Source organism: Dermacentor silvarum, chromosome 2 (assembly GCF_013339745.2).
Source record: "Dermacentor silvarum isolate Dsil-2018 chromosome 2, BIME_Dsil_1.4, whole genome shotgun sequence".
NCBI lineage: Eukaryota > Metazoa > Arthropoda > Arachnida > Ixodida > Ixodidae > Dermacentor > Dermacentor silvarum.
This window is the reverse complement of record NC_051155.1, coordinates 216,647,125-216,769,020: the sequence shown is the minus strand read 5'-3', so window position 1 is coordinate 216,769,020 and position 121,896 is coordinate 216,647,125. Positions and strand designations below refer to the sequence as shown.

The 121,896-nt window shown below is 45.1% G+C and overlaps 4 protein-coding genes across 4 annotated transcripts in view; 2 read left to right on the top strand and 2 right to left on the bottom strand.

Moving 5' to 3' along the window:
- Positions 1-9,243: 9,243 nt before the first annotated feature.
- LOC119442625 (serine/threonine-protein kinase haspin-like) lies at positions 9,244-35,547 on the bottom strand. Its single transcript, XM_037707565.2, has 12 exons — positions 35,289-35,547; positions 35,166-35,205; positions 32,575-32,727; positions 28,938-31,626; positions 27,459-27,583; positions 23,742-23,915; positions 21,991-22,056; positions 20,521-20,612; positions 19,071-19,144; positions 18,628-18,859; positions 12,232-12,334; positions 9,244-9,943 (listed from the first exon to the last, which is right to left on the bottom strand). The coding sequence occupies exons 4-12, from the start codon at positions 29,193-29,195 to the stop codon at positions 9,700-9,702; spliced, it is 1,368 nt and encodes a 455-aa protein (XP_037563493.1). The 5' UTR covers positions 29,196-31,626; positions 32,575-32,727; positions 35,166-35,205; positions 35,289-35,547; the 3' UTR covers positions 9,244-9,699.
- A 1,794-nt stretch (positions 35,548-37,341) lies between these two features.
- On the top strand, positions 37,342-45,541 carry LOC119441222 (peptidyl-prolyl cis-trans isomerase). The gene is made up of 5 exons (XM_049663018.1): positions 37,342-37,413; positions 40,430-40,518; positions 42,021-42,305; positions 45,165-45,334; positions 45,400-45,541. The coding sequence occupies exons 2-5, from the start codon at positions 40,510-40,512 to the stop codon at positions 45,539-45,541; spliced, it is 606 nt and encodes a 201-aa protein (XP_049518975.1). The 5' UTR covers positions 37,342-37,413; positions 40,430-40,509.
- Positions 45,542-91,701: 46,160 nt separating this feature from the next.
- The window catches only part of LOC119442623 (uncharacterized), a 105,607-nt gene continuing 75,412 nt past the window's right edge, over positions 91,702-121,896 (bottom strand). The window contains exons 2-7 of the mRNA XM_037707564.2: positions 116,909-116,961; positions 110,519-110,797; positions 108,972-109,199; positions 106,152-106,244; positions 105,170-105,203; positions 91,702-98,265 (exon numbers count right to left, since the gene is read on the bottom strand). Coding sequence (XP_037563492.1) covers positions 98,150-98,265; positions 105,170-105,203; positions 106,152-106,244; positions 108,972-109,199; positions 110,519-110,797; positions 116,909-116,961 — 803 coding nt within the window. The 3' untranslated portion in view covers positions 91,702-98,149. The remainder of the gene's footprint in view (positions 98,266-105,169; positions 105,204-106,151; positions 106,245-108,971; positions 109,200-110,518; positions 110,798-116,908; positions 116,962-121,896) is intronic.
- LOC119442622 (uncharacterized) lies at positions 117,469-119,151 on the top strand. The gene has a single exon (XM_037707562.2). It carries the CDS (start codon positions 117,596-117,598, stop codon positions 118,982-118,984), a length of 1,389 nt encoding a protein of 462 aa, XP_037563490.1. The 5' UTR covers positions 117,469-117,595; the 3' UTR covers positions 118,985-119,151.

The following is a 121,896-nucleotide window of genomic DNA, read 5'->3' as shown; positions in this document are numbered from 1 at the left end:
GGGAGACAGCAGAAAATTCTTTAAAGATACACTTTGATAGTATTCCTTTGAATTTCTAATGGTTGCCTTTAGTTGCAGGCATATGTTGGGAAAGTTTACTGGCATTGCCCTCTGTGGTACACTGATGGTGCTGTTTTCTTATTCGTTTAGCCGCAGTATCTCCTTTGTCATCCATGGGCGTGTGCACTTTTGAACGCTTAGTCTCATTGGAACAAAGTCCCTGGCGCAGTTTAACACTAGGTTCCTAAAGAAGCACCACAGCTCGTTCACACAGTACGTGCCCGATTCAGAAAGAAGTATGAAATCAGCCAGCGACCTATCCATGGCGTCCAACATGTCAACGTCCTCAGCGCGGCAAAAGTTTGGAACGAGGCATCTTTTTTTCTTGGTGTCAGTCGGATGGCCAAGTTGAAATGTTAACGATATCATTTTGTGATCAGATATTCCGTCAAAAATATGTGCTTCGGTATCACGACTGAGCACTGCATTGCTTACGAGGAATAGATCTAAAACTGAAGCTGTATCATTCTGACTGCGGGTGTGGGCTCTTTTACTAACTGAGCTAAATAGTGGAATATTACAAGGTCAACAAAAGGTTCAGCAGCACTAGAAAGGGGCTCAGTAAAATCGGTACTCCCATCGATTGAAGGCATAAGTCGCCACCCAAGAAGACATTACAAGAATAGCTTTTGCTAGAACAAAGGAATTCGTTAAGCTTGAGAAAAAAGTTATCTTGAGTAGGGGGGGACGTTAGAAGCCTTATAAGATTACACTGTGCCCATCCAAATATACTTTAATGAGGATGCACTCAATTGCGGGTATATCAGGTAACCTAGACACTAGTAGTGACTGTTGATAAATAATTGCACCACCACTGCCTCGCGAACTTCTATCTTTACGATGAATTCCGTAACCTGGTGGTGTTACTTCCTCATCGGAGATATTGGGGTGAAGCCAAGTTTCTGATAACAAGAATATGCGGCTTGTGTGTTAAAATGATACTTTCAATATCAGATTTATTAACGATGCTACGTGCATTAAGGTTGATGAAACGGAGGGGCTTTTGGGCATCGGTTTGGGTTCATTGCGACTGGCGTCTTTCTTCAGTTTGTCTGCCTGTGGGAATCCTTCTGTTACTTGTGCCATCCCATCGGAATGGCTTGCCATTAATCCTAATTTTGTCGTACACTAGTTGGACTTTCCCCTCAGCAACTCTAATTTCAGAGGCGCTATCCCAGAGTTTCTTTTAAGTCTTACGGGTGCTGAGAAGTCTTCCGAGACTGAAATATCTTTATTTTTCAGTTTGAAACAATTCTGTAGCACAGCCATTTTTTTCGCAGTAGTCGAAAAACTTGATTATGACTGGGCGTGGTCTAGTATCGTGTCTGCGCCCAATCCTATGAAGTCGTTCAGCCGAAGAAACTTGCACATCGAGAACACCCTTAAACACGCCCTCTAACACAGCTTGCTTTAGATCATCATGAGGTTAAGCAGCTGTTTCTTTGACCCCAAAAACCAGAAGGTTGTTCCTCCTGGAACGATCTTCTAGATCAACAAATTGGTCCTGCAACCTCTGCACACTTTTCTTGAGGCCAGAGACGTTTTTTTCTAACTTCCTTAATAGCCAATGCCGACTCCTCAACCACCTTTAGTTTCATTTCAATTTTTATCTAACCGTTTTTCTACTTTCTTCTGACCATTAAGTAGTTCGATTAACAGTTCATCAGTGGTAGGCCCAGGTCCAGGATTGGGCTCTACGTCCCCAGAAAGCATTAGCAAAGAGAAGACAAAATCCTGAACAACCAAACAGAGCGTACAAAGGCTGCGTGGGCATGTCATCTGGATGAAACATCTATCGCTGGATTTAACAGTAGAAGCTTTGTTACTGTCCTGCATGTAAAAAAGTAACGGGTTGGTCATGTTGACTGGCCGCCAGCCGACGAGCCCACTGGAAGGTGCTGGTGGCGGCTGGCTTCTTATATGCGTTGTTGATGATGACAGTATAAAGAAGCCTCCTCTCCACGGAGTGTCCAAGTCCCTCAAGGAGAGCGACATTGTTTTACTACAAGCAGATAAAGAAGGTGTCTGTGGTGTTGCTGAAGACCTTCTTCAAGGAAAAGGCCATGCAAACAATGGAGAAGCATTTCAGGTCAGTTTCGTTCTATCTAAAAAAACAAACGCTGTGCTCTTCAACTCCTTGATGAAATTAACCTAGAAAGCACCAAATCTCAAGCAAAAAAGGAAGACAAAGGCTTGCTTAAGGCACAGTAAAAATGCATAAACCTGGAGCCCCCCTTCAAGCCATTGCGTCGGAGAATGGAACCTGGCAACGCCTTATCAGCCAGTACTTGCAAAAGAATCTTGATGTCCTGGTGAGCAATGACCCGTTCCTTGTATGCAGTTCTTCGGAGGTTGTCACGCATTCAGGTAGTATGAGCCATGGCTTGTACACTGGCTTTTCCATAGATATAGAAGATCTTTATTATTCAGTCCCTCATCAAGAGTTGTTCCGAGCAATTAAAGCAAAGACTGAAGAGTTCGGGTAATCTTAACTTTGACGAATGATGTGGGAATCTCTAACTACAACTTCCTAGAACTATTAAAAGTTTTATTTAAGTTTTACTGCAGTGCAGTTGGTAGAAAAATTCCATGTACAGTAAGATAGTACAGTTTCCCAAAATTTCCGAAAAACTTCGTTATAAAGAGGATTTCGTTATATGCAGGTTCGGCGCGAAAATTCGAAAAAGAAACGATTATACTCGATTCTAACGCGCACCCGTTTTGTGCGCGTTAGATTCGTGTAAGTACGCTAAGTAAGCAAAAGGGTAACAGACTGTAACAAACTTGCGCAGTAACCAGAGTGGCGCTGCCAGCGCGTTGAAAAAAAAAAGTTTTTTTTTTCCCTTTGGCAACATCAACTGGAAAAGGAGAGTGCCGGCTTGGCGGGCCAGGCCAGCTGCAGCAAGCGGCGGGATAAGATTTGAATGAAGGGAGGGGGCAAGGTCACGCCCGTGGCGGCAAGATCGCTGGTTCGAGGGATGCATGCCTGCCTCGCTCACGCTCGCACGCATGCTCACATGCGCTCGCTCTAGCCTCGCAGTCGCCGTGAATTCGAGCGCGCCAAGCGCGACGCACCTTCTCCACCGCCGTCGCGGCGGAGAAGGTGCTTCCCGGTTGCTGCTCGTGCAAAAATGACAAAATTTGGGGCGAAATGTTTAGGTTGTCGGTGGGGAAAATTCGTTATTTCAAGGAGGTCTCCCGCTGCCACTTCATTACGTAGAGGTCTCAAATACATGTGCTTCTATGCAGTAACGGTGGGGAATAGAAAAACTTCGTTACATCCAGGAATTCGTTATATGGAGGTTCGTTACAAGCAGGTTTAACTGTATATGCACTGGTCTGGCTGTAGCAACTGTATTATGCGACATCATCTTGTCCATGGCTAGCACCCGCATTAGATCAGGATTGCCCGATCAAAATGTCATGAAGATATGTAGACATGTGGATGACTTTCTGATAATCTTAAAAGAAGCTATGGGCGAGAACCTTTCCCAGATGATTGGTAATATTGTATTTTTGAGGGTGAAAGTGAGGGACTAAAGTACACGTATGAATTGCCAGCCAACCAGACACTTCAATTTATAGACATTAGGCTCCGTTTCACTCATGACCACATTTTCTGGAAGTACTGTCCAAGGTCAAAGAAGGCCCTTTTACCTTTTGATAGCGCTCATTTTAAGTTAGTGAAGCAGAGTATTGCAACAAATTGCCTTAACTCAGCCCGAAGCAAGTCTTGTGTTCATGTCATGTCAGATAGCTTTCGAAACCAAATCTTCCGGCTGAAGGAAGTGGGTTACACATCACATGTAATTTCAGGTTTTTGCGAAGTGCTGCTGCAGAGAATTAAGAGGCCTGATGTCAAAGATACAGCATGAAATTGTAGGAAGAATGTGTCTGTGATTCCCTATATTCAATGGGTATCGTATAGTCATAGAAGAATAGCATCAAAGCACGTCCAAGTAGTTTTTTCGGCCCCTTGTAAATTGTCCAAGTTGTGTGCCATGATGAATAAAGAATCACTGTCTCCTTGTACGACGAGACATAGAACATGCTACACACAATGCACGTCCAATGTTATATAATATAGGGCAGACCGGAAGATGTTTTAAAAATGAAAGCGCAAAGGAACACAATTTGAATGTGTGCAACAAAACGGGAAGCCTTTTAGCAGAACACCGCAAGCAATGCTGGTGTGTGCCTATTTTGAAAAGACCCAGTTTTTAAAGAAAGCAAGAGGCCAAATGGAATGTGAGATTGTGGAAGTGCTCTTATCAGGGAGGCGGGTGGCAGTTGTGTCAGTAGGTTGTCCTTTTAACTCACTGACGCTGAGATCGCCTATCTCAAAGGACACATTTATAGTGCATCACCTTTTCCGCGTTTCCGTGCCGCACGGAATCTTTCTTGTGTTATAAACAGGTTCCATGATCTTGAGCGTAATAGCTGCGTGCGCACAACGTTGCCAAAGATTGTGTGCAAATATTTGCGTGTTAACATTGTTTTTTTTGGACGAAGCAGGTTATGTTTGTCGTTTGGAAATGTGATATGGCATTGTGCACTCTGTAAAAAAAGGCGCGGTTGCTGCAATAAAAATTCAGTTGTAAGTCAGCGCTCATCCAGTGTTTCATGTTTTCTTTGTCCCCGTCTTCTTTGCGCTGCATTCCCCCAGCTAACTGGAGTTTTTCCTTCTCTTTAATTCAGTTGTCCCCGATCAGGCAGATATTTGCCGAACGTTTACCTCTGATTATGCATGCTTCAAAGCTGCATTTGTCTGGACATGTGGCACGTGCATAGCGAAATCGTGCAATTCTACATGCTCAGTGACTTATTCATTGTTAACACTTTAGGAACATCCAGTTAGCAGAAAGAAAATTGCTGGACATAGCCCACGTCATTTCTTCGAGGTACATGCTGTCTCATGTTTCACTGTCAACTCTGCTGTTGGCTCCTTGGCATTTGATGTTTTCATTTGACATAAGTACAACTGGCCTGGCTTTCAGTCGCTGTTTGAAACAGAAATCACATTAAAAGGGCATTAAAGGCAGACATTAAATTAAGCTGAAGTGGTGGATTAATGGCTCTGAATTGTCTGGAAGAGTCACTTTTACTGAAGACAGAGCTTTTGTAAGCACGACGATGACACAAACATTGGATAGTACTTGCACCAGCTCAGTAGAAACATGAATCCAGCCTCCTTTCTTCTTATGCTGTTTCTAATTAATGCATAGCAATCAACCACTGACAATTAGAGTTAATGTACATGCTCCCCTTAGGGATATAGTTATTGTGTATGCTCCCCAAATGGAGCATATGCAGTACTTATATTAATTATATATTAAGCAGGAACTCTACTCATAATAACGAACAGTGCATTTAAATGAGAAAAATAAAAAGCGATTTACCTATAATGATTGGATTTTCCTGCAGAAAACCTCACTAGTGCACTTCTTAGCGCTACTTGCAGGAGTGTCATGCCCTCACTATGTGGTCCTTTAAGGTCACTAGGGTGGTAGCACCTAAAATAGCATGACCTCCAAGATTGCTGGTTCAGTGCAGCATTCCTGTGCTATACCATGCGAATGATACACTGCCACGTGTTTCCTTGAACAATTTGCTGTCTTGAACAATGTTTTTTTTATTGTGATAGCAATTATATGGACACTTCAACCGGATTTCTGCCGTCGTCGTCGCCGTGAGGTTCCCTATAGATATAATCTTCGCCGCGCGCCGTATGCCCGAGCGGAAGCGTGCGGGGACGCGCTATCACGGAGAGCGAACGCACTCATCTCCCACGCGCAAGCAAGGAAGCAGGAAGCCAGCGCCGGAGGGAGCGGGGGGGGGGGGGGGGGTGGCGCACTTCTACTCTGCCAACAACTGCGCTCGTCGCTCGTCCGCACCGTCTCTTATCTCCACACGGCTCTGACCTTTATGCGCCGTGTATTCGCCGCTCAGTTTCCGTTGAAGCGATAGACCGCACGTACCTTCGCCCGCTGCGGCGTATGCTTGCTGCCAGCGTTTTGACAGTCGTTGTCTGCAGTCATTCAGTGTGATCTATTCGTGTTTGTGCGCGCTCACACCACGCTTGTTCATTCAGTTAGTATAGTCGGGCGACATTTTCCAACATACGCTACACATGCAATGTTGCCCGGATCGGCAGTGCAGCGCTACAGGTGTGTCCCTTCGCACGCGCTGCCCACGGGAAGCGCTTCTCATCAACACCACCGTTTCACACGCGCCTTCTCGTGGTCATCGAGTCTCTCTTCATGTCGGTCTACTTACGCCGCAGCACACCTGCTTACTTAATCAGCTCATGTTTACTACAATTCATATTGCTACCAAAGCCGCTCACCTTACTTCGTATGACATTGCTGTGTTGCTATCGCATTCATTGCTTCGCCCTTAGGGCGAAACTGTGACATTTTTTTTTTTGTGTGTGTAGCTAATTTACCCAGTTAAGCCTTGATTTAACAAAGCCGGTGGGGCCTGTTAAAGACTTTGTTAAATGAAGAACTTTGTTGAACTGTAAAACTCAAAACAATACTGTGAATAACACATTTGTTAGAAGGAAAGGAGGAGGGGGATGGGAATATAATTTTTGCCTGTGTATGCACCTATTGAGGAGAGCGAGCACGTCGAGTGTCGTGCATTCTTTTGTGGGAGTGGCAAACAATTTTAACAGTTCAGTTGGCATCTGTCATTTGAAATGAAAACTGGCACACCCATTTTCTCTTCAAAACTTAATTAAATCGGGCAAGACATTGAGTCAACTTCGTTGTTACAAGGTGTTCATCCCATTGGCCTCTATGAATGCGCATTGTAGGATTGAAATTGTTTCATTTAATTGGAGATTTCATAAAATTGGGTACCATTAAAGGGACACTGAAGAGAAAATTACTTGAGCTGTGTTAGTACCCTACTACAGAAGCTACTACAGAAGCCAAAGAAGCTACTCTTACCATGAGTAAAGGCTTGGTAAGCCGGAAAAGACACAACAATAAAAGATTGATGGTGATGTCGTATTGAAGTTGCCATGCCAGCCTGCCATGACGTCACAAATTATAATGGGGTCTAATAGAGCCTATTGAATTTTTATTATCAGTTAAGATAGACTGCATTTAGCAAGTTTCAAGAACTTTTACTAAGCCACAATGGTTCTAAGAAAAAAAAAAAAAAGAAATTTGTGACGCCACATTTATATACGGGCACGGAGATTTCAGTGCACAAAAAAATTTCCCTTCATTTTCTGTTCCATTAATCAACTTGTTACTGCAAAATAAACAATATACATCTAAATGGATTTAGTATTCCTCTTTAGTGCCTCTTGAAATAGAGGGTTGAGTGTATGGTTTACAGAACAAGCTCTCCACTTTTTTTTCACAATTTTGACAAGGAGCGGACGGCCCCTAGGCGAGACTGACCCAAAAGGTTTGACCCCGTGTAAGGGCTACTACTAGTAGATGGCTCTAGGCACTAGATGCCACTACCAGATGGCTTTCGCCGTCTAGTAGCAGCATGTGGAAGTGTTCAGCATGCAAAAATTTGCCGATGTGCGCGTGCGGCATCGGGGCACCGAATGAGATTGCTTCTCTGTTGGAAATTTTTTCCCAAAAATTTTGGGCTGCCAAGTTGGGGTTGCGGCCCTTACATGAGTCTATACGGTTTATTTTCCAGAAGAATTAACTAAAACACGACATGCACATTGGAATAGAGTCCTAAACTAAAACTGCAATAGGTGGAGTACATTACCTTTGGATAAATGCCACTTTTATGGTTCATGAAATTTGATCTACATTGAAGGGATGGGCCTTCTTTCTCATCTACATGCGCTACAATTATCCTATGAAAATCATCGGTGCTTATTGATGTCAGACATTCGTGTGTTATTGTTAAACTGTATTGCATAGATAGCAGCATTCTGTGAACATCAATGCAACCTGCCCTTTACTTAACATACAACATTTATAAGCGAAGTTTTAATGTGCAAATAGTAGGCAGGAGCGAGAAGTATAAATGTTGCCACTTAATGCTACAATGGCAAGGGCACAACAGCACACCAAAATGATGGTGTGATAAATTAGCAGTTTCTTGTATTCACGCGAAACATAGTTTGACTTGCTGCTTTTGTTCCACGAAGCTAGGCCATAGCAGATTTGCAAAATATTGTGTTCAGCTGTGGCACCCCCAGTGCTGAAATTCGCTTCTTCACAGATTAGGATGCAATACTACTTTGCAGTTTTCCATAATTTGTTTTATCTGTGTTTTTGTCCCAAAGCAATACCGAAACTGACCACTAGAAGCAACATTTGTCTAAAGTCTGTAGCCTACATGCAATGAAGATGCCTGTAATTTGTACAGCTTTCTCGAAAGCTGACCTTCTGGTTCATGCTAATCTTCCTTTCTTCTATTGTCGTTGCGACTGCCTAGTGAGGATGAAGGATGATCTAACCTACAGCTGCAGATAGACACGAATTGTAGGGTGTTTTCTTGCTCAGTGTTTTTCTATGCTCATAAAGCCATTAGCTTTGAAAGAAAGCAGTGACAGTCATCTTGCTGAACTTACCTTTACTTTTATTTTGTGCAAGATGAGGGCGCCATCAAGATTGAGCTTGAATCTGTGATAAACTGCTGTGAAGAGCTGGACAAGGCCTTTCCAAAGAACTTATCAAAAGAGCGAGCTGCAAGTAGAAGTGGTTCCATTAGGTTATTCCTTCTTGTATCAATGGCTGGGAAAAACCAACAGTATTGTCACTTGACCTAAGCATAGTGAAATAACTGTTTGGTTTACGATAATACTGCCCAAAATAGAGCTGACCTCACAAAGCTTTTCATTTGTAGGAACTGTCTGCAATTGTCTGGTGCCTGTTCTTACAAACCACTTGTAACATATTGTAACGGATGGGATGGATTTATTTACAAGAATGATGGATGGTTAGCGTAGCACAAGGGACAGGACGGTCATCCAAGCCCATAAGGCAGTGGCCAGCTCCTTGTGCACACTTCTACTTCCTCTTCCTTAGACTGCGCCGTGCAGCATGACAATTTCTCCAGGGGCAGACGAAGCTCGCCGAGCGAGTTACACAGCAGCGTGACAATATTAAATAATTCATGAATAAGGGCCAAGAAGTTTACGACTATTTTGTGCAGTCTAGTTATACATCATATATGCATACGACTGCGGGGTATATATTGAGTGTGTAAAATTGCACTGTATAATGTAGATATTGTAAGCATTGTTATAAGTGTACTCAACTGTAAAAGCTTTGATAACCTTTTACTCTTCCCCACATCTGTCTGTCTGTCTGATCTTGTCTTTCTGTCTGTCTTTTTCGCAGAACAACGATGGAGTTTACAATACTACAGTGATATTTATTTCTAAAACTGATAAAATGCAGACACACTTGGTTGTGAACAAAAATGAGACTGGGAATGAGTACTTACAGGTGAAGCATGGAAATATAAAAAAAATGGTTTGACACTAGTGTTAGGCCATCGTAGAAACCTACGCTTACAAAGAGTAGTGCCACTGCACTGTGATGTTGAAGCGTAACCATGATGCCATACAGTGAATCTGTGAAATGCTAAATACACAGGAGATGGGATGAGAAGTGACAATGCAGTGACATTTTTGGGGGAATAGGCCACTCATCTGTGGCCGAGGCAAGAGCCTACTTTTTTCTGCGTAGACTGTGTGCTGATGCACTTGAGAAAAACGTCCTTGGATGATGAGCATTGAAGGATGAGCGTGTCACTCCACTTTCTGAGTTCGGCAGCTGCGGAGCTCTGTTGCCGACTCCTGGCAAAGTAACAACTCTTTTCGAGGAGCTTGCAGGACAGGTAGTGGAGCCAAAGCACATTCGTGTATGGCTTGAAGCTCTTCCAGTCATTTCTGCAAGTCGGGAAAATCGAGACATGGCTTTGAAACCCAGCAGTAACTACCAACAAACCATTCGCTAAGATAGACATTACGATAGTGTACACTGCTTATCGATTGTCTATACAACAGCGGACCTGTGCCAACAAAACCAAAGAAAGCTGAAAGTTGGTAACAGTGACAGTCAAATTTATGGTTGTCATCACACATCCCAAATAAATCAGAAGTTGTCGTAATATCAAAAGTGAAAATAAATGCGCATCCTTAATTGGCTAAATTCGTTATAAGTAAGTACAGTCAAACCCGGATATATCGAACCTACATATAACAAATTATTGTGTATAACAAACCCCCTTGAAAACATTTGCACAAAATTTATTTTATACATCGAATTACCTATATATTAAACTTTTTTGTGATTTCCTTCACATGAAACATATCCGGGTTCAACCGTAGTTATATATACCGCTGACACAATCTCTGCAGAGCTGGTAATTGTATAATTTTCTTATTGTTAGCAGCCTGCAAACAGCACCTAAGCGGACAACGGATGCACCTGGTGGTAAGCGGCTAAGATGTAAGTCTCGGAGCGCCGCGAGTGCTACCTAATCTCAGAGGTCGTGCACCACTTCTGGCAAATGGTAATGGTGGCTCTTTCTTTTTTCTTTCTTCAGTTTCACCATCAAAAATGGTTATTTCTCCTAGCTTTTTGTGATGCTTCCACTCATATTTCAGAAGTAAAATTTCCCACAGAGGCTCCTCTACATTTACACTATATGCTGAACTAGGCTTTTCATGCAGTCCAAATTTCATTGCATTTAGCCTTTAAACATCACCCTGTTTAGAGCGTAGTCATGGGCTGATGCTATTGTCTCACACACTTGACATTTGGTACATTAACATTTTGGCAAAATACACGAAATCAATACATGAGGCCTACATATGCATGGCAAATAGTATATTCAGTATACAGTCAACGACCGATTTTCCGGATGCCCAACTTTCGGACATGCCCGATAATTCAGACGGCTTCACGGCACCATCATGTACCCCATAGTCAACGTATAAGAACGTCTTAAATTTCGGACGCAAGAACCCTTCGCCGTCCGATTTACTGGACTTTTTGCCGTGACTGCAGGTCTGAAACGGCATTAATCAAAGCCACCACCTGCTGCCATTTTGATTATCTGGCTGCCTCAAACCGGCGATCTCGCACGCAGATCGCGCTGGCAGCCGTAGCCACCACCGCGGCAACGCTAAGCCCTGCCTGCTTCGATGTTTGCTATTAAGCTTCTTGCCGTTCGATGCCGTATTCTTAATTGAAATAATTCCCTGCTGTCAGCAATGGCACCGACTCCTCCTTTGTAAACCTCGCGATTGGCTTCAAAGCTCGGAAAGCACAGAGCGGTGCGTAATATCAGGTTCCCAAAAGTCAGCTTTGCCTCAATACCGCAATGTTACGCGGTGAAGCATACACAAAGTATTGCGGTGAAACGTAAGAGTGGGAAAGGGCGATTGTCACGGGACACAGTATGTATTCCTTAATTACACATGCTTGCACCCGCCGTCTCTTGTCCCAGCACGAGCACCCATATGCCCCATAAGTGTACTGGCAGGCCTGCAGAGACTTCTCAGACGTGCCTGTGGCGATTTGAGCCCTTAGGGACAGTAAAAGGCATGCATTCATTTTTCCAGACTGCACAATTTTTCGGATGTTTTCGCGGCCCCTAAGGAGTCCAAAAAATCGGACGTTGACTGTGTTTGATTTAGCAGAGATATGAGCCTCTAGGGATATATCCTGCAATCAAGGTGTGAAGCAAACATATTTGAAAAATAAAAAGTGCCTTACACTTTTCTCCCAATTTTCCACAACCAAAGTACATTAACTCGAATAGCTTTGGAAAGTAGGCAATACACATATTGGTATTGTGATACCATGAGTGCACCTCGAGTGGGGAGCAAGCATGTTAGTTCGTTAAATGGGGCAGGCACCTTTAACTGGCTGGAATGTTATACCAGAATACACAGTGGTTTACAAGTAGAACCTCACTCACCAAGTTGTCGCAAAAAAGAAAAAAGAGAAAGCATTGCCCAAGAAAACAAAGATATGATCCATAACTATCACTGAGGTTTTAATGCACAAACAGGAATTCAGCTTGCATTGTTCCGTTGTAATTTCTGAGCCATTGTAGTGCGTCCATCCCTTTTGTTTGATGTAAATAATTCATTTGTTGCTTCTACCATTTGTGCAGCCCCTGGTTGTGTCTTGCATCGTTAGTAGCTAGGCAGAGTGATGGACTCACTGATTGTGCTCCTTCATGCGCCTGTAGATGTCAAACTGGTAGTCACCAACACCACCAAAAAGCTCATCCTCGTGGGACACATCGGTATAGATGACTGCTCCATCTTGACATCGAGGAAAGAAAAGTCTGATGAGAACATGGGGAGCCTTGCCAAGAGAACGGCACAAAATATTTTGCAAAGCAAGCAGACAAATACAGTCGAACCCGGATATATTGAACCCACATATAACGCATTATTGTGTATAACAAACAGCAGTAAAATCCCCTTGGAAATTTTCGCATAAATTTTTTTTTCATATTATCGAATTACCTATATATCGAACTTTCTGTTGATTCCCTTCAGATTCGATATATCCGCGTTCGACTGTAACATAATCTGCATAAGCATAGAAGGATTACCATGATGTTGCTTTCTAAGAAACCTTGGTCTGGAAATCTTTTAACGACTAAACAACACACACGCACAAAAAAAGAAAAATACTTTGGTAACAATGTTTAAAGGTAATGATAGACTTTAAATGTGTTTTTCAAACTTGTTTTTTTCTTTTTGGAGCAATAGAAGTGGCTTTCTAACGTACTCTTAAGTACTCGTAGGATTTCGCACACAATGGTCAACAATGGTAAATCTGTTAACAATTTTCTTTTTCTGCACCAGACATGTGTCCGAGAATAGTTTCAAATCTTGTGCTGGTTGCTGTGTGCATTGTGATGATCAAGTGCCTATCTGAGCCATTGTGACGCTGTCAATATTCCCATATGTAACCTAGCCATATTTTGGGTGTTTGCACTGCTTGCACATTATTCTAAGAAAGGATTCACAGTTGTTGTTTTGGTGTTTCTAATTCTTCACGCCTTCCCGTTCCACGCTATTCCGAATTCTGACCAATGTAGCTATTTTCTTTTTATTGCATAATACTTAAAAAAATACCATATACAATATTTTAAATCAAGAGTACTATTGACATGCTGAACTCGTCCATGGCCACAGAATGGGTTAAACGAACAAAGAAACAAACAAGCAAGCAAACAAAGCTTTTACAGGGATGTAGCTGGAATTCTATTTGCAGAACTTGTGTTTAGCAATTTTCCAGCTACTGTTTAAAGGGACACTAAAGGCAAATATTACGTGGATGTGGACTGTTAAAATCACAGCGCTTGTTTCGTGCCAAGAAAACACTTAGTTTAAGAGATAATTGGGTCTGAAGGGTCTGCATACCTTGAGCGCAATTCAAATCGCCCACACCCGTGGGGGGAGTGATGACGTTGCATACGCCATCACGGCCCTTTACTGCCATTGGTGGGTAAAGCCACGCCCGACAGACGGCGCTGCAGTTTTTTGTGCAACATATCAATGCGCGGCCATGGAGAAACCGAGCCAAGACAGCTTTGGATTCGCCACTGTAGGTGCTCTTGGTCATGTGGCGTGGACAGTTCGGGCATCCCGCGACATCACACGGACATGGCATTCTCTGCTACTTGCAGTTTGTGCGAGTTTTGTTGCGAGCCAGCAAAACCATTGCAGCATGATGCGATAACAAAAGCACAGGCGGTGCAGAGTCGAGCGAAAATGGAACTTTTTGACCGCCAGCATTGTTGTCAAGGGTTACGTCAACGAGTTATTTTTTCTAAAAATCGAGTAGAACATGAGAAGTTGAATTTTCTTCCATCTTATAATGCTATTATCTTTTTATTACGAGTGGTTGAATACTAGTGACAGAATTAGAGGAGTGCCTATTCGTTGGGCTAGTACTTCGATGTCCCGGTTTAGTCTCAAATTCTGTACTGCATGTACCTAGATTTCTCGATTACTAAACCTACGTTCGCGATAATAATGACACCTTAGACATTCTCGAGCATTAATCTATCACTTTAGCTTCACTTAACATAGCGTCCCTTTAATTTCGGTAAGCCTAAAAAGAAAAATTTTGCCTAATGCAGGGTCCTGTGTTGATCTGAGTGTGTTATGAAGAACTAACTCATTATCGAGCACTTTCTTACCATTTTCCCACTGCAGGAACAGCCAGAAAAAAGACAGAAGCATCATCAGCAAACTAGTACAACCATATGTATTTTAAAAGGCCACAACTGTAGGTTGTCTGCTGTTCATGTACACCAGATTCGAGAAAGCCACCTACTATGTGTGACTAATGCCAATGGTTGGAGAAAATTTGCATTTTGCTTCATTGTCAGAAATTCCCATATTTATTAACTCAGTTGTTCTTTACATTAATGTACCACAAAGGTGCTTGTAACATGTTGCGCATCAAAATAATGAAATTACAGCGGCTACTGCATTTGAGCACTCTTCTCAAATAAACTATTACAAGCGTTCTGCATAGCAAATGTGTTATGGTTTCTCTTTGTAGAGTTGTATGTGTCAAGTATGCATGTGAAGCATACTCCTTTAATAATGTGTATTCCTTTATATGTGTATGGGCAAAGTAGAACCTCGTTGATACGATCCCGTTTCGTACAATTTACTGGTGCCAACATTCGTAATAGAGAACCCAAAAATGACCCAGTATCTTTTTTACTGGTTAACACATTCCTGGAAAACATTATACTTATGCGCCAACATGGCAGAATCAAACATGGAGGTAGCTGGAACCTACTCAAGCACTTGCTCAACGAGAATGAAACAAGGAAAAACAAGAGAACAGCTATAGCCAAGGTGGTTCATCAGGAGAGCCAGGATAAAACACCAGAAGAAATCATGGATAGACTCGCCACCAATTATCTCCCACTTAGGCAACCAAACGAAGGAGACGATAACGTGGAATATTCGGGTGGCATATGTGAAGAAATTGACCTGGATTTCACTGAGAGTGAAGTCAGGGCGGCTCTTCACAGTCTTAATGATAGATCAGCAGCTGGATCAGATGGAATAACTAACAGAATTTTAAGAAATCTGGATGATGAATCGATTTCTTACCTAACTGAACATTTTAATGAATGTTGGAGGAAGGGGATATACCCAGAGGAATGGAGGGTGGCCAATACTATCCTCATACCTAAGCCAGGCAAACAATTAACTCTGGACAACCTCCGTCCTATTTCTTTGACGTCATGTCTAGGCAAAGCCATGGAACATGTCATCCTAAATCGGGTCACGAAATATGTTGAGCAGAACGACATCCTCCCGTACAACCTCATTGGCTTTCGACCCGGGTGGTCAACCCAATGCTATGCTCTTAATCAAACACCAACTCGTACAGGCCAGCCCAACGCACACGAAAGCTCTTTTAGGTATGGATGTGGAAAAAGCTTTTGATCGTTTAAAACATAAGGCAATACTTGACGTTCTCTCGGAGATGGGGTTAGGTAAGAGGCTTTTTAACATGATTAAGGACTTTCTTAGAAACAGAACAGCGCACCTCATTATGGGAGAACTTAAGTCAGAAGCTAAGAATTTGGGAAACAGGGGCACTCCACAAGGAGCTGTGCTCTCGCCCATGCTATTCAATTTAGCAATGTCTAAGGTTGCAAGTAATTTAGAGAAAATCGAGGGTATACATTATGTCGTATATGCCGACGACATAACCATTTGGAGTGCCAAGGGTAATGTAGGACAGACAGAGGCCAGACCACTGGAAAGTGTATAAGTTGTGGAGAACACACTGAAAGACATGGGGCTGAAATGCTCGGCAGCCAAGTGGGAACTCTTGGTCATTAAACATCACACAGAAGGTCGTAAACAAAGAGGCTACATTCCGGAAGAGGAGCCAAGAGTGTGCCTATACACTCATGAAGGATCTGCAATCAGGCTAGTTGTAAAAATCTAGATTCTTGGTTATTGCATAGAAGAAAACAATGCCAATTATAGTACAATACAGCATATCTCGAACAAAACAGATGAAGTCATTAGGTTACTAAGGAGAATTACCAACAGACGCAGAGGCATGGGGGAAGACAGTGCTTTGAGGCTAATACATTCTTTTGCTTTCTGCCACTTCACTTACGTGGCCGGATTATTCAAATGGAAACAGGTAGAACTTAACAAACTCAATGTCATGATCAGGAAACTTGTTAAAATAGCCCTAGGGATACCGAGTACCGCTGCAACTGACAAGCTCATGAGTCTAGGAGTCCACAACACAATGGAAGAAATCGCTGAGGCCCAGCAGCTAACGCAACACGAAAGATTGAAAAAAACACGAGCTGGCAGAAAGATATTACACACAATAGGTGTAGAACCTAATAGATCAAGGGGCCCAATAGAGGCTGAAGTGGAATTAAATACTGAAGTTAGGGATAGGATCAGAACCAACCCTCTCCCCAGAAACATGCATCCAGAATATAATGTCAGAAGGAGAAAGGCAAGAGCTAAAGCACTCTTGCAAGAGATAGAGCAGAACCAACTGGCAGCTATAGTTGATGCTGCCTGGGTGAAAGGTAAAGAAGCCTATACAGCCATTGTATCAAATTCTCAAGAAAAGGTGAAGACAATTTTTTACCAAGGAACCCATGGTGGCAGAACAAGTGGCATTTGCTCTAGCAATCAGGAGTAATAAGTGGGCCTTCATTTACAGTGATTCAAAAGCCGCTATAAAAAGTTTTGATAAAGGCTACGTAGCTGGAGTTGCAACTAAATTCTTTGAAAACATTAGGATTAGGAAAACAGAAATCCGATGGTTTTCTGCACATATGGGGAAAGTGCACAACTCGAGTAAACCTCAACGAGGTTGCGCATGACTTGGCACGAGGACTTGCTAACCGTGACAGCCATAACCGAGCCGTTCACCATCAGTCCGGGGAATATAGAGATTATTTAATAACTTATAATGAGATTACCAAACATTACTATCTAGGACGCAGGCAATTCCCATTTCCACACTCAAAACTAAACAGGGCTCAAGCAGTCTCGCTGCGCTTATTGCAAACGGGTACATACCCCACGCCGTACCACATTAACAAAATATATCCAGAGAGGGAGATTATGAAGGAAAGTAATGATTGTAATGGCATCATTGAAATCAAACATATGCTCGCGGGGTGCCCCACAACTCTTCCCAGCCTCCTGGAAGAATCGACTCAATGGGAAAAAAGAATACAAAGCCCATTGCTTCAAGACCAACTAAGGGCTGTCCAGAGGGCCCGTGATGTCGCTGAAGGGCTTGGCCTGACAGTGCCAACGTGGGAGTGGCCCACCTCGCTTAAGTCGAGCCTCCGGACCTCTTTAAATAAAGTTTACACACACACACCAACATCCAGTATATTGCCAAACTTCGACTGTATGATACGTTTTCCGACTGCCAGATCCCATGAGAACAAGAAAAGATGCGAGGCAAGCGTGCTGAAGAGCAGTAGGCGCTTACCATGGCAGCTTCTTTGGAGTACTCACCCGCCCGTGACATGCGAAAATGCCAGCGCACACTCAGTTTCCCCTTCCAGCACTAGCAAATCTCGAAATCTCCTCGCGGGTTGTCACATGTCGCATTCACTATCGCCGCCGACTTAATTGCAATAAACATGTTCACCTATATGTTTCACAGCGAGTGTGGTGCAGTGTTGTTGGGAGTGTACCGCATGCTTTTAAGGCGATAACTAAAACATGCCTTTTTTCCAGGTGCAGGCAGCGCAACGCGAGTGTCATGTTTCGCTCTGGCAGGATCATGTTCCGGTGTCGCGCACCAGCTCGATTTTGTTTCGGTTTCCTGACGCTGTCTTAAAACATCACGCAATAAGAAAACAACAAAGCACATCTTCGGCTGTTCAAACCCCACCAACTCGATGCACGTGCCACAATGATTCTCGCCGAGTAAGCACGCCGAAATTTCCCACCCAAAAAACTTATGACCCAGGCCGAATGTGAGGAGTGCAAACGTAAGTTTGCCGAAGCTGCAAAAACAACAATGCGCGTCTCTTGGGCCACTCGAGCCCCACTAGCTCAGCGTGCAAGATTTTGCATTACGTAGAAGTCAACTACAGCTGAGTTTGCCAAATTTTTTAGTGAGTTGCGTTTTTCTGTTTAGTACATTTTCTCTTGCATTTCCCTCTGAGCCTACCCAGTCAAGTGGGTCAAACAAACAAAAACAAAAGGAGCCAAACACTGCACATAGCAAGTTTGGTGATGTTTGACTTTGCCACAACGGCACAAATGCAAGAAACGTCACACTGACGTATGGCGCTGTGCCGGGTTTTGCTGTGAAATTGATAAATATAAAGCTCTGACCTTCATTTTCTCATCTAACAACGAACCTGTTGCAGTGAAATAAACTAAAATAGAGTTTTGAAAGAATGCTTTATCAGTTTAAAACTGATTAAGTGTTTTGTTTAGTGTCCCCTTAACATTCCGATGGAACACTTGGCCATTGTAATGTGGCTGCCGCAGCTGGCAGTCGAACGTACAACTTTCCACCAAGCAGCAGGCAATATTCAAATGCATTACGTGGTTACCTTTGCGTAACCTGGACAACGTGTAGTCAATCACCGAGGCAAGAACACCGTTTGTGTCCAGACTGAAGCTACCCTCAGGCAGATGGCAGTGAATGTGATGTTGCTTTGTTGGCGCCACCAAAATGTTTCCCCAGTGAAGGTCGCGATGCTCAAACTCTAGAGCAGTTTCGGCAACGGCCAATGCGCAAGCGGTTTGGAGGAAAATGCTCCTGGCTTCTGTTGCAGAGTTTATCTGCAAAGAGAATGATGCAGATATGTGGAGGCACAACAGGGCATAGGGAAGGCTGCTACCAAAAAAACACTTTATGACCTGAATTATTTATCTGCATGAAGGAAAAATAATTTCATTCCATTTAGAAATACTTCTATGGCTGAAAATGCCTAAAACTATATTCATTTGCTGCTTCGGAGTACAGTTGCACCAAATTACTGAAATGACTGACCTCATAATCTTCTAAGGATGTCCCGCCATCTGCAAACTGAAACATGATAAACTTCTGGTCTGCCTTGAAGCAGTCTGCAATAAGAAAAAAAAAAAGAAAAAGAAAAATACATTTCTACGTGTTCTTATGCTAAATGTGTTGATGTTACATGATGTTACATTAATGTTGGTACCGTTTACATTATGGAGAGATGCATGTGATGCATGTGATGACATTGCATGACATTGCTTGCTTTTGAAGCAGTGCACAATGAATTATGAGGAAGCCTTAGCTCAGGCCTAACTCCGATGCCGTCTATTCAAATACATGTAGAACGCACAAACACTTTTTTGAGATAACCACTTGGCCGATATTAATGAAATTTGTTGCATTTGAAAGAGAAAATTTAAATTCTAGTGACTGTTCAGAGTGGCATTTCAATTTAGGGCCTGAATTGTTTAAATGACATTTTCAAAAATTGGTATGTTTGAAAAAAAATAGAAGCACGAAGCTTACAAATTTGTAGCTCTGCACCTAGAACAGATATCGCAGTTCTGTAAACTGCATCCGTTAGAGCATCCAAAGTGGACAAACTTGTCCTTCTATCTATCTATCAATTTTTATCTTACATGAATTTGTTACATTGTTTACAAGGGTTTTGCAAAAGATCTACTCACAAATTAGTGGTCCACTTGAGAGCCATGTGTAATATATCAATTTTACCCGCTTGAGATGTACTATTAGGTGCAACTTAGAGAATTGTGATGTCATGTTTCATTGCTGATTTACAGAGTTGTAAACTTGATAGTTTCTTTTTCTCAATATCTTCAATTTCTGTCAATATTTATTAAAAAATTAACGACCTAAGTCAGCAATTTGCAGCCAACAGTTGCTAGATTTTAATGTTATCTTTTAAATGCAACAAACCTCATCAAATTCGGTGCAGTGGTTGCCGAGAAATACGATTTATCCTTTCCTGTTTTTAGATAGGAGGCCACGAGCTAGAGTTTCCTGTTAAGTTGACTTCCGTACTTCTTGAACGAAGTGAATGATCACTGCTTCACATTCGAGCATATTTATATACAATATGGCTTCCACCACACACTCAATACCAAGACTCTGTTGGTCTCTCTATGCAATTAGAAGTGCCAGTTGGGGGCATTTGTACTGAGAATCAAAACACGTAACAGTCTAGTTTTAACACGTCTATACCACTTGCAAAGACATGATCAACTACTGTGTCCTGCTTGGCAAGACACCTACACCGAGCCCTGAAAGAAAAAAGAAAAAAAAAGCCAAAGATGTTTCACACAAAACCATTTTTAGTGTCCGTTTAAGAACACATGTTTCTGTAAGACAAGAACATAAACAGAGGAATTACTTAGAGAAACAGATTAATATTGTTTTGTCTAAATCACATATGAAAAGAAGTAAATTTTTAACAGTGTTCACCAGTGCTCAAGTGCTTTACCTGGCCTATCGTTTTCGCTTGTCCTTTCGGAGTCAAACGCATCCCACTGCTTCAAGAGGGCTGGGTGGTACCTGTCTTGAATGTAGTACAACCTGTAAGAGTAATATAATGAACTCTCCTTGCACAACCTGACTCGCAATAAGAAAGAACAGATGAGCAACACTTTCTAATGACTATTTCTACATGCTGTGTTACAGGCTGCATAACCTGTTGCTAAACGTGCTGTAGCCCCAGAGCTCTCTGCCAACGACCAAATTGCACTGATACCACATTCATCTGCACTTTTAGTACCATGGGACTTACCGTACCTAGACATTAAGTTAATATTTATTATATAAATTAAATTATGTGGTTTTAGGTGCCAAAACCACAATATGATTATGAGGCATGTCGTAGCTGGGGACTCCGGATTAATTTCGAGCACCTGGCGTTCCTTAACTTGCACCCAATGCATGGTACACGGGTGTTTTTGCATTCTGCCCCCATTGAAATGCGGCCGCCACGTCGGGGATTTGATTCTGCGCCCTCAGGCTTAACAGTGCAATGCCATTCCGACTACACCACCACGGCAGCTTATTTATCATCTGCAAGAGAGCACATTCCACAATATATGTGTGCTAATTTTTAAGATATTAGAAGTTGGAAAGAAAAAGAAAAAATAACATTACAAAAATGCTGCTGCAATAACTTTGTAGCCCTCTTTGTTCATGTTTTTTAGCTTTATTTAACCCTTCTTCTACTATTGGTAAGTATTTTCATCACTATAATTTATAAGACTACAGCTGTCATGAAAAAAAAAAATACCTGGCAATGTAAACTGATGACGAGTATATCTATCAGCTTGCTTCTTTCTAGTTTTCTTTTTTTTTTACACAAGATGGCGGCACTGGCATTGTGTCTAGTTTTATATTTTTTTATTATCAGCTGCTTGAATGCTTCCATTGGAAAAAATGGCCGCCTGCATGCAGATTTCTTGTAAATTTCCGGGAATTGGCACAATTTTGGTCATTCCCTGCTATACAGAAATGATTAAGATGAAGTAGGTCGGGCAACTTGCTTGATCTATGGCACATATGGCAGATTCAGTGTGTACTACTGCCAACTGAAGTACTTGCATGCATCCTGGAATTTACCGGTGCAGTGTGCACTTGCGCGGACCAGAGAAATGTGCCTCTCAACCTCAGGTTATGCATCCAGGCTACAAACTCGCAACCCCTGCAGGCAACAGACTTCTGCTGGCAGTAGTGTACCACACCTTCTTGAATTTATTAAGCGCCCACATTTGCTATACTGGGTATAAAGGAGCCCCAGAAACCTTTAGTACGGCAAGCATTTTATTTCCTTCAAATCTAAATACCTCAACCACTTTCGTCAACAGGGAATAAAAAGAAAGAGGTACTTGAATGCGAGTAGATATCAACTAGAAACACAGAAAACGCCACACTTGTGTATAAGTGTGACCTTAGTTACCTTTTCACTTCAATAAAATTTGGGCACATAGTGGTTCGTCCCTTCTGGGAAAGAGCGCTCAACTCCCTGCAAAAAAAAAAAAAAAAAAAGGAATGACAATGATGCTACTCCTCATAACATATTCAAGATAAATGCCAAATGTAACAGTACTTCTATTAAGATGTTTCAAAAGGTGCACAGTCAGCCACAAAAGTTTATGAGATGTAGGAAGCCTGGGCACAGCCTCAAATTCAGTTTCAATCTGTAGAAGCGCTATGCGTTAACATAGCTGAAATTCACATTTGTCATGGAACCTGTGTTCCATAAACTTTTGTAGCTGGCCGTACAGCAACACTGAAACCATGCAAGAGGAGTAATGGTGAATCTTCCATGCAAGACCTTCAAGGTTCCCCTGTTGATGCAAGACGAGCAGACAAGCAGCACGAGCTAGAGTGAGCATGTTTTAAAGATGGTGCAGCCAGACAGTATGGCCAGTACAAAGAATGACAAGTACAGCAACTTGATCTTTCTTGCGAGGCTAAACAAAGCGCACAGCGAGTTGTTAATTTTGACATATGCACAACCATAATTTGATGTCACATGCACAGGCGCTTTAATGGTATGACTTAAGGGGTGAAATCAGTGGCACCATTGTTGTTTAACCGTCAATTTAAGTGACGACAAATGCAAGAAATAGCATGTTAAAGGGATACTGACACAATTAAAAACGTATATATATTACAGATGGCTGAAGATCTCATAATGACAGTATGGTTCCAGGAATTCCACGAATGCGCAGCAAATTATTGTATCCTCTTTTAATGTGACCAGTTCAAAATGTGCACCAAAAGCAGCATGGCTACCATGCATAGGGGGTGTCGACGAGCACTCCTTTTACATTACATTATGTGTGAGGTATCGCAAGCCACCACACACTGGTGAGGCCAAGTGCAGTGGTTGCAAGCCACACCATAGCCGTGCCACCAAAAGCTTGGTGCGTCATATCGGCCATTTATTCTGTGCTTTTTCACATTTGAAAAGAGAGAGAGAAACTTTAACAGCAGAAAGGTGGAAAGGTCAGCATGAGAGCTTCCTCTGGCCTGCTACTCCATCACATTTGACAACGAGTCTCCACTGTCAGTGCTTGAAAACGCACAATGCCCTTCTCACCTTCTTTCCCCCATTATCCTATCATGTTAATGCTTTCAGCAAGACAATTACAGTGTGCCTTCAATTACTGCGCCGACATGAGTGTCAGTGACATAACACATGACCAGAAACCTGAATTTCCTGAATTTTCGGATGTTCTGCTCCACACGCACTCAGCATCACTCCATTTGGTGCACATTTTAAATTCCTCACTTTAAAAGAGTAAAATTCACTAATTATTGCCCTTACGAGGAAATTAGGCCTTGAACCATCATTATTGAGTTAACAGCTATCTATTCAAGAAAAAAAAAGGGGGTTACATTTTGTATCAGCACTACTATGATTGGGGAAAAACTTGCACAGCAATGTATACATGTCACCTGCGATGTACTAACTATAGTACTTTTGAGTGGTGATGCTTGGTGCCGAAAATTAAGCAACACACACTTGACAAGTAAAGCTGCATCCATCATATCTTCTGTTGGTGGTTCAACCAACGGGTATGCACTGATAATTCACGCTCCTGAAAGTAACTTATCAAGCGTTTGGCCTCAGTAGAAGCAACGAAAGCAAGCCATCCAGTAAGTCAACATGCCATCATGCCATGGTATGTGGGTACATACTGACAAATGATGGCTTCTGGAAGAATCTGTGCAGCTGTTTTCTGATTTTCTCCATTCACAGGGAAGGTACCCTCAATGGGCACAATCTTGATGGCAGACGCCTTTGATCCATGTCCAATTCGGAACACTTCTCCGTATGTGCCCTCGCCAATTTTCAGGCACTGCTTGAAAGCACTGAAGGAAGAAATCACGTTCAAATATTGTGCAGTTTCGCCACCGATGCGTGAATTACTGTATTTCTTCCTGTTATATAACTTCCACCTGGTACTTGAGCATCTTCATTTGGAAACTATGTCAGAACATTGTGCTGAAACTTGGCTTCAATCAGGCAGCTTTTGAGCATCGTAGTACAAGCCGACGGTATTTTTTTTAAATAGAGGAGTGAGGAGGCGGGTTATAAATGAATTTTGCCGTCAGATACAGGTTTACGACAGTGTTGAATGTTTAAGACAAAATTTTCACAGCTGTGAAACTGCACTGCAATTCAACAGAGAGCTGCAGTAAAAGCAGTAGTGACTGGACTGACAAAACAAGGCTGTGTGTGAACTTTTGCTTTATGCTCACAACTGTCCTGACTCCTTTCACAAAGATTTGAACACTGTTGTGTGTATGTTTCTTTTTTTCTACCTTTTACGAGGGATGTAATTGGTGGTACAACTTACATGCACAGGTGGGTTATGCACACAGAAATATGGTATACATTTGAAACAATACAGAGTCATGGTAAATACAGTCAACTTTTACTAATTTGGCCTTTCACTTGTTCTGATCATGGTGAAAGGTCTCAATAGGTGTTCATATGTTTCCATACATAAGACATTTTGCTAATTTAAACAAGTCTCACTTACTGTGCTAGCACTGAATTCCAATGATTCATCATTGGTCAACCGTGATTGTCGATCAAGCAATTAGGCTGTACTTCACTTCAGCCATTAGCTCGCAAAATTCCACACCTGTTTTCCCTTTACTTGGAGGTGTGCGAATATTTGAAATTTTGAATTTGGATTGAATAACCAGGAATGTTCAATAATTATATGTATTTGGTATGAGGAATCACTATTCAAAAATGTTGAATATTCATTTCTGTGCGAATATAGCAGATAACAACACCTGTTTGAGTCTACAGGGAGAAAGACTCAAACAACAAGACTTGAGACTCAAACAAGACTCAGACTTGAGTCTACAGGGAGAAAGAAAATGTTCCCAATTACTTGCTGTCAGGCAGCAGAGGTTGTTGCATAAGGGAACCTTTTTCTTTTACTAAACTCACGGAGCAGACGACTTCTGTTCAATAATTTTCGAGTCATTCAATAAAGATGCCTTGCCTATACATGTATATGAACTTGCAGTCGTGAAAGATGCAAGACAATTTATTGCTTAGCGAGTCTCACCATGTTTATATTCATTGGGAAGAATTTGCAGTACTGTAGCGTTACACTTGGCACCTTTAATGATCACAACAGTTTTTGCGCATCTGGCGACGTGCTGTTTGTCTGTTCCATTACTGTCATCAGTTCTGGTGTACCAGATAAAAACACCTTTTAGCCATCTTTCGTTTACAAGCTTCTTAGAAGCTTTGCAAAGCGTGATCGAAGTTGTCACGGAATACGTAACACCTAAAGGACTCTCCTGCTCCCTGCAAAAGTCAGAGTTACTTCTGTATAGACCCACGTGCAAAGGCAGGAAAACTGTCACCACACCCCCTCAAATCACGCTCAAAGCTAACAACCAGGATATCCCAATAGTACCGAGCATTAGGATCCTTGGACTCAGAATACAGGCCAATGGACACAACAACAAAGTGATAAAGGCACTAGACTCGCACATGCATCAAACAACAAGACTCATTTCGCGCATCGCCAACAGACACCACGACATGGAAGAAACTAATCTACTCAGATTGGTATAGGCTTTTGTCATTAGCAGAATAGTGTACGCTACCCCATTCCTGCAACTAAGGAGTGATGAACGCTCCAAAATTAACCTCATGATCAAGAGAGCATACAAGCAGGTTCTACACCTCCCAATTATGACAGCAAATGAAAAGTTTGAGGCTCTAGGAATACACAACACTCTTGACGAGCTCATGGAAGCTCAAAGAATTGCCCAACTGGAGAGACTCTCACAGTCTCCTGACGGGGCAACACATTCTCCAATCACTCAGGATTACATACAACACCCAATTCGGACTAAAGCGGGACATTCTCACAGAATTAAGAAAACACATACACGTCCCCGCCATTACCTAAGAACACTCACCCTCTGCACAACCAAGAGCACAGGCAGGAAAGAGCCAAATCCTTACAAAAACGCTTTGCAAACTCTAAGGATGTGGCCTATGTAGACGCTGCCGAGTATCGTGACCGAGACGCTATGACAGCAGCTGTACTAGATAAGCAAAATCAAATCATCGCTGCAAGCTCAGCTATTACAACCTCGCCGGAGGTCGGGGAGGAAGTTGCAATCGCCTTGGCGTACGCCTCCTCTGCCGCCAAATTCATAGTCAGTGACTCAAAGACAGCTATATGAAATCTCGCGAAAGGGCGCATTCCGCCTGAAGTCCTCAAAATTCCGGCCAGGGTACCCGAAACCCGGCGCAGTTGGACGCAACTCATTTGGGCAACAGCGCACTCTGGTCTTCCGGGAAACGACTGCTGCTCACAGTGCAGGCCCGAGAACTGGCCATCCGCGGCCGCACGACAACCTCTTGTGATAATCAGTTCAAATCCCTCCACCGTTCAGGCAGGGACCGGCATGGTATCCTACAAGGAAATTCTACAATTTCTACCGCCAGAGCAGGGGGCATTACCCTGCCACTCACAAAACTTTAGATAAAAAGCAATCAGTTACCTGGCGCCTTTTACACGACGCACACTTTCCCAAACCCAGTGACGTACAGTCACCTCTATCCCGGGCTATATGCAGCAGATTGTAAATTATGCGCAGGTAGAGCCGATCTTCACCGCATCATGTGGGCATGTCCCCTGATAAGGACCAGAAAAAGCACTAGCTTATTACCTCCCCTTCCCATAACTACCCTAGAGCAGTGGGAGACTGCACTGCTCAGCTCAGACCCGGATCTTCAACTCCGAGTCGTCCAGATGGCCGAAGACGCCGCCAAAGCGCAAGGCCTGGCTGCCGCCTGAGGAAGAAGAGGACGGGCACTCCCACTCCCCTCCTCCCTAAACTCCATCTCGGACAAAATAAAGTTTATACTACTACTGGACGTCCAGTTGTGAATGGCATTATACGTCTTGGATTATGTAAATAAAGCTCTTCATCAAATGGACTCTACGTAACCTTTATATTTTACTTGGTTTAGAAATGAAACTTTCAATATTCAATTTGATATTCAAAGGTCATTCTTCTGGAATATTCTTATTCGGCTTGGTTAGGAAATTTCGCTATTCAAACACCGCTACTTATTACGTGTTTCTGAGCAATCTCAAGAACACATACTGAATGCGCCCAGCAGAGGAACCAACGTCAAAATTGAAACTGGCAGAAAGAGTTACTTTGCGATTGAAATTTCGAAATTTCACTGAAAAAAATGAAAGTGAAAAAAATGAATATGTGGTGTTCTATGAAAGCTACCTAGCGGAATGAGAAAATGTTTTTTTTTTTTTTTGATAAATTGAGGTTAATTGTATGTAGTTGGAAGTTGTGCCTAGAACAGAGCCCCCAAGCAATGAATAGAAATCAAGGCACTCAACACACCTGGCACCAAGAGCTTGCTTGAAGGTCAAGGCTTCGCTCTGATGGCACATCTCCAGTAGCATTCGATTGGCATCTAGTGGCACTCTTGAAGGAACTGCACTCTTGCGAGCCATGGTGAGTCTTGCCTGAAATTTATACAATTTCAAAGTCTTGAATAAAGCAATGTCCACATAAAAGTGTCATCGTTGACCAGATTCTTAACAAGTTATATTTATGCAAGCAAACAAGGGCCACAGCTTAACTACCAAAGCCACACTAATTAAACAAACACTGCAGGCCCTCTTGAAACACTTTACAGCTTTTTCTGAGGTGTGGAATAAATTTTTGCCCAAATACTGCATTTCTAGATTTTTGTAGTTTCATGTGACCTTATGAGTCAAGATTATGTTAGCAGTTTAACTACATGCATTGCTGCTATGGCAAACAAGCAAATCGTGTTCACTGGCTGGCATCGATTGATTCTGTCCTAACAGGAGTGACTACAATCTTTCATCCCTGCTTGCAATGTGAAAAATGATGCTAGAGCCAGGCATCTACTGCCGTTAGAAAGCTTGCCTTACAGCCACTCAAATTCACCAAAGACCAACAGTGCAGCGAGAATTGTGCAGCGGCTAGCATAAGACAAGTGATATTTAGGTTCGACTGAGAAGCCACGCTGCTTCATGATGCCGAGAGATAAAGAAATCGAGAAATGATGGTGTACCCTGAAAAACTCCTGTATTCCTCTTTTTTTTTTTGCAAGACTGTCTAAGAGGTTGTCATGTCACTTCTTATCTGATGCTGCTAGCACAAGATTTACAAACAACGGTTCCTGCAGTGGCAACTATGAGATGAACCTGAGTGTACTCTACAGGAAGGCCAAGCTGCTTGAGTCTGATCTGATATAATTTGGCAGATGTGCTTGCATGCGTGCCAAAAACGTGTTTTTTTTAGTAGTGCACATTTTACACCAAATGCCATGTTTGAGAAAATTGTTCGTTCCATGTTCTTTCCATGCCAAACGAGATATATAGAACTTTTACGCTGTGTTACTGAGACACAATCTATTCTGGAAGGCTACTGAAGAAACAAGTTTTTAGGTAAGCAGGAAGAAGAAGTGTTGGTGTCATCTGAAGATGGATTTTCGTTGTGAAAACCAGTGTAACACACAAAAATGTATAGCAGCATACATTGGGCCCTCCTGAGACAATGCAAGACACAAGATATTGCAATCCAACATCTAATTTGGATCGATAGTACATATGCAAGCATAATCACAATGATCTGCATCACCTGTTAAGTTTTTCAAAGGTTAAAATGAAATAAAGTTTGGCCTAGAGGCACATAACTTTGATGTCAATGTGCCCTCCACATTTCCTTAAGCATTGATTAATGCTTCATAAGTTCAGTTTCCAGCACAAAGTCTTTCCTTAAGTAATTACTGCTCGCAAGTCCACTTATCGTGCTGTTAAGTTCTGTCATCTCTCATGCAATACTGACCTGTCGTCTCGTGCAGGCAGACCAGTTGTTTTTACAAGCACTCTTATTTTGCGAAGAGTTGCAGTTAGCAGCACTGGTGCGCTGTTCTGGTGCACAGTCTGGCCGTCGATTATTTGAGCGACTCATACGTTGCGCAGTTCTCTTCTTCAGTGCAGTTGGAGGAGGAGGTTGCATCAGTTGTCGTTGAGTGTCGTGTCTTTTAAGAACAACCTTGGTCTCCTTGAGCATTTTAAGCTTTTCGTTCAGTTCGTTGCACATGTGTAAGCACGGTGCTAAAGGTTGCTCAGAGTCGGTTTTGCGCTTGGAAGAGGCATACGAGCTAGGTATTATCTGTGTTGCCAAACCATCAGTAGCACTGCTCACAGTGTTTTCAGCTTCACGAGTGAGAGCAACAGTTGGAACTGACAACGGTTCACTCTCAATGGTTCTGCCGTGTTGTTTTGAACGTTTCCTTATACTATTGGCAGGTTTGATATTTTCCTTGTCATTATTTGTGGAAGCTCTTGGTCGAATTGACAAGCAAATGAATTGATAATTTGTCCAAACTTGGCAATCGGAATGTCAGGACTACATGTGGCGACTGCAACATCTGCCTTCTTAGCTTCTGAATACTCTCCACGACAATGCTGAAATGGTGTGTTCCTGCCACTCCCATCCAGAGGTGCACTGTTACAGTAGTACAGTTCAGAGGAGCTTGTTTGGCTTTGACGATGTCCGTTCAACCTTTCCACTGTGAGCAAAAGTTGCACAAAGTGGCTCATGTGCTAAGCAACTCTACACATAGGTTGGTGTTGTCTGCCTGGGCTCCATTTTTGTGCTGTGTTGCACATTGGTCTCTCAGATCTGTCAGAATAATGCGCACATCTTTAAGCTGGAACTTTTCCCACACAGCACGCTCCTTCGACTGCATGATTTCATCAGCGCGAGTGCACTGTGGCTCACCTGTTGAGGATACACCACATGTGTCACTATTGACCGGATGGGTTTTGCTTTTGTTTTGCATTTCACTTCCGACCTCTCACATCTTCGAGAACAATGTGCACATCTTCCATTTGGGACTTTTCACACGTGGCAAACTCCCTTGATGAGAGTGACTGCCCACCATCATTTTTATCATCCAATAAAGACGTGTGTGGTGAGCAATCCTGTGCATTCATGTTCAACCTTGCTTCTTGATGTTTCAGGTCTGTGAGAACAACACGCAGCTCCTTAAGCTGGCATGTTCCCTGTAGAAATCTTCCTCTGACAAGAATGTCTCTTCACTGTCACTTTGAGCAACCAACAAAGATGAACGCAGCAAGCACTTACCAGCATATGATGTTTCCATAACGTCAACAAGCTTGACACACAGTTCTTTCTGAAATATGGACAGCTGTGAATTGTTTCCTAGTATTTGATGTGAAGCCTCTGGCTCGATGAGTAGGTGACTTTTCCTTTTCTCAGTCTCAAACAGGTTTCCTCTCCCTTGCGAGTCTAAAGCATCAGGCTTTGCAGAATATACAGCGAAAGTTGCATTTGGTTTGCCTTAAGACTTCTCCTTGACAGTCTGTGACCTCAACATAAAAATCTTTCATCTGAGCTTTTGCCTGTTGAGTTACAGAAAGCTCGACAGAACTCTGATCACATGACAAAGGCATGATGCTGCTTTCCAAATCAGACCTGCAGCGGCTGCTCAGAGGACTCATGTGCCGTGCTACTGCCTCTCAACTGACTTGTGGCTTTCACGTCGTTGTCTGGAAAACTTTCCCAATACAAGCCACTGTGGTTTTCATACGAGGGAGCTTGAAACTGTGCTGCACTGGCTAACTTTCGCTTCAGGCTACCCTTTACGTTATGTGACCCAGCTCCCTGGACTTGTTTATCCAATAAGACCGAGTTTTGTACAAGGACAGAGTTGTTAAAGATGGTGGATGGTGCGACATGTGGTGTCTGCATAGCGCAGTTGAGAAACCATGCCTTTCTTGCTTCCGCTCTGTTGATGCGGGCGTCAGACACTGGAGTGCTGACCAGGACTGGTGACCATTCTTCTGCAATAGGTGTATCCCACGCTGAATTCGAAACGTCTTCACTTGCAAAGCTCAGTCTGACTTTTTTTCTATTTGTTCCATCATCGCGCTTGCACATTGCTCTGTTTCTTTTCTTCCGCAGGGTAATCCAGTTGCTGCGATCTCCTGAGACGAGAAATGAGGGCATCAAACCATCCACAGAGTGGGTTTGTTCATGTCCGGTCCTTTGGTTTCCTTCATATGCAATAGAGCTGTCACCTTCCAGAAAGCGAGGGCTGCTGATATCAATGCTGTTTATGTCACTCAAACTAGACAGCTCGATGCAATCTGTAGTTGGCCCTATCATCCCATTTTGTATCAGTTTTTGGTGTTGAGCTAGTGGGGTTTACTGGACTGCCAGGAAGTTTTAACCTCCCGAGGTATAATGAGAATGACTCGTCGTCCTTGAGACAACGCCTAGGTATCTCACATGATGATGTGGAACTAGTGGAGCTGTGGCTCATCGTAGTCGGCTTGCTCAGTTGAATATTCCCCTTCTTTATTGAAGTTGGTGGCAACTGTTGCGCCTGTGGCTTCTTGTTTTTAAGTGACAGCTTTGTTGGAGGCCTCTTGACATTCTGCCGCCTTGGTCTGGCTTTCCTGTCTGCCAGGCTCTGTGACACACCATTCTGCTGGGCTGCAGGCTGTGGAAGGATAGGATCAGAAATTAACACTGAGATTATAACAACTTGTGTTGATGGAGCTTAATGTCCCAAAACTACAATGCAGGCTACGAGGGAAGTCCTACTGGACACTATAGACTAGATTGATTGATTGACACTTATTTCTTTTTATTGTAACATTAAGTTTGCACACATTAAGTGGACCCTGAGTGGACACACCGAGATCTGAGCACTTAGAATTCTTTAGCATTCACATACACATGAATACACAAGTAGTTTTACATTTCCCTCATATCGGGATGGAACTGCCATGATCCAGACATGATCCCACTTCCTTGTGCTCAGCGGAACCGCTTAAGTCACCTCCAGCTTTTAACTGTTCTCATTGAGGCTAGGGCTTTCTTGCTTTTAGCATGCAGCTTTTCCTCATGACCTGCTTTAATATAGAGCTGGCTTTTCGGCATGCTCGCAGTTTTCCTTCCTCCCTGCCCCTAGGATTACCCTTCACGTAAATTTTCCCAGCAGATGAGAGATGATATTCATGCTCCTTGCCTCCAGTCTTCCAGAAATTTATTTCTCCATGCTTCAAGTCCAGCTACAAAAAGCATTGTCTCTGGAGATGTAACTTCTGTTCCGCAGCAAAGGAGCTCCTAATGTCACAATCAACAGATCAAACAATCACCTCGTCTCCCAACCAGACGGGGGACATGAGGTGCGAACACTGTTTCAGTGGTGCCAACATCTCACAACAACTGGCGCCAGCTTGCAGGACGATTAACAGCCAATGAATGCTATGAGAAATTGTCGCATTGCTGCTGTGAATGCATGGCACGTCTGTCGTCAGCTAGTCGCACAGTGCCATATGTCCTCGCCGCATCTCTCATCCCCAGGTGCATCCCGACAGCTACATCCAGAGAACATCGGCAATATAAGGCAGTGTGCTTATATAAACTTTTGCACACTACTCACCTGTTTCCTGCGTGCATTGTAGTTCTGTTGTGAGCGTTTCTGGCAGGCTCGGTTCTCAGTGCGTCTGCAGGGCGATCCGGACCTCTTTTTATGCTCCTTATCAGATCGCTCAGAGCTGACGTTGAACAGGTTAGTGACATTCCCATACTTTACCTGCAATGTAAAATCAGAAGCGATTTCACAAGTGAGTATAGACACCTTGCACTCGCCAGAGGAATCTGCGACTCTTTCAGTTATTCTAAAAACTGTCGCTGATGCTAGTCGTTCAGGCTGCAAAAAAAAAAAATTCAACGGCCCTTCAAATGCCGAGAGACGCTTGTCTGATTGTTAAGCACCGAGTTCTGCCCAATATAAAACCCAAGCTTGGAAATGTTTGTGCTGCCGCGTTCTAGCATGATGCTTGCTTCACAATAAGTGCTCTGAAATGTCATCATGAATCTGAATCGCATGTCTCCAATTTCGCTTCTTTGGCTTGCTACTATGTGTTATGTGTTTTGGCGCTGCTGTCAACTGCAAAAAGCTTCAGTACAAGGTACCTTTACAGAAATGGTTACTACGCACTACGAACACACTGTTTCGAGAATCACTGAAATGACAGGCGTGCCAAAGAAGACCACTTTTATGACCCCTAGGTCAGTTCCAAACTTTAAACAAATGAGTATTAAACAAATGAGCATTAAAAAAATAATATTAACTAAATAAAAAATCAAGTGCAGAAACCACCAACAATGATTGTGAATATAGTGAATAGCTGAACACTTCTAGAAAGCTATTCGCTTTATTAAAGGAATGATACTCTTGAAAGCATATATTTCGTACAGTGAAGATATTTAGGTTGTGTGTGTTGTTTCATCGCATAATTCCTTAGAGAACAGAGCCATTAACCAGCAAGCACGCGCACAGCACGTGCTTGATTCAGGATAAAGCACTCATATGGGAGCCAGAAAATCATTAACTTTTGGTACTACTTCAGTCGGTGCATCACATCGCACTTTTTCTATAAGAGCTATAACAGTTAGCCGTCAAATATTAAATTCGCTCTGCAACTCGGTCGCGTGAGAACACATGCCCTTTGCATGAAAGTCCAATCTCGGATCCCCAACCACCGGCCACAAAAATAAGCAAAAGAGCTTGTTTCACTTTAAAAGACCAGGTAGATCAATATGTTGCTGTACATGTCTTTGTCTCTTAAATCCAATAGTTGCCACTAAGGCGGTTAACAGTACATTATGACGAACTAATTTCACAAGCATCAATTTGTCAAAGTGTGTGTTCAGCATTTTGTCCAGCTGGAACGATAACTACTGGTACAGTTCCGTTCATACAAGTATTTGAAGTCAACAGCCGCTCTTGTTCTTTCTGCACACGCATATAGAGCTGTTACAAGCCACAGTCTCCTCTGCCTCGCCACAAGGTAAGTGTGACTTTGTACTAGTACTAAATGTACACAACGTGTAACTATTTAGTATATTTTGGAGGTGCCTCCAGCTCAGTAAAGAAGAAACGGCAACACCAAAGCTGGAACCCGAACTGGTTCATGGGTTGCGGCCGTTGAGACCAGAGCTTGCCAGGGAATGTTCATATACAAGGTCGGCTGCAGTCAGCTGATCTTGTGCAACCATGGCACACAGAGGCGTCAGCGACCGATGCCAACTTTGAACCCCCACTGCCCCTTGTATGCCCTGGAGTTACTGTGCCGCCGACATTATTATAATCTTGAGGCCTCTCTTTGCCGGTATTATTTTTATTTTCGCACGCTGAATGATTTTATGGGATCAAATCACACAGTAAATGTAAATTCCTTCCTGCTGAAAGAAACTTTAGCAGCGCGAAAGGAGGGGGGGAGAGAGAGAGAGAGAGAGAGAAAGGATGCATAGAAAGGCACGAATGTTAACCAGAGGTAGTTCTGGTTAACTACCCTGAGCGGGGAGAAGAGGTAAGGGGATGATGATAAGTGGTTCTTGAGGGAAAGGGAAAGGTTGGCGCTATCTTCTGCAGCCCTTGAGGGAGCACGGCTCAGCGCCAGTAAGGGGATAAAAAGAGGGAGAGAGCGGAAGGGGGAGAGAGAATTCTTCTTTCTGGGGTTTAACGTGCCAAAACCAATTCTGATTATGAGGCACGCCGTAGTGGAGGGCTCCGGATTAATTTTGATCCCCCGGGGTTCTTTAACGTGCACTGCAACGCAAGCACACTGGCGTTTTTGCACTTCGCCTCCATCGAAATGCGGCCGCCGCGGCCGGGATTCAATCCCGCGATCTCGTGCTCAGCAGCGCAACGCCTTAGCTGACTGAGAAACCACGGTGGGTAAGGGGGAGAGAGAAAGAGGGACGAGCACGAACCTACCGCGTACACTATACAGTTTGTAGCAGGCGGCTATCATGAAGGCCCGTAGACCTCAGGGACCTGAGTAAAAAAGCGCAAAAGAAGGAAAAGGCGCCGAAACGGAAGACTACCTTCAGTAATCGCCTGGACAGAACGATATGCTGGCGTTTTGATTATTCTGGACGGAACTTTAGGAATCGTTATCGTTTGGGCAGAATGATAGACACTTCGTTTGCGCGCTAAGAAAAGTGAAGAATCTACGAACTTACCTTCCCTCTCGGAGCACGCTTTATCTGAGCCGTAGGGTTGCTGGTGAAGAAAGCGAAGACACGAATCAAACAAGCTCCTCTGGGATGCAACTGATACCGTGCTTATGAGGTTCATGTACTTACCACAGGCTCTCGAAAAGAATTTCCGAACGATTTCTCGGCGGTGTTTGAAGCAAGACCACCTCGGGGCTCCAGACGCGTTTGGTATTTGAAGCTTCGAGGAAGCTGGATTTGTATCTTCTGCCATAGGTTTTCAGGAGCTTCATCGTTCATAAACGCTCACACTGTTTACGCATCACTCATGCTGTTTACGCTTTGACTGGACAGCTACACCGCAATGCAGTACAAACCAGAAGTTGTTGTGTTTGTCATTGCAATTCGAATCCGAGCGCTACGACCTCAGGTTGGATTGGATCTGGCTTGATAAGTGACATCTATAACATGGCGACCATGACACGTTTTTACAAGGCGTTGGTCTAGTTACAGTACACTGTAGTCTAGTGTGTCACCGGAAGAAAGCTTTGCCTTCGAGATATATTAATCAAGACGAGCCGTTAAAAGCTGCTGTTCGTTTCTGTGTGCACTATTACCTCTTCAAGATGTTTTGCCAACTAGCACCAAGCCACCCTCATTGAAAAAGGGGTGTTGAAGTTCACATCCCAAAGAATGGCGCTGTTTAGACTTTAAATGCAAATATACGTCATAGACGTCGTGTTTTATATCCAAGGAGGTTTAAAAAGAAGAAGCAGAAAAAAAAAAAGCTTCTGGAGTGGCAATGCTGCTTCGAAAGTGAAGCCAGGCCGCCGCCATCTTACTCAGGGCACGAAGCTCCTTGTTTCGCCTCTTTCATGGTTAACATGGCTAATTTCGCTGTAAGATAATTTTGAATGTACACCTTTGTTTCACAGGTTTTATGAGGAAACCTCACTGCCGTGGTACGTTTTTTGAGAGTTCTTGATATCACCACTCAGACAACTATAATATTTTAGCGAGAAACAACGACCTTTTATTTTACAATTACCCTAGCGTTTACATTCGCACAACAAAAGCACTTAAGGTGCGCGCGAACTGCAGCCTGCGCGACACGCTTTTAGAGGAGAAGTCAGGGCAAGAGCTGGCTTCACCCCTGCTGGTAAACAGCAGCGGCCGTCGCCACTCCAGAAGTTTTTTTTTTTTTTTTTTTTAGATGCGAAGCAGCTTATGGCGGGGGCTTTGTCCGTCCCTCGCTCCCGCGGCGTCCCACACCCCCACAGCGCATGCACGTCCCCACCCCCTCTCTTTCCTATCCTATACTCGCCCCCCCTTTTTTTTTCTCTCCTCTAGGAATCCGGAGCGGCGCGCACGACGTACAAGTGGTGCGACAGCTGCATACTCCGCTGGGGGCGCCACGGTAGTTCCGTGGTATGAAAATGACGGAGCGCACGCGCATCATTCTCTCTAATTCTCTTTCCTGTGCAGCGCCGCGATGAGCGCTCGGGCCGCTGCCGCGAAACCATCTCAAGCTAACCATCTTCCCGCTGCTTCGCATCCATACATGGTTCCCTTCAGCGGGAGATGGAGTAATTTTTTTAACCTCCTTGGGAGGGCGGACGCAAATAAATCTAGAGTGATCTCGAGGTATACAGTACCCCACAAGGATAAAAATGTTCCGTGCCGGTGCGCACTGCTGGTGCCGTCTGGCGTAACGCGCGTATATTGAACCGTGCGCATAACTGATCGCTTTCAGTTTGCTTCTGCAACGTCTGCGCCGCGATGAACTCGTCCGTAGAGTTAATAATTGATGGCAAGAAATACTCCGTTGTGATGACGAAGTTACAACTTGATGAACTGAAGGCCGGTAAGTCATTAACAGCTCAATGAAGACGTATTCACATTGTCATGTTTGTACATGGAAATTAAACAGAAGGTTCGAGCCGACGACAACAAATGGCTCGGAATTAAGCGTTTCTGTTGCGTTTGTTTTACGATAAACAGAACCAGCAAAGCTGAGAGCATTGGCCGCTTCTATTGTGGATGCTTCGAAACGGCCAGCTGTCGAGCCAGCGATATATAGCCAGCGCACCGGCGCCCCTGACAGTCGACAGCACTGCGAAGTCCATTGCTGGGGTCGGTGCCGACGGTTATCAGCGCGCCGGCGCCCATGAAGGGTACATGAAGGGCGACGGCGCTGCGGGGTTAGACACGGGAGCGAGTGCCGCAGGCCCGTCGGAACCAACAAACCCGAGAAGTGCTGCCTTAATCGCTGAGGGTAAGCTTGCCGCCCTTCAAGTGTACCAGAGACCTGGAAGAACGCCAATATTATACTAATTCATAAGAAGGGAGACGTTAAAGAATTGAAGAATTGTAGACTCATTAGCTTGCTTTCACTATTGTATAAAATATCCACCAAGATAATTTCCAATAGGATCAGGGCAACACTTGACTTCAGTCAACCAAGAGAACAGGCTGGCTTCAGGGAGAGATATTCTACGATGGATCATATCCATGTCATCAATCAGGTAATCGAGAAATCTGCGGAGTACGATCAACATCTCTATATGGATTCTATAGATTATGAAAAGGCATTTGATTCAGTAGAGATACCGGCCGTCATAGATGCATTGCGTAATCAAGGAGTACAGGAGGCATACGTGAATATCTTGGCAAATATCTAGAGATTCCACAGCTACATTGGTTCTCCACAAGAAAAGTAGAAAATTACCTATCAAGAAAGGGGTCAGGCAAGGAGACACAATCTCTCCCATGCTATTCACTGCATGCTTAGAAGAAGTATTCAAGCTCTTAGACTGGGAAAGCTTAGGAGGGAGGATCAACAACGAATATCTCAGCAACCCTCGGTTTGCAGATGACATTGTGTGGCTCAGCACCAATGGAGATAAATTACCACAAATGATTGAGGAGTTTAGCCGAAAAATTGTGAGAGTGGGGTTGAATATTAATATGCAGAAGACAAAGATAATGTTCAATAGCCTGGCAAGGGAACAATAATTCAGGATCGCCAGTCAGCCTCTAGAGTCTGTAAAGAAGTTTGTTTATCTAGATCAATTACTCACAGGCGACCCTGACCTTGAGAAGGAAATTTACACAAGAATAAAAAAAGGGTTGGAGTGCATACGGCAGGCGTTAACAAAACCTGACTGGGAGCTTACCACTGTCGTTGAAAAGAAAAGTGTACAATCATTGCATTCTACCGGTGCTAAGATATGGGGCACAAACTTGGAGGTTAACAAAAAAGCTCGAGAACAAGTTAAGGACCACGTAAAGGGCGATGGAACGAAAAATGTTAGCCGTAACGTTAAGAGAGAGGAAGAGGGGGGGGGGGGGGTGTATCAGAGAGCAAAAGGGGATGGCCGATATTCTGGTTGACATGAAGAAGAAAAAATGAAGCTGGGCAGTCCATGTAATGCGTAGGATGGATAACCGGTGGACCATTAGAGTTACAGGTTGGGTGACAGGGGAAGGGAAGCGCAGTCGAGGACGGCACAAAATTAGGTGGGATGATGAAATGAGGAAATTTGCAGATGCAAGTTGGAATCAGCTAGCGCAAGACAGGGGTAATTTGAGGGGTAATGCCGCCAATTTTGAGACATGCGCCAGCGAACTAGCCGTAAAAATGCACTGTTGGCTCACTTACTTTTTTAACGAAACGCTCTTTTATGTATTGAAGGACAAACGTAACTGGAGCGCCCATGTATTCCGTTCCACACGCCCCACACTTTGGGGATTGGTATTCAGGTGTCATCCTGGAAATCCATTTCAAGTGGATACGTCTTGCAAGCTCACCGGCTACAATTCGTAAAGTGCAGTATGCGCCGTACAGTAATTGGTTAAGAAGTTAATTAGGGAATTCTTGTTAATTATATGAATATGTGTTTCGATTTTTAGTGCTAGTAACGTCCGCCTCTTCAAATAATCCAGCTCAAGAACCATAATTATGCTATTCCACAGGCGACTTTTAAAAATTGCATAAAATCTAAAAATGATCACACTGTGTATAGTAAATTACATTTATTATTTGCGCGAAAATATCTTGCCGTTGCCATTACAAAAAAAAAAAAAAAAAAAAAAAAAAAAAACCCGGCAGAAACCGTCTTAGGATGACTGTCTACAGTAATGCGATCAGCATTCAAGCAATGTAGCCAACAACGTATTGCTTAAGACACGTATATTCAGTAGTGATCATTCTGAGACTGGCGTTGCTTCGGGTATATGGGCATACACGTGTTCTCAGTTACCGGCCCATGGCGTTCTATGACACTCGCTTGCCGAGGTTGGCAATGACGGCCTGCAGTGATGACGACTATGTGACGACGAAGAAGTAATGACGTCGATGGAACAACGAAGGGCGGTATGACGAAGACGTTACGACGACGGCTTTGTGACAATGACGACTCTGATGATGATAGCGTCATGGCATCACGATAGTCGGATGACGAAGTTGGAATGACGACAATGAAACGACCACGACGGCATCGTGGCAACGAGCGTATACCTGTGCTCCAAGCTGGTAGATAGCTTGAGTCACTGGGTCGGCGTGTAAGATAGATAGATCAGATAGATAAGATAGATAGATAGATCAGATAGATAAGATAGATAGATCAGATAGATAAGATAGATAGATAAGATAGATAGATAGATAGATATAGATAGATAGATAGATAGATAGATAGATAGATAGATAGATAGATAGATACGCCTTTTTCGGTTTCTCACTAACTGCAGATCATCTGTATAGCCGCTCTTGTAGAATACTAATCGCATTAATATTTTTTAATGATATTGCCATCAAAATGAACATGGTCGAGCTCGCCGCGGTGTGTATTTGCCCCAAGTATATTCACTTCTCCCCCGTGTACTGGTAAATTACAAAGATATTCTTAATAAATTTTGAGGAAGCCATAGCTAAAAAATCTACCTAGAAAGTGGTGCCCACGTGTTATCCACCAAATTTTGAGAAAGGAAAAAGCAAGCTATAAGATTATGTCGCCGACAGCTGCACAGACATTCACCGTGTGCTTGAGCAAGCTTTTCTACGAAAAAAAATTCGAAATTATCCCTCGCCTATATTTTGAAATTATTACTCCTCAAAATTTTATTTCTCTTAAAATTCTTGTGATGTCTGCAGCTCTACCTTTTAGTGGTTCACTGGCGAATATGTGTCACACGCATACTTTAAATTCAAAGGCTCATTTCATTTACAATTATTATTCATTTTAAAGTCGTTCTAAAACCTTTTTTTTTTCTCTTGGCGAATCCGGCAGCAGTAGTGGGTAAGGAACAAGAACGGCAGCCATGCACTGGACAAGAACCAAAATTGTCATATTAGTTTGCTAAGCTGCTGGACATGGATAAGGTAAGTTCAACCGTGCCCCTTTTGTTCGCACAAATTTTTCTTGCCGCGCGCTTTGAAAAGAAAGTACACAAGTTTCTTGGTCAAAATATCAATTATTTCGCATGTAACTCGGCGGGGACGCTCAGCCTGCTGTCCGGGAAAAGTATGTGCCTTATGCACTTTTGGTATCGTGCGATCAGCTTCTGTATAGACGCAGATGCAGATGCAGGTGTAGATTTTAGTTACATACTGGCAAGCACCAACTCTGGGGGATTGGCCAAGAATCGGGTGGGTCAGAGTAAAGTGCAAAATAAAAGGTCAAGATTTTGTAGTACAGGTACCGTCCGCGGAGAAGAAACAATGAGGAATGCTGTCTCAGGGGGTCTTCCACGATTACAGGGTGTCCCAGCTATCACGCAGCACGATTAAAGAAAAAAAAAAAAAAGGAGCGACGTTACGCGAAGCAAACATAGTGCATATTGTTTCCAGTACAGCGGAGTAGCCGCCAGTAATTTTTTCGTTACTGATATTTAATTAGCTAATTGTAGTTATATTCAACTCAAGAAGTACTGTCCTAATTATCAAACTGTCAATGAGAAAATTGTAGAGCCACATGAAAAACTCCCGATACAGCTTTCTGTTGCGCAGTACGTGCTACATAAATGTGTTTTTCCGAGCGTGAAAGAAGCCTGCGAATACACGCAAAGTGCCTCGAGCGACCAGCCGCGCGGCAATTCTGCGTGTATTCGCGGGCTCCTTTCACACTCGGAAAAACACGTATTGTGAAAACATAAAAACATCTATTGTCAAAAAAAAAAAAAAGAACAACTTGCATATACATACAAGCAGCCCATGTATGCGTACACACAAGCGCTCGTGTGTATACTTGCATTTAGGTGCACTACCCGCCGGGGTGGCTTAGTCAGCTAAGGCGTTGCGCTGCTGAGCACGAGGTCGCGGGATCGAATCCCGGCCCCGGCGGCCGCATTTCGATGGAGGCGAAATGCAAAAACGCCCGTGTGCTTGCGCTGTAGTGCACGTTAAATAACCCCAGGTGGTCAAAATTAATCAGGAGCCCTCCACTACGGCGTGCCTCATAATCAGAACTGGTTTTGGCACGTAAAACACCAGAAAGAAGAAGAATAACATTTAGGTGCACGTTAAAGAACCGCAGGTGATCAAATTTAATCGATGGAGAGCTCTCCACTACGGCGTCCATCACAACTCGTAAACCGTGCAATATGCAGTTTCGGGACGTTGAAACCACACAATATATCTTATTTGTTTAGGCTTTACTTCTGTCATATCTGTGCGGTCCCTGCGCTAAATGTGTTCCTCGAGAATCTACTAGCACACAGGCATCCAGCACACAGTTGCAGAGTCACTGCAACTTCTTTATGACTATGCTACAAGATTGTCACGTGACACTCCCTCTTAGTCCCATTTTTTTCTTCCCCCATGAGACTAGCACCCCGGAACCACATGGGGTTCACCTCCCTGCCTTTCTTTCCTCCTCGCACAAGCTCGCAGAGAAGTCGCACGAGCAGCAGCATTGTCGACAGTCGTCGGACACCGAAGACCTGTTCGAGGACTGCGAGACGGCGCTGAACGCGCACAGGCCGAGGAACCCGCACTGTTTCCTGGAACTGATGGCCAAAGGGAAGCCGCTGGGCCGACTCGAGATCGAACTGCGCGCCGACGTGGTGCCTAAGACGGCCGAGAACTTCCGGCTCCTCTGCACGGGAGAGAAGGGCTTCGGCTACAAGGGCAGCACGTTCCACAGGATCGTCAAGGACTTCGTCTGTCAGGTACGCACTCGCCTCGAAGGGATCGTCACGGGAGTGGGTGACTAAACTGATCCAGTCAAGTCTAGCTTTAGGCATGACGGAAGCTCCCGCCCCCGTCTCTTGTGTGTTTTTGTCGTTCGTCACGTGCTGGTCGTAGTAACGACCGACTTAATCCGAGCGAACAGACAGGTAGCCCTTCGACAGCAGGTCCTAATATAAGCGGCGAGACTCGTTCAAAAATAGCCCAGAACAAGTGCAACATTGTATGCGAAGCGTCCTGAAGGAGTATATGTGACATGGCACTTTTCGACTTCTCGTTCCTTCTGCGTTGAATGAATGCCCAAACAATCTCATCTTTGTTAATCCATCATCAGCCTATTTTGTACCCACTGCTGGACGAAGGTCTGTCCCAGAGATCTCTAATATTGGGGTCCAAATCCACGCCCCGTCGACTACTCCCTGTAGGTAACAGCGACTACCAATGAATTTCTCCGCAAAGTTCGGGAATTAATATCTCGAAACTGGTGTCATCCTGAGAATTCGTTCCAAGTGGATCCGACTTGCGAACTCCACGGCTAGAATTTGTAAATTGCAATATGGTCCATAAGGTAATTAGTTAAGAACGTAATTAGTGAATTTTGTTAATTAGTCGATTATGCATTTCAATTTCTTGTGCTAGTAATGTTCGCCTCTTCGAGTAGACCAGCTCATGAACTAGAATTGTGCTATCTGCCACAGGCAACCATTACATTTTTTGAAAGGGTTCGCTGAGACACCCTGCATATGTATATACACGCACACACACTCTCTCGTTTATACATATAGCACCCTCGTTTATTGCTTTATGAGCGACGCCACCGTACCTGCAGCCCGAATGACACACGAGGTCAGCAAATTTTGTCGTGTCGTGACGTCATGATGACGCCATGGGTGCGTCATTTCGAGACTGATTTTAGTATCAAATTAAAATTTCCTTTAAGCGCTCGCCGACCTTCTTGACCTCGGAAATGGTGGTGGAAATGGAAAGGGACACTAAATACGCGCACCGCATAAATTTGACTTGTAAAGTATTCTTTGAACGCCCCATGTTCATTTACTTGAAGGGAACAGGTCGTTTATTAATAAACACAATGAAAGCCAGACTTCCCTCTCGAATTTCGCGCTCGTACCTCCGCGCAGTATACGTGGGTTAAAATTAATTAAATTATGGGGTTTTACGTGCCAAAACCACGATCTGATTATGAGGCACGCCGTAGTGGGGGACTCCGAAAATTTGGACCACCTGAGGTTATTTAACGTGCACCGAAATATAAGTACACGGGTGTTTTCGCATTTCGCCCCCCATAGTATATACGTGGGTGGGCCGACACATATTTGAAAGTATTTTCTCCTATTGGTATATACCGCCTTTTGCCGCCGGAGGAGTTCTCGAAGCTTACTAAGTTGAGGCTTTGGTTCCTTTAGCGTGCATTGCACCTACTTTACCGATAATCAAGCAACTTGACCCTAGTAGACGTTCTCGAAAATCCCTGACATCGAAGGCACCCACATTTCGTTTTTATGCCTTATCGCATATATAACAAGCCCATTCTAACAGCGTCTATTTTGCTTTTGCAGAAGGGAATACTCTACCATTAGAGCTTAATCCAATATCCCAGACAACGCAAATGCATCCTTAGTATAAGTCTCTGGTATGCCAGCATCAGGACAATCATGCATCCTGAGGATGTCCTGCACTAATCCTAACTAGCTCCTGATCAGGTCTATTTGTCCGTCCCAAGAAGATACTGAGAACATATACCAGATACATTATTGGAGGACCATTTTAGGATGGTGTCAGGACGTGTTCCAAGGCACTACTGTTTGACACTGTAATTAGCGGGCAGTTCATTATTTAGAAATTGGGTTTAACATATGCATGACGCATCTTGGATATGAGAACCCACATTGTAGGGATCCGTTATGCTATTTGTGCGCTTTCATATGCTCTGAAATCTGAGAAATGTTGTCTTTGTTTCTTGCCACAATTAAAAAGCAGTTCGGTTTCAAACGAACTACCTCGGGTGCAGCACCACCTATGCACTTACAATAGCATAGCCTTCGAGATCTGCTTTTGTTACTTCAAGAGAACCGTCGGTGGAAGGTGCGCCTTAATAATAATAATAATAATAATAATAATAATAATAATAATAATAATAATAATAATAATAATAATAATAATAATAATAATAATAATAATAATAATAATAATAATAATGTCTAAAACAAAACAGTCTACAAATAAACCTTTTTATTGCAGTGTGCCATCTGTATTTAGTTTTTTGGTTATACTCAATTTCGTTCGGGCAAGCACGAAGCTCCCAAATAAACACACCTGGGGCGCGATCTTGTACGCGTTCCAAAATGGAACGGAGGCGTTCCGTTCCATCGAGCCGCACACGATTGGTCAATTTCAACCGCGACGTTCAAATTGACCAATCGTGTGCGGCTCGATGGAACGGAACGCCTCCGTTCCATTTTGGAACGCGTACAAGAACGCGCCCCTGGAAGCAACGTCCCGAGAATATTCTACTGAGGATGTTGCTCGGATATTAGGTTCGCGATAAGTCCAGCAGTAGATGTTCAGTTTAAAATTCATTGTGGTCATGGTGCTGTGTACGTCCTTAGTATATGTCCCATAAAAAGCTAGGACCTTCGGATCTTTCCGGGACATCCACAGGATGTTTTGCGTTGTCTGGGATCCCTCTTCAGTGCCTCTTTAGAGTATGCTGCTTGATAGAACTAAACGTGCGCCGTATCCGTTGTATTTCCGCGCGCACGGTCATGGGCCCGTGGAAGGTGCGCCGAGTGTAATAGAAACCGCACAACGCCCGCGTGCAGGGCGGCTCGTTCGAAACGTCCACGGGCAAAAAGTGCGGACGATCGGCGTACGAGCAGCGGTTCTTCGAAGACGAGAACTTCACGCTGAAGCACGCGGGGCGCGGCCTGCTTTCCATGGCCAACCTGGGGCCCAACAGGAACGGCTCGCAGTTCTTCATCATGCTCACCAAGCAAGTCGCCGCGTTCTTTGGAGCATGTAGAGGGGGCGTCTGTCATAGGGGCTATTGCCTTTCAGGGCGCCGTTCATGGACAACAGGCACGTGGTGTTTGGCAGGATCGCCAAGGGCATGAACGTGGTCAAGAGCATGGCCTCATACGGGACCATCAGCGGCAAGCCAACGACCGAGGTGGTCATCGCCAACTGCGGAAGCCTCTGACCGCGCACCTTCATCTAGCGGCTGCAGGCCATAATGACCGCTAAGCGGAACAGTTACAATCAGTTAAAGACAATGCAGTTACCGTGTTTACTTAAAATTGACGCGCGCTTCGATTAAACGGCGCGCGCTTCCGTATTTTGGTAGATTCTTTATGCGGGTGCCCTTTTCAAGCTCTCAAAGGCGTGAATGCATCCAAGTGTTATGTGCAAGTATGGTGCTCATTTATGCGCAAGGAAAGAGAAATCGCGAAATGATCGAGAAATCGAACCAGAAATCTCGTGTATATCCTCAGTCGAGCACGCCCGCCCCGCCCGCGTCGTTTGGGGGGCGGTCGAGCGTTCAATACCCGGTCTCGCCCACAAACAAATTTTAACGCGATAGCGTTAAGGGCCCCGTGTCGCAGAAAATCCGGCGTCGGCGAGTTAGCGGAGAAAGTAATCCCGACCACGCAGGCCCTCCATGTGGCGAAGAGGCGTTAGTGAACAAAATTGAATTTCTCAAAGTAAAATCCGCCAGAAAATTGTAATGTGCGACTTAACTACAACCTATAGACATGGTAGCGTCGGATTGTAATTTGAATGTACGAGAAAACATAATTCTGTTACGAGGAAACTCAAACACAAACCCCTTTTCCAGCATTTCTACCATACCAACCGCGGCGCGCCCGGGTATGTTACCTGCGTAAACACCATCCAGATGGCGCTGGCCTCCTCGGCAGCATCGGCAGCGTAAAACGGTAGCGGCGCGCAGTGGCGAAGGTGGAGAAGAAAGAAAGCTGCAGTTGCCGGGAAGCCTGGCAAGCATTCAAGGGATCTTTGAATGCTATTGCGTTCCACTCTTAAAGACGAAGCTTAAACGTCCTCCAAATTTTTGAAGTGCTGTGCAATGCACACGAACTCACGCAGGGGTTAGCTGAACACGTGGTTTTTCTGATGAATTGCTTTCATTCGCGCCAATTCAGCTATATATACAACAGCCTTATACTCACCGTCTTCCGCCGGTATATCGCGCTTTGCGGGTATCCTCGATGAAAGCGTCATGCAATGATGGCTGTCAGTCATGCGCGCGCACGCACGCACGCGCACACAATATATATATATATATATATATATATATATATATATATATATATATATATATATATATATATATATATATAAACTCTGAGTGACATTGAGGTATGCATGCATCCAGCTTTGTACGGGCGCAAAATGTTTGTTGACTGAATTAAAACTCAGACGCCTGTTCAGATCTTTGCCATGGTATCATCATTTATTACCTGCAACTGATTAGTGTACGTGTCAGATGCACTTGTATTGCTTTCGCTCACTTCTTCTAAATCGGCGTGCATTTTTCCAAGCTTCCGACTTCGTTTTTCTTCAGTACCGCCCTGGCTTCCTCCAAGTATTTGGGATCCAGCGTAGGCGTTCTAGAGCTTATGCCGTACACGGGTGCTGGAACAGGTTTAGAAATCGAGACCACACTTTAACAACTTGCAGTGCGAAGAATGTACTAAATCGGTGACACAGGGAAATGAGTAATAGTTTTCGGCTGTTTTCACCAAGAACAACGAAAGATAACTAGTGACCGCATGTCACTTCTGAATGAATGAATGAATGAATGAATGAATACTTTCTCCACCTTGTGGGATTCCGCATAACTGATTTGCCACGTTGAATTTTGTTGCAAACGAGCCAGGGGAGTCCTATACTTGCTTAAAGATTCTCCTTATGACTTAGTCTGGAATTTAGGATTTCAGCAATTTAGAATCAAACGACTTTATTTATTTTAACCAGCATGGATTCAGAAAAAAGCTTATCTTGTGAAACTCAGTTGCTCGAATTTACAACAGAATTACATCCCAGCATGAATAACGAACAGCAGTCTGACTGTGTATATATTCTTAGATTTTTCGAAACCGTTTGATCGTGTCGCTCATTGTCGCCTCATCTCAAAATTATGCGCGCTCCGACTGGATTCATTAACTTAATCTTGGCTCCGAAACTTTCTCTCCTTGCGGCAGCCCCCAGTTCACTGTTGTTAATAACCACTCATCGCTTCCTTCTGGCGTTACTTCTGGCGTACCCCAAGGCGCAGTGTCCTTAGTCCTCTTCTTTTCTTAATTTTCATTAATGACCTTCCACAAAACATATCATCGCAGATAAGGCTTTTCGCAGACCATTCCATTTTATACGGTACGATAACAACATCTGACGACCATTTATTATTGCAGAATGACCTTAACCTTGTCAGTTTCTGGTGCAGTACATGGCGGATGACACTCAGACAAATTAAAAATTATGTCCTCCTCGCGAAAACATTCAAACTCTCGTTTTTCTTACGTCATAAATAACACCGCCGTCCCTCTGACATCGTCCAAAAAGTACCTTGGCATTGAACTTACAGCTAATATTTCCTGGAATACACACACATAACAGCTACCTGCGCAAAAGCTTCAAAATCTCTGGGTTATTTCCGACGGAACTTGCGTAAACCCCCTGCTACAATTCGTAAATTAGCATATCAGACTTTTGTTCGCCCACAATTGGAATTTGCGTCCTCAGTATGGTCACCACATCAAAATTATTTAGTTTATATGCTAGAATCAATCCAAAATAGAGTAGCGCGCTTCATCACGAGTAACTACGACAGAACTTGCATCGTAACTAAATCGTAACTAAAATTAAAGGAGATATTTCGCTCCAGCCAGTTGGAACTCGTCGCACGATAAGTCTTCTTTGCCTTTTCCATAGATACGTTCATGGTAATCGACGTCATGTGTTGCCCACTGAAGTACCAGCGCGCTCGTCACGTCGCCTTAACAATAGCCATAGTTTCATGCGCATATTTGGCAATACGCTGTCATTTATCGCATCAGCACTGCCACCTGTCATAACCGTATGGAACAGTATTCCTGATAACATTGCGTGGTTAACAAATCGTGACGCCTTTCGCGAATAATTGCAAAGCTTCCTGTAGAAACAATGTATAAGGATGTTATTGGCCTGCTTTCCTTCCCTGTTGTTCATACTTGTATTTTCGTATTTTTCTGTGTGTATGAGTATATTGCTGTGTTTACGCTGTCTAAAGCTTAGCCTAGACAAACATTCTTCAACTTTGCTTTACTTATCTTGTGACTGACTGCCTGCATTAATATTTATATTGCTTACTCCTGCTGAAACACTTACTTTGTGTCCCCCCTTATCTATAACGCCCTTAAATGGGCCTGTAAGGTATTTTAAATAAATAAATAAATAAATAAATAAATAAATAAATAAATAAATAAATAAATAAATAAATAAATAAATAAATAAATAAATAAATAAATAAATAAATAAATAAATAAATAAATAAATAAATATTACCCGAGTGTGAATAGTTAAGAGAATGACTTCTTTATTACCTTTTTGTTATTATTGGCCATTTTGCCGTAGAGCATAATATAAATAAATAAATAAGTAAATGCGTGCAGGCCTTCTTCGTGAAGAAGCTGCGTAAGTTGCTTATAGAACTTGTCAATCAATCATCCATAATTAACGGTTCATAATCTGTGGGCTGGTTTGTTCGTATCCCGGCGCCTCTAAGCACTTTATTTTGTTGTGGCTTTTGTTTCTGGACCAGGCTAGACAAGGCTATATATAGCAAATGACGAGCATCTGCTGTAGACGCGGGGGATGAGGGCTTCGGGCACTTCATATATAGGAAACTTCAGGTGCAGCATGGACCCTGGGTTCACGTTACTGAAGGATTAAGGGTCGCCCCAGTCCGAAGTCTCCGGAGGAAGGCTTCCTCCACCCGAGTTAGGTTACGAGGATTTAAGCTTGGAGCAGACACGCGAGGGATCATAAGCACTAACTGATAAGATCATTACGCGGTGAATGACATAAAGAACGTAGAAGCTTCTGCAAATATAAAGAAATATACAATTGTGTTTTACGGCGTTAACCAAGGCTTACCCGCGGCGTCAGAAACACGTCACGCGATTAGCGTAAACAGCCTCTAAGCATCAACAAAGAAGTCAAGAGACAAAACGCGATGCATCCGGGAGAATGGCTCGCAGCTATTTGCTCTAATTTTTTTTTTATAACGGTGTGTAAGGAATGAGGAAGTGCCGAGTTCCACAGTTCCACAGATGTTTACCTTTCTTTTTTATGAAAGAAAATCAGCGGTTTAATCATAATCTTGTTTCTCACTGAATGACGATCGAGAAAAGCCGTGGACGACGAGCTGATTTCTTATAGCCGGAGCGGGCCCTATTATATATCTGTGAGCTACCGATAATTATACGCATCGAAGGTTATGTAGGCGGCTTCGCTGCTTTCCGCTACGATTATGCCACGTCTCTACACGTGGCGTGACGTCGCTAGCTGTCATACAGCCACAGGCGAAGAAGCTTATATGAAGCTGATGATGCTGGTGATTTCTACTGGCATCCTCCTTCGAAGGGGGGCGGCAACAAATATTCCCCTTGAGTCGCCAAACAGTCAAAGCTTGAGCTAATAAATTATTATATGATGACGATGATTTATCGGCATCGCCTTTGAAACGGGGGGGAGGGGGGGGGGTGACAAAAATTTACGTAGAATCTCATCAGTTATCTGAATGATGTGTAAGCATTGGGTATAGTAACGACGTGGTGTTGAACAGTCAACACTGCTGGTAATCCTAGCACTGCTGTGCGGCTACGGCCGTCTTGGCGCCATTACGGTAAATGCGACAGCGCTGCGGCGACGCGAACTACTGCGGAAGGCGGCGCAACGTGAACTGATGAGGCAAGCAAGCTACCGCAGGTGGCGGCGCCAGGTGCGCTGACGACGTTCCGAACCAAAGCCACGGCTGCTCCACAGTTCTGGCTTACTAAGGGTAGAGTGTACTCTACTAAGGGTGTGCCTAGTGCGTGTCTGATTGCACACGCCACGTAGTTACAGCGACGCGCTCGTGCGACTGCTCGCGCGTTCGTCGTCTTCGTCTTCTTCTTCTTCTTCTTCTTCTTCTTCTTCTTCTTCTTCTTCTTCTTCTTCTTAGGGAGGCGACGTTTAGCTGCGGCACCAAGTGCCTATTTATATCAGAGGCTCCAGCAACAGTCACCAACGCCGCACGCATTTTGAGCTAACGCGGGCAAAACGCCGATGGCGTCGACAACAGTTCTGCGTGTTGTTGCTACCAAAGCCGCTCACCTTACTTCGTATGACATTGCTGTGTTGCTATCGCATTCATTGCTTCGCCCTTAGGGCGAAACTGTGACATTTTTATTATTATTATTATTCTTATTCTTCCACAGCTGGCGAACTTGAAAGCGATCTTCTTACGCGGAGGACGGACGGACGGAAGCTCGGACAGTTTTTTCGCTGGGTAAACATAGAAATTCTTACGCATTTAATAGTCACCTATAGCGTGCCTACTCATATAGGCGTGCGTAGGGACGCCCCCTACGAAGAGGATATGCGTTAAACTACTATATACGCACCTACACGTATAGGCGTGAGCACAGGGCTCCCCCACATGTGCTCATGTTTATTCTTTACAGAAGATGACCTGCAGCGCTGGCTAACGACTTGGTGAGGCATAAGCTTTGAGTTCTAAACGAGGCCGCCAGGTTGTGATCAACGCCGCCCTGCAGGATTACTGAAGCTCCACACTGAAGATCCAGTAACCGCCGGTAAATTCCAGCGTGGAGGTCAGTGGCTTCCAGCTCGTCTATCATGGAGTGAACAGTGTACACAAGGAGCTTAATACCGAAGAACACGAGCCGAAACCACATTGCCCAGTGCTACAGATACGCATGGTCATCGCCCGACAGCTACATTACTAAACGTGGTACATAAGAAGTTAATCCATGTGAGTGCTCGTTTGCCGGAGCCGCTTAGTGTTTACGAATGAAAGTGTCGACACAAACTACGCGAACGCGTGCCGTATAGGCGTGCCCAATATGTGTGCCGTCCGTGCCAGAGTTTATAGTGCATTTGATTCGGCGTCTCACTGTTTCCGTAGACGTAGCCGAAGCAGACGCTCCAATTCTTGTAGTCCGTCCCCAAATACCGCACTGCCACTCTCTGGTTGTCTGAAACAAGGACAGTTGCGTTTTCATATTATCTGGCACTCAGGAAAGTGAATGTCTCACAAACGGCAGCTGTCGTCTCTAGGAGGAGAGGAGAGGAGAGGAGAGGTGAGCGTGCGTTGGAAAGACAAAGAGCTCATTTAAGTAATATTTTAATGAACACAGAACAGCTTGTATCTGGGCTATATAGTTGGCAGTTCATTTGTACATTGCTTCAGAACGCGAAAGGACACACTCGCATGTATACGCACTCACTCATACGCACAAACACATGTGTGTGTGTGCGTGTGCGCGTGTGTACGCCGCCATGGCGCGTACAGAGCAGATAGAAGATGTCGTTCTTCTGCATCACGTCGTTCCCCACTTTCAGCACGTATGACTGAATTCTTATGGGAATAAAAGAATTGACAAGTATGGCTTTTTGGACTAGTTGGTTAGATGCATCAGAGGTGGTCATAGCGCTAGAAGACATGGACAAGAACGAGAGAACAGGACTAGCGCTCGCCCTGTTCTCTCGTTCTTGTCCATGTCTTCTAGCGCTATGACCACCTCTAAAAGAATTAAATTGAATTGAACTGCAGACCGAAGGCGCCACCCGACGCCAGGTATAGACCGGCGCTCTAAATGGAGTGTGGCAAATGACGCTAAAAAGACCACACATGCATGATGTTCATGCTCCACGTCGAGTTACCACGCTCTTACCTTGATCCGCGAAAAAGAACTGAGCTGGATGGTCGGAATCATCCAGCACGCGAAAGACCATATTCAACATCGCATTCCTGCAAAGAGTAAATACAATAAAGGTTAATGCGCGCGGCCCATCGGTTACGAACAAACTGCTCCCTCCTTCCCTCCTCTTTTTGCATGCATGAATGCCATACTGTTGCGATTAGCTGTTATACCTCAGAACGGTGTGTACTCACGACTTGTTCCGGTAGTTGAGTTGCACCTCGTAAATCACGCCATCCTTGTGTTTTATTTCGTACTTAGTGCAGCTCGCCGAGTCGTTGTAAAGAGTGCCGGTCCTTTCGACAGTGTACCAAATGCCCTCCACCTTTGCAAGCGACAGCAGAAAATAGGGGTCAGCCGCATAGGTGCTCGGCCACGTGATTGCTACTGAGAAATCGCGTGCAGTCGACCACAAAAGTTTGCAGACCACCGGATTACGGGAAAGCGTCTTTTTTTTTTTTTTTCCCGAGCAGCGTGTAACACTAGCCATTACAACCGTACATCACAATGTTAACACGTACTGCATTAGAGGATGGAAATACGAATACCAGACTGTGTAGATATTCAGTTTTATTGCGATAGCAATTATATGGACACTTCAACCGGATTTCTGCCGTCGGCGTCGCCGTCGTCGTCGCCGTCGCCGTCGCCGTCGCCGTCGCCGTCAGGTTCCCTATAGATAAAATCTTCGCCGCGCGCCGTATGCCCGAGCGGAAGCGTGCGGGGACGCGCGCTATCACGGAGAGCGAACGCACTCATCTCCCACGCGCAAGCAAGGAAGCAGGAAGCCAGCGCCGGAGGGAGCGAGGGGGGGGGGGGGGGGGCACTTCTACTCTGCCAACAACCGCGCTCGTCGCTCGTCCGCACCGTCTCTTATCTCCACACGGCTCTGACCTTTATGCGCCGTGCAGTCGCCGCTCAGTTTCCGTTGAAGCGATAGACCGCACGTACCTTCGCCCGCTGCGGCGTATGCTTGCTGCCAGCGTTTTGACAGTCGTTGTCTGCAGTCATTCAGTGTGATCTGTTCGTGTTTGTTTGTGCGCGCTCACACTACGCTTGTTCATTCAGTTAGTAATAGTCGGGCCACATTTTCCAACGCACGCTACACATGCAATGCTGCCCGGGTCGGCAGTGCAGCGCTACAGGTTTGTCCCTTCGCACGCGCTGCCCACGGGAAGCGCTTCTCATCAACACCACCGTTTCACAAGCGCCTTCTCGTGGTCATCGAGTCTCTCTTCATGTCGGTCTACTTACGGCGCAGCACACCTGCTCACTTAATCAGCTCATGTTTACTACAATTCACATAGCTACCAAAGCCGCTCACCTTACTTCGTATGACATTGCTGTGTTGCTCTCGCATTCATTGCTTCGCCCTTAGGGCGAAACTGTGACATTTTTTTTCTCAACTCCGGAGTTGCTACTGCGCAACTGTGGTATACCTGTATACCCTTAGCCGTGAACTCTATTGTATTGTAGACCTTAAAAAATATACACAAATCACGAATCCATGAAAATTAAGAGATTTGCCTCCACATTTAGTGTCTCTTACGCAAGGAAGCTTTGAGCTTCTCTATAATGATTATCGGGCACTGAGAGCACGCGGCTTTTTTTTTTTTAATAATGTGTCTATCTCACGTGGAGTTAACAGTGAAGGCATATACACGTACGTTATTCAAAATTCTTGCGAGCTTGTTCTCTCTCTGTGCTTTTATTGAGTTTCTAAGCTTAGTGTGTATACCTCGCCTAATTATCGATCTTGACGATCACAAAAATTCTCAAACTTTCTACTCTTTAATTAGGCAAATCAGTAAAAATATTGGATTGCTGATGCTTTTTATTTTTTTCCATAATTTTCTTTTCATTGTTTTCAAACTTGATTTCAAGTTTCTTTCAGACAAACGAATCCATCCCACCCCAACCTACTACGCCAGAAAATAAATAAATAAATAAATAAATAAATAAATAAATAAATAAATAAATAAATAAATAAATAATAAATAATAATAAATAAATAAATAAATAAATAAATAAATAAATAAATAAATAAATAAATAAATAAATAAATAAATAAATAAATCCCACAGGCGCAGCGGTGCCCGTCTTGTTAGTTAAGGCAGGGCCCTTGTTAAGCTTACAATGGTGGTGTACATTGGCAATAAAGGTAAGAGTTAGGCGGCACAGCTTGTGTTTCGCGCGGGATTAGGTCGCTGAACACAACACGAAAAGCGCACGAAACAATACAATTTGCCTTTCGCTGTGTTTCCTTTTTCTTGGTTTGTCTTTGTTGTACCAGACTCAGGCGAAGCCCATTAATGGACCCGACACTAGAGAGCCTTTGCACGAGGACCTACACGTCAGTACAGGTTAACTCTCTCGTACATGCTTCCGGCAAGGACACGCTTCACACTTCTCCATCAATTAACCTTAATGGCCCGTTTTCTTAATTTTTGGTAGTTTATGGCGATGTCGCTGCTAGACAAGTGCGTAATGACGCGTTTCTCTCGACACGAGAGGTGCTGGTTCCACCGACACACTGTTAAAAAAAAAGAAACAAAAAATAACTTTCGGGTGTGGAAGTCGCAAAGCACGCAGTGTCGGTTTTTCTTACAGTACGTCCTTTCAAATTGTCCACATTGTTTAAAAAATAGGCTGGGTGCATAGAGTTTCGCGCTAACGTTAATAACATGTGTATTTACGGTACTTATTCGTAACTTTCCCTGCTGTGTTATAACGGTGTTTTATTCCTCATCAAAATGCTTCTATATAGCAGCAGAGAAGTTACGACTAAGTGCCGTAAATACGGGCAGTCTTCTGAAATATATATATTTTTTAAATGCTGCTTATTCAGTTACGCTGCTACACTTTGGTGATGTTCGACAGATTGCCGATGGAGCAATGTCCGAAATTCCTTGACATGAAGTGGGCAACGTTCCCTAGTTACGCAAAAACTGCATCTTTTATTATACTTTAGAAAAGGGCAAACCTCGGGAGGAAATCGGCTTTCACCCGATTTGAAACTTGTTCGGGGTGCAGAAATCGAGGTCATCAGATTTTACTCGAAAACGAATAAACCTAGTTATATGTCGCGCTACGTTGCAAGCCTGCGGATTACCATCGTCGATCGGTCGCTATACGTAGAATCAAAAATAGACGAGCACTGATATTATTTACACTTTCCAAATATATCAGTAGGCTCCATGCAGCGAACCTGCTAAATTCCAACGCGGGCACTTCGTGAAGGTGCGTCTTGCCTCTCGAAACCGTAACGGGATCCGCGTATACATGATTTTCAACCCTGAGTGCAGGGTGTATCAGATACCTTGAGTACAGGGTATAACCGAAAGTCTGAAAGGTGGAGAAGTTGCCGTATGCGGATTCATAGCTTTCTTGAGCAGCACGACGCAAAAGTGACCATTTTTATTGCAATAGCCCTGAATAATACAAAAATTGGGGGGAGGAGATCGACTGCCCCCCCCCCCCCCCCCCTCGCACTCAGCCACCCATGCTATTCCAGTAACGCACGCTGTGATTGTACGATCGCATGTCGCAGATACAGTGCACTAGCTCTGACTATGCATATCGTATGGCAGGATATATATGCCTGAGTTAAGCGATGCTCTGTATTCCTCCGTAATTTTGCCTTTGCTGCCCCTTCCTCCTTTTCCTGGTTTTTTTTTTCTTTTTTTTCTTGAATTCCTAGACTCACTGGAGTTTATTTATGATGATAGGGATAGCCGCTGGCCGGAGCGTCAGTGGCCGATTTTCTCAAGGTCTTATCATTTACATTTCTCAGAGATCATCACCGTCTCATCAACTTGTATATGCCTCTGCGCCAATGGGCACTTTCGAACCGGGCACCCTATTTCCACTGAGCTATCGCGCACCATCCGCACTTGGCAGTTTATGCGGAGTTTTGAGCGACATGTGCAGTAGCGATGAGACGATCGAACACATTATCTGTGTCTGCCGCGCTATAGTGCGGAGAGACAAGTGCTGTGCAGAGTGCTGGACCAATTGGACAATCGTCCACTAACGGAACTAAAAGCTTTATTTCAGTGCTCCGAAAGAACATCCGCGCTCAAGGCCTTACTCTCTCTACTAAGGTTCCTGCGGTCTACGGGCCTTCACAACAGACTTTGAGAACGCCGCCCCCTACCGCTCTATAGTGTACGCGTTTTGTTTATGCTCGTTTCTCTCTCTCTCTCCCCCCCTTCCACTCTCTTCCTCTTTTTATCCCCCTACTCCTTCCTCCCGTGCAGGGTAGCCAACCGGAACTATCCTCTGGTTAACCTCCCTGCCTTTCTATGCATCCTTTCTCTCTCTCTCTCTCTCTTAAGCGCAACGCATACCCTGAGATTGGAGGCGTCTCATCGCGCATTTCGGAGGTGACCGCAGGTAAAATAGTGTGTATGCGAAGACGATCGTTCTGCGCAAAGCAGATAGTGGTGTTCATAAGAAGGTCGCGGTGTTCGCGGTGGGAAGCTGTGGCAGTTGCAGTAGATGAGTTCAGAAGCTGAAGAAACGCCTGAAGTGTGCTTATTTTCCGTCTCTTCTCTGGCTGACAAGGTGACACGTGAAATTTTAGAAGCCAGGATCAAATGATGGGAGCGGGCATCGGTACACCATCAATTCTACTAACAGAAAAAAAAATAAAGGTTATATCTGCGCAAAACCAGTCTGTCAGCCTAGAAAAGGGATTACGGCAATTACAACTGGAAAAAAAAAAGCAGCACTGCATTGGGTGTGTTGCGCTATAATAAGTGTCAGAACGAATATTTAACGTTCAGTTATTAGACCAGCGGTATGCCGTGTGTCTTCCTCCATTCTGTCTATGTCAGTGTTTGCTGCTAGAAATCTTTCTTGCAGTGGGCATCCAACGAGCTCAGGCAATAAGCACTATTCTCAAGCCGCATCTCTATAGTCTGCGAATTGTCGCGCTGCCCAAACAAGCTAAATTCGGGCTGCCGCTTTGCACGACATGCACTCGGTGCGCATTCGTGCATGCCATGCACTTACCTGCGCAGGAACAAAATTTTCCATGAGGATCATCTTTTGCGCATGGGCTCCGTTGAGAAGGACGCAAGCAGCCGTACCCAATAAAAATATGACCGACCGCATGGTTGTCAAAGGATCTCGAACGGTATGACAGAAGACCTCGACGTATACAACAACGGTATCGCCAGGAGTTCGTTCTACCGACCTCTTCTTATATCGGCACTTTTCTTCGCCTGTACGCACCCGGTACACCAGTCTCGCGGAAACAAACAAACGAACGAACGGAGCTGGTCAAACACGGGCTACCTTGGAGCAACCGCTCGGACCATACTTACACGACAACGTACGCAGAGGCGGCCAACCGCTTGACTCACAAATTTGCACTCGCGAGTGTAGACAAAGCTGCTACGGCAACTGCTTGTTATTGAGAGGAAAGGTGTGCAGCTATCACAACTATCGATGTTCTCGGGGAGCTGCGTGCGTTTGCAGTCCCACGTGTTCTGCGCGCGTTGTGCAGGCGAAGCATCGTTGGTTTTCCGGAGAAAATATCCGCAAATATAAAAAAAGAAAGAATAAAAAAAATAAAGGAAGAAGAGGAGATAGGAACACATCGAACCGAAATTAAGGTTCGATCGACTTAAGAAGTGCCCAAACTTCATTTGTAAGCTTTGTTTTACTCGCAGCAAGGTTATGTGTACCTAGCGTCGGGGCACTGTGTGCCTGTGTGCTTACACAAGGGCTGTCACGAAAGTACGCGAAGCTCCTAGCTCAGTGCTGGGCAAATAAGACGACAGCGACGAACGCTGTTTACGCAACGCGCCAAGCTAGAAACCCTACAGGTGGTTCGGGCAGGTGGGAAAGGAACGCACGCATGCTTCGCGTGTGCCCACTTTTGGCCCGAGCAGGCGTGACCGCTACGGCGAGAGTGCTGTGCGGCACGTTATCGTCAGACTGAACAGTACGAAGACGCCGAATCGTCAGGTTTACGTAATTAAGTAGCAGCGTACCGGCGAGTTAACTGCTAACTGCCTGCTAGTAACTTGCGAGCGTTGGCACACTTGACATCGGAGTCTCTCTCGTTAACCTCGTAAGATTACCTACATCAATTCCTCCTGCGACACCTGTGTTGATTATTAAGGCAAATGCCTTATATGTCTCATCGTTCAGTCGACCTTCAAAGTCTTTGAACGAAAACCGTGCCGTCGACTCGAAATTGTGCAGGCGAGTTAAAGGCAGGTAGAGAGGACTAAAGCGTGACTAGGCATGGGTGGACGACTAAGCGAATTAAGAAGGATGACAAAAAGATGGATGATTAAGTGAATTAAGAAGCATGAAAACGCGAATTAAGATGGATGACTGAGTGAATTAATAGGCATTAAAGGGAATTAATGTGATGACTCAGTGGTTAAAGAGGATGACTCAGCAAAAAAAAAAAAAGTACACCAAGGGTCTGTCTTCAATGCATCGGCACTTGAGCTTTCGCCTTCAAGTTGTCTTAGGGATAACATAAGATACCCTGTGAATTTTTATGTGGTTGATTGTGTTGCACAAATAACTGCTTACTAATTTACTTATGTATATCAATAGTTTGATTTTATTACTAGTAAAGGTTTGTACAGTATTGCCAGTCACTGTTTCTATTGGACGAGTCACTAGCCATTTAGGTTATCGATCCCGATATCGCTATGAACGTTTCCTATTATGCATAAGTTGTCCTTTGATTGATTGATTGATACCGTGATATTCCCTTAATTTTCATGCTTTTTACTGTCCGAAAAATGCCTGCCGCTACTGTAAGAAGAGAGAGAGAGTTTAATAAGTATATGGGAAGGTTAGCATATATTGACAGGCCTGGCATATATACTACTCCAGGTAAGATGATAAGCGACGAAAGATAGGAAGTCAGAAAAAACAAAACAAAAAGCACACACACACTACTAATAGATACACGCGCGCGAGATGCATCGCAAAAGTTATTTACAGTCTTATTGGAGGCCTGCATCCCGCAAGAATGTTGTGCGCCCTTGAGGAGCGCAGTTCAGAGCCACGGTCCGAGAATGACCCGCGGCTCAAGTCGTGTGTCGTGTCGTATGCTTAGAGAATTCGTCAAGACAGCCATTGAGTTTGTAAATTCCTCTAAACATACAAAATTAAATGGTCTCAGTTACTATATAAATGATGATGCGAAATGATGTGAGCGTCGCACATGCTGCCGCATATTTCACGTCATTACTGAGCGTTGTTGACATTCAGAAGGAGCTGGCTCTCCAAAATGGTGTCTGTATTCTTGCCTCGTTTCTGCGTAACGGTATCACCTCGCTACGTCACTCATGCACTGGATGGCGGCTCTTACACGCGAGCCGGCAAGTGGACTTCGGATGTTGCTTCGGATATTTGCTTTCGTATACAGTGGGGTCTGATCTGGCACTGTCATTCGTCAGTTAAGTGCTTCGGATAATCCTCGTCTCGTTTAGAGGTGAGCCTATGAAGTCCGCTGAAACTTTTGCACCATTGCCTTTATGTTCGCCCATGCATAACACCTCGTGCACGCCACCGCCGTCAAAGGAATCGCAATCAGTTAAACAAATACTGTATGGTATGGGGAGGCGCGCAATTAGATTTATTGCGAATATAACACCTTCAGACCGGGCGTCGACATTAGTGGACGCAACCTATTTCTGCCATTTCTGTGCAGTGCTAGCAAGGAATAGAGCACAAACATAAAGCTTGGGGTAATTTGAACATTCTGCTAACCTATATTACTTCCACTTTACTTCCGAGTGAAATGTATATCGTTGCAGAGTACCGCTTTGGTGAAGGCACTACCGTGTTTTGTACGTGACGTTTGGCGTGGGGCATGTCGTTAGCAACCTACAATTCTTTTCTTTTTCTTCTTGAAACGCTTGTGGTCAATAAACAACTTGTGCATGTAATTCAAGCGGGTGACTCAACCCTTTTTATGAAGAAACGTAGCATGACTGACTTTACAATATTCAAATATTTAGTTACTCTAATTATGATGACTCATCATAAAATGCACATGGAGTAACTCTACCACCTTGATTTACTTTCAGTGGAGTCTCAAGCACCCTGGCATAAAATTATGGATGTTTCACACATGTATCCACAGTCGATCATACTTCGTGTATGCAGGGGATAAAGGCGTGCGCTCAAGGTACGCCACGACTATGCGATGGGCAAATAACAGTGGTTCGTTACGCTAATATGTGTTCAAATCACATTACAATATTTTTCTTGAACATACGTATCCCTACTTGTTGCCGGGATTAATGTAGCCGACATTTCTTACGAAGAAAAAAAGACGCGAGATAACCTGAAGAGACGACCGTACCAAAAAGACGTTCTTTCCTGCCCGGTCGTTTCTTCACATGGTTTCGCATCTTTTCCACCGTATGAAGATATCTAATTTTCTCGTTACAAAACTATCAAAATATGTAACGATCTAACATTTCGCTACATTTAAACGTTACGTAAAATCTTGCCCCGCGGCCATATCGAGTGATGCTTCTCCAAAGTTTAAACTCAATATCGCAAATCGCTTCCAAAATTCAGTTACACCATCGCAACGCCGCGGTGCGCTCAGTCTGTCGAACTTTACGTCGGGCAATATTGTTTCGACTCAACAGTCGGCGTCTGTCTGCGGCTTATCCAAGAACATCTCAAAGAGCGGAGGGGAGAAAAGAAGACGGCTTTACTTTACGGGCCCATGCATCTAAAGATACCGTGCAGCGGGCCCTATAGAAGGGGTTACCCTTCTCTCAACTTCGTCGGTGCAGGAGCGCGGCACCTTACTCGATTAAAGCAAAGTGAAACAAGGTTATAGCTACGCGTACAGTTCGATAAAATAACCAACTATACGGGACTCTCAAGTGGGTGCAAGTATTTCAAAGGCACATTAAGCAAACAATGATCCCTTCTAAGCGTCTCCAGCTGCCGATAACGTTGCGAAACCCTACGGCTCTCGAAACTAATTATACTGTATTTTATTCTTTTGAGATCACTGGTCGCGATGACGAAAGACCTGGCGAAACTCAGTCCTTCCTATAGCGTCGCCAAGCTCTTCAGTTCAGTTCGTCTATCGCGCGCGGAAAACGCGCGAAACTTGTAAAGTATATATAGCCAAAACAATTGCATTCACTAGAAAGATGCAACGTAAAATAAAGTAGACGCCTGGCGGTTGCCACACAGGCGGCGATAGAGCCAGTTTGTGAATGAATATGCGCGTCTTGCGGTGTAACAATATGCGCACGCAGCGTGATTAATTAGCGCGCTGAGAGGCCAGAAGAGACACGGGGCAAAATACTGAGACAACCTGTACATATAGGGAACGCAACGCGCAGCTAGACACCGTGTAGCAGTATACCTGCAAGCGCAAATAAAAGCAAAGCGCCTTTTGTACAACCTTCCATGGCACGCAGAGCACGCAGGTGTACTCAAGTACATAAAAAAAGAAAAGGAGAGCGATAGCACGCGGCCAAAACAAGTTCGCGCCTCAACAAGCCGCCCCGCGCTTAGATTACCATTCAGATGGGTACGCTTGCTGCGCTGTTAATGAAGACAGAGATAATTAATGAAGGCAGTGATATGAGAGGCGGTTGCTTTATAGAGTTCCCACTAAAGCAGATTAACGAGTACCTCGAACTCCTTCATTTAGTTTCGTTTGTAAGTGTACGTGCGTGGAGTTCGTGTCTTTTTATATATAACGGTTCTAGATCGTTCGGTGCGTCTCCCAAAAATAGCGGTTGAAATGTCAGACTTTATTAGCGGCTGTAACACAGGCTTTCTCGCATATGCCTTGCCAGAACAAATGAGCTCGCGAAGCGGAGCTATTCCGCTCGCAGTTGTACGCGCATTCGGAAGCTGTTTCATTGCTTTTTTTTTTTTTTTTCCGAACAGAAGTGGCTTAAAAGCGAACGGGTTCTTTTCCACGAGTGTTCAATCCTCCGATCGCAGTTTGTTTTGCAAAGTTAAGGATTCTTTTTAAGTTTCCCTAATTGCGGAACTTGTTTTTGATTGAACACACCATATACGGTTATCCTTGAAACGAAAAGACCGGCAAACATAACTTTGTAGTGAAGATGAAAGCTCCTATTTCAAGCTTCGCCTAAACCAGACTTGCTTAATCCTTCGCAATATAACCAATATGTAAAACAAAGTATTATCAGGCTGGTGTTTACCAGGCTCCGACTAAAAAAAAAAAAAAAAAAAAGAAACCGAAAGGCAGACAGGTAAAAATGAGCGAGGAATACAGAGCGGGCGCTATTTCCTACACCAAACATAATTAACGTCCTGTACTGTACTTTATCTACACTGATATGCGTCTATCTTCATTACGCTTGCTTTAAATGCACTAGTTCTCAAAATGCGTGCGCTCGGCAGCCACAGTATCGAAACGGAAAGTGCGCCCGTTTTCTGCGAAGCATGCGACGTCGATCGATCGTGATGCCACTGTAATTTGACAACCTCACCTAGCAGTGACGTCCCACTTCCGGGTTTTACTTTCACATTTCTCTGTAATGGTTGCAGCCTAAACAGACTTCACGAAAACCGAGTTAAGCCGGTTAGTCTCCCAAACATTTGTGTTCTTCAACTAACTTGCGCTGGTATACTTTGTACCGCAACAGCGAAGAACCGCTGATAAGCAGATAGTATATGCCCAAAATGGAAGGAGGTCAAAACCTCGCAGGCACGGCCAATCGCATCGTCTACGATAATCTATATGTTAAAGTCCGCTGTTCATATTTTCAGCACCGTTGCATTGATTATTACTTCTATTTGTCCTTCTGTATTGTCCTTCTGGTGGTGGCGTGGAGCAGAGGTAGAACACCCGGCCTCTAATCTGAAGGTCGTAAGTTCGAATCCTCCTCCAGTCCACTATATTTTCAGGCATGGAGTGGCGCCTGACACCGGCAAAAAAATCGCCGAGAGCTAGTGGGGCTATACTAGTATAGGTGCAACCAAATTAGGAAGGCCCACTAAGCTTCAACAAAGTCACTCCCTCACCAGAACAGGAATTGGCCTCCCTGGTGTAATATTCGGCCACTGCCTCCTTCATCACTCCTGCAATTAACCCATGGCCCTCAGTCCCCAGCGGCTGTGGAGCACCTGACCAAGGCGGCGGTCAGACCTGCGACGCGGCAGAGGGTGCTAAGAATCTGTGAGTCCGGACAGGCCGCCAATGTAAACTGAACCTCACGCCATTCAACACGCGCACCCTATCGAGTGAGGCTAGCTTAGCAGGGCTATTTGAAGAATTATCAGGTATTGCCTGGGATATTATTGACCTTAGTGAGGTAAGAAGAATTGGTGAGACTTATGCAGTGCTGACTGAAGGCCACGTCCTCTGCTACAGAGGTCTTCCAGATAAGAGAGAATTGGGCGTAAGATTTCTAATCCATAAGGACATAGCGGGCAACATTGATGAATTCCACAGCATTAATGAGAGGGTAGCAGTCGTCATAATAAAGCTGAATAGAAGATGTAGAACGAAGGTAGTACAAGCCTACGCCTCAACCTCCAGTCATGATGATGAAGAAATAGAACAGTTTTATGAAGATGAGGAAGGTGCAAACTCAGTATACTGTAGTCATGGCGACTTCAATACAAAATGGGGGAAAAGCAGGCTGCTGAGCAAGCAATTGGCAACTACGGCATTGATTCTAGGAACGCTAGAGGATAGATGTTGGTAGAATTCGCGGAAAGGAATAGGCTCCGAATAATGAGCACCTTCTTCAGGAAGCGTAACAAGAAGTGGACCTAGAAAAGCCCTAATGGAGAAACAAGGAATAAAATAGATTTAATACTCTCTGCCGATACCAGCATAGTGCATGATGTAGAAGTGTTATTATGTAGGGTAAAGTGCAGTGACCATAGGTTAGTGAGGTCTAGGATTTCTCTCAATTTGAAGAGAGAAAGAGTAAAATTAGTCAAGAAGAAACAGGCCAACCTAGACGCAGTAAGGGTAAAAGCAGACCAATTCAGGCTGGTGCTCGCAAACAAATATGCAGCATTCTTCTTCTTTCTGGGGTTTTACGTGCCAAAACCAGTTCTGACTATGAGGCACGCCGTAGTGGAGGGCTCCGGATTAATTTTGACCACCCGGGGTTCTTTAACGTGCACTACAATGCAAGCACACGGGCGTTTTTGCATTTCGCCTCCATCGAAATGCGGCCGCCGGGATTCGATCCCGCGATCTCGTGCATGCAGCTTTAGAACAGGAAGATGAAGACAACATAGAGGTAATGAATGAACCGGTAACTAGGCTGATCTCAGAAGTAGCAATTGAAGTGGGAGGTAAGGCGCCAAGGCAACCAGTAGGTAAGCTCTCCTAAGTAACAAATGACATAATAAATAAACGACAAATCATGAAAGTGGCAAACTCGAGAGATCAGGTAGAATTCGCTGAACTGTCAAAACTGATCAACAAGAAGAAAGTAAGGTATATTCGAAATTATAACGTGGAAAAGATTGAGGAAGCAGTAAGATATGAACGCAGCATGAAATCAATGAGAAGAAAACTTGGCATAGGAAATGGCAAGTTGTATGTACTGAAAGATAAGCAGGGTAATATCATCAGCAATTTCGATGACAAAGTAAAAGCAGTGGAAGAATTCTATATACTGACCTGTACAGTACCCAGAGCAGCCAAGCTACTTTCATTCGAAGTGATGAACAGGATGCAGAGGCTCTCCTTCTATAACTAGTGATGAAGTTAGAAGGGCCTTGCAAAACATGACCAGAGGAAAAGCTGCTGGAGATGATGGAATAATACTCGACTTCAAAGATGGAGGAAATATCGTGCTTGAAAAGCTTGCGGCCCTTCATACGCAATGCTTCGCGACTTCAACATTATACTAATCCATAAGAAAAGAGACGTTAAAGAATTGAAGAATTGTAGACCTATTAGTTTGCTTTGAGTATTGTATAAAATATTCACCAAGATAATTTCCAATAGAATCAGGGCACCACTTCAGTCAACCAAGAGAACAGGCTGGCTTCAGGAAGGGATATTCTACGATGGATCATATCCATGTCATCAATCAGGTAATCGAGAGATCTGCGGAGTACAATCAACCTCTCTATATGGCTTTCAGAGATTATGAAAAGGCATTTGATTCAGTAGAGATACCAGCAGTCATAAAGGCATTGGGTAATCAAGGAGTACAGGAGGCATACGTGAATATTTTAGCAAATATCCACAATGATTCCACAGCTACCTTGGTTCTCCGCAAGAAAAGTAGAAAGTTACCTATCAAGAAAGGGCTCAGGCAAGGAGACAATCTCTCCAATGCTATTCACTGCATGCTTAGAAGAAGTATTCAAGCTCTTGGACTGGGAAGGCTAATGAGTGAGGATTAACAGCGAATATCTCAGTAACCTTCGGTTTGCAGATGACATTGCCCTATTCAGCAACAATGGGGACGAATTACAACAAACGATTGAGGACCTTAACCGAGAAAGTGTAAGAGTGGGGTTGAAGATTATTATGCAGAAGACAGAGATAATGTTCAATTCACTGGCAAGGGAACAGGAATCCAGGATCGCCAGTCAGCCTCTAGAGTCTGTAAAGGAGTACGTTTATCTAGGTAAAGTACTCACAGGGGACTCTGATCATGAGAAGGAAATTTACAGAAGAATAAAATTGGGCTGGAGTGCATACGGCAGGCATTGCCAAATACTTACTGGGAGCTTACCACTGTAGTTGAAAAGAAAAGTGTACAATCACTGCATTCTACCGGTGCTAACATATGGAGCAGAAACTTTGAAGTTAACAAAGAAGCTCGAGAACAAGTTAAGGACCGCACAAAGAGCGATGAAACGAAAAATGCTAGGCCTAACGTTAAGAGACAGGAAAAGAGCGGTGTGGATCAGAGAGCAAACGGGGATAGCCGATATTCTAGTTGACATTAAGAGGAATAAATGGAGCTCGGTAGGCCACGTAATGCGTAGGATGGATAACCGGTGGATCATTAGAGTTACAGAATGGATACCAAGAGAAGGGAAGCGCAGTCGAGGACGGCGGAAAACTAGGTGGAGTGATGAAGTTAGGAAATTTGCAGGCGCAAGTTGTAATCGGCTAGCGCAAGGCAGGGGTAATTGGAGACCCCAATGAGAAGCCTTCGTCCTGCAGTAGACATACATATAGGCTGCTGCGGATGATGATTGAAATGAATGCGGTGATAATATGATGCCCTGGTCCTCATACAACTGTACAATTCCGAAATATGATGCTGCTAAATCATTTAAGCGTATCTGGCTTGTGTGCTTGCACTGATCTTCATCTACCACTTTGTGTAATTCGAGCACCAAAATCTCATCAAATTATCACGTATATAAGAGAAGTCACATTTAGAGTCTATCAAAGGTGAAACGCGATCAAACCTGCAAGCAACGAGTCACGCTGCTATACGCAGTTTCTGGAAATGTACTGTATAATGGTGCCGAGCTGTCATGGCAGTTCTTCCGTATTGCTTTCTGATAAGTCACCGCGGTTATCATGTAGAAATGCGTGTACTAAATAAAGTGCCCACTTAAGTCGCGCTTCACTTCTGGCCGACATCAGGTAGTCGCACAGCGTACCACCAGGGACAGTTATACTCCTTCACTTCATCCAGGTCGACAGCGCACCGTCGCACCATCCATCAAAGTCGCCTCCGCCAGCAAAGTTTGTGCGCGTAAGGCGCTTGGAAGTGCGGTGTCTACCGTCTCTCCTAACATCCTTTATATATATATATATATATATATAATATATATATATATATATATATATATATATATATATATATATGCGACATAGTAAATGCGACACGTATACGTTAATAACATAAAGTAAGACTCGGTATTCGACCGAAATGCTGATAAGCAACCTCTTTTTCCCTTTCCTTATTTCTTTTATTTTTTAATTTTTTTAGTTGCGAATGAGGTCGCGGGCTCTATTTCCAACCGCGGTGGTCGCATTTCGATGGAGGAGCACTGCAAAGAAAGAAACTCGTGTAGTTAAATTAATAGGCGCATGTTAAAGAACCCCATATGGTCATAATTAATCCGGAACCCACATAAAATACAACGCGTAATTCAACAAGCACAAACGCACAGAGCAATGCTCGCTCCACTGCTCCCACTTGAAGATGATGATGAACATCTGTGATCACTCGCACCCTGTAAAGGGGGATAGACCAAGAATCGGGCGGCAGGAGGTAGCTCAAGAATATTCTTATTGGAAAACGAGAAACGCAAAGTAAAAGAAAAAAAAAGAGTTAGTGACGTTTCACTTCGTGAACGCGGGTGACGCGCAAGCGTATGGGTGCTATAGCGCACACGAAGCTATCGGCCCTCGGTCCGCCTAGACGCCAAGAATGTCCGCATCGCAGATCGCCTTCAAGATGGGCTCCATTTCTATTACATCCTGTCTCGGCAAAGCCTTCGAGCGCATAATCCTTGCCCGACTAACAACGTGAATGGAAGACAGTTACATTTTCCTCCACAGTATGGTGAGCTTTCGTGCGCATCCATCTGCGCAGGATGCCCTACTCCAAATTACGCACGACGTACTTGATGATACCATTCCCCACCTCACTAAAGCTATCCTGGCAGTTGACCTCACTAAGGCATTTGACAGTATTCTACACGATGCCATCTTACGGAAACTACAGGCACTACAGGTAGGCCCTAAAACCTACAACTACGTTCGCGCCTTTCTCTCTGGCCGCAGTACCTCCTTGCACATTGATGCAGCTCAGCTTGGCGCTGAGCCGTGCTCCCAGGGACAAGGGCTGCAGAAGATAGCGCCAACCTTTCCCTTTCCCAACGAACCACTTAGTAGTAGCTCAGCACACCCACTTATATACTCGGCGAACTCGGAAACCCTCAAGGCGCGGTCCTCTCCCCCCCTTCTATTTAACATTGTTCTCATTCCCTTAGCCCACAAACTCAATCTCATCCCACATTTAAAGCGTATATACCTGTACACTGATGATATTACCATATGGACCACTCATGGCTTTGACGGGGAAATTGAGGAAATTCTTCAATTAGCAGCCGACACCATCTCCGCTCATGCGTCATCTATCGGGCTCGAATGTTCCCCCTCTCAATCCTAGCTGATCCTAATTAGACCAAAATCTGCAGCTAACTCGCCCATCCAAATCGCTTTACAATGATCCCCCATCCCCCTCACCCCCACCCTGCTCATCCTTGACCTCTACCTGCAGGATTCGGGACGCAATGACCATACCCTTAAAACACTCAAGGCCTCCACGCAATTCGTGTTGCAGCTTCTACGCCACGTATCCACCCACCCTCACAAGGGCTTGGACGAAGCGGACAACATGAAAGTTCTACGTGCTTTTACGCTTTGCCGCATTCTATTCGCCATCCCATATCTCAAGCTGAACGGCCCGGAAACCTAGCGCATTAACGCCTGGATTCACCTTGCAACTAAGGCAATCCCAAACCTACCTCGTAGCACTAGCACAGTCAAACTCCTTGCACTACGCATGCATAACAACCTTCCAGAACTAGTTGACACGCACCTTCAGACGCAGTGCTTAAGACTTGCCGCGAGCGCCACTGGCCGTCATATCCTCGCGTCATTTCGCATCAACATACCTATTAATCAGTCAACTATATAGCTCTTATAGTCATCCTTCGACACACCCATACCCCCCACGTAGTTAAAACCCCTTCCTCGAAACGTCTATTGCCAGCATCATATCTCTCGCCGTGTAGCTCGCGCAAATGCCCTTCCCAAGTATTACGGACAAGCCCAGAATGCCATTTGGGTAGACGCCGCATGTACAACGCATGAAGCTGTAGCAGTTGCTGACAACCCAACTCTACCCCGTCCCCTAACTCACCGGCTTCCCTCGGGCTGTACACCTGAGGAGGCAGAGGAGACCGTCATCACTCTACCCCTTGCACATTCGGATGCTCAATACATCTTTAGCGATTCGCACCTCCGCCTGGCACTTGTTGAACACTCCCACCCAAAATTTAACACGCAGGGTAGAGCTCCGGTGGGTACCGGCTCACTCTGGGAACCCCGGAAAGGAGGCTGCCGGCAAATTGGTCCGAGGTTTGATTTGCCGAACTCAGGACAGCCTCGATCCGGGCTTCTCGAGGGAACGGGCGCACAGCTTTGCTGAGCTCACGCAAGTACCCCGTTTGGATCGCCGGACTTACCCTCCTCCGCACCCCTCCCTTACCCACTCACAACAGATCCTCTGGAGACGCCTCCAGACCCGCTCTCTCCCATCCCACGCCCTCAGCTGCTATCCCACTATTGTAGCACCTCCCCTACATGCTCCCTATGTGGCGACCCTCACGCCCCACTCTCCCACATCCTTTTCGGCTGCCCTGCTGATCTTCCCCCGCAGGGACAGCCCGCCATCTCAAGCTGGGAAGACTGGGAGGTTCTGCTCTCGTCTACGGACTCGACATCGCAGCTTGCTGCGGCGGCTCGGGCTGCCGACGTCATGAACAAAAGGCGCATGACCGTCTCGGCTTAGCGTGGCACCGCGCGGTGGTCCAGGGACCCAGGGGGGTCCAAACTCACTTGCTATCAATAAAGTATTTCTGTATGTGTGTCAATCCCGGCCGAAAAAGAAAAAGGAAACTTCTTACAATGCTCCGTTACGCAAAATGCGCCAGCTCCAGCTATAGCTGCGCTCAGCTCTCGAAGTCGAATAGGCCGCGCGCTTCAATGTACTCTCCTTTTTTTTTTTTCTTTTTACTGGTGGCCGAACTAGATTAGGCACTTTGTGCGAAGAAAAATTTCCGTGCAAAGTACGGTTGTTTACCCAAACCAAAGGAAAGCGCTTTTAGAACTACGCTTCTTTTGCAGAGCCCAACGGCGACAGGCCGCGACGCTTTCAATAGAAGTCTGTTATGCTGGCTGCTTCGAGGAGGAACTGATGAATGGCAACACTGAAGGCAGTTTTTTAGGAAGCGCCTTTCAGGTCAGAGCCAGCGGTCGCTGCACTGGCTCAACGACAACGAAGAAAGAAAGAAAGAAAGAAAGAGAGAGAGAAAGAAAGAAAGAGATAAAGAAAGAAAGAGAGAAAGAAAGGAAGAAAGAAAAGCAATCAAGTGCACTGCGAGATTGAATGTATTTTCTGTTAAGAACTCAGATCACTGAATCGGCTACAGACAGAACATGTTGGCGCAAATGAAAAATTTAATGATTGGGCAGAGGGAAAAGCTCTATTTTCTGCAACCCATTAGGGAGCACGACTCAGCGCCATGGAGGATGGGGTAAAAGAGAGAAAACTACTGCCAGTGCCTGCAGAGTACAATGTACGTAACTCATCAGAAGTAAACAAGGAGGATGTTCGTCAAGAGAAAATTATGAAATTAACAAATAGTGATATAAAAAGGGGCTGGTAGTATAAAAGTGCTATTGAAAAGTTAGCAATATTAAGTACAGCTCTCTCTTGCACACGGGGCCGTTGACGTACGTCAGGAGTAGCTTCAGGTGCCCGTTGACGAACAAGGCGCTAGCGAGGCGCCCATACTAATAATATACGCGCCTTGGTGAAGCCTCTGCGTTTGCTGCGTGCAATAGTTTGGCTGCATCTGCCGCTTCGTCTCCTCCTTGGAGTCTTGGGGAGTTAGCGACGACGAAGGTACATTTTTCGTTTCTTGAGGTCACTTGAGGGACAAGATAGCTCGAAGCCCTAGATAGATGGACATATAGATAGATAGACAGATAGATAGACAGACAGATAGATAGACAGACAGATAGATAGACAGACAGATAGATAGACAGACAGATAGATAGACAGATAGATAGATAGATAGATAGATAGATAGACAGATAGATAGATAGACAGACAGATAGATAGATAGACAGATAGACAGACAGATAGATAGATAGACAGATAGATAGACAGATAGATAGATAGATAGATAGATAGATAGATAGATAGATAGATAGATAGATAGATAGATAGATAGACAGACAGATAGATAGACAGACAGATAGACAGATAGATAGATAGATAAAGGAAACGTAGCAAAGTTGCAAGAAAAAAACTCGGGTTTGCGAGCCAGCTCGGGGGAAAGAGAAAAGGGGCCTAAAAAGATAGTAAGGGAAAAAGACGACCAGAGAAAGGGAAATCAATACTTGCTACATCCAGTCATTGGCTGCTTTAGAATGCAATGTAATCCTTCCTTATCCATCAACATCTAAGTATACCTGAGCAGGCACTGCCAAAATCCGTGACGTCACGTGGAGCAGGTGTGGGAAGGTGGCGGAGCCACCAACCATTCGTTCTCATTTCATTATTTTGTTGTTTTTCGCGTTATCGCTGGCTTAAAAAGCCTCCGGTCGCGCTATAACTCACCTTTTCGGTCATCCAAAACTGTTTTCAGTCAAAATAGGACTTCGTATCAATGGCCCATACAGTTTCACACCAAAAGATTGGTCGAGCGTATAGTATAAGCTCAATTAGTTCGATAAGACGAACGATTAGAAGAGTGCTAGGGACTTAAGGCGAGTGTTGCAGTCTAAATGTGGGTGTAATGGCCGCTTGGCATCCGGCTGTAGATCCGCACGCACGACGCCCACGCGCCAACGTCCGCAAGCACGCACGAACACGCTGGTGGACCGAAGCAACCACCTCGCTGAGTGCACGCCATTTCCTCGTCAGGAGGCGAAATTGTGGATCGAACGCTCCGCAGAGTGCTGTTCCGCGAATTAAATTGCACTGTCTGTATTTAAGTTTCTTTAGCGTCCGCCAGGAATAGTGCTCAGCTCCTTGCAGTACATACTAATCCAATCGTTAAGAATTCAGTACAGAACTCCTTGATACTGAATTAACCGGTCGTGACCGATATAAGTATTTTTTTTTCTGCATAAGAAGTAGGGAGTTCTACGATAGAGGGCGCTCCGAACGATACACAGGCACACACGAATTTGGTTCGGAAATTAAGAAACGGAATGATATAGGATTTATTATAGCAAATGCCTTACAATTAATAAATTGTTTTTTTTTTGCAACAGAATATTTATGACAGTGGGCATCAGAAATCGCGTGACACTCGCCAATAAGTACCTTTTTGTATACTAATATTCCCTAGATAACGTTTTTAGTCATTTAGAAATATGGATCGCCAAAATATGGCGCGAATATACAGTGTACGGTGTTGCACAATATATGCTTCGCTCACAAAGCTTCTCTTAAACGGATAGGCACTTAGCAGTCGGTGCGAGTACACGGACTCAATGTTCAGTTGACAACAAACAAACTTGTTTTCGAATTCCATTACGTAAAATTGAGTCCAGCCGCTGAGATTTTGTTGCACAATTTAAAAAAAGAAAAATAAGAGGGAAAATTGGCCTTCATTTTCAGCACTATAATCAGCCCCTTTCCACCAAATGAACACAGTTTTGATAGAACACTTTGCCAGTCTCAAAAGATTTAGCGTTGCTCCCAGCGTCTCTTTTTAACCTAACCTAACCAAATTCAACCTCGCGAAATACAAAAAAAGGGCAACGCGACTAAAGCTGCAACCACACCGTTATAATGCGGAATCTGCGCGTCGCTGTCTAAACATTTCGGTTGAGCACGCGGTGCTTAGGTTAGGTTATGCACTCGATCACTCAGTGCTTCACGATTTCGGAAGACACTTGTGAAATACTCGTCAAACGTTGTCACACTGTGGTTATAGTGGCAAAATATCTTGGCTAACGCCGGTATTCCTTTATTCAATCCAATGGTGACGGATAACGACCTAGCATTTTTTTTTCTTTACTTGGCTACCAGCTCATAAAAGGTAGAAACGTCGACATTTTTTGCCGGCCTCTAAATGAATGCTACGACTCAGTCATATGAACAAAATAACTTGAGCATGCGGAGTTATGCTCCCTCAAATCGATTGAACCATATTAAATTGAAAGCAGATAACAGAGAATGTGAGAAAGCGAAATTCCATTTTGATAAGCACAGGACATTTCATATGTGTAAAAATAAACAAACGACAAAATGAACAGAAACCAAACATTTGTGAAACCTTCCTGATGTCAATTAATCAAACGAGACGATCCTATTATTCTAGGAAGATAATGAAGCTTTCACGGCTGTTCTACGTGCGGTGATATTTTCTATGGTGGTCGCGATCTCTCAATAACTCCATAAGCCGCTTAAACTTGCATGGAAATGAAGATAAGGACGCCTCGTCTGCTTTAGATTGATTTAGGCGCTATTTTCCTTTCTTCCTCTCCGTCGTCTCGCTGTGTTTTTCTTTCTTTAAGTGCAGATTCTTCATCTGAATCACTCTGTTTTGAACTTGCATATTCAGATAGCGAACATTCAACGGCGACTAAAATTGCTAATGGAAATAAGGTATTCGTACTTCGGCGAAAAACTGAGACAAAGAGAGCGTTATCTTTACCAGATGGAATGGGATGTGGAACGCGTGGATCACTTTCTTACCGGACTGAATTCTTTATCATGCTCATATGGATCGACCCGCGTCGCTAATGGTAGAGGCAGTAGAATTCCAGTGAACAAAAAAAAAAAAAAAAAAAAAAGAAGCTTGGAGATTCGTGTAGAGATATGCATCTAAATATCAAGAGCAATTTATTCGACACTTTCTTCATAAGATAATATTTCTGCAGAAGCGAGATTGCATCATTGTTCTTACTGGCTAGCTCACACGAGGAAATGTATGCTAGTTGTGTGAAAATCCTGGCAAAAGCTCTCGCTTTCATCTATAGAAGATGCCTAAATACAACCGCAGGCGTGTGTTTCTCAAGCGTCCACACTTATTTTGAACTCATCTTATTTTGAACTTATTTTGAACTATACTCATCTCGCAAGAAGTAGCGTAAACGCTTTGAGAGATATCAATGAACCAAAAACATCTTAGTCACATCTTTTGTCTAAACCGGTGGCCTTCTAATAGCGACCGGTGAACTCAGCCGCCTAAGGCGCTGAAATATTGTTTCGAAAGCAACGCATTCTCGGCGATGTTATAGCTATAGTGCAAACATTCTGTTTGGTGAATCGGGTATTTATAAATAACAAGCAGCGTGAGTGAAAGACAAAATTTGCTCACACAACGCCACATCCACAACAACTCTAAGTCTGATGTTCGAAACGCTTTCGTGGAGATGCGAACCAAACCCGATAACCAAACATCTCACCTTTCTTCACCGGCAGTTGACGGCGCCTGTCCACGCTGTTCGTGTCGTTGCAGCAACCAGCTGAGATCACTTATTTGGATGACTCGGTGCTATGGAGGCACACCGCCACAATAATAATACTCACCATTATCACAACCAGCCAGCCTTTTTTTTTTTTTAATGTCCACTGCAGGACGAGTCTTTCCCGGCGGTCTCCAATTACCAATGTCTCAGTGCGTTAATCGACCCCCTCTATATGCCTGCAAACTTCCTAATCCTCCGCTGCCCTCTACTGCGCTTACCTTCCTTCAGAGCCAATTACGCAACTCTAATCGATTACTGTTTATCTGCTATACGCATAACGTTGCCTGCCCACCTCCATTTCTTCCTCTTAATGCCAACTAGAATATCGGCTACCCACTTTGTTCTCTAATCCACGCCACCGTCTTGCCCTCTCTTATCGTTACGCCTATCATTTTGCGTTCCATCACGAACTATGCAGTCCTTAGCTTGCATTCAATTTCCTGCGTTGTCCTCCAAGTTTCCCCGATATCGCAGCTTATAAGTCGGCGACTTAGCCTTAGGGTGAGTTTCAGTCCCATGGCTTAGATGTAAAATTCATTGATTGTATACTTTTCAAGGTTATCGGCGAAGTGGCGTTCCTAACTTTAGTGTTTGTCACAAACGCTCCAACCCACCTTTGTTGCCCTGAACATTTACTCAAATCCCTTGATCGGAGTACTCTGCGACTACTTTCCCTATAGGTAAACGTATACTTCCGCTGTGACAGCTTCAAAAGACCGACTACCAATCGCGAACTCTCGTTTTCTTGCAAGGTTATTGGACGTTATCTTGGTGTTGTGCATATTAAACTTCATAACTCAACCTTCAACACTGCCCGTTCATTTTTTGTAACTCGTCTCCAGCGTTGCATAACAGGATAATGCCGTCTGCAAACCGCAAGTTGCTGAGATAGTGCCCGTTGATCCTTACACCCAACCCTTTACACAAGTTAGCTTCATGCATACTTCATTCGTGCGTGCAGTTGTTGTTGCATGTTTTTTTAGTTTTTTTTTTCGCAAGGGCCAGGGATGGCCAAAGAGCGCCAAGAAATGGTATGGGGAAATCGATGCGGTGAATGAGAAAAGTAAAATGTAACTAGGCTGTATAATAGAGGCCTAAAATATTCCCTTTAGGGTATGTAAAATGCGCAAGTATTAAAATATTGTCAAGGACGAGTGATGCGAGCGATTACCATAAAATATATTCTAAAATCAATCGGGCAAAAGAAACAAAAAGAAAAAAAAAACGGGCAAGTTTGCACTCGGTCGCGCAAAGCTTAGGCACAGCGAAACTTACTGGCTGCTACTGCTAGGTATTAACTTGGTTGCTGCTAGGTCTTAACTTGGTTTAACTGAACTACGCATGTAGGAAGGTATTCTCGAGCGATCATTTTCGGAGGTACCTACCCTTTCGCGACATTTTGCGTGACTAGCGCTGGACGCGTCGACGCCTACGAGCGACAGCACTCCTGGCATGCCACAAACGCAGGCAGGCTAACCAAGGTTGGCACAGTGGAAAGAACGCTGCTACTTGCCTACGCCGAACGCGTTGGAACTAGAATATAGAATATACTAGAATATACTAGAATATAGAACTAAAGAGCCGCTCGATATCAATCGGCCAGCTTCGCTGTGTCTTGAGCTTTGCGCGGCCTAGTGCAAGCTTTCGCCTTTTTTTTTCTCCTGGCTCAGCGGTGGGGGTCGGGAAGACAGGGAGCTCCGCCTCACGAAGACCTCAAGAAGACCGCCTCGCGAATACCCTTGAGCACAAGGGCCTGGAGGCACGTTCTCTACAAAACAGTGCGCTCGCAGCAATACCTTCTATAGATAGAGGAAGGGCTACGAATCTCTCGGGCTAATAACATGCAGCAAAACATCATTTAAAAAGTTAAGCACTGCCTTGTTTTCAAACAGAGGTTCTGGGCCAAGAAACAGCGTCGGATGTAAGGGGATATGTTTTTTGTATGGTAAAGGAAAGTGCCTTCTTCGCCTTACTTCTGCTTCCCGGCACTCCAGCAGTGCGTGCAGTGGATAGCATTGGAGAGACTGTCTAGTTGCCCGACAGCCTTCTTTAATCTGTGTTTTCCCGTTTTTCTTGTGAATATATGTTTACGTGGAACTTCCGTTAATACTTTCCAAGATATGCACGTATGCCTCTTCTAATCTTTGACAATGCAATGCTTCCACGACTGTTCGTCTTTCTACTAAATAGACCACATTCTCGTAATCTCCAAAAGTCACATGTAGTGGTTGGTTATGTTACACGGACTTCAATATTACCTAATTTATGACACGGGTATGGTCCATTGTTGAACGCCCACTTCTAATGCCAGCCTGTTCTCTGGCTTGAAGTCAAGTCTTACCCCCATTCTACTCGAAGTTACTTTAAGGAATATTTTTTACAATATAACTTTGCGTATGAAAACTTGTACAATGTACGTACATTATTTTGCATAAGTAAATGCAAGTGAATATTTTGTACAGTGCGCATAACTCTCTAGTTCCTTACCGTCTCCCTTCTCATGGACTTATACGGTAATGACATTTTTCCAAGTTCCTGATAAATTTAACTCACGATGGATTGCGTATACAAGGTCGCAAACTTCAAGTAGCACATGTTCACCATATTCCACCAGATAGACGACCGTAATTAATTTTCACCAGGCGCTTTCTTTTTCTTGCACGTACGCTTCTTGCAAACCCTATCGATGTGCCTTCCTATATTTACACACGGGACCCGCTACAACGAGGCGCCAACTACGCACGCGCGGAGATGAATCGAGCACACCATGCTAAACAGTTTGCTGAAATATCTATAAGGGGCGGGTCCAACATGCCCCAATCCGGCTAAGGGTTCTTTTTTTTAACCTTGAAAGGATGTCTTGTCAGGCGCGAACAGCAGGATAGAATTATTTACAGCGGACGTTTTTTTCTGCCTTTTCGCTTAATTCGACCCGCCGGATAATTCATTTAATTTGGTCGGTCCTGTCAAGATCAAATTATAACGGAAGCCGAGTGTGCTTATTATGGATTGGAAATGTCGGCAAAACGTTGTGTGCTATATGCCATTGATGGTACGCAGCGTATGGTGCGTATCTCCTTACGTCACTTTGCGCATGTCGTGTGATCGCGCAGGAGGAAAACAGGAAGGAACACTGGCAGAAACAATTAAAAAAGAGACATTTATTTGTCTTTCAATGTCCAGGCATAATGACCACGACAAGAAGTACAAAGGATTTTGTCGCCTGCCAACAAAATGGCTGCGACGTGTGTACGTGCCTTAGGTGTGTCTTTGCACGGTGTGTACGCACTCACGAAATCAAGGTGAACACTTCGGAGAAGACATCTTGATGGGTGTGCCATCACAGTCAAGGGGCTGAGCACAGCTAATCTCTCCGTACAAGCTGGGGAACGCGTGCCCACATGACGCAAGAAAAAACATGTATAAGCTCACGAGACACATTCAGCATTGGCTGCCACGACACAGAAACAAGGAAGAAGAACGGGCGCGTCACGTGACACCAGAGAAGCAATAACACCGATTGAGTTGAGTGACCCGCATTGCAGAGCGAAAAACATGAGGAGAAGGGGGGGGGGGGGGGGGGGCAGGCGAAAGCGTACCAATCACAGAACGTCAACTCCACCAAAAATTGTTGCAAGTCCGCACATGCACTGCACTTGGGAGGACAGTTTGCTCTGGCTATGCTTTCTGACCCGAACGCGTGCAAGCAAGCACTGGTTTGGTTGCCACGTGACGACGCATTTATAGCGCAGTCACGCATCAAGCGATCAACGATGGCCGAACAGAGGAAGTCTCAGCCTGGAGCGTCGAGGAGAGGACCTGTCTTCGTCAGGACGGTGATTGCAGTTGTTGCCCTGACGAAGCATGTCCCCTTGTCGGAACGTTGGCTATACAACCACTGTAGATCACTTCGTCTCCATCTTTCTGATAACTTTTGTTTTAATCGGATGTTAATTCGATCTAATACAGGCCGCTGGGACCATCAATGTATGTTTTAGATGTCTATGAATGGTCAAATTTTCGTGAAACGATTTTAATTTTGACCAAGAAACAAGGATCATCTCTTCCGCTGTTACGTCGAATTCCCGTCATTACTCTGAATGCTCTCACGTGTGCCTGTGCCGATAGAAGAAGAAATAAACTTTATTTAAAGTGCCGGCACTTTGCTTTTAGTGGCCTCAGGTGTCGGCTCGAAGTCCTTGGACTCGGGCTGCATCTTCGGCTTGCCGGACAGCCCAGAGCTGGTCTTCCAGCTCCGAACTTTTCAGGGCCGCCTCCCAGCGGCGACGACGCCGACGGAGAAGGTCCCCGGCGGCCCCAGCAGCCGGGGCAACGGCGGGAAGTGAATTTTTATAGGATTGGTTTGATTTTTTTTTATATGACGCTAGCGTCATGTGGCGCTTTCTTTCTTTTTTTTTCTTTCTTTCCTTATTTCTTTCAATAAATGATGACGTTAGAGTTGGCGCCGCTTTTGTCCTATCCATCTCAGCCCGTCTGTGTCATGGCCAGTTAGCGCTGTTCTTCGAGGATTCTAACTGGCCAATTAGATTAAATAACGGCCCAGCGTTCCCTACAAGTGAATGAGTATCATCAACCTATTTCCGCTGGCATCCACTGGAACATTCGTGGGGACGTTATGGTTTCACGCCACCAGTTGATCTATTGTATACTGCTCGATTAGATAAACTTGTTCCTCCGCTCACCTCCAAAAAGGAGATATCACGTGGTTTTGGACACTGGCTACGATACTAGAGTGAGGCCAGCTGAATGTATTCATGTGCGGTAAGGGGCTGCACCATATGTCCACCATCTAATATAAAATGGCGTCACCATGTCTGCTGTCGTCTGCTTTGCATGAAGACACTAGTATCTCACAATTCGTGCTAAGTTGCGTTCACTCAAGTAAACGTACTAATTTCTTTCCAAGTTTTAAGAAAAATGAGATATACACTGACTTTCCTGGCAGTCTGCACACGTCGTGTCATTCACTGATCTCGCGGAAACTCGCTAAAGCGAGAAATCACGAGAAACTGTGCGTCGAGCTTCACACAATACCGCTACGCTTTTGCAATGACGGCGAATTTGGTCATGGATGAGCAACAATAAAATAAATGCAACAGTAAATGACACGACCATAAAAGCGTTCGAGCAATGTCCGAACGGCCACTTTTAAACCATTTTACACCAATTTTATAAACATTTGCAGTGACTACGTCAAGTTGCCATGACGGAATAAAAATTACAATCGCGCAGTTAATTAGTTTCAACATTTGACTACTTCGAGTCACAGAGCATAGCCAAAACAGACAGACCCTATGCACGACTCTTATGCGACTCGTCTCGCCTAAGGCGATCGTTGTTCATTACAGCAATCATAAACTATGCCAACGATAACAACAGCGATAACAGAGTTTACATAGCTCTATATATATACCGAAATACAAGCCGTGCTCGTGATGAACAACACAATACCCAAGGTATAGCACACACAAAAAGAGTATTGGGAACTAACACACTCAGTCGCAGGCTACTCGCATGACGTCATATGAAACGCTTACTCGGAAACACTGTCTGTTGACCACAGCGTCCGCTTTCTGAAAGGCTTTTCTCGTCGGTCTAAATATATCACGTCTCAATGATCAACAAAAAGTTTCTTTAGAGTGCAGTGAAGTTCAACGAAATATAAAGCCAATGATCACATAGCAAACCTCATAAAATACGTTTTCGCCACGTGTAAAAGATAAAACGACACTTTCGCGATGCTGTTACTGCTGTGTCGACAGCTTAACGGTAGTAGCAATGGGTGCTGACATCTTTTAAAAAATCTTTTTTTTTTTTTCATCTTGAGCAAACTGGAAATATAGAAAAGTTGCATACAGCGGAATAAAAGAAGCAGAAAAAAAGTGATAGTGCTGTGTATAGGTCAGGCATCAGGCGCTGCTGCGAAAATGCTACTTCCACAATAGTGAGGAGCTGGAAAGGATAGCAGATAGTGTATATGTGTGAGTTTTGTAAGGCAGACGACAGTATGTGGTGACCCCCGTCTCTGGCTGCTTTTTGCATCTCGCGTGCACGTAGCTCAGCTAAAGATACAGTAGAGTGTAATGCCACGTACACACTAGCGGAAAAACGCGCGCGGCGCGCCGCCGGCGGCAAGATGCGCGCCGCGAAAGCAGCCGCGAAACGGGTTTTTGTTGCCGCGGCAGGCATCGCTCCTGGACCGATTTTTTGCGGTTTGCCGCGTGCCGCGGCTGAAGGAGACCAATGAGAGCGGCCCGCTTCCGTGACGTGCACGCGGGAAACTGGTGCCATGCGGACCCGCCCGACCGCTTGTTTCTCGTTTCGCACTATCATCTGCACGCGTGAGCTCCCGGATAGTTCGAGAAGGGGAGAGGAGTCTAGTCTGTCACGTGATTGCCGCAGCGGCGCGCCGCCGGTTGGTGTGACCGCCCTGGCGCTGCTGCGTTTTGCCGCCGGCGGCGCGCCGCGCGCGTTTTGCCGCTAGTGTGTACGTGCCATAAAGGTACATTAAAGCAGGAAATAAATATTGATTTAAGCTACAGACTGGTAGGTTATGGACTTCCGCAATACCCGATAGGTCTGTCCCAGCGTGCTCTGAAGCTTCCTAAGGCAGACATGACGCAAAAAAAAAGGGGGGGGGGGATAAAAATACAGACAGGTAGAGATGCCAGCGTGAAATTCCCACACCGGTTTCCCGTGACGTCACAGATTCCGACAGCGTCTACTACGGGTTAGTTTTATTCACTTGTCAATCAAGAAACATTACTCTGCGTCCGAAAGTTAGAAATGACTAGAGCTGGCACCACACCTTTCGTGAACAACACAAAGCCTAAACGCGCGATAACGCAGCGAAATACGTGACGTCACCGGCGCCGCGGTTTCGGCGCCGAATTTCGATAAGGAAAACGACCAGTCTTCTTTTCAAAAATTGCCACCGTTCTGCCCTTACAAACAGCGTTTCGAAAGAATACTGCACCAGTCTAAGCTGACTTAAGTGTTGTTCCTCTTTACTGTCCCTTTAAGCAAACAACTTCGAGGAGACACTAAGAGCCGTTACACTATACACAGCTTGAAACATAACACATGTTCGCGAACATGCACAGCATGGTCGCACGCATGCGCACACGCACAAAAAAGAAAGCAATGGGCCTTCACGGCTGAGAGAAGAAATCAAAACTTCCAAACGACTTCGTAACTTGGCTAAATTATACTCGACCGCGCCGTCCACGTACTTGCGCGCCGTGGATCCTGCGAAAAAGTCGACGAGCCGCTCGGGCTACAAAAATATCAGCCGCTAATATTTGCGCTCTCTCCTTGCCGGCGAACCGCACTCCTCGCTAATAGAACTACTCACACTCGTGGACTAGTATATATATATTTATAGCGGAAGTCCCGACCTCCGGTGTGCAAAAGCCTTCCTTTAAAGGTTAGGTATCGACCGTCACATTTTCTCTCCTTTTCGTCACACACGCCCCCAGATGCATGTGACAACATTAGTCTTACTTTATTATTTAAGAGAGGAAAAGAACGACGATGCGGGCTTTCTTCGAGAAGCAGCTCTCTCGCTAGGCAAAGCGACACATTCGAAACGAGGTGCGGTGAAATACATTCCCCGAAGGATGAACTCTGCCGCGGCGCCTGCGACTTAGCTCGTCAGTATATCAAACGCAAAACTTCTATGGAGAAGTATCTGTCGAATGGTCACTCCTGGGGCCAGACATTTCGTTTCGAGGGATAAACTTGGAGTAAGTTGGTTATTCGTGTTTAACAGCTTTTCTTTTAAGCCCTTACAGTAAAAGAGGACACATAGAAGCAAGACACACGGAGCGCTTCGTGTGTTTTGCGTCCTTCACGTTCTCGCGTACCAGTGCTAAGAAAAAAAAAGTAATTCGCTTCATTTTTTAAAAGCCAATAGCACTATACGGATAGTGTCAGCGCTGCAGGTACTTTTTCCCATCTCTAAAAAGCCGAGTATGCATACTATATCATAAAAGATAATCAGCATCAAATTTAAACGCAAGATGCCGACCTCCTTCGGTACAACATGGAGAGGATGCCTAAGATGGATGCTGCGAATGTAAGCTGCAGTGATCAATAATACTAATACAACATGTCGCGAACGACTTTCTTCTCTTAATTCGCTACCAACCGGCAGAATAGAAACAACCGATCTTTGAATAAGGACAATAGACGTGCTGTCTTGGACATCGGACCAAAATGCAAAATGAAAAAAAAAAAAAATGCTGGAAAGTGATGCAACCTCCAGTTAAACTCGATCAAAGGCAATGTCTTCCTGGCCGAGTTGGTTGTGAGAATGGAGCGGAGTCACTGCGCACGGCACTATATCCCATCACACCTCTCATGAGACACGTATGGGAGAAGAGTGGGACAGCGTATTTTTTTTTTTTTTTTACTGCACTATCTTCGGGGTAGGCCCACATTTTTATACCGCACATATACCCACGGGAACGGCCCAGATATTTAAATAGACAGCACTACACCTTTGGGATCAGCCTAGATTCTTTAGACTACGTATACCCAACGGGAAAGGCCCACATTTTTTCGACTGCACTATACTACGAGATCGGTCCACATTTTAAGACTGCACCGTCTACGTCCCACGGATAGTGAGAAAAGCTAGAAATCCAGACACCCGATACGAAAAAGCGACGGTAACTCACTAAGAAAGACACTGTATTCAAAAGAAAGAAAACAACGGCACGTCTATCGAGAATTGACATAAAGCATGCATCGTCGGAGACGTTATATATTTAGCTTACGTGACGCGAGACGGTACAAATTCTGTGCTACATAAAAAAAAAAAAAAACACAGTCTGTGCGACACTGTCATTCTTACGCCGTGCCGCGTGCACTTCGGCAAACAGACAAACTTCTCGCAAGCCAGAAAAAAGCTACTACCAAGAAGAAAAAAAGACTAAGAAACTGACAGAGGCTTGCAGAGAAAGACAAAGCAATAAATCGCGAGCTCGCCGTTCGGGTCGCTTTGCGTCATCCCTAATTTGACTCTGGTAGCAAGCCTGCTCCGCTCGGATCGATCCTAGCTGTTCCCCTCCACACAAAAGCGGTGTGAAAAGCGTGGCTTCCATTATGGCTTTCTGCGGGGAACCACTCCTCTTTCATATATATATATATATATATATATATATATATATATATATATATATATATATATCCATCCATCTAGACGTGCTTCAAGGCGCACGGCGAAGTGGGGAGAAATAATCTCTCCAGGGAGCGCGCCTGCTCCGCCATTTACTCCTATTTTACTCAGTTTTTTATTGAAGGTTGCCCTGGTCATTTTCCCCCCTCTTCTTCGAGCTATACTTCTGACGAAGAGAGATAGGTTTTCCCGAGGATACGTTATGTAGTATAAGAACTTTTCCCCCCCAACGGATCTTGTTGTTGTCCTCTTGAAACGTATGCAAGCTAATAACAGAAGCAGAGACCATATGGACGAAACCATACTACTACCGTGTGGTGCTTTGCATGCATAATACAATACATTGGTTGCAGTCGGCGGTGTTTCTTCTTTGTTTTTCTTTTAATTTACGAGGAATAGCATCATAGTTTGTGGAGGAAAGCATTGCGCTGTGGGAACGCGTTGCGCGATGGCTTGTATTTGAAGCGAGTCACTGACTTAACCGCATGATATATACCGTACACGCATTTTTTATGCAGTAGTATGTTTCACTAAGACGAAAGAAAGAAATTTCTTACATTGACCAGATTATATTGCCCATTGCCCGATGTTCAGAACATCATCATATAGAAACCGGCGTACATCCGGCACATGAAGATAACTTTCGGATGTAATTTTTTTACGTCCCATGTATGATGCCCCTTGTTTACGATTTCATGCTGCATGCCACAGTTAACATCTACATACATCAAACAGCTCTGTGTCTTTTTCTTTTTTTGTCGAGCGTGTGATTCTCTCGATTCTAGCTGCCTGGTTCACGCTTTGTATAAGTCTCCCAGCAGCCTCCGGCACCTTCGATGAAAGATGGTGCGTGCCCAATATCATGGTACAGTTACCATTTCATGCTGTACCAAATTTGCATTCACGTTCAAGCGCAGTAGGAGCAAGCGGTCGCGGTATTCTAATATGCATTACAATGTCTAAATGAAAAATTAGGTACTCTATAAACGAACGCGTAATGAATCGCAGTGAGAAAACTTCTGAGGCACCTCAAAATGACCAGAATTTAAAAAAAGATTGACTAGCGGCAGAACATAGGGAACTATCTACATAAATCCACTGGTACAACGCAAGACGGACCCGTGGAAGCAGGAAAATGACGCTTTTGCAGAGGGGTCAGCAAAAGGCGTCGACGGAAACAATATGGTTTTTGCACGCAAGTAAACTTAATACACATAATCCCAATAAAGCAGCTTTAATGATTCGCCTACAATTAAGTAAAGCGATGCGTCATTTTTCATGTAATGCACGATTAAAAGTAATTAACGAGGACTGAAGGAAACTGCTTGCGCATCATAAATATGACGTAAACGGAAGCGCGTCATGGGAAAAGCCGCCAAGCGGGAGGAGTGGTTCCTCAAAAGTTCCGCCACAAAATGGAAGCAAAATAAAGAACGCTGATAACAACAGCAAATTTCAAAAGATATGAATAAACGCTACAAGCTTCCATTCGTGCTTTTAAACAGTACGAATGTATTTTGTTCGCTCGGCGTAATAGCTGAACTGCAGCAACAAACAAACTGACTGTAACAAAAATACACGTGAATCCACTTTTGTGGAACAATAGCGTGAACTAAAACGCCACAGTAGACCTTATGAAAGCGCGAGCTTCGGCTTTTGTTCAAACCTATAAGGACGTGAGGCTCCTGGTTATTTTCCGTGGCGCGACCTCACGAGTACTTTTGAAATCTCTAACCTTTTATTTTTGTTTATTATAAAGATCAAATGAGGTTTAGCCTTCTAACAATGGTGCATGGCTACTCTTTTTCACATATGTCAGCGATAGAAAAAAAATAAAAAATAAGGTGCACTCAATAATGCTTCCTATGCAAGGATTTCTTTGTCAAGATTGCATTGTCTGTCAAACAGATGCAGCGGTAGTGCGTTTCTAATTAGTTTGGGAACATAAGCGTAATTATATTTTAAGACAAGAATATAAAGATACAGTGAATTTTTCTATACCGACCGTTTCACGTAACTTGAGTCAATAAAAAAAAAAAAAAGCGGTAACCCGCAGCTGGGTGAAACCAACGACATATTACTTGCCGTCATGTGGAGCTCATCAGGGTATATTTTATATTCAGCTTAATTAGCTATTAACTAACATGAATTATGAAAAAAATAATAATAATATTCACTTTAGAGCCAAGTGAGTTTCTTTACGTTGTAGAGGGGATTCAGAAACAACCGATACAATATTAACGTATACCTCCTGCGTGGTGCTTCTTTCTGGCATTCGAGAAAGGCTGCGAAATATGAAGAAAGAAGACACGTGACTGCGCTCATGCGCTATCGTACTGCAGCGCTCTCAACCGCGCGTTTCGAGTGAACGAAGCGTGCGCAAGGACCGTGGCGAAGTGGCGCGCAGCCGTCTCTGATAAGCGATATCCACGCTTCGTTCGCTAGAAACACGGCCGAGAGCACTGCAATACGATAGCGCATGAGCGCAGTCACGTCTTTTTCCGCGGGATTTCTTTAAATGCAGGGGAAAAAAAAGAAAGCACCATGCAGAAAGTACATTGCCACAGAAAACTGGATCGTTTTGTTTCTGAACCCCCTCTACAACGTAAGGAAACGCACTTGGCCATAAAGCTGATATTAACGGTATTTCGCAATTCGTCTTAGTTAATTAACCAATTCAGCGGAATAAAAAAAAAAACGATACTCTGAGGAGCGCAACATGATGGCAAAAATATGTCGTTGCTTTCACGCTAGCTGAAGCTTTTTTTTTTTTATATTCTTGGCTCAAGTTACGTGGAACACGTAGCCGGTATATATCTCCAAGACAATGAGCCCGATGGACTGTGCCCTCGCTACCACCATGAGTATGTGTCCCATGGTGGTAGCGAGGGCACAGCCCACAGGTCTCATTTCAAACCGGATGCTATTACATCGTTAACCTCCCTGGCTTCCACTTTTTTTTAAAGGTATAATGCTTTCCGAAGATCTCGCGTATACATGTGAGAAGCTGACAGCTGCAAAAGAAGTAAACGATGAATAAAGCCAATTTATCGCTTGCCACTAATGGCAAGTAACATGTGTTGCAAGTTATACTGTAGTCCAAAACTTTAGGTGTTCTATGAAAACCGCTCAGACGGCGCACAACGCTGTGAGCGCTAGCGAGGCATGCCAGAACCGCCATTTGTGGAGCTAATGTTGCAGACTGAAACAGAAGGGAGCATAAAGTTTAAAAAAAAAAGAAACACGCAGCATTGCAAGACACACACACACACACACACACACACACACACACATATATATATATATATATATATATATATATATATATATATATATATATATATATCGGTGAAAAAAAATCTATCTTAATCTGCCACTTTACGCCAAACCAGATGACTGGGCACATAACCCTTCCGGGCTGCGTAGCATGCAGCAACGTTCTCCTCCGCGTTATCTTTTGCCGAGGTTTTGCAGAAAGCGGCAGCTACAGGAAAACGAACGTGACGCACGCGCTAGCGAAAGGCTGCGCGCTCCTGACTGGCAATGTCCTAATCTTGTTACACAGTCGCCAGCGGTAGAGATACATTTCCAACCTGGAGCTCCAATTCTCACCTTCTACACTTACCGCCTCGCTTTACACCCCCCATTGCGAGCGAACATAAGGCGTTTCGCTTTAAACTCTGTGCAGGGACTTCACTGTGCAGCGCAGACAAACTCCCCCTATCGCAGCCTCAACGAAGTAAACGCCAGGGATAGGGCGGTATAACAAATACAAAAGAGACAAAGAGAAAAGGGCGAGGGGGGCTGGGGGAGCGAGTAAAGGAATGTCGATAACCGTTACCGTTTCTCTCGAAATGAAGAAATACCTTCGCCGATTCGACGCTTGCCCTCACACGCCGCGGCAACGGACTCGGCAAAGCTCGCGTGAAGACAAACGCTGTCAGTATAGTGCATTGTTGGCTATTATATAGGTGTTACGTAACACGTCGAACTACACGTGCGTGTGCGCCGTCATCGGCACGACATCATCGACAGTCCGCGGGGCGTTGCCCTCGCTGCAACGATCGATATTCCATCAAGGGTTCGACATATAAAGAAACGAATGTTCGATAAAAGGTCGCTGCTGGCCAGTCGTCGCGGCGGAAACGTAGGGAATGCACTCACTGACCAGAGACGTGCTGCGGACGAGTGGGATAGGAAAGGGTGAGTAAGGTGGCGGATAGATGGACGTTTGAATACCCTCGCGAATTGCGCTTGGTTCACGACGATCAGGTCTGTCGGTTTCAGCGTGCTTAGACTCGACGCATCTGATCGTGGGCACAGATGCTGTTTGAAGCTTATTTCATATTAATGCGAAAAGGGGGAAGCCAAGAACACATCCGTGCCATCTACCGCGTTGATGGGATTGAGTACTTTTCTGTTCTACCTTATTTTGAGCCGGCCTGCGACGGTCACATTTCCTCAGCGTTGCTGTCACTTGCGCTTTTTCTTTCTTTCTTTTTTTTTTTCTGTATCTTCCACTTGATCGCAACTGGCTAAGCACACCATCTATAATAATCGGCAGAGAAGGTTCGTTTCTCAACATCAGACAGAGGAAGATTGAGAGGATGACTCGTCGTCCTTTAACGTCGACGGCAGGTCGCGCGGCGAGGAATGAGAAGGCGACCTCTTTTCAGGCTACCGGTCCCGTTATTAATCGCCATTCTTCCGACGTGATGGCAAGCCGCGATCGACTGCATCGACAACACACACACACGGCAAGCCAGGGGAAGGGCCCATGAAAGAGGAACCTATTCACTTCGCGATCCTGCCTCGCCATTCAGTCGAGCGAACAGCTCTGTGCGGCTGTGAACCATTCTATATGCACGCATCCAGTGGAGCACGATTTAACGTGGAACGCAGTACCTGGCCCGATGGTTCGACGACTTTTGTCCGGTCGGTTTGCCTAAACCAGTACAGCTAAGGCAGAGATCAAGCACGGTTCTGGTTAAAGCGCCGAAAGCAATTCCGTGAAGGGGAAAGTTAGCGGAGCTCGCTGTCGGTTTGCTCGGCGTATAATAAAGGCAGGTATAAAGCCCTATCTTGATCAACGCACCAAAGTAAGAGCTCGAAAGGGGAAGGTACGTGATCTTTCCGACAAGGGAAAATTTAATTTACCTACACAAACGACATACTTCAGGCGCCCGCATGTTTTCGAACCAGCCTAGCGAGAGGATACTCGAGACGAATGTAAATATAATTATACCCCCGGCGTTGAGTGATAAGCATAATGAAAAACAATCTTTATTAGTTGTCTCCTCATATCTTCCTCATCCTTTATCCAGCTATGTAAACGAGTTTTGAAGTTCAGCAGCTTACCCGTTTAATTATGCGCTGCAGGTGGGCTACCAATCAGAGAAAACCTTAAGACTCAGCTTTCAATGGTAATGCCCCCCCCCCCCCCCCCTCCGCCCCGTTAAAAGAAATTAAAAAAATAAACAAGCCCTGCCTTTGAAGTAAGCACATACATTGAAGCGAAATCGGAGAGTTCAAGTAACTCTAAAGAGATATTCAATGTAATATCGGTAGCATTTTCAGCCCTCGTCAAAAGTCATTTGCCATCTTAACTCTTTCCGTACCGCGACCACTGGGCATCGTTACCTCTCTATCGATGGTTTGAAACGCCGCTTTCGAGACCTTCCGCGCCGCTAACGGACATACTGCGCTATTGGACATGAAGGAGGAGAACTATATTTTAGTTTTCTAAGCACTTCGCTTTTTTCCCGCCAGGCGGTGATCTTTAAACGCACTGCGAAGTTTCAGCGATCGTCAAAGCAGAACGCAAAAATGTCCGGCTCCGGAAACGGCGCGCGCGCTTCGATATCCCGATTCCGCTGCTTCTGCGGCTGATCTTATCGATACATCGAATAGCAACGAGTCAGAGGACGCTGACTTTTCATCGGACTTTGAGTCTGAAAGCGACGACGTCGCAAACCGGCCCGGAACATCGGCGGCCGCAGCCCGGCACGCCCAACTGTAGTGCTTGCAGTTAAATTTTTGTAGCGGAATACCTGTTCAATGAAAAATTTTGATTTTTGCGGAGATAGTGCCTAATAGACGGCAATACATTTTGTATATCTCATAATTTTCGTAACATTTTTTCTTAGTAGATACCAAGCGTGACTTTACAAACTTTGTTCAATTTTATCGCACAATCTTGATTTTAACAATTTATATGTTTTTATGACATACATCTCGTTAATAAAACCTTTATGCGTGAAAAGTGCATTCATTTTGCTTTCTATTTATGTATTACATTAAATATTGAGTGCAGTAGTTCCTTCAGAAAAAAAAAAAACATCTGCCGTACAACACAAAAGAACACCCTATTTTTCCCATGGTAGGGAAAGAGTTAATAGGTGGCCGATCAGTACACATTATAATGGAGGCCGGCCAGCCTTTCTCCACGCACGGTCAGGTCATTCCATAAGTAATTTCTTGCGGCTTTCGTTCAGCGGATTAGCGCATACACATAGGGCTACCTACGGACTGCCACAGCTTGTCAGCTGCATACAAAAATAGCCAGCGCTTTAGTTTTATACATAATGCGCGCTCGCGTTAACTATACTGCGCATTGCATATGGAGGCTCTGTTTCGTACGTGCCATACATCGACGAGTGCACACCTTAAAAGCGCCGAGCACTAGGATGCTTGCAGTTTATGCTGCTGCATATTCTCGATTAACTCCTCTGTCTCCCTATATACTTTTCTTATGGCGCGTTTCTCTGAGCATGCAGGACACCCAACGAATTCGTGTTTGCAAGCGATTGTTGCATCTACTTGTGCCATGGTCCACGGATAGGTCCGGTGTGTTCGGAGCCCGCAACACTATCGCAAAGGCGTCGACACACCTCCGCGACGTCAAGAGACATGAGTTTGATTCGGCAAAGAAAGCTGCGTTCTAGGTCGGCTGTACATGGAATGGCTCTGTATAACATCAGGCCTTGATACCACGCTTGCCGCAGTAAGGAAATGCACGGGACGCCGACAATGAGAATTGCGAGTTACGAATGGGACAGACGGCGAATTGAATCATCGCTTTAAGTCTGTATGCACACTGACACACTGTATGTGTATACACAGTGACACGAATAGAGAGCAAGAGGTAACAACAATAAACAGACACCGAACATGCCGCCAGGGCGGCGTTTCTGTACAGTGCGCTATGCATGAATACGTGTACGTCCAAGGATACAGCCTCCGTTATGGTCCGAGGACGCCGCCGCTGACATTCAGGTGTTGTATTATGAGATTAAACCAATTACCGCTATAGACAGTCCGCTCTATGGAACCGCAGTCGAGATGAGCGTAGGGTGTCCACAGTGTGACTTCGGATGGACACTTAGACACCCTGCACGCGTGCGATAGATGCAATGGCACAGACAACCTCACGAGAGAAAGAACGAGTACTCGATGGACCGAGCCATGTATACGAGACTATACACTGTGGGAGGCGATAGCCAAAAGACTGTGGCATGCACTTACTGCTAATACTGAAGCAGGCTGTGGGGAGCAGGAGCTCGAGGGTCGCTCACCCGTCTGCCATAGTCCCAAAATCATGTGCCTCCGCGGCGCCGCAAAAATATCTACCCTTAGATAAATGTTATGGAAGGCGTGGAGGTAGGTGAACTGCTGCCTGGTACGACGAAGAATGTGGCAAACGCAATAACGTCATTCGCAAGGCAAAGCTGCGCCTACGGAGACCTGCAATTCTTTGAAAAGAACGCCGTCGGCGATTATGCTGTGCTACATAACGCTCACCACAATCGAGTAGAACAGCAGGCAGTGTTCCGCAGTCATCGCTATAAAACGCGGCTGCCAATGTCTTCGGCCGCGCGGCGCTCGTCGACATGAGGGACTGTATATGCCTGAATGTGTCGTATATATATATATATATATATATATATATATATATATATATATATATATATATATATATACCACAGAGAGCAAGATCACGCATATTTGGTGCACTCCTACATATGTATATATCAAGGCAAGAGTCGCGCTACCGTGAGCGTGCATGATGTCAATTCACGTGACATACTCCTGCCTCGCGCCGTGCGCGAGCAATTTCTGCGCTATACACCAACGGCGCAACATCACGTGCAATGAAACCAGGGGCAGTATTCTGTAAGAGTCTACCTAGTGGACTGTCCATTTCGGCTGTCGCTGATTGGCTGCTGCTTGATGTGCAGGAAGGTGCCAGCCAGTCTCCTTCCTGCACGTCAAGGAGCAGCCAATCAGCGACAGCCGAAATGGACAGTCCACTAGGTAGACTCTTACAGAATACCGCCCCAGGACGCCTTCGTAGGCAACGTCGCGCAATATACGTTTCCGCCTGTACTATAACGCGGTATACATTTTGCGCAGCTATCGCAAACACTGATAATGGCGTCACCTGCTATAGAAGTTACGAAAGTGAGAACGGTTATGTGAATACACATTGAAGGGTGTGAAACGGCAGTTTGCTGAAAAGTGTGAGCGAAATCTAATTATGGACGAGGGCGAATGTAGACAGATTAACTTCCCTTCATATAAAAGTTGCGCCTGCCTTCTTCTTATTAGTTATTATTATCTTATTAATTATTAGTCCTTATTAGTTCTCTTCTTTTTTCGCCCACTCCAGCTAGTCGTGTCCCGTGAGAAGGTGCTGAACCCTGTACCTGCAGTGGTGCGAGTGAGCACCGCGCTTCAAGCAACACACGATGTGGCTCTGTCAGTATTTCAGGAAGTAAGGGCGTGCGATTGATCATGTGACAGCACGTGGCCGTATACCGCTGCCTTCAGTTGCTCTGGCTGGCGCGTTCTCCTGAGTGAAACGGTGCAAGCATATGCGCAGGAAGGAGGTGGCGTTAAAGGGGGAAAACACGCGGCGAGCGACACGTGAGGGCTCTTTTGTCTGTACAAGTGAAATTGAGCGTGAGGGTTCCTTCGCGTGAGAGCCTGTCTCACTGCCAGCCACCGGGCAAATATTTGGCTGCCCGGGCAGGAAGATGCATTAGAAGAACGAAACAGTGGGCAGGACATATCTACCCCATTAAGCAAACGGCGTACGCGACGGCGACAGTCGTGTACCGCGTTCCTTCCTCTGTCCACCGCTGTACGTCCAATGCCATTAATGCGATGAACATTCTTAGGGTATTTCACGCACTTTTCGGGGGCGGTCTATCTATCTATATATGCCTCGAACTGTTTTGCCGCCAACCTGGTTAGTCCACGATCCTTTAAATTTCTCCGATGTCCGACAGAATCGAATCCGAGCCACGCGCACACTTTACGGCGGCGACACTGGATGGCGCAGCGTGTGCGTAAGAAGCGCGAGAAAAAGCTGCATAATGTTTCGACGTTGCCAATACAGTGTTGTCGCCACATTGATTCAATGCTAATCGCATTAACGTCGACGTTCGTCGTGAGATGGGTGCTGCTGGATTTTTTTTTCTTTCGTCGAGCGTGTCTTTCTTAAACGCACAATAGGTAATAGACGGAATTCCACTACTGGGCTTCTGCTCACATCTCGTCTGACCTAACCAATGCGGCAGACCTCGGCCTACAGAATCGTAAGTAAGGAGCACACGTCGTCGGGCAGACTGGGTTGTCACCATTGCTGTTCGTCTCCGGCTCTCGCACCACCCATGCTTCTTGCAGCGTGCCTCTGAGCGAACTTCTTCAGTGCTATACTTCTGTGGTCAGCCACCTTGGCTATAGGCACATATATATACTGCGCGGGGAAAGCGTACGCACAGAATTTCGCATATTATCTAAATCGCCGTGTACCGTCAAATCTGCCTTGCAATGGAGTACGCCGAAAAAGAAGGCCTGCTCATCAGCCTTCCCCGAGTTCTGGCTCTCTCTCTATCTTCCGCTAAGATGAATGTGTACGCCGCCTCACTTGGTTTTCTCGCCGACCCGCCGCGCTATACGTAGCCCAGTGGCTATGGCGTTGCGCTGGTGAGCTCGAAGTCACCGGTTCGATCCGGCAGCAGCCACCGGATTTCTATGGGGGCGAAATGCAAGAGAACTCGTGTACTTAGGCTTAGGTGCACGTTAAATTATATACTCCAGGTGATCAAGCTAAAGCTGGAGTACCCCACTACGGCGTGCTTCATAATCAGGTCACGCTTTGGCACGTAATATCCCAGAATTATTATTTCTTTTTATATGTCCCACCTGCTCATTGAGTTCGCTCATGGTGCGCGTTTAATGCCGCTAGCCGTACCATCACCCAATCTTCAAAAAAAAAAAAAAGTATAAGAAGAATCGCTTATAGCTAATTGCCAGACGTGCCCATTAAAATATTCCTTCCCCATCTTTGTGTTTCGCGCATTTACGCATGCCTAGATGGGACACAGGGTCGTGTGGGATTATAATCACATGCAGGCGTGACCGCCAGCATCGTCAAGGAGGCTGAGAAATAGCGGAACAAAAATACGCCCGTATGTGAATGCCTGCATGCATAACAAAAGACGCCAAGTAATGTCGTGTTCTGATCATGTGTACAGTGTCAATATAATCATATGTTGGCGGGTCGTACCTTTTTTCGTCAGCTCTTCGTAAAAATACCTAATGAAAATCAATCCATTGGGAAAGGTATAGGGGCCTATATTTCCATCTCTGCTTCCGCGGGCAAAAGTTTGGAAAACAAACGCCGCGACAGCCTGCTAACACGAATTAATGAACGCGAATGCAAGCTGCACGGCTCTGACGATCGATTTGCTGCGTAAACAATGACAGCGGCACTGTGAAACTCACACAGGGCGCCGGCTCACATATACATATGTCATCCGTAGTCTGTTAACGAATCACCTGCCATAACAAAAGGACGCCGAAGCGCTGCCGCCGTGCACGTTCGAACTCTGTGAAATGCAATTATATACGCTATAACGTCTCTGATGACATCGCTCAAATCATTTGTCCGCCGGTCCGCGAACCTCTATATAATAACGCTTTCACTCGTGCCTCAATCTTTCCCAAGCCTTCGCCGACTCTGCTGCGTCATATACAAAAGACGCCAGCCAACACTAGGCGATCGCCCATGCAGTATACGGAAGAACAGCAACAAGCTCACAAGCGAATCGGCGAATTGCGCAATTAAGAGGCTTAGAATGGTTGAGAAGTATGACATACTATAGTCCATTAAAGCGGGATGCTGCGTCAAGCTCAAGCCTTCACGTTAACGCACGGTTTGCGGTGACGAGATGAAGAGAAGCCTTATATAGGGTTTCCCATGCAGCTAACGTTAGCCAAGCTGTTCATAAGTCCTACAGTGTTCTCTTCCTCAGACCTATGACAACCGAACACCGTAGGTTTCATAATTGCATCTTTCACCGTTCTTCTTTTTAATCGTTTCTTTAATTTTTTTTTTTTTCGTTGAGCAGCTTGGATAACGTTATCCGGGACACACGGTATACTTTTTAAAGTAATAACCATAGCGTTTACAAAGCGGATACAAGAAAGGTAACAATACAAACGTCATACGTTTGAGTATAGTGACGAACGCTATAGAATATATAGTGTCCGCTTTGTCACCTTTCTTGCGTCTGCTTACAGCCTCCGAGATCTGCCGGCGCGCCGCCGGATCTCGGAAGTCATGCTTTTGTGATAACGACTGATGATTATGCAACATCTGGTATAATATTAAAGGTGCCGCATCGAAAGGCGCCGGGCTAATTTCTCTTTGACGTGCACCTAAATCTAAGTACGCGTATACACGGGCACCATCTTGCAATCCGCATCAACAGCTGCGGGAAGCGCGACCTATTTACCGACACTTGCGGCTTCCGACGGCAGTGGATTAGAGCCCGAGAACGTGCACGATCGATTAAAGAATATTTTCGGGGGCCCCTTGTAAACCTCACAGAAACGGCTCCCAATCGAGGCGACATCGAAATGCCCGCCAATTCTCAAGGCGCGAGCCGAATGCATTGTGCGCGTTCCACTCACGTATGACATAAGTTAAATGCGACGCTCACTTGATTCTACTTCCAAAGAGACTTTTCAATGCAACACACACGCTCGCGAATCCTTACGCCGAAGATATAAAGCTAAGTGCACAGACGCCACCGCCAGGTGTTCGAGCAATGGGAAACTGCGAGCGCGCAACACCCGAGTTGGGAAAGTATTGATTCGCGCACCTGTTTCGTGGCACTGGGGTGTTACATCGAGGGCGGTGGACGCCCCGCTCCATGCAAGAAAACAAACAAACACTGCGTACTAACCGAAGCTAGTGAAACGGTGTCGCTGCTGCGCCTTGCCCGCAGTGAGATGAATGCATTTTTCGATCGGTGGCTCCGGATGTGTTGTAGACGCGTTGGTTTTCTTTCGCTTCACCGGATCAAAATTTCGTACGCACCGCCTAAACTCGGTTGCAGATGACGCGCGCGGAATGTTGGCGCCATCATTTATATATGACCGGCAATGCCGAGTCACTATACACGCTTTCGCACGTATATTAGCTCCCCTTATCAACACTGCGCAGGTGGTGCGGCTACTTGTCATGCACGTTTTGTCGCAGACGTATATCCGGAACTGCGGGCCCACTTCTAATCGGACGTCACAGATGCAACGTAGTTATTTTAGACTCCCGCGGCGTCAATGATTAACAATTGCAACAACACAGGCACATTCCCATCGCATTTCTCAACGTGAAGAGATAAGAGAGAGCGTCAGTATACACGCGCGAGCGCTACCTTGTGCACAGTGCGCATGCGCGTATCGCAACGAGAAGTGCACGGCACGCTTACGCTGCCAACACGTTCGCACGTACCTGCGCCGTTCTCGTCTTGTTCGAGACAGCGCGAGACCCCTCGTTAAAAAATAAAAATAAAATGGTGGCGTTAAAGGAGACCAGCAGCATGTGGCTCCAGGTTTTGGTTTACCTACACGTGCACTCCCGTGTACTAAAAGCGCCCTCTTAATCGCACTGTCCAGAAAGCGCTTGCATTGTACGCGACGTCAAGGACGCAGTGCACAAATTCTGTAATGTGATTTACGGTGACAAAAAACAGTGCGAAGATGGGACACATAATATAGGGCAAGAAACAGACACGATGCGCCGTAATGTGACCTCGCATCAGAGGCAGGATCGACCTCGTAGAGCTTGTCTCCTATATATACATGCTCATATTTTTGTTTCTTTTATAGAACGCGCCAGGTATAGGTTTACCCATGGTCTAACCACTGTGCCCCAATCGTCGCAAACACGCCATAGAGCGGAACGCATGCTGCTTAAAGGACCAGCACCTTGGTTCGATCGATTCGGAACAGCTTTTACCGTTGCCCGATAGCACGCCGATATTACGCTGCACAACTGTGCTTCCCAAGAGCATAAACGAAGCAGGATACTCGGATCGAAACGCTTCGTCACGCTATAACTCGTTTAGGCCTCGCGCAAAGGCCTAACTCGGGGCTTCAAACACGCCGAGCAACAGTGTTTGCGGCGCGTCGCCTTCCGAGTTCCCGCCGTCTTATTAACCAGCATATAGCGTTAGAGCTCAGAATCGCGTATTCTTGTTCGCCCGTCGCGTAAGCCGTAACCAAGCGAAGCATCGCTATAGACAAACCCGAATGAGGCCTCAGGCGTGAACTCGACACGCCATGTTGGTCCACGCTCTTCAGAACTCGGTTCGGCAGGCGCGAGCGTCATGACGGCGTTCCGTGCGCCGCTAATTGTACGCTAACTATACCGGCGTTCACTCAAACTAGAAGCGCGTGTTTACGACCATGCAGTCACCGGTTGTTGCGACGATAAGAGGGCAAGCAGGCGCTCTCAACTAGCGCCTGACGACAGCGGTCGATATATACGAGGATTGTGTAGGTTATCGCCATGGAAAGAGACACTAACTTCCCGCAAATACTTCGGCGAAGACGTTACCAACCACAAGGGCAAGCACATTCTGGGAAACACATGACACAGCGATGGAGACTGTACACTCGCGTGCGACTCCGTATATTTTTCGCAAAAGGAAGAAGAAGAACATTATAAAACAAAACGGTTTCTACAGCAATCGCGCACGCAGGACATTTGAGACAGAGCCTTCTTCGAGTACAGAAACGATCAATTGAGGATGAATTCGCGGTATGTCAATCGGGTCTACTCGGGCGTTTCCGTATTCCGACAGATGTAGAGTTTACGGCCACGAAAAGGAAGCAGCATATATACAACAACACCAGGGTCGCGTGTACAATACAACTACCGGAGGCAGCAGTGACACATACAGATAGAGATGCCCGTGCCGACCTTCTTGGGAGCCGTGGTAAAGACAACGGCGTAGCGCGCCGAGAAGATGACGGCTGCAGGGCGGATCGGCACAGTCGATGGCGATACAGTGAAAGCCGGCGACCATGTCGGCGGCTTCAAGGCGGCGCCTGCCTCCGGACCACGCACAGGCATCCGGTGCGAAGGCAGCGGGTTACGGCAGCCCGGATGCGGGAGTACCACGGTCCGGCGGCCTTCTTCAACGCCGTGTTCTCTGCAAGTACGTAACGACAGAACGGAGGACGGGACCTTGTTTAAGGTTCACAGCAGAACGTTGACGGCGTAATAAACAAAGAAAGGCAAGACGTGTAACCACGACACGTGTAACGATGTGAATGCAACTATAATCGTAGAAGATATATAGTTATACAATAATCGCCTTTCCCTGGTTTCGTTGACTTTGTGTGGTTTAAACTAACAAAAAATCGAGCACCCAATGTTCCCCTTGTTATTCTCGCCCTTTGTACTGTTCTCGTCCTTTGTACTGTACCCCTTGTTATTCTCACCCTTGTTATTCTCGCCCGACTCTGGCAGCCTTAATGCCATGAGGTATAGCATACGAGGGTTTATTAGCCAGTTGCCTGCTCCTAAACTCACGTGACGCCTACGGTTCCACGTCCGCCGCCATCACCGTGAGTGGCGCTGGCTAACACTCTAAGAGGTAGATATAGAAGAAGTCTTATGGAAGCGCAAAAAGATTAAGGAGATGTATACAAAATGCTTAACTTGTTCTCGAGCTTAAGTTTCTACCCGATATGTTAGCACCGGTAGGATGCAATGATTGTACACCTTTCTTTTCAACGACAGTGATAAGCACCCAATCAGGATTTGGTAATGCCTGCCGTAGGCACTCCAACCCATTTTCATTCTTCCGTAAATTCGTTCTCATGATCAGGGTCTCCTGTGAATACCTCGCAAAGATAGATGGAACGAAAAATTTTAGTCGTTTAACGTTAAGAGACAGGAAGCGAGCGGTGTGCATCTGAGAGCAAATTGGGATAGCCGATATTCTAGTTGACATGAAGATTTTAAAAATGGAGCTGGGCGGGGCCATGCGTAGGGTAGATAACCGGTGGACCATTAGAGTTACAGAATGGGTGCCAAGGAAAGGGAAGCGCAGTCGATGACGGCAGAAAATTAGGTGGGGTGACGAAATTTGGAAATTTGCAGGCGCAAGTTGGAATCAGCTGGCGCAAGACAGGGGTAATTGGAGATCGCTGGCAGAGGCCTTCGTCCAGAAGTGGACATAAAAATAGGCTGACGATGATGATAAAAATATGCCAGGCCAAAAGCATGTGTAGACCTGATTAACTCAAGCAGACTAGGTGACCATTTGTCACCGCCCTGTTTCAAAGGGGATACAACTAAATCGCGGAGAAAGAAAATCATCATCATCATCATCATCATCATCATCATTATCATCATCATTTTCTTCTTCTTGGTCGCAGGTATATCTAGTACACTGCATAAATATCGGTGGACGGCCGCAGCAGAAGCTCAATGGTAGAGCATCGCATGCGTAATGCGGATGATGTAGGTTCGGATTTCACCTGCTGTAAGATGTCTTTTCGTCTATACTTTCATTTTCCTTTTCCTGTTCAACTAAAAAGAACAGATAATTTCCCCTATGCATTCTTCGGCTTCGTTGTCTGTTGCCTTCATGGTGTTCTAAAAAAAAAGAAAAAAGAAAAAAAAAAAACACTGAGCCTCTTGGTTCCGCTTGAATGCGCGCTCAAGATGAGCCCAAAAAGTCTGAGACAGCCGCCCTTACAAAAAAGAAGAGAGAAAGGATGGAGGAGTGGTTGTTAAATGCGGGGCTCGAGGAGCAGAACGATAGCGCGGAGAAAGAAAATCATAGTCGGAAATGTGCGCTCAAAGATAACCTCCCCCAGGTATTCACCGAGCCTATAATTAATGGTGGAGCTTGGCTATACGGTGATCTCACGAAAAGCATTCAGCAGGATGACGCAACCGAAAACCAGAGAGATAAATCCTGCCGTTCGAACATCGGTACTCGGCCCTGAGTGCCTTTCTTAACAAGCTCAGTCCTACCGCCAAATATAACATAGCAACAAACGAGCGAACTCGGTTTCAAAAAGGGCCGTTTGCCCCATGTTGCCGTGCTGAATACGCTGGGCTGTCGTAAGCACGCACTGACAAAGTGACTTCTTTCACGTTTCCAACGCTGCAAAGAATGTGAATTCTGGCTCTACAGCATGAAAGAAGAGAATTTACATACAAGCAAGAGCGAAGGTCGTCTCAACGCAACGTATTCCTTTCCGACGTTCCACTTCGCACTGTTTTTCGGTCGATATGATTTGATGACATTGACAATGGTGGACAGTGTTTTTTTTTTTTTCGGATGCTTTGAAATACGCCCGTTCTCGAAATGAACACGGTTCGCAGGTTACTTTGTTGTATCATGGGCCTGGACAACCAACCTCAACGCTGCTCCGATGTGATTTTATTGCAGTATGACTTGTACCACTTAAGCGTCATGAAGAGTCAAGTTTCTAGCTGCACGTCGTCGACGAGATAGCGTGATCATGTAAACAAATGCGCACTCGTTTACGGTTTATTTCTCGGGGCACGTGAGCAACTCACAATAAATGACATGCAAAATTCCGTAAGCAGGCTATCCTACATATCTTGCCACAACCAAGATGGCCGCGTTCCTGATAATAGCACTGTTAGAGCTGAGACACGCATTTGAAAGATTGAAAGGCACGAGGCGGCAACAGGAACGATGTCACCAGCCCGCAAGTTGACACCTTAACTACGATTCTAGCCCAAGGTCCACCATCTTGGCTAGGTCAAACGATATGTACAGAGAAGCGCCCCTGCGGGTTCTGCAAACCGTTGTTTGAAAGTAGCAGCACTACTGAAGCAATCATGGAAGAGCTACAGTGCTGGCAGCTGTATGATTTTCTTAGTAGCAGCCTCTAGATATCACCTTAGCAGACGACGCGCGCACCTGTTGGTTAGCAGACGTGATGCATATCGCAGCAACTCGCCTCCGAGATCGGCGCGCACCGGGCGCTGCCGCTGTCATGCCGAGGAGCCGCGCTGGTGCTCAACAGTCTACGTATAAACTCTGCTCTTGGCGCATTATAGCCGGAACCGGCTGCTGCACCATTAAAATCCAAATTTACTCACTCAACGTTCTGTGATGTTCCTGTACTGGTTCCCATACACAGGGTCGCTAACGTTCTGTACCGTCTATCCGAGGTACCCGTCGTGGTTGCTTAGAGGCTATGGCGTTGGGCTGCTAAGCACGAGGTCGCGGCATCAAATACCGGCCATGGCGGCCGCATTTAGATGGGGGCGAAATGCGAAAATACCCGTGTACTTAGATTTTAGGTGCACGTTAAAGAACCCCTATGTGGTCCAAATTATTCCGGAGTCCCCCACTACGGCGTGCCTAATAATCAGATCGTGGTTTCGGCACGTAAAACTCCATAATTTAAATTATTTTAAACCTTCTATCCCAGCTAACGTTCGCCAAGCTGTCCAAAGAATAAAAATATTTAAAAAGCACGATTCAAGATACGAATAAATAACCTACGGTGATCGGTCGTCAGAGGTCTGGGGACCGAAAGCTAGAGGTACTAAAATAGTGTCTTGCACCGTTTTTTGAAATGTTTTTCTTGCTTTTTTTTTTTTTTTTTTTGCTTGTAACCGCTTGGCTATCGTTGGCTGGGTCACCCAATATATATATAGGTTCTGCGTTATTTCCGGCGAGTGGTTGTCGCGACGTTTCAAGTTGTTCAGTTTAGCTAGGTAGTATTTCGTGACGCATTAATTTGCATTCCAAACCCAAAGTATTGCGCAGAGGTCGCTATACATATCTAAACTATCTGAAACTATAGCCTTTTACGCGGTCCGGAATTTGGTAGCTCTTGGCGATGACCTGGAGCTCTTTGTAGCGTGAACACAAAATCTCGGTACCCGAGCGTTTTTTGCATTCTGACCCCACTGAATTGTGATCGCAGCGACCGGGACTGAAACCCGAGACCACGCGCTCATCAGCAGGACGCAACAGCCAGCATGCTACCACGGCGGGTTGGAAATTAAATGTAACCCTGAATAAATTTCTTAATTTAACATCACCGAATTAATTGCGCAAACTTATATCGTGTCACGTATAAAGGCCGCCCGAAATACAAATGACATTAGACAATGAACAAACGTTTCATTCCATACACCACAATGTGCACGGATATTAACTATATCGTCTCACGCAAAAGATTGCTCGAAATGGACGTTGAGATTCAACACTGAACAAACATTTCAGTTTAGTCCGCAAAGTGCGCAGACATCCTTTGAAACCGCTACATGGGACACTGAGCTAAATATAAATGCGGTCGTTTGTCCAGGACTCTTACTTGGTTGCATTCAGATCGACGGGAGTGGAAGCTTAACGACGATCAAACCGAACGCTAAACGAAAGACGTTGTGCCCCAGCGGAACTTGCGTAATACCCTCCGAGCGATCCTCTGAAGACCGCGATTTGAAGCTTCAGAACGAGTTTCAGAAGAATAAACGAAATACCGAAAAAAAAAGGGACGTAAAAGGTTTCAAAAAAAGAAGAGCTTACCCTCGCGATCTTCGCGTGTTCTTTGTAAGACAAACCTAGAATTTTCATCTAGCAGATCGTATGTTACTCAGCTTTCTGAAGAGAGCGCTGCAGCACAAACGTACACGAAGGCGATTTAGAAGTATAGGGATAACTGTGGGGATATAGGGGTGAGCGAGGTTTCTGACACGGTATAGAAGGGTGAATTGTGAGAGACCTTTTGCGTCCATGGCTACAACAGATTGTACTCGACACCACTGCCGTTACGTGCTATACTATATATACGCGCGTTCTGTGCGCAAGGAAAACGGGTCTGCGAACAGTATCGATTTCTTGTCCGAGTGAACACATGCCCGTCGTGTTGCGTTATACACCTAGGCGCGTCGACAAATCTACAGGGATCTCCCTCCGAACCGAATAACAAAACATGCGTATGTCGGTATATAAGAAGGCACCGCATATATCCATTTCGAGCAGAATGGAATGGGACGTCTCTGAGGTTGCGAAATCGCGAACTTGTTGCGCCACGGACGGGCCCTTCGCTCGACGACAAATAACTGGCACATATAGATGTGAATCGAAGGCCAGCAAAATGAAGAAACCTCAGGCCGGTCAACAGGACGTACACATATCCTCGGAGCTGTATACTCTCTCTCTAATCAAATCCGTGCAGTACAGTCGAACCTACACGGTGAATAAAGAAGGAGCGCTTTATGCAACATGTAGGACACGTAACACACGGCCCACGCACGAAAGCTGACAAAACAGCACTTCAGAAAAGGACATGCAGTAGACGGTGCACATACGTTGTTCCGTTATACATTGCTTGCTGTGATCGAGAGATTGAGGGAGGGAGTCGATCGGTATACTCCAGAGGGGCTTATGGAGGGCGCATGTTGTGTCCCCTTTGCTTCGCCGTTTTTGTAGCCAAATGCGATGCGCCTTCGTCTCTCACGTCTCTAGAGACATTCTAACCGTGTTCTAACTCTCCACTCGCTGGCCGCTCATGCACCGCCAATACCCTGGCAGCACGATCGACAGCGCCGACGCGTCGTGAGCGCGCCTCGACTGCCCGTGTATATAACCACATATCGCAATAAAAATCATAAACATAATTATTACGACACACATATATAGGCGACGACTATAGCAATCGTGCGCGTCGCCTGTTGTGTGTCCTGTTCTAAAGCGCTGCTGTTATAGCCAGCTCTCGTGTGCGTTGTCTGCTGTGTATTGTTGCGAAGTCCGAGGGTCCGAGCGGCCACGAAGGTTCCATGGATGGTGACGTGCCAGGTACCGGGAGAAGGAGAGGTCCAGTGAGATCAGAATAGTGTTTTATATACAAATGTACATTATTTTACACGAAGGGCTCCATGGTGATTCTTGGAGCCGTCTACATGCTAGCGTCTTTGCATGTGTTAGCGCTTACATCTCCGAGCGTCCCCACAACACTCAAGTCCCGCTGTTTTATCCCTTCGTTTCCCTCTTTCACTCGACGAGGGAATGCACTTTAGTTCTTCTTAGCCAATGACCATCTTCGGCCAGTTCGCCATATCCCACCCATGATGTGTCCCCGTTCTACAGGGCTCCGCCTCCAATGTTGCCTGATCGCCCCGCACACCAGGCAACGGGTGACACCTTAGGAACCAAACGTTGACGTGGTTCCCACGGGAATGCTCGATGCTGGCCCCTTGCAAGAATTAGTCGCCTCTCCGTGACGGTCATTTCGCGTCATCACGTCTGTCGGTGAGGCCTCCTTTGTCCCGAAGGAACGCCAGACACAACAGTATATAGTATAACCCATTCTTTAAGGCGCTATTTCTTCAACCACTGACATGCAACCACCGACCAGAATTATCACTCTAACAAAGCAAAAGATCGCGGCAGCCAATCGGCATACGAGAGCCAATGTATAATTGAAAGGCTCGTCCACTTCCCGACGCTAATCCCTCCGCGCGTGATGACGACACCAAATGGACGGAGGGATTACGGACGGATTAGCGACGCACGATCACCATAATGAGAGAGTGGTCGAGCCACTAGCTATATTACTGGTTCTCGTTCCTCACTGGGCTGACGCAAACCGTATAGCTTTGACGGCACTGTACGTATTCAGTGAGACAGAGAATGTAGATATATAGATACCGCGCGGAACGCCGCAGACATTAAAAGGGGAAACAAACAAACAAAGGCAGGAGAAAGGCTTTGTTCCTTCCTTTATTCTGCGGGCTCAGTGAGCCCCGTGAAAAAGAATGCGACTGCTGCGACACAAGGTATGGAACGGAACACGGGGAATAGCAGGCTTTGTCTCGACTTTTCATCGTGAAGAATAATACGAACGACATACACACACCCACTATGTCGATCTCGAATTACTCCGTCTTTTTTTTTTTTTTTACTCTTTCTTTAACTTCGTCTTTGTTATTTCTTTGTCTCAGGCTATCACACAACGGCGCAAAGCAAACAAAGAAGCGGGTTCGTGTCGTCTGCCGCCACCATAAGCCCCGAGAGATTGAAAACACGAATAGCCGGAAAGCCTCACCTGTCACAAGCTCCTCGGCCTTTTCCGGCGCCCTCTGAAATTTGAAAGACAGAAAGAAAAAAAAAAGGAGGAGAGACAAAGGTTATTAAAGAGAAGAGAGAACAAGTCCGCAGTCTGTACACACAAAATACAGTAAATCTATGTTTTGCAGGGGGTGGGAGATGGGAGGGAGGACACATACACAAACAATACCTCTATACACAGAACAAACTAAACTGGAAGACATGTAGGTTGATGCACGTATATGTGCAAAGAGATAGAGAGGGAAAGAAAGGCATGAAACAGCGCTCTGGAGCCGACAACACCGCTCTTGTTTAATATAAACCGCTCAGTATCATATCGACAAAAGACAATCTGCGGACGAAGAGCTTCGTCGGATTTTCTTTTTCAAGAACATTGAAGAGAATTAAGAACATAGCAGGAAAACAAACAAATAGAGCAACAAAAACGCGAAAAAGAATGCCCAGATATTTGCCTAAAAAGACTCATTTAAAATTTTGATTAATCTAAGCTCGAAGTGGCTCAGAATTGAATTGGCACTTGAATAACAATCGCTATGAAAGACCTCAGAGCGCACTACACGTACTGATTCGTACACAAAACAATCTGAAAAGCCAAGTAAAAAAAAAAAAAAATACTGCGCACGCTCGGGCGGCTCTTACAATTTGATTACTACTTCGGAGATAACTCCGCGCCGGTACAGCTTGGAAGAAATGCCCTGCATCTTGCGCTGCCTTCAGAAAATAATGTTGCTAGTGGCACTTGTGCTGTTGTCAACCCGATACGTGTCGTCTTCTTTCGTGTGATTTCTTTTGTGCCGTAGCAAATGTACTACGAAAGGAGTTCTAAAAATTAACTTTATTTGTATCAATTTTTGGAATTATTAAAGTGGCCGAATAAAATGCCAGGAATTTAAGCTTCCACTGGCCAGCAACAAGTCATACCCGTGTCGCTATGTGTGCACGAAATGCGGGGCACTGACCTCTTGGGCAAGAACTTGAGCTTGCTCCAATATTCCCTTGATGTAGGCGACGGCAAACTCCCGGAGCTCTGGATCATTCTTGAGGTTGGCAATCTGAAGCAAGAATCGCAGTTTACGAAAGAGCGTTAACGAAATCACAACGAGAAATTGCCGCGAAAACGCAGGCTCCTGTATACAAGAAATGTCAGGTTGTGCATCTTGCACATCTGTTTCACGTGTTAGTGTGACATATGAAGAGGCAAAGTGACTGCATGTCACGCCAGCCGAGGTGAACTGTCGACACTGGAGGTCACTCTACAGGCTGATTAAAAGTAGAGTTCCGGTATATGCTGGGGAGCCATATACAGCAACCGCAGTTAAATGATAACGAAAGAGAGAGAGGCTCGTTCACTCACGAACATACCAGCTCACTTCGATCCCGCTCGTTAATTCATTCATGCGAATATCGACACTTGGCCACTCAGCCCGTTCTTACCAGCCAATTCTCTCATTTGCATTACAAGAAACGTAAAGACAAGGTATTAGCACAAAGAACAAAGGACAAGGTGAATGAAAGAGTGATTCACAGAGACAAAGAAAATGTAGAAGAATAGGAATGCGAAAGCCAGGAACAAACAAACAAACAAACAAACAAACAAACAAACAAACAAACAAACAAACAAACAAACAAACAAACAAACAAACAAACAAACAAACAAACAAACAAACAAACAAACAAACAAACAAACAAACAAACAAACAAACAAACAAACAAACAAACAAGTGAATGAAACAAAACTGTGCAGAAATCATCGACGGTGATTGCCAATCTAAGAACGTATAAGCGCATTGCCGAACGCTCCTACAAAGCTATTAAATTCATCGGAGGTATGATGCGCTTGTACGCGTATATCTGTTGCAGTGTTATTTAGGTAGCGTTCGTTGTTTCGTAGAGTAATTCCGTAGAACAGGGCCGCTAACCAGCACACCTGTAGTGATAGTATAGACCGAACGCCACCCCACGTCATGTCAACCTCGAAGACGTCTCGAAGCTCTGGCGCGACAGGATACGTGCGTCGATCAACGCACCTCTCCACTCGCTTTCGCGAGAGCACGCGACCTTTGCCTCGGTGCTTTTGTGTGCATGGGCGGTGAAAGTCCGACCGCCACCAAACGAAAACGGGCGAAAGAGGTAAAGAAAGTTATTCGTTTTAAAATAAAAACGGAACGAAAAGTAAGAGTTCTGAGTCACTTCTCAGCGATCTCGCGGCCGTATACCGTGCACAAGGGTGTCACGCTTTCCTGGCCATGACAGCTTCACCATCACGTTCTTGGAAACCAGCAAGAAGAGGAACACTTCCTAAGACTTAATCGACGTCACGACAGCAAAAATACTACTGCGCACGCTTCTTTCTTATTTCCTTGTTTATTTCTTTTCTTTCTTTTTTTTTCCGTTTTCCAGCTTCAAGGTAGTACAAGTGGCACAATTTCGGGTCAACACTTTTCTTAGGGAGGCCGTTAATTTACCCCCAGCAAGCGTCAGCAGAAAGATGACAGGAAAAGAGAAAAGGTATTAGAGAGAAAGGCGAACATTCACGAGTAGAAGATAACGCGGCTGCGTTATACAAGTCCGATGTTTCTAACCGGGTACTTGCTACGTTCATTTTTACTCACGTGTTCACTTTGTTTATCGTTGTCTTCGTTCTAAAAGCCCACAAACAACGATTTTTCATTGCGGACAAAAGGCCCTTCGCTCTCAAATAGCCAGTAATTCTCTCGAGTCCCGGCTGAGCCGTAATCTACGGAGTTCATTGCGGAGAACGTCGAAGCTAATTAATAGTCCACATACACTGCAAGCGATAACTTTCCGAAATACAAGTTTAAAACTTGAGCTTTTCTCGACGAACTGGTCCTGTTACGGGTTGCTGACGTCCTACTATCAAACGTTCACGACCATGGCACGCGGTTAAGCACGCTATAGAAGCGCCGTGACAACCGAACTGAGCGGTCCTGCACACTCGAATCTCGCAAGGTTGTCAAATTCGCTCTCTTCCATGCTTTGATTGGATCACATGGCGCGTATACGCCCTCCCTGCTTGACTCAAGATCAAGCCTGACAAAATTTGATAATTTTGAGGAAGCAACCCTGCTCTGAGCGGCCGCCTCGTCACTCACTCACTCACTCACTCACTCACTCACTCACTCACTCACTCACTCACTCACTCACTCACTCACTCACTCACTCACTCACTCACTCACTCACTCACTCACTCACTCACTCACTCACTCACTCACTCACTCACTCACTCACTCACTCACTCACTCACTCACTCACTCACTCACTCACTCACTCACTCACTCACTCACTCACTCACTCACTCACTCACTCACTCACTCACTCACTCACTCAAACAGGTTGACTTCACTCGTTCACGTATTTTGACTTCATTCGCTCACATAACTTCACTCATTCACTCACAAAGCTTCACTTGCTCCCTCGAATCATTCACTCCGATCAACAATTTCATCTTCTCTTCCAAATATTTCTCTCAACCACCGGTTCTCATTTAGGAGAGGTGTTGTTAGGTAGCTTTAGAAATAGCGCACCCAAAGTCAGGCGTACGCTAAGCACCGTCCATACGAAATAATCGAAGCCTAATTCGGGTTCGGGGCATGCACGCGGCAGCGTCGTTGGTACTAATATACTATTTTGAGTAGCCAACCGAACTCTTGACTGGTTAACATCCCTGCCTTCCTCATATCCCTTTCTCTCTCTCTCTCTCTCTCTCTCTCTCTTTGTATCTAAAGTCCTATATTGTGAGAAGGCTCGACAAGGCTCACGTCCGGACAGTCCTGCTGCTGCTGGGAAAGTGGTTCCGAGATGAGCTTGGCGCGCGGAGAACTGTCCGGACTGGCTTCGCCGCTCGTGTCTTCCTCGCTCTCGGACGGCTCCTCGTGGAGGACCACCACTTTCTTCTTCGTGGACCGCTCGGGCGCCACGTACGTGACGATCTCTTCCGGACTGGGCGTCCGGGAACCTACCAGGTCCACCTGGATCTCGGGAGGAGTCTGCATGCGCGGCGAGAGAACTACGGCTCGGTATCGTCCTCACCATCTGTAGCGCTCTGGGGCAGACTTTAAGACATGATTACTAGCGTAACAAGGCAGGGACTAAAGAAAGAACACGGAATCATGCCCGTCTTCTTTCTTTAGTCCCTGTCTTGTTACGCTAGTAATCAAGTCTTATTATGCTCGTTACCAAATAGCCCAAATTTCTGCCTTAACTGGGGCAGACAACATGGAATCGCCCAAGACAGCGCTTCTCGCACGTTGCCATAGCGTTGCTCTTACGAGTTACAGAAGAAGAAAAGAAAAAAAAAAAGTCTGCCATTGCCTATATAATTTTCTCAGTGCTGCGTGCACGCTGACGCAATTGCTACACCGAACGTTCTTTTACACACATCCCTACCCCGACTCTCTTATTGACCCCACCTGCTCTTGTTTTATAATATCACGTTATATTATCTTTCTTACATTGCTTTTGAACCTCCGCTTCCGCCGCGATGTCATTGTTATCATGTTTAAGTCCTGTCTGCAATCAACGTCATGGTATAGTAGTGAGACAAAAAAAAGATGGGGACGAGTGAAGAAAGAAAACAACACTAAGTGTTAGAAAAGAATACAGAAACAGCGCGACACAGGACGAGTAAAGAGCACAGGACAGAGCGCCCTGTCCTGTGCCCTTTACTCGTCCTGTGTCGCGCTGGTTCTGTATTCTCCATTCTTTCTTCTTCTTTTTTTCCCCTTTTTCTTTTCCTGAGCTGAATTCGCCCATTTCCCTGTGCTCAACGTCACATGGTCTTGATGTCAAAATTTTCCAGCGTCACGACTGTCCCACCTGCTTCTATACAGAACGCTTCTTGAAATACGGGCCCATCGCTATGCATGGCTTGGTGGGTTAGTCACTCGACACCAAAAACGGGTACACCCTATCAGACTAGCGGCGCAAAAGCTTTGGTGTAAAGCTATGTAAAAGCCACCCTCCATTTATCATGAATACTTTTCCTTCTTAATTTTCACCGTGCGTGTTATACAGGCCGATAACTTCTGACTTCTCTGAAAGTATACAAAAGCGCCGACGAATTGTAGGTGCACCCACATTCAGATACTGGGGGCACAATATACAATGGTATAGAGAATGCTACGGCGTGACTTATTCGACGTAAAGCCTAGAGGAAATAAAGGCACGGCATAAGCTCGCGCACAAAGGTCGCACTCGCAAGGTACACATGAGCGGCCGATGTTGAGGGTTCCACTAATGGGGAGGGGGGCTTTGAACTTTGAGGAGGGAAGCATAAAAGAGAGGGGCTGGGGTGAGGGTGACGTGCCTTGACTGGTCCCGCCGTGATGTCGGTGAGCCTCCGCGGCGGAGGGACGTCTTCCTCTTCGTCTTCCTCGTCGACCTCGTCGATGCGGAACTGCTGCCTCTGGGCCACCTCACGGGCACGGTGTATCAGGTCACTCACGAACTGGCTGGCCACCTCGCGCAGTTCGCACGACGGCGCCTCTGGGGCTGCTGCTGCTGCTTCTCCGGAGGAAGAGCCCGTGCCGGAGACCGTCTTGCTGCGCTGCTGCTGCTGCTGTGGCTGCAGTGGCTCGCATTCACCCTGCGGAAACAACGGGGCAAAAAACTCGGGGCTCGTCGCATAAAACTGCGGCTGCGAGGACATTTTATAGCAAGCACATGTCTCTCCTGCACGCGATGCCGCTGATCGACAGTTGTGGGCAACATGAGAAGAAAACACCTTTTTAAGCAGCGATAACCAAGGAGTACAGGAGGCATACGTGTATACATTGGCAAATATCTACAAGGATTGCACAGCAACCTTGGTTCTGCACACGAAAAGTAGAAAGTTACGTATCAAGAAAGGGGTCAGGCATGGAGACACAATCTCTCCAATGCTATTCACTGCATGCTTAGAAGAAGTATTCAAGCTCTTAGACTGGGAAGGCTTAGGAGTGAGGATCAACGGCGAATATCTCAGCAACCATCGGTTTGCAGATGACATTGTCCTGTTCAGCAACAATGGAGACGAGTTACAGCAAATGATTTAAGGACCTTAACCGAGAAAGTGTAAGAGCGGGGTTGAAGATTAATATGCAGAAGGCAAACATAATGCTCAATAGCCTGGCAAGGGAACAAGAATTCAGGATCGCCAGTCAGCCTCTGTAGTCTGTAAAGGAGTACATTTATCTAGGTCAATTACTCACAGGGGACCCTGATCATGCAAAAGAAATTTATAGGGTGTATGCACTTGACGTCATCCGCGAGGAGCGCTACCGTCCTCCGCGGTTGCCACCATGTTGGCGGTCGCCGTCCTTAGGCGGCCTAGGCGGCTAGGCCTAGGCGCTTGCAGTAGCGCAACGGACGATTCAGCGGAAGGTTGCGCTTCAGTATTTATAGTCAATTGGTGTGTTCAGTGACTATAATGCACTTAATGCATACGCACGCGGTTTAGATAAACCTGAGCGATTGCGCTACGAAGAAAACGTGCGCTTGTGCGGCGGCGTCGACCCATTTGAGCTGAAAGACACTGAACTTCAACGCGATGTCGGGTTGCTGCCTCGCGTGGATTTCACCGACATCAAGGACTGACTGTCTTGTGCACGGAACAAGTTTTGTGTTGCGCGAGCAACTAAAATCTTACAAATCCATGGAAGGCCATAATTATTTGACGAGCGGCTCGGTGCAGCAGCCGTTCGTCAAATTGTTGTTGTCGTTGTTGTTGTTGTCAGAAAGGTGAGCAAGCTTCCGTCGTTTATTTTTGTTCGCGTTCTTTTTTTTTTTTTGTGAAATAGCCGTGTGAATTGTGTCTGCATACCATATCCACGGTAATGGAATGTCGCGGTCGTAGAGGGATTAGATGCAGCAGTTGCCAGCGGTTGTTTTCAAATGGTTTTTTAGACCTCCACAACCACTGCGTGCCATGCATGTGTTTGTTTAATGCTGGTTAGAGAGGCGCAGCTTTCGAGAGAAACAAGTATAATGTATTTGTAACTTCCTTCCACTTAAATGACCGCCAGCATTCACGCAGTCCCGTAAATGTCATTCACTGACGTCGTACAATTAGGGTTAACGTTGTTTTATTTTGAAAAGTAGTAAGTGCTCCAACTCAATCTGCAGCCACCATAATTTTCAAACTGAATTCAAATTTTTAGATCTCGACGCTTAAGCTGTCTGTTTGTACTCGCAGGTTCGTCATTCACAGTCATTCAATGAAAAGCCGCTCGCACCGTGGCTTCTCATAAAAGAAGACGGCGACACCGCGCAGTTCACCATTATGCCGTAGCTGCACTGGCGTACAATCGCGGCACGTAGAGTCTCTCCGCGCACGCAGATACACTAATTCAAGTACTTTCTACGTAATAACACGCACTCACGGCGCCGCGCACAAAACACTGCTGTGTGCGAAATCCCCACGACGGCTTGGACGATAGCGATCTCCAATACTTCCGCGACGCACAGACTCCCACGAACGAACCGACGACCGTAAACATGGCGCGGCTGCCCGGCGATGCTGTCGCCGCCTCGCGGATCAAGGTTCAGTGCATACCCCCTATAGAAGAATAAAATTGCGCTGGAGTGCATACGGCAGGCATTACCAAATCCTGACTGGGAAATTACCACTGTCGTTGAAAAGAAAAGTGTACAATAATTGCATTCTGCCGGTGCTAACATATGGGGCAGAAACTTGGAGGTTAACAAAGAAGCTCGAGAACAAATTAGGGACCGTACAAAGAGCGATTGAACGAAAAATGTTACGCCTAACGTTAAGAGACGGGATGAGAGCGGTGTGGATCAGAGAACAAACGGGGATAGCCGATATTCTAGTTGAAATTAAGCGGAGAAAGTGGAGCTGGGCAGGCCATGTAATGCGTAGGATGGATAACCGGTGGACCATTATAGAGTTACAGAATGGATACCAAGAGAAGGGAAGCGCAGTCGAGGACGGCAGAAAACTATATAGGTGGAGTGATAAAGTTAGGAAATTCGCAGGCACAAGTTGGAATCAGATAGCGCAAGATAGTGGTAATTGGAGATCCCAGGGAGAGGCCTTCGTCCTGCAGTGGACATAAATATAGGCTGATGATGATGATAATGTTGATGACTCGTGAAGCGTGGATTCAAGTCTGAAAACTTGAACGTGCACCGACGTGACTAGCTAGCGTCAGAGCACCAAAAATAATTTAATAGCTTATTCCACGATCCAGTTCTCGTTTCATTTATCAGGGACAAGTATATCATCATCATCAGAATCTTCATAATTATCATCATCATCATAACTTATTTTACCCCTGATCGGGTATTACGGCCCCTGATCGGGTATTACGTAAGGGGGGGGGGGGGCATGAGCAACAAAGTACAGCACTTGGTCACTAATATAAAGAATAAGAATAATGTACAAGAAAAGAAGAAAAAAATATCAATTCAAATGCGGCACGCTACAAAAGTTGTAAAATTTATGAACAAATTGTGGGACATTGTAGCGAATCGGAAGGAATAACAATATGGCCTCAGTTATCACGCAATAAAAAAAAAATTAGTAGAGAGCTATACGGAGTAAGGATAGTTTTATCAGCTGTATAAACTTGGACGTGCAGCAGCACCAGCAACGCGCAGAACTGTTGTCGACGCCGTCGGCGTTTTGCCCGCGTTCGCACCGAGAGCGCGCGGCGTTGGTGACTGTTGCCGGTGCCTCTGGGGGCGGCTCGGAGGTTTTCGACGAGATCCGAATGGGACACTCGTCGAGCAGCGTCGGAAATATTACCCACCTTCTCGCCTCGCAACGTTTTTATATAAATAGTAGTAGTAGTGATTTATTCATTAAAATGACGCCTATTTATTTTTATATGAATACGCATTTGGTGCCACAGCTAAACGTCGCCTCCCCTCCCTCCCTCCCGTCCCCCCACGGCCTTTCGTGCGATGGAAGAAGTCGCGTTTGCTCTCTATATATGGTGATTGCAAAGGAGGAAAGAGAGCTTAATTCTGCAGCCCTTCAGGAAGCACGGCGCAGAACGCACGTTTGCTCTCCGACTTGCGTTCGCTCCCCGTGAAAGCGCGCGTCCCTCGCGCCCTTTCACTCGCACATACAGCGTCCGGAGCGCGGCGGCGATTTCATCGCCGTTGACGTCATACGAAACCTCACGGCGACGGCGACGCCGACGGCAGGAATCCGCTTTGGAGTGTCCATACAATTGCTATCGCAATTAAAAAAGGGAGGGGGGAGGACAGAAAGAAACGAAGTAGAAATAGCAATAAATGTTACGAATAAAAAGCAAGAACCACTCCTAATAACAACGCGTGCAAATAGAATTGGAAAGACTTAACAAGTGAAGTGCGCGGTTCCACTTAATATTGAAGGATTGCGTACAGCGACGATTGATTCGGGTAGTATATTACATTCTGCATTGGTACTGGGAAAACCTGAGTTAACGGCGTTGGTAGTACCGTGGAGACGTTGGACATCTCAAGAAATTGAAAAGGCGCCGAGAAGTGCGCACCGGAGATAGGAGAAGAGTACCATGTAAATTTTGAAAATCATAATAGATCTTGTGGAATAGGCATATAGCAGTTCCGCGATTTTGCATCTGGACGCTTAAGGAAGGACACTGAGGGAGGATTTGATGAGAGGTCGACTGAGGAAAGGTGAAAGTCTAGGAGGTTAACCAGATGGGAAGCCAGAAGAGGATTTGATGAGATCGAGTTACACCATGGCGGTCATTGTAGTTGGGAGAGATAAATCGGGCTGCTCGGTTTTCTATTGATTCGAGATTGTTAAAAAGGTAACTCTGGCATGAGATCGCAAATTGATGCTGCGTATTAAAATGTTGTCCAATTAAACGTTTCATAAGCCGTTTGGAGAACATGCGGAGGGAGGGGACAATGGCAGATTCTTTCTCGTGAAGCCAAGTGACCTTGAAGCCAAGTGATCTTGAAGCCAAGTGAACTCAACAAGTATACTTGTTAAGGGTTTCGTGAGGAGACATCTTCTGGCGTGCGGCGCCCTTTCTCGCTCGAGCCGGACACTCTATTTCGACTTAGAAAGGAATTCACCAACACTCGACGTTCCTAAGCGGTCTACCTCCCAAATAATGACTAAGGAAATCGCCGCTTAGCTTCTGTGAACTTACGAGGAACGAAGTATTCATGGCAAAGAGAGGGATATTGCTTCATGCGGGATCAGAAAGAAGGAGGATACTCGCAAAATATTAAGCTAGGTTCGAGTGACTAGTTTACGGCTTTACAAGGGAATCATCCGTCTCGTTATTTCATATGAAAAAGAAAAACTATGCAGCGGGATAGGACTCAAGAATATAGGGAAGGAAAGTTAGTTCTGTCACTTCAATTCCAAAGCGACCTTACCAATGTGAAAACAAGCTATATATACACACAAGAAAGAAAGAGAGAAAGAGAAGAAAGAAAAAAAATTATTATTATTATTATTATTATTATTATTATTATTATTATTATTATTATTATTATTATTATTATTATTATTATTATTATTATATCATAAGAAGCCAACAAATAGTGACACCAAGGACAACATAGGAGAAATTACTTGTACTTACTGATTGAATTAAAGAAATGATAAATTAATGAAAATGGATGAAAAAACAACTGGCCGCAGGTGGGGAACGAGCGCACGTTTTCGTATTACGCATGCGATGCTCTCACCATTGAGCTACCGCGGCGCCGTTTTCCCATCCACTTTATGGGGTATTTATGTCTTACAACTAGAATTGACCCTGGGAGTGTTAGCCAGCGCCACCAGTCACAATTTCACAAACCTAGGCGGCGGATGTGGAACTTCCTTTCTGCCGCAGGCGTCACGAGTACGTGATCTCTTTTGGGTGAAGGCAACTGGTCAATAAACCCACATATGCTACCTGGGGCCGTATTCTGAAACGTTCGCCTAGGCGAAATTTCTTTTTTCGCTTTCAGGCGTGCGCCGATTGGCTGTTTTAGCAAGATTGGATGAGCTGATTGGGTGGTTGAGCCCAACGTCATTCAATTTTGCTCAACCAGCCAATCAGCGCCCACGCTAATTTCGCCTAGGCGAACGTTTCAGAATACGGCCCCTGAAGGCATCAATGTTGCCGGATTCGAGCCCTTGTTATGCAATGAACGAGAAGAAAGAGAACCGAAGGGCCCGATTTTTATTAATCATATCATAAGAATCAGTTTGTTTTTTCATCCATTTTCATTAATTTATCATTTCTTTAATTCAATTACTAAGTACAAGTAATTTCTCCTATGTTGTCCTTGGTGTCACTATTCTTCTTTCTGGGGTTTTACGTGCCAAAACCAGTTCTGATTATGAGGCACGCCGTAGTGGAGGGCTCCGGGTTAATTTTGACCACCTGGGGTTCTTTAACGTGCACTACAACGCAAGCACACGGGCGTTTTTGCATTTCGCCTCCATCGAAATGCGGCCGCTGGGGCCGGGATTCGATCCCGCAACCTTGTGCTCAGCAGCGCAACGCCTTAGCAACCTATTCTTACACCGTGGCCTTAGCTGACTGAGCCACCCCGGCGGGTTTGGTGTCACTATTTGTTGGCTTCTTATGATATAATAATAATAATAATAATAATAATAATAATAATAATAATAATAATAATAATAATAATAATAATAATAATAATAAAGAAATACAGAGAATCGATGGGTAGGGCACATGCGGTATGTACTTAGCGTATTGAATTCGCATACCTGGGCAATGTCGCCATTCGGCTGATCGGTCGCTTCGGTCGACAACTCCTCTTCTGGAACGAGAAAAACGGGCAAGAAAACTATGTAAATGCGTTAACTTTGCAGTCGAAAGTGCGACAAAGACAATAGTGGCAAACTGAAACAACGGAGGGACACACACACACACACACACACACACACACACACACACACACACACACACACACACACACACACACACACACACACACACACACACACACACACACACACACACACACACACACACACACACACACACACACACGGATTTCAAACAACGCGAATTTGCAGAAATATTTGTCATGCCTGCAATTTAAAAAATATGCCTAATAATTGCCCTAACTATTACTGTAATATTCAAATGGAGCTTGACCTAACCAATAATCGCCAAACTCGTAATTTACAGCAAGCTAGCGTCGCAAAGCGGTGCGACAGCGAAAACGAAACCGAAACTGAACAAACGTGAGTACGAAACAGCGCCTAGCAGCACGTCGACTAAACGCGAATGCGAAACCGCGCCTGAAAACGGCGCAGCCATATTCAATTTCGTGCCTTCTTTTTTTTTTTTTCTTCTTCTGCCTCGCTGTCTGCCGTCTCGTGGAACGTTGGTCTCGTGCTTCGTGTTTTACGTGACGACCGGAACGACCGTACCAGTCCATCTGCAGCATGGGCCGTTCTAAAACCGTTCCCGACCGGTGGCTAGACTACAACGACGTTGGAGGTGTCGTGCCCGGTACGCGGTTCGTAGCTTTCAAGGTGCCGCTTCGTGAATCGATAAGCTCGCGCGTGCCAGCGAGCAAGCGCTTCACACCCCAAGAACTTCTCCAGCGGCTATATGGCCTAGGCCTCGTGATTGATTTAACGTGCACGAACCGTTACTATGACCCGGAGTCTCTTGTCAGTCGTGGCATCCTCCACGCCAAAATCATGTGCGTCGGCCAGCAAATACCTAGCGAGGGTGTGGTGAACGAGTTCTTCCGTGCCGTCGACGCATTCGTCGCGAACCCGGCGAACGACGGCAAATTGATAGGTGTACACTGTACGCACGGCGTGAACAGAACAGGGTACCTGGTCTGCAAGTACATGATTGAAAAGCTTAGCGTAGCGCCCACGACAGCGATAGAGCAGTTCGAGAATGCCCGCGGTCACAAGTTTGACAGGGAGGAATATGTCAACGATCTCCAGCGTGTCGGTGGACAAAAGCCTATGCTCGATCTTCGTAGTGCCGACAGACCAGTACATGTCAACGAGCCTCCTCAAGCCATCGGCAGGCAAGAGTACGTCCGCGAACATCTGCGAGCATCAGACATACAAGCCCAATACGTCCGCGACTTTCTGAGTATCGACAGACGACAGTACCTCGGCAACATACAATGCTCCAGAGACGCGGGCAATAAGCCTCCTGAAGTTGCTGTTCCTACTCCCTCCGATTGTGACGCCTACCGTGACTTCGACAGCCAGCCAGCAATGAGCATGCTTCCTTACGGGCACAACGCATGGAACGTCGCACCGAGTGAAGAGCGTGTGTATGGTCACACGGGTGGCATGCCGCGTTCGTTGCCACAACAGGGCAATGTGTCTGATATACAATCGCAAGGGCAGAGTTACCACAATGGCACGCCGCCTCGGCGCAGTGCGTTTGTCCAAGTACGTCCACAGATGCACAGTTACAGTCACCCAAGTGCCTTGCCACCTCAAAACAGCATATACACTGCTCAGTCACAAGGACAAATCTACGGTTATCTCAGTGGCATGGCATCTTCGTTGCAGCCTCAGCACAGTGTGTATGGTGCATGGCCACAAGGGCAGAGCTACAATAATATCGGTGGCATGGCGCCTCAGCACAGTGGCCTTGAGGCTCAGCTGCAAAGCCTTGGTTATGGTCAACCCAGTGGCATGCCAGTCCAGCAAAGTATGTCTGATGCACGAACACTAGGGCCGGTGCGATCCCCATCCCGAGTGAACGGCCCAAATGTTGTAACTGCTGAAATGTATGGCGGGCGTGGCCAGTACAAGCCATATAGTGATGATGACAGACGAGACTGGAGACGTTAGGAGTGCCAAGGTGACTGTGTGCAATGCCAAAAAGTGTTCTTAGTCATACAGACTTCGTCACTTTGCTTTTGTTGCTGGGAGCACAAAGAAAAAAATGGTCTATGTTTTTTTTTTTTTTTTAATGGTGCGCGAAGCACGCAAAATAAAAAAGCTGAGTAAAAATTTTGCATGATCGAGACAGAACTATTTTATGCATTGAGGGTTTCATTCACAACATATAAAATGAGGATCTGTGTTGTTACTTTCAGGGTGTTAACATTATGAGACATCCGGCAGTAATATACAGGAAGTGTCACAGGCAGCATGACTTCATGTGTACTGAAAGTACCACTTTAATCAGTGTAGACATTTGGGCGTGTTGGTGTAACATGTTTGCAGATTTTCTTCTTGTAGTGCAAAAAAACACACGGACGTAGACGAAGAATGGAGACACACACAGGCGCTAACTTCCAACAACGATTTATTTCCGGGACGGACGCCACTTTTATACCCTCACTTTTTTCACTCACTTCACAAGCACGTGTCTACTGACACGGTGCAGACTAAGGCCCCATCTCGATCTAAAAGTTGTGCTGTTTGATGGTGTTATCAACCTAGAGCTAACAAGGCTCTTTTATCGTACAGTTCTGCTCATTCTAAGCTTACTAAAAGGGGCATAGTGAAAATGTGTTTGAGCAATGCTCTGAAAAAATTGTGCCCTCATTTGATGTCCTCCAGTTTTCAGCAACAGTTAGTGGATTTGAATGAGGCTGGGTTTCCAAACCATGTGATTGTGTGCCTTGCTCAGAGCAACGCAGTCAGGAGAGCATGGTTCCTTGACGACAGCCAGCGCAGAGTCGGGTAAAAAAAAAAATTCGCCATAATTTCATACATTCACCACCTATCGCATAACCTGAAGAAGATAGGCCGTCGAGGAAAGGTTGACATTGTGTTCTCAGCTCCAAATAAGCTTATGAGCCTATGTGCAAAAACAACCATATGGTACAATAAAGGATGCGTGCGAAAAGCAGCACAGAAAAGGGTACGTTAACTGCAGGAACTGTGTTATTTACAGAATACCTTTGCAATGTGGAAGGAGTTATATCGGACAAACCGGCAGATGCATCAATGATAGGCTTAGAGAACATGCCAATAAAGTTAAGCCTGCGGCGGATGGCTTCCTCGATAGTCATTGTCACAAGTGCGGATGCAGCGAGCCCCGCTTCGAAGACACAGTCATTATCGGGAGAAGCAAATGCGAACTAACTCGTCTAATCATTGAAAGAGCTCACATTGAAAAGTTCGGTGATACTTGTGTTAGGAAATCGTCTCTGTCACTATCCAAGAAGGAGTTGGAAATCCTGCGCATTCGTTAAACCTAATAGTTTTCTCTGCCTAGTCTGCAAGTGTCTTTATATCATTTTACCATGTGCTTTGTTGTCTTGCCTTAGTCTGCAAGTATATTAGAATATTTGACAATCATGTACCGTGTCAGTAGACACGTGCTTGTGAAGGGAGTGAAAAAAGTGAGGGTATAAAAGTGGCGTCCGTCTCGGAAATAAATCGTTGTTGTTAGCGCCTGTGTGTGTCTCCGTTCTTCTTCTACGTCCGTGTGTTTTTTTGCACTACAAGAAAAAAATCTGCAAACATACCACTTTAAGTACCAGCATTCTTTAGTGCTATAGCAGATGTACAGCTTAACTAGAATGGAACTTGAAGAAACCATACTTTTTTGGTGGATAAGACTGAGAGGATATTGTTCTCAGTTGTCCTGAGCAACTTGGATATTTTTGGTGCATGTTAAGTTTACTATAGGAGCTACGCGCAATGAAGAATGAGATGGCTTTCTTCTTTTTTGTTTCATAAATATTGTTACTTTGGGTGAATAATTGTAAACATTCATTTCTGTGCATTTCGGAAAAGAATCGGAGCAATATGCCACTGAATTAATCTACAATGTAGTGCACTTTTTGCAATTTTGTTTAAATTTAAGGGAAACGTTCCAGTCCCTTGTTATTAAGTGATATACTAGTGGAGCACCAGTACTTCTTCTAGGCCTTGTTTCAAGAGTGCATTAGACAAGTTTTCAGTTTACGCACTGAAACATTGGTATGGTGTCAGTGGTAGCGATCCTGTCAAACCTTTGGCTAAACTGGCGGCTTGCAGCAATTTAAATAGCTGCTATCCTGTCGCACATCATTGTCAATCACCACTTACACTATTATCAGTAATAGTGACAGCTTTTCCTGCACCATTACAAATGTACGCCTTGCGTTGTTTAAAGTGTCCTGTTAAAAAAAACAATTCTCTTATAAGAACCCTTAGTGTTAATAAGGCAGTGCCACATAAAAACACATATTGGCATATAAGATGGTCATGACCTTTTATTAAACTAATGGCTGGCAGTTTAGCAGATCATATCAGCAGCAATGTATCTTCAATTATTGATACCTAAAATATGGCTAGTCACGATTCATAGTGGCTTAGCAGAAGCCAAGTCCTTATCACCAGCAGCTCTACAGTGCATGCTCTTTACAGATATTGGGTAAGGTGATGTTTCTAGGCTTGAGCCAAAAGAAACGGTGCCAGAAATGTCATGTTAATTTTTGTATTGTAGGAGGATGAATGGCCACTGTAATTTAACCACTGCTAAAAGAAGTAAAAGAAATGAGTTTGTGGTTCGACAAGAACAAATGCTTGCGACTACTGAATATGGCATACAAGGCAACTGGCAATATTGCAGGGTGGGTAATTCGACATTTGTGGTGCGGCTATGATGCCTTCAGAAGTGCATTTGTGCTTTATCAGGGAGCCACCAGAAGGAGATGGTTTGCTTTTGTAAGCATCCATTGCAAAAAATTATGGCCTCCTACTGTTTGCATATCTAGCTGTTCAACGAAGGCAGCCACTTGCTTAGGCAAAGGAATTGCATA

Bases quoted from the DNA above. Each gene is read 5' to 3' on its own strand.
- LOC119442625 (XM_037707565.2), bottom strand. From the start codon at position 29,195: ATGTGCAACGAACTGAACGAAAAGCTTAAAATGCTCAAGGAGACCAAG. The intron at 20,613-21,990 runs GTAACTAAGGTC...TTACTCTTACAG, and splicing joins AATTTTATTGAAGTGAAAAG to GTTGTACTACATTCAAGACA. The intron at 18,860-19,070 runs GTCAGTCATTTC...TTCTCTTTGCAG, and splicing joins CATCCTTAGAAGATTATGAG to ATAAACTCTGCAACAGAAGC.
- LOC119442622 (XM_037707562.2), top strand. From the start codon at position 117,596: ATGGGCCGTTCTAAAACCGTTCCCGACCGGTGGCTAGACTACAACGAC.
- LOC119441222 (XM_049663018.1), top strand. The intron at 42,306-45,164 runs GTACGCACTCGC...GCCCGCGTGCAG, and splicing joins TCAAGGACTTCGTCTGTCAG to GGCGGCTCGTTCGAAACGTC. The intron at 45,335-45,399 runs GCAAGTCGCCGC...ATTGCCTTTCAG, and splicing joins TTCTTCATCATGCTCACCAA to GGCGCCGTTCATGGACAACA.